A 144,179-nucleotide genomic window follows, 5' to 3' on the forward strand; every position below is an offset into this window, starting at 1 on the left:
TCAAAAGATCTAAGACCAATCCTAAACCGTCACAAGGCAAGACAACATTCTACCCCTACTAGCCTTATACCCCTACTATTCTTCTACCCTAATACACGACCTCCACTCCTTTCTATCTAAGGTCACGTCCTCGGTGATATGGAGTTGCGTCATATCCTGTCTAATCATCTCTCCTCAATACTTCTTCGGTCTGCCCCTATCTCTCCGCATAACCCCCAATCCAACCGCTCACACCTCCTAACTGGTGCGTCAACACCCCTCCTCTGCACGTGTCCAAACCATCTCAGTCTCACTTCTCTAATCTTATTTGCCACAGAGGCCACTCCCAACTTCTCCCAAATAACCTTGTTCCTAATCTTATCATTCCTAGCATGTCCACACATTCATCTCAGCATCCTCGTCTCCGCAACATGCATCTTCTAAACATGAGAGTTCTTGACTGGCCAGCACTCCACTTCATATAACAACGACGGTCTAACCACCATTCTATAGAACTCACCTTTAAGTTTAGATGGTACCTTCTTATCACAAAGGACTCCAGATGCAAGCCTCCATTTTATTCATGCTGCCCTAATGCAATGCGTGACATCATCGTCGATTTCTCCTCTGGATGACAGATCCAAGATATTTAAAGTTTTCTCCCTTGGGAATAGGTAGAGTGGCAAGCCTCACTTCCATGCCCTCTTCATCCATCGCACCACTGAATTTGCACTCCAAAAATTGATCACTTGATGTGCATAAATATTATTTATTGTTGTTCTTGATTTGAAGTTCGTCATGCCTCAAATCCTGGGTGAGGCGAGTCGGCACTCATGATTTTAGCATGTTTATACTAAGTAAATAGTTACTTTGGATACATCAAAACCTGATCTCAATATGTTTTCAGTTCATGTCATATAATAAAAGCTTCATAGACTAGTACAATATTCAAGTTACGTTCATGCATTTTGAGTCTAGTCTCAAGGATTGGTTAATATTTTATACTAATGATTTCAATATGTATAAATTAAGAATTTTCTCATTGAGATCTAAGTTTCATTGAGATTGCATATATGTTTTGTATGTGTATTCAGGTAAAATTAATTCACTCAATTAAATTTTAATATCAAAATTAAGTCATGTTTCTTTTCCTTGATAAATTTTTTCATGACGCCACCTATGTAAACATTTTAACATTATTACATGATATTTTATATTTTTCACTTACGCATTTTACTTATAAATTAAATAATATTATAATGTGTCATAAATTTAATTTAAGTTCATCAACCTTCTAAGTAGAACAATCTTTGTATAAATTTATTATAAAACCTACTGTTGTATTTATGATTCTTATGTTAATTTAACACTACGTGTATTATGCATGCATGTGGTGTATACACAGTGACAGAGCCAATAATTTATTAAGAAATGTCAAAATATACAAAAATGGTCACCCGTAAAAACAAAATAAAGTCAAAATATAATATTTACTAAAATTTTAATTTAGCTAAATAGTGCAATTGTTCGACAATGGGCGTGTTAATCGATAGTCATTAATGAAATGTTATCTACATTAATTTAAAATGTATTTAAGGTATAAATACATAATCTTTTAGAAATTTATTATATAATCTACCTCAATTTTTAATAATTAACTTTTTCTGTAATCCACATAAAGTATATGCTTATAATTATTTTACTCTCTTTCATTCTAAATTGAAAAAATAAATATTTTTGAATTTTGATTGTTATTTTTTGACACTAGTAAATTATAATTATTCTAAAAAGATTAGTTTAGCTCATTTAATTTGGCATTGAATGTCCGGAACTTGTATACATGTATATTATTATTTCTCATTTCAAAACAAAATTTATTCGTTCTTTAAGTAAATCCATAAAATAGATTTCAAAATAAAAAAATAACATGATATTAATTAAAAAGTTAAAGGAAAGGCAGAGATATATGGAAATTAATTATAAGCCAGTGATGAGATTAATTTTCAAAATAAAATGTAAATGTAAATAATTTTTATCTAATAAATAAATAGTTGTTATTATTGTTGCTCTTCCACATTTCTTTCAATTCATAATTAAATTATAGGAAATTTGAGAACCAACAGGTAAGGAAGAAAAGTTCTAATGGGAGACCCAATCCCATGAAGGCGGCTTTACTGATTTCAACGACAAGGTGAAAGTTTGATGGTAAATAAATTAAATTATTAATATTTTTCGTAAATTTAAGTTGTATACTTGATGATAAATATTTATTAATGGATTTTAATTTATGATAGTAGGTTAGTTTTTATTTTCATGTAAATACTTATTTTACTCAATATTTATATTAATTTATCAGGATTAAGTTATAAATTAAAATAAATTAATATATAATTATTAATTGTGATTTTAGTGATGAGAGTATACGTAAGAGCGTACGTCATGTATTAATGATTTGATATAAGCATCAAATGGAGAGTGATATCAATATTAATATTTATTGAAAGAGATTTACTTGTATTTACTTCTTAAATGACCTAATTATGTAAAGGCTTTATAATCTTATTTCCTTAATTAGTACAGACAAATTAAATAACTCTGTCAAATTATCTCAAAATGCCAAATTGAATAAGTAATATGCATATAGCTTTTGGTTTTTTGAGGAAAATTATCTCTAGTATTTATTTATTTTTGTTTCCTATCCGATGTATGATACTCACATTGAAGTTTGATTATTTCGGATTCATGTCGTGTAGAGCCATTTTCTCTAATAATTGATATTTTATAACATTTTATTCCTGAATGTTAGTTAATATTACTATAGAAAACTATTATATGCGATTATACTTGTTTTTTATTATATCATGAGGTGATTTGTATATTTTCTCATATTATAACGTTATTGTAGTCAATTAAGTCATGAAATATTATTTTTTTGATATTTTCCTATAATTTGGATTAATAAAATTAACCATTTCGCTACGCATTTTAATTACTAAACAACTTATATTTCGTACAGCCATGTTAGTTGCATTGAGAATATCTCATCTTGTCCTTCAATTTTATTGGTATTACTTTGTTGTTTTCATTCTTGAATTATCATACTATGTGTTGTCGTTACTGTTCCCTTCTTTATAATATTTCAGCATGTTTACTTCAGTACTATATCTTTTTTTTCACACTTGTCTAATTATTTCATTTATCTTAATTTATTTGTCTTGTTTTTTTTTTTAATTCATCCCAAAAGAAATCTCTTTTATCTTTTTTCTAAATCTACGTTGTATGTTTTATTAGACCACAAGATTTAAAATATATTTGGCTTAATTTATTTAAAGCAACTTATAAGCCGCTAAATTTAAATATGTTATTTACTTTCTTACACACTGTATCAAGTTAAAATTACATAAACAAATTAAAACAATGTAAATTTGTTATTCATTTAAAAATAATTTCTTTATATTTACAAAATAAAAATAATCTGAATAAAATTAAGTACACGCCATTTTCTCTCGACCGCAGTTAAAAAAATTATTCGCAATTAATGATTTTAAAACTCAAATTTGACAATTAGCCAGGGTGCTATATGGGCCTACCTACCCACCACGGACTTCCCACCCCAAAATCTCTTTGTAAAAGCCTCCAAAGACGCCTTCTAAATACGCACCAAACCCCTCCTCCAAACCCCAAAAAATATCCCTCTCTCTCTCTCTCTGTTTCTCTATATGCCTTCTAAATACATTACTGTTGCAACAATTTAGACTATTCAACAAAACAAATTTTCAGCTGCCCCACAAATATTGGAAACTTTCACTCACCTCATCAAATTCAACTCTCTCTTTCTCCGACTGCCTGTCTCAAGATGCCGCCGGCAGCCGGCGTTGTTGCAAATTCCGATCGATTTCCATTTACTGGTGCTCCGGTAGTCCAACCACCTCCAATGACGTCCGAAACATTCGCTAAGGATGCAATTATAGCGTGGTTTAGAGGTGAATTCGCAGCTGCAAATGCGATTATTGATGCGCTTTGTAATCATATCACTCAGCTGGAAGGAGGCCGATCGGAATATGAATCGGTTTTCTCCGCTATACATCGTCGGAGACTGAATTGGATCCCAATTCTTCAGATGCAGAAGTATTATTCAATTGCTGATGTAACGGTTGAGCTCCGAGAACTCGCTGCTCGGAAAGTGAGTGATAGAGTTGAGGTCGCCGACGTGAAACAGAATGAAGTAATGAAGGAATCGTTCAATGAGAAGATCAATTGTCATGATGAAGAGTCGGAAAATGGAGGCGGTGAGGTGGTCGATGAAGATTCAGTTAGAGATGATTCAAATGGATCGCCGGAAAGTGAGATCACGGATACAGGTAAGTAATTTTTTAATGAGTTTTTTTTATTATTATTATATTAATATTTGTTTTAAAATTTTGAGGTAGAGATTCAAGTGTATAAAACAAATAATTAAACGGCGTTTCAAGAATCGAGAATTAAAAAATTATAGAGAATATTCCTATATTTCCAAATCTTATATGTTATTTTTACTCTTTTTTTCTTATAATCTCTTGAAAGAGACTTTTGTGTGCTTGGTTTCGTATAAGTATTCATATGTCGTGGCCATTAATGTCTTTTTTATTGCTCGGTATTTGGTATTTACGTTGAGGTATTTGCATTGAGCCTCGTACAGTGTAAGGCTCATTTCTGAGGCCGACGATTTCAACAGTGTTTTTTTTTAAAAGATTAAATCATTCCATCATGACTCAGTCATATTGATCCTTAATGTCATTCTTTGGCATACACGCAACATAAAATATGCCGTCGTTGTAGAAACAGAGTACAGAGCTTCAAGAGTTCTTTGCAGTCACTGTTATTGGGGAAGTTTGACTTTTTCGGACGTGTTTTAAAAAAAATTAATAGAAAAAAGAATTTGATTTTAAAGAATACTTTATGTTGTTTCTTAAAAAAGTAAACTTTATTTCAAAAAAATAATGAAATCGGACTTAACAGAGAAAATTATTATATATGTTGATTGTTTCATGTTGATCTGACTATTGGCTTTGGATCTCAATCTGGTTCGACTGGAAAAAGAACAATCCTTATTCCCGAATGAAATTGTTCGGTAAACACCTTTCACTTTTAATTTTAAGACGGTGAGTAACGGTTAAAAAAATAAAAAAATTGTGGATATTTCTCCTTTTTCCTTAAATTTAACCCTTCAATATTTTGAATGTACAATTTAATTAATTCAGATTCGTGTTGATATAACTTTTTCTTTCTAAAATTATGTCTCGAACAAGAATTTGTCCATTCGCTGACTCGAACATTAAATCTCCTTTTAAAGATGAGGAGAATTGTTTCATCTCATCTCACTCCATAATATGAAAAATTCTCTTTAAATTCCTGTTTTGGAGTTTGTTACCATAAAGCATTGAAAATTCTTTCAAATTCTTATGTCTTTTCTAAGAAAAGAAATCAGTTTTTTTTTTTTTTTGAGAAATCAGTGAGTTTGTTACCTAATATGTTGTTTATGGCTTTTTGATTATCACGATTTTATTGCTGTTTTGGCAACTTTTGCACTATTTCTTGTTTCGATTTCTCTTCATTGTCTTCTTCTTTGTATCGAGATTTATTGCATTTGAGCCGAAAATTTTTCGAAAACAAGCGTATATTCTATCATGGGATCACTGGGTATGTTGTTTTCTTTGTTGAAAAAAAGATGACGTGAAATTTTTTTGTCAAAGTTTTCAAGCCAAAACACAATTTGGTGTGATAAAATTCAAGTAAAAGTTGTCATAAGTTTTCAAGCCAAACCCCAATTTGGTGTGATGAAATTCAAGTAAAAGCTGTCATCCTTCTCGGCCACTTTCTTTTCAAAAAGAAGACCAAAATATTCAGATTTTAGGGATGACTTTTCAGCTTTACAATTACAATGTCAATCCCTTTATCCTTAATTTGCTCTTTCGAATTGGAAATGAAATTTTTAGTTAAATGCTGTTGATTTCCCAATGTTTTGAATGGGAAAAAAAGTTTTGACAAAACCAATGTGGGGAAAGAAAAAGGAGGTGTTGTAATTTTAGGAGTTAGGTGCAGCACAGAATCAGAATTCAGAAACATATTGAGTTTCACTGTACGAAAAAAGAAGAAAAAAAAAACCTTATAATAAGAGAAGACGGCTCTGTTCGATAGATGCCTTGAGGTGGGTATCAGAGGCAGAATTGAGTCATTAAATTTTTCTCTCTTTATTTAGGTGGGTCTCAAATGTGTGATGTTTTGACGAACGTCATAGCTCTGTCTTGTTGGCTTCATGCCTAACATATCTGCTAACTTTTGGCTGGGTTTTCTAACCCAATTCATTAGGTTGGTTAGAATTTATTCTAGTTCGGTTGATGAAAATAGTTTGTTTTGTTTAAAAAAAAGTCAATAACCTATAAACTCTAGATACAAAAAAAAAAAAAAGATAATAGAGATAATTCAAAGACGTGACTTAATAATCAATGAATTAATTGAGAACAATAAAATAGCAGGTTCAAATTTCGCCAATTAGTAGGTGATTCTTCATGCACAAATAAATGCTGATCCACTATTATTCTTTGCAGGCTTACTGGTGAAAATATATTTTTTATATATAGATATAAGATGAATGACTTAAATAAATAAATAAAAAAAGATATGGAGGAATAAATCTTAATTGACCCAGTTGTCCTTGGGGGAGTGTTTAATTTGGGTTCACTTTTTGTGTGATCCAATACTTTGGGGGGTTTGGGCCAAGGCACTTGTTGTAGTATTCCTCCGTAGTCATTTGGTAGGTTTATAGAGTGGGTCACCTGCGTTGTCTCTCTTTCCTCTCCAAGTGTTAGTGCTTGCTGCTTTCATTTTTTTGTCGCAATGCTATAATGGAAAGCCCCGAAAATTCTGTTCCCTTTATATTTTTGGACTTAAATATAAATATATATTAACATTATAAAAAAGACTATGCTTAGTATATGCTTTTTTGAGAAAAGAATATACTTATTATATTAGCAACACATGATTTAGAGCTTGTTTTGATTGACTTATAAGTTGTTTATAAGCTATTTTTAATTTTTTTGAGTTTTTTACTGGCCAATTTAAATTCATTTTATGCTTAAATAGTCCAACTTATTTTTTAATTTATAAGTTATTTTCAACTTATAAGCTGTATAAAATAAGTTAAGTCAATTTCAGTTATCAATCTACTAGTTCACTTTTAAAACTACACCCTATCTTTTCGTGGGTTATTAATAGTGGTTACTTGTTAAGAGTGACTGAATTTGGCAGACGGACAAAATTACGGCAAAACTGAAAAAGACACTCTTTTACCTTTGCATATATAGTACAGAATGTTTCTAGTCGGCCACATTTTTTTTATGGAAATGACACCATAACATTAAGGCATTGTAAAGGAACGGGGCAAAATCAACTAGTCCCCACATAGTGGTTGGGTCACTTAGGCAGTTTGATGAACATTAATGGAATTGGACTCTTATCTGTAGCACTTGTTTGGTATCAATAACAACTATGTTAACATGATGTCTACAAAAAATATATTTGACTCATAACCAGAAATCAGAATAATATGTTTATAGATGATAATAGTTGAAAATATGTTTGAAATGTATTAGAACTTATATTGTTGGTCGTGTTCTATGAGTGGTTTAGTCTTTCGGAGGTTATACCTTTAACGCATTTAACAACTTTGTTAAAGATTGTGTCTGCTAAAAAACTATCAACTCATAATGAGTAACAATGGTCATGTCAAACTGTCAATGTACATAGTGAAATTGCTTTCAAATATGTATGCACCATCAATGTTTCTTGTTATTGCCAAAGACTATGATCAAGCATGTTTCACTGCTCCGTTACTGCAACTAACTAGTGGAATTTTAATTGCATCATTGTGGATAGAGAATGCTCATATTTAAATGCGTACTTTCATTTTATAGGATCTCAAGTACAGCATTTCCTGGATTCTGATGAATTTTGCACAAACCATGAAAACTGCGAGGCGAGGCATGACCAGATCAAGATGACAAAGGGTTTTGTATCAAAGGAACCAGTCAAAGGCCATATGGTAAGTCCTCTATTTCCTTGTTATTTTACATCCATTCTGGTAGGATGTGAATGTTGTGAAGATCTTAAACTTCCCTTACATTGTGGCTGACAGGTGAATGTTGTGAGAGGTCTCAAGTTATTCGAAGATGTTTTTAATCTGAATGAGCTCTCTAAATTAGATGACCTTGTGAATGAACTTCGAGTTGCTGGTCAAAATGGTGAACTCTCAGGTGGATCCTGTGATTCGTGACGCTTTTATAGTTATTGTTGTTTCCTTTTTGGGGCGAAGTTAATGAGATAGTAAAAGGACACCTTCTGTAGGTTTGCTGGAGCAGGTTTGGGCATTCGTTTTTTTCTTTATTACTAATTGCAGCTGCCTTAAATCATTGTTGTGACTTGGTGCTTGAGGTTGATGCTGATTTTGTTTTCACTTAAACTTCTCTTTTGCTTATAATCTGATGAACCATACAAGCACCAAAAGCATCAACTAAAGTTAAACTTCTTCTACTTATCCTTTTGTTTGGTGCCTTGTCAACTTTTGCGATGCCAGCAATGTCAAATCTGTTTTACTATTACTTCTCCAATGTGTGATCTTGGATAATTTCCTGATTGATCTGTGACTGTTTCAGGTGAAACTTTTATTCTGTACAACCAGCAGGTGAAGGGCAGCAAAAGAGAGCTAATTCAGCTTGGTGCACCAATTTTTGGGCATGTAAAAGAGGACGCCACATGTCAGAAGAGTAAGAAAAAACGCGTCTTAAAACATACCATCTGTTATTGCTATTTGTGGTTTACAAGATTTGACCATTGGTCGCTAATTCTCCTCAATTTTAATCTCCAGTTCTAATTCTATCATACCTATCATAATTTGGAAAAATGCCAATTTCAGGTCACAATGAGCCCATTCCAGCTCTTCTGCAAGGTGTCATAGACCACCTGATTCAGTGGCATCTAATATCAGAGAGTAGAAGACCTAACAGCTGCATCATCAACTTCTTTGATGAGGTATATGCATTTATTCTAGAGTTATGTTGGCCTGCAACATTTTTATCAGTATAAAAATGAAGCCTAAATGCTTGTATGCTGCTTATTTAGGGGGAGTATTCACAGCCTTTCCTGAAACCACCTCACTTGGAACAGCCAGTGTCCACCCTTGTTCTGGCTGACTCAATGATGGCATTTGGGCGAACGCTTGTATGCGACAGTGAAGGGAACTACAAAGGCTCACTCATGCTTTCTCTAAAAGAGGGGTACGTACTTCATTTCTTTTAGGTGCTGTACACTGATGAAGCTTTTGCTTTGTAGTTCAGATTAGCTCAGTAATTACAATCTTATTTTACAATGTTTGTTGAAGTTCCATTTGATGATCGCCTCTCTAAAACAAACCACCCCGGTCTACTAAAACTAAGAGCTCCTTTCATTTCTCCTGGTAAATTAATGAAACCATATGAGATGAGAGAGAAAAGTTTTAAAAGTTCCTTGAGGACAATGTTGATGGAGATTCCAATGTGTTAACCAGCTTCTTTTGATATGAACTTGACAAGCACTTGTTTTCCCCTTTTCTTTTCCCCAATGACTATTCTTATGGTTGGTTCTTTAATATTTGCAGTTCTCTTTTGATCATGAGGGGAAACAGTGCTGATATGGCCAGACATGCCATGTGCTCATCTCCTAACAAAAGAGTTACAATCACATTCTTCAAAGTCAGAACAGAGATGGGAAACAACTTCTCAGAAGTTGCTCCTCTGACTAGAGCCATGACCTTATGGCAACCTGGTGTTCCAACACAATATGCAACTGGAAATAGAGAACACAATGGTTATGAGCCAATGGATGTGATTCCCAAATGGGGTGTCGTTCGATCTCCGATGGTTATGCTAGCACCAGTTCGCCCAGTGGTTATGAATCCCCGTAGAGCTCCTCGTGGTGGTACTGGTGTATTTCTTCCATGGAATGGTGGATCCAGAAAACCTGCAAAGCATCTTCCACCGCGTGCTCAAAGAGGACGGTTCCTTGCACTACCTCCCCCAAGTGGCTCGCCTAAATAAGAGACCACTTCAGAACCAAGTTTGGATCTCGATGGCAAATCCACATAGATTCTCCAGTTTGAAGTCTTTAAGCACCCTTTGTAGCTGAAGGGGCTTTATCCTAGTGTGTACAATGAGTGAGCATGAATTTGCTTTCTTTTTCTTATGTTTTTTCAAAGGTTTTCCTTCTCTTTTTTTACATAGACTAGGCGTTGGCTGCTATACCTGTTCACCTATGTGATAGGCTTTAGAGATAACTGACCTTAGGTAAATGGAGTGTATATTAGCCAAACAACAGGTTGAATTTTGTATTTAAGTTTTCGTTTTTACATCAATCTCTTTAAGGTTAGTATGGGATCATTTTAGGTAATGATATATATTTTGGTTTTTGGGTTATCTGGAATTCATCATTGTTGATTGATTCAGCCTCAACATCCCGACTTTATTAAGACATGTTCACTTTATGAATGAAGAACTGGGCATAACAATCTTGATTCAAACTAAAAAGTTTACAAAGAATGAAAATTAGCACAATTGAACTAACTGCATCATACCATAATTTCCTGTTTTGCAATTGAAGCCCTACTTGGTTGATTCACTTAAATTACAGCACACTTCACTCACAGTGACGGCAGAAACTCAAGTGCCCGTTCATTCTCATCAGAAGCCACTTGGTTTACGAGAAAATCGTGGATCTTTAGAAACAGAGCCTTATTTCCCTTCTCATCACCTTTTGATTTGACATTGATCTCTTGTTCATCAACAACGTAAGACAATTCTTCATCATCATCTAGATAAGGCTCTCTTTACCGGGGCAACTTCCATGCTATTGAGCTCAAGTGTTGAGCATGAATTTTGATTTTACTTATTTTTGTACATTTCAAAAACTGCCTTCTTTTACTTGAGCGATTGGGTGTTGGCTGTTATACCTATTCATCTACAACCAAGGTAAGCTTTACAGATACCTGACAGTGGAGTAGCCGAATATTTGTCTTGAAGAAGAAACTAACTCAACTCAGAAGATGAAGCTTTAATGCTATACTTATGCTTTCCTTTTGGTGTAAAAGTAGATTTGCAAATGAGGCTGAAAGAATCTTCTTTTCCTACCCACTCGTTTAGACTAGTAATAGTAATAGCAGCAGTACAAAATACTCTAGGGTATTCAGCTTATCAACTTGGAAGAGTTTGACCCTCATGAAAAACGATTAGGATTGTCTATTTAGATGCAGTAGCCACTTAACCTATGATGCCAAGAGAGAAAAGGACCGTGTGTGTGAAGAAGGTCCCCAATACTCTCATGCTATGGCGAGCTATGCAGCAAACGGACTGCCTGAAGCTAAAGTATTTCCCAAGTGATTAAAACGACATCAGTGTATTAGGGAATACTATGTGTAGAAGTAAGAAGTGAGGACATGAAGGGCTGCGCTTCCCTTTTGTATCTAGTTTATACTCGACTATACACCTTCTTTTACCTTTTTGATAAGACTTTTTGTTATTACAAATAACACAACAACTGGGAGCACATTCACAAATCACAATCATGCAACTTCAGACACTGATTACTAAGGGCAAAGAAGCTACGCTACGTTGATAAAGGTGGAGCGTGTTTCATTTCTTCCTCCCAATTAGAAGCTTTATCCAAATGAACATTCTCTGCAGACTGCACAGTTGCCTTATCTTATTGTTACTGTGCTTATTATATAAGTGGTCAAAACTGCTAGACCAATGAAAAATTAAACTATGATATGATGCAAATATATGATCACTTGAGGGGAGGTACTACGAGAGCATTTAATTTAAGCAAGTATATAAACTAAGCACCACGACGGGGATAAAGTAATCAAAATCTAACAGTAATCTGTCTCCTCCCCCAGGACAAATACTACATTGTAAGCATTAATAACATGATTCCAAATAACTGAACACACTTCACAGAGTTCATAAATGCAACAGAATAATGGGATAGCATTTTGTCTATGAACATCATTGCTTTCATTCAAATTTCCCAAGTATACAAAGGGCACAAAAACATGTTCACATTATAAATGAACAGCTGGACATAGAAATTGCGACTATTAAACTAAATGTTCAATATAAAGAATGAAAATCATGCAGCACAATTAAACAAACTGCCTGAGACAATAAACATTATCTTACTTTACTAGGTTTCAAGCTTTAAAGTTTAATTCTGTGAGTTTTGACATCCAGCTTTCTGCATATCTTAAGCTTGATTGACAATCTAAGCTTTCACAGGCTCATCATCATCTTCAATCCCAACTCAAATCCTCATCATCCTCTTCAACACTAAGCCTCTTCCTCAAATCATCTCTACTGGAGCTTGCAACCTGAGAAGTTGCCTTTATGTCATCATTACCCTCAATGTCTTCAATCTCATCCCAATCCAAATCGTCCTCATCAGCCCCCGTCTTTTGACTTGAAGCAATAGGGACACCACCATCTTTGCCAGATCCATCCCTAGCAGTTTTCCCCTCTGAACCTGTTACTACCCCTTCCTCCTTTTTACTCAGAGTAGTAACTTCAGTGTCTTCTTTCTTACTATCTTTGTTGCTCTCCACTGATTCTACGACCTGGCTCTTGCCACCACCATCCACATTAGACTGATTCTCTTCTTTCCTATCAACAACAGCTGAACTTAAAGTTTTTGATTCATCACTATGGGTGGCCTGTTTTACAACATTGGTTGAATCCTGCTTGCTTGGCTCACTTTTATTGGTAGGAACTTCCTTTGCATAGTTGGTCGAATCTTGCTTGATTGGTTCACTTTTATTAGTTGGCACTTCCTTTGCAACGTTGGACGAATCTTGCTTGATTGATTCACTTTTATTAGTAGGCACTTCCTTTGCAATGTTGGTCGAATCCTGCTTGTTTGGTTCACTGTTATTAGTAGGCACTTCCTTTGAAACGTTGGTCGAATCTTGAGTAGCAGATTCTTTCTTTACCTCATTGACAGAGCTTTCAATAACAGAACCCTCTTTTCCCTGCACATCGAGTTTCGATTTGGCATTGCTCTCTTGTTCATTATCGTCATCATCATCAACATCCCAAGACAATTCTTCATCATCATCTATAGATATTGCTCTCTTCACAAGATTAGCTCTTACACGCTCTTGTTGCTTAAGCTTATAGACTTTATAAAAATATCGACACCAAAAAGTCTCATTATCAGCTTCATTAGGCACAACCCTTCTGTATATACCTTCCAAAGGTCCATTTTCTTCAATCAAAATCTCAATTTCCTTACTCTTCTCCTTCAAATCAAAATCAGATTCCCATTTCTTGTACTCCTCCAAATCCTCAGGATCCACGCAGAATGTATTTGGGTCACTTTGGATATTCATCAGTTGAGATTCAAACCGACTGTACCGACCCGAATTCAAGCTCCGACTCGCATCTGGGGTTTCGGGTTCAGCATCAGAAGAAGCGAGCAGGGTTTCTTTACCTTGTGATATAATGTCCGTTGTCGATTTGATGACGCCGTCAATGGCGTGGCTAACAGTAGTTCCGACCTCGATCGAGTTAGGAAGATCCTTAACGGCCCGACTAGCTACTTCACGGAACAATTCGGTTTCTTTCTTCAACCCGGATCCGAATTCTTGTAGATCCCGACGGTATGTCTCGAGCACTGATTCGGATCGGTTTGACAATGTCTTCAACAAACCTCCGAAGCTCCAAACACCACCATCATCATCACCATCACCATCACCATCACCACCGTCGTCGGGTGTTGAATCAGATCGTGAATTGGGTTTACCAAGATTCTGATCCGGGTCAACTTGTGATTGCTCCGGCGAAGAATCTAGGGGCTTTTTGGAAAGTGGAGGGTCCGGATCAGGATCATCCGATAAGATGGATTTGAAGAAATCCATAGCTCGCAGTGGAATGAAGAACTGATTTTGAGTGTTGTAATTATTCGGTTCTGTCAAAGTGTCAATCTTGAAGACGATGTTGTCGACAGTTGGCAGTTCCCACTCTTACACAAAGACTTTATTGGTGGGCCGCTGCTTTGCTTTGGACTCACTCTTTGTGATATACTGGACTGCTTTTACAATGTTGGGCCTGAATTGTGTATTTTTGGTAGGAAAAATTACGCGAATAACATAACTATAGTTTAGTTAATTTATAATTTATCACTAATATTTAGTATTAATTATATATAATTCGTATATTTGTATAATTCAAAATTTTTATAAATTTTGTATAATATAATTTATATAACTGTTTAAAATTCAAATATTTGTGTTTGTATAAATTCGTTATTTCGAGTTTACAGATAGAAAATCGGATTTTTTGAATCTCTCTCTTCCGCCATGGCCTATTAAGTAAATTAGTTAGAGATTGAAACTGGACCTGAGAGAGATTATACAAAAATACACGTGAATTATATGAACTCACACGCAAATTATACAAACCCGCGGGATTGTACAAATTTGTGAATTATACAAACAATGCAGCTTAAACTATAGCTACATCCCGTAAATATGCAAACTATAGATAAGGGGCCTAATTGAGTTTATTATAGTGGTTATTTGTGAAATTCTCCATTTTTGTTATACATGACGAGAGAGGCGAGCGAGAGAGGGGGAGAGGGAGAGAGGCGAGTTAGGTAGAAGGGAGGCGAGTAAGAGAGTCTGCATATCCTAGATACACGCAAATTATACTTGATACATTCTGAAATATAGCTACATATGGAGAAAACCAAATGAGAGAAGAGAGATGCAAGCGAGATATATAAGAGAAAGGCGAGAGAGAGAGAGGGAGTCAGATACATGCAAATCCACTTGGATATAGTATGTCTCAGGGGCGAATCTAGGTAGATAGGAGGGGGTGTCACGCCATCTCGTGATCTCGGTTGAATATTTGTATACATATTCATAGGAAAAGTATAAATATTAAATGTGGCACCCTTAGAAATAATGAGTCTTGCGGTGCTAGTGGTTAAAGCTCAGGTTTAACACCATAGTAGGTTGTATTTTCTTTAAAAAATTTTATCATGCAAGACATTATGAGCTAATTTATTGTAAAAAAAAATTATGAATAAGTAGATTAGAACCCTACACACCTTTTGTAAGTAAAAATTTTAACTAAACTAACAGAATAAGTCAAAATTTTGTATGCAAATTTTGCTAATAAATATTAAATATTATCTTGCTCTATGCTGAAGCTTTTGTCATAGGTTACTGTTCAAAGTAGAGTGACACCTAGAGATTCAAAATTCTAGATCCGCATATGATGTATTTGGAACAAACTATACCTAAATTTGACCCCATATATCTTAGGATTAAAATCTGGCACAAATAAAAAAATTGAAAACTCATGAGAGGACATGTAGTTAGCCCTAAACTAATGAGATTTGTCTTGTTTGCCTAATATATATTGTGTTTGTATGTCATATGTGTATGTTAAGTATTTGTTGACTTCTTTATTGAAAGAGTGTTCACTAGTCACTGCAAGGATTTTTGATATATTGATACGTGTATCTTGTATATCTGCTATGAAAATACATAATATTAAATATATTGTATTAGACACATGTAATATCTAATTCTAACTGAGATTCCACAAATATAGTATGTGATTTTAATTGTATGTGTTTTCAAAGAAAAAATAAGGGTTTGTTTGGAAAGTCACTTGGTAATTGAAATTGGTGTAATTATTAGGGTAGTAATTACTAACATAATAATTACACAGTATAGTAATTACGATGACCTGTTTGTTTGTCACAATGTAATTCCAGTGTAATTACAATTGTTCTGTTTGGTTGCACAAGTGTAACTACAAGGTTATATTAAATTTTAAAAATAAAAGTTAATTTTCTTAATTTAAAATTTATATTAAACAAATAAGGATCTTTATAAATGATACTAAATTAAATATTAATTAATAAACATATGTTCTTAACTAATATTATAAAAAAAATTATTTATATTTTTTAAATTAGTATATTTTAAATAATTTAATCAAATAAACTAAAAGTATAAGATTTTTATGAACATCATGAAATGTATGTTTGACAAAAATGTTAATATTATAAATATAATGTCAAAAATTATTAAAATATTTGACAAAAAAATAATCTATCAAGTTTAACTAAAAAGTAAATGTTTTGCAACATGAAATATCAAGTCAATAGTACTAAAACAAATGAAATTGAAAATATGACATAAATCCTAAATTCAAAATAAAAAATTTAATAGAATGCTCTTATATCAAATTTTAACACAATGTACATAAATATGATTTTAAAAAATTAGAATACTAACAAAAATATTTTTAAAAAGAAATAGAATAATAAATAAATAAATAATATGAAAAATTGAATGGAATGAAAAAAGTAAATAAAAAATATATATTTAGAAAATATTAGAATAATAAAAATATTTTTAAAAAATAGTGGAAATAAAAAATAAATTAAAATAAAAAAATATAAATAAAAGAAGAATTTTAAAAAGCTTCATGTAATTACGTGATGTAACTATATCAATTCCTTATCCTCCCTTAGGAATTGAAGAGTGTAATTTCTTCCCTTCAATTACACCAAATTCTTCTCTTACCAAGTAATTACTTGGTCTACCTAACATGCCAAAGAGTGTAATTACGCTCAATTACACCAAATTCTAATTATATTGTGGCTTTCCAAACATGCTCTAAATATATGTTTATGTATTTGAAGACCTCAATTGTATGTGTGGCCAACTAGATCCAATGTATATTTTTTCAAACTATATATGCAGGCCAATTAGAGAAAATACAACATTTCACCCCTGAACTTGACATGTAAACTCAGTTTAACAACTAAACTTAAGTTGTATTTATATACCCCCTTAGCAATTTATCTTTCAATTATTTTCCATCTCAAATGTTGGTGTGGCAAAAAGAAAAAAATTAAGCAAGTGAAGAACACAAAAAGGTGGACACATTAATATATATGTATTATTATACAATTAAAAAATAAAAAATAATAATATACAATTAAAAAATAAAATAAAATAATATACAATTAAAAAATAAAATAAAAATATTTCCTTTTTCTTTACAACCCACCCCTCTATCCCTTCACCCCATTCAACCCTTACCCCACTCCTCATAGATCCACCTTCTTCTTCACATCCACCTCTAACCAAATGGTCAAACCCCATAGCCCCTCGCCTCCCCCCCCCCCCTTCAAAGTTCTTCTTCACTCCATAGCCTCGCCCCATCATTTTCTTCTTCTTCACAACCCCCCCTCCACCATCACAAAACCCACCTCACCCTACAGCCCTGCACCCACCATCTTCATCATTTTTCTTTTCCACAAATCCCTCTTTCTTTCTATATTCTCATCATTCATTTCTTTTCATTTTCACCATTTTTTGATTTCTTAATTTTATTTTTATTTTTATTTTCTTTCAAAAATAAAGTTATAATAATTATTATAGAAATGGGGTTGTTAATAATAATAATAGTGGCTAACAATAAGAATCAAAACGACTAATGTAGACGAATTTGAGTGTAAGTCAGACTAATTTAAGAAGGAATTGGATGAAATTTGGTGGGGAGATGATGGTGATGGTGGTGGGAGTAGGTTAAAGGTGATGGTGATGATTTTATTTTTTTAAAAGACAATTCGTTCAAATTAATAATGGCCAACAATAACAAGCAAAGCAATCAATTTGGACGAATTTGGAGGGCAGTTCATCCAATTTGGATAAGGAGAAAGAAGAAAAAAGAGAAAAGGGAGAAGAAGAAGAAAGAGAGAGAAACCATAATAAAGAGGTTTGATTGTACGTTGCTATCCAAATTTGACATTATTTTCCATTTCTTGACTATGGGAACATTATTGGATGAACAAATAGGGAAAATAGAGGGCTTAAATTCAAGATTCTGTAGTACATGATTGGAAGGAACCTGCAAATAGAATATAAGAATTTAAAAAGTGACACTTAATAGAAACGTATTTAATTTTTCCAGGTTGGAATACAAATTATGCTCAGGAAAATGTGTATTCTCCTTTTAAGTTTCTAGTGACACTGAGGTGGATCTAGAATTTAGATAAATTTCCAAGTGTATGAATTTAAAGCTTTTAACACTTTTGAGTTATCGAGTAATGATTGATAAATACAAAGTTTACATCAAAAATATTGAGTTCAACCGAATTTGTAGTCAACTCTGCTTTCACCCTCGTAGTGATGGTATAAAAAATATCATATAATCAATTCATAACCAATAACTAATATAATCTAGTATCACACTTTAAACTACATTCATAGTGTAGAATATATATATATATATATATATATATATATATATATATATTAGGATGTGTTTAATATGAAAGAAAATTTCAATCTTTTCATATTTGATTTCTCAGAAAAATAAATTTCTTAAAGATTAAAATAATAAGTTTGTGGTGAACACAGACAAATTAAGTTCCATAAGTAACGCACAAAAGTAAAAGAACACTTCAAGAAAAAAACATTTTTCATCCAAGGAGGATGGATAGATAAAGAATGGGATAAAATGCTTTTGGGTAGATAGAGCAAAGAATCACACTACCAAAAGAAAAGAATCATTTACTTTTCAACCTTTTGGTTCATCATATATTAATAATACACGTACTACTACTTGCTAGTACCACAAAAATAAGTCCATCAACAAAATAAAATCAATGGACAAAGGAGGCCAAATTCAGAATTCTCAATCAACAAGCATATGTAATCGCCTCTTTAACCTCATCATCAATACAATTTGGGTCACTATGGGTATGGGCAATCAAATCCCCATTGAATCACCACAAGATATCAAAAATATGAATGGTGACATTGAAATTGAATTTAGGCACTTGGAGATTGTTGGAGCGCCAAAGAAGTTCGTGAACATCAAAGAAACAACTCAAAAAAGAAATGAAACCAAGCAAATTCCATCAGCACCAGCACCAGCACCAGCATCACCAGCAAGACGAAGACATTTTATAAATGTGACTTCAAACATTAATGAGAAGACAGAAGCCTTCATAAATAGTAAGAAGGAAGCTTTACGCAAGTCTTACAACAATGAACCGGACAAGAAAACTTAGCTACAACTCTAAGGGTTCGTTTGGTGAGATGGATAAGAGAAAATAGTCATGGGATAAAATTTTAGCGTCTCTTAATCCTTTGTTTGGTTACATAGGATGGGATAACTTATCCCAGAATTAATAAATAGTGCTGGGATAAGTTATCCCTCCCTCTGAGTGGAATAACAATACCAGAACAATTTATCATGGGATAATATAATTGAGATGACAAAAATACCCCTTAAATCCTTTTTATTATCACTTTTCACATCAGATTTTTGTCCAGTTTTTTCTTATTTAGTGCGGTTCTTGTTCAGTTTTCGTTGTTTTAGTGCATTTTTTGTCCAAATTTTGCTATTTAAGTGTAGTTTTTACTGTTTTGTTAAGTTAGGCTGTTTTGGTGCATTTTTTGTCAATTTTTTACTATTGTTTTGATGCACACTGGTGAGTTTTGATCCAATATTTTATGGTTGTTTTGATCTAATTTTCTCCTTCTGGCACATAGTCAACACACAATCTTGGGAACACAAAAATAATTAAACTAAATAAGATGGAGATTTTATTTTAAAGAGTGAAGAACAAAAGCTCTATAAAAAAATGTGTAGAAATTAAATAAGGTGAAGGCTATTTTTCTAAACAAGCAACTTTTCTTAAAAAGGATGCAACACTTATTATTTTTAATACAATAATCCAAACAATCAATAAGAAATAATCTCAGGATAATTAATCCAGGATAAATAATCTCAGCATAACTAATCCATTATAATTAATCTAATCATAACTTGTCTTCGAACCAAACAACCCCTAAAAGTTATCAACCAATGATTTTTATTTCTCGATTGTGGCTGTCCTCTACTTTTTCTCATCAGAAGTTATATTCAAGATATGAACTTGATGGATTTATACTACTAAATACATTACATCTTTTATAATTACGGGCTCATGATTTAGTATTTGTTGAAATTTTAGTAATTTTTCTCTATGTATTTCAACAACATTTTGGTTGGTTGATTAATAAGTACATTGAAATTGACTTCAAGCTCTTAAGGCTGCATGTCCCCCTAGGGATGCGAAAGATTATCTGTCTTGAGGTTTGCTTTAATATAGATCTACCCGATCGATGGACACTTAAACCAGAGAGAGTTGAAGGAGCCTAGGCAACCAAATCTGAAAGAGAGTATGACAACACTAGGAATCAAATTGAAAAACAGTAAAGCTAATCATAGATACTGTAATTATCATGTGTTAGAAGCTAACCAAAAAAAAAAAAACACTATACTGTTTTATATAAGAGGAATTAATCAGTGTGATTCTTTGCTTATAGCCATCTTTCTTTAATACATATTATCCAAATATAAAATGATCATGTGTTAAGCTAACAAAATTAAACTATGAAGTATCTATTTATGTTCTCACTTTGACAAATTTTATTTTTTTCATTTTTTTTCCTTATTTGATGCTTGCTTCTCTTCCTAATGCAAAACATGCTTCCCTCAAACCTTAAATATATGTTTCAGCATTTATGCCATGGATTGGCTCATCAGAGCGGATCTATAGGGTTATATGTGGGTTCACGTGAACTCAGTAGCTTTTGCTCAAATCTTATTTTTTTTTATATTAAAGAAATTTAGTAAATATCTATATCCTGAATCCGACCTTTGTGACACATTTACTCCTCAAATGAATGTCTAGAGGAACGATAAAGATCGTAGGGAGTCCATAGGTGATCAACACTACACGGTTTTCTTGAATCCAATCTCAACCATGGCTTGCCTTTGCCACTCCAATGGAGAAGGCTAATTGGTCCAGGATGCAATTCCCTGCATTTACCTTCAACATTATCACCACCTAATCCATGTTGATTCCATCTATGATCAATTGGCATTATATTTCCTGCCAAAACAAGCAAGAATGGAGGCAAAGAGCCTAATTGATATATCCTTTTTTGCTTTTGGAGAACCATCCAATCCTCAACTTTCTTTGTATAATTTCCATGTCTCCATTTATCCACATCCATTACCAACACCCCTGTGTTAAAGTAACATGGTTTTCGCCCCTCAAATGTTCTTGGCATATACGGATCAGACCAGAATGCTTCAGTGAAGTAAACCATGAAATTTGCTTGACAATATTCTGGTGCAGCCAAAACCTTGTCACCTAAATCAACCTTCCATAATTTCGCGATGTCATCAACCATGACAAGGTCAGAATCAAGATAAATTACGCGTTTCACCTCATTAGGAATCAAATTAGCCAAATAAATCCTCGCGTAATTCAATGGTTGGTCTAAAGCTTGACGTATAGACTTTGAAATTAGGCCACGGACCCTATGGACATCAAACCGGTACACCTTAAAGTTTAGGTAGGGAAATGTTGCCTTAATGCTCGAAAATACCTCGGGTTCATGTCTTACCCATAGGAAATGAAATGTGACATCTTCAGGACACGTTGAGTGTTGGAGTATCGATAACACAGCAGCCATAGTACCTCTTAAATAATTAGCATCAAGTGTCATGGCCACATGAATCCGGTCCGTGGCCAAATTACCACAAGTCTCCCCATTGCGAAATGCAGGGGCCTCACAGAATACAGAAGAGTTTGACCCAACCCGTCCATCTGACACCTCAGGTTGAATGTTAAGGTGAACATGAACATCGGTGTTGGTGGTTGTGGTCAAGGAGGTTTGATGGGAAAGCAAGAGAGACAGGAGGCCAAGGAGAGGAAGAGAAGAAAGGCTCCAAAAGGCCATCCAGCTCTTTGCATTTGATATAGTAATAATATTAATGTTAAGTTTAGGAGAAAGGAAAGAGAAGCAGCCATTAGAGGCTGGTTAAGAGAGGTTACAAATGATTGATTCATAAAAGAAAATGGAAGGATAAAAAAGTTAGGTACAATTGTGAGGGAGAGAATAACCTAAGGAGGATTCTTCTAAGGACCCTTACATATTGGTGTCATACAAATTACTATTCACCTTCATGGCCTTTTATTATTTATTAGAGAAGTATTAAATACAAATATATATCGAGTAATCAAAATAGTCTCTTTACTTTCACGTGATAAGATTGCATACACATACACGTTCTCTTATTCAGATCCCACCTTTGAAGTTATAGTGACTATGTTGTTATTGTGACAATATTTTTCATGTCACGATCTAAATTTTGGAGGGCTCATGACCAATAATTAACAACCTAACCCCATAAGTAAGAAGGGGTGAATATTTGGTATTCAGTTCGATATTTTCAACGTTTGATTCTGATAATAAAAATAGATATCAAATATTGATCTTTCAAACTTCGATTCAGTATGATCAATTCTAATTTAATTTTCGATGATTTATGTCCACTCTTATTCATAAGGGTGAATATCATATTACTTAATACCTATTAACCATATTTAAAACATTGTCTAAGGGTAATTTTGAGAATACAAAAATTAAGTAGATTTTTTCATAGCTAATTTACTTTGAAGTTGATACTCTTAGTACAAGGATACAAAAGTTAATTATCTCAAAGTAATTAATTTCTGTGTTGACTGGCAATCTGTCATCAAGTTGTATGACTGCTTCACTGTGTTCTCTGTCACATTTAATCTGGTGGCAAATAATGAGAAGAGTTGTATCTATTTTGGTGATGTGAAAATGGATGAACATCTAAGAGCTTAATGTTAAGGAGTGTATGCACAATTTATTCAACTAATAAAAATGTTTATTTTTATTTTTATATCGACGACAAGGATATTTTTTGATCAAATTATTGATAGCAAGCACATTTTTGAATCATCTATGAATGAAAGACATTTTTATTCATTTCGCATAGTTTAATGACATTTTGACACTTTTTTCTTGATTAAATAACTTGAGAAAATCTTTTACTAGTATTATGAAAACTTTGGCCGATTCTATGCAAGTGTTTTTGAATATCTACTTGGAAAAAAAAAGTCATGTTAAAATTCACTTCGACTTATTACTATTGATTCGATGATCCTTATAGGACGTGATCAATGATAATTAATTATTGGAGACAGACAAATCAGTAAAATAATAATACCCTCGCTTTATACCAACAACCACGATGATACAGAAAATGCAAGTATAATCCAAAATGATTGTGTAAAGCATTTGCATATGTGACATTTTAAAGGCGAACGATTTGAGAACCTCTGTACTTGACTTCCGTTTGTCAACTAACTCACCTTATCAATCTTTGCCATTAGTATTATTTAAATAGATAAATAATCTATAATTCTAAAAAAAAAAATCTAAAAAATAAAGATTCTTTTTGTTAATTTCATAGAAGCTTGGCAAAAAGGGTTTAAGAGAGGTTTTAGGGTTTCTTCTGCAACAGTAGTTCTTGGATTCTTCTTTTTCTTCTTTCTTCTCTTGGCAAAATCAGAGAAATGAGAGGCATACAACTATCTTTCAGCAACACCCAAAAGCTAAGATTAGAAAAAGCATTAACGCAGTTGGAATCCCTTTCTTCAAAGCTTAATTCCAATGCCACTGTCATTGTCGCAGACACCATTCCAGTCGACGAAGATGCCGCCCTCAAGTAAGTAGTCGAGTTCTTCTGTATCAATCATTTGTATCTACTTTACAACCCCTTTTTGTACAAATTAAGAAAATGGGTGTTAATTTCATGTTTCCAATTTTTGGTATTTGACCCATGTTTTGTATGTTGATGAAGGGGACATGGAACGTTGGAGATGGGCAATAATGTGGTAGCAACTGTATGTGGAGTGGTTGAGCGGGTGAACAAGCTTGTTTATGTTAGACCTTTAAGGGCCAGGTTTAGTGTTTTTGATAAGAATTTTGTTGATTAGTTAGTTTTTAAAGTGAATTTTTAAGCTGTAAAAGTTTTTTTTTTTTTTTTTTAATATAGGTACAAGCCGGAGATTGGTGATATTATAGTTGGCCGTGTTATTGAGGTGAGTCTGTGTTCCCTTGTCAATTTTGCTCCTTTCATGTTAAGGTGTTTTATTTTCTGCTACTTCTTATGTCAGTTATTGTAAATTTGGGTAATCTTTGCTCCTTTTATGTTTAGGTGCTTTAATTAGAAGTTTGCTGCTAGTCTTATGACAATTTGTTTCTAGTCGATTGAATCTGATTTGGGTAGTACTGTAGTAGTTAGAAACCTCAATTAAGACAAGACCTGTCGCAATGGTAATTGGTCTTTTTGGAGTTCAAGGCTTGGAATCAACTTCTTTTCAATATACCATTCTCTCCTACCTGCCAAACCCGGGAGCACTTTGTTCACAGTTCACTTAGCAAAATACAATTCTCTCCTAATGTAAACCCAGGTATTTGTAGGGGATAGAATAGACAGTTAAATTATTTCTGTTGGCTCTTCAGGTTTCCCTAGCATGATCATGGTGGTTTTTTTTAGTCTATCTATTGTTCGTAAAATATATAAGCTTCCACATTATATTATAGGAATCATTCTCTTTCAATCTAAGAGCTATTTCAATGATTCCCGTGTTTATAGTTCGAAAGGAAGAGGATCCCAGAAAATTAACTGAGGGTAAAATATGGACAATCTAAAAAGTGCGTACCTTTGGTGCTGAGTTTCACAGAAAGGGCACTAAGAGAACATAAAGGAAAAGAACACTTGTGTCCTCCTTTTTACTTGTCTCCATTTAGTTTGACAAGAAATATTAATGATTTCTTGTGCTTAGATATATATCTAATGATTATTAATGTTCTTTATGTTAAGGTTGCTCCAAAGAGATGGAGATTGGAAATTAATTTCAGCCAAGACGCTGTACTAATGCTCTCCTCAATGAATCTTCCAGATGGTATTCAGGTTATTGCTTACAATATCTGTAAGCCCATTTGAGCATGATCTCTGAATTGATTTTGGTCCCATTATGTGACGATTATATTTGCTTGATAGTTCACCAGTCAAGATTGTGTAATTTGGAGTCCTTATTGCATCTTTTCTGCATGTAAAGAAACATTTATAAGGAATCTGTTGAGCACTGAAATCAGGATCTCCTTTATTTCACCCTATGTACCCACTAAACCCTGTGTATTGAAATCATAGAGAAAAAAGAGCTAAAAAGATTTACCTATGGCTTTTATATCATTTTTCCAAATTCTTCAGTTTCAACCCCCCTTCCCCTCTGAGACTTGAAGACCCTAGTCTATTTCACTTTAGCAGCAGGGGACCAACTTTGGTCCACTTTGAAGAAGTTGTCTCTTTAACTTCCTCTGGTAACATGAATAGAATAGCCCAATGGATCTGTAATTCCAAGATAGCATGGATTCATATGACCAACCCCAACTTGTTTGGGATTGATGCACATTTGTTGTGGACCTGTGGTTGTTATGGATTCACTTCTGCCTGCCAGCATAAGTTAAACTTTGTCCAGCTTTTAACTCTATGCAAAATCTCATATTTAAAAGAACACTGCTGCATCTCAACATTCAAAGAGTTTGATCTTCATGGGCAACAAGTTTCTCCACAATTCCATTCTCTAAATTTGTCATAACAGCACAGTAAATTTATCGATTGTTCAATAAATAAACCCACTGCCTGACACTGGTGTTAAAGAGATCTGAAGTTCCCATGGTATTGAAACTAAAGAGTTAGAAGAGTGACATGTCTATAGAAGTTGGATCTTGACTTGTGGCTCGAGATGAAGAGCAGATACAACTTTTGAAGCTTGTCCCGTGAAGCAAATATACACTTCCTTGTCCTTTTCCTTTTTGCTTCCCTGGATTTCTGTCATCATGTTGCATTTTTTAGGTCTTTCTAAGAGTCATGGTCATAGTCATACTAAAATTAACTACTTCCTCTTATTTTATAATTCCAGAGGCGGCGAACAGCAATTGATGAACTCAATATGCGAAGCATATTTGTGGAGAATGATGTCATATGTGTAAGCTCCCCAGTTCTTTTGATTATTTATCAAATTCTTGAACGGACCATTTAGGTGTGGCATGCATCTGTGGATTATGATGAATGCAACTATGTCTCGTCTGTCCTTACTGTTTATATATGCATGTCATACCCCTTTTATTTTATTTTATTTTCTGCAAGTATAGTAATACAAGTGAAATTGCCCATCTTCAGGCTGAAGTTCGTGGTTTCCAACATGATGGGAGTCTACACCTCCAAGCTAGAAGCCAAAAGTACGGAAAGGTGTGTTCTCAGAATTGAAATTAGAACATAAAATTTTATTTCATAGTTATTGTATTGATTATCAAGTTGGAAATAGACACCTCAATTTTCTCTCAGCTTTCCTTCCCCCTCCCTATTTGACCATAAGAGCTTTCTGTGACAGTAGGACTTGGATACAATATTCAATCTCCACAAGGTGGGGATACATGTTTCTAGCATTTACAAGAGATTTTAGGTAGATGGATTTACGGTTGATAAAAACCATGGATTAAACGTTTTCCATTTAAAAAGGCGCAAAATAGTCTTCCATAATAGCTGGGATGGAGTTGCTTGCTTGTAGGAAGCAGGAACATGATATGTCTGATGAAGTTTTAGAAGTTAATGTTAATTTTCTATGGTCTAATGAGTTCTTTGTCACGACCCAAATTACCCCCTAGACTTGATTAGCACCCAGCACATACCACCAGCTAGGCGAAATCACATTCCTATATCTTAACCATTAATTCTCAACATTTAATAAATCAAATAAGTACCCAAACAATATGATAATTAATTACAAAATAATTAGTATCTTCAAATATTAATTTGAAACTCTTGCCCAAACCCCACACTAGACCATGGAGCATCTAAGAGAATCTCAAAAGGCTCGACGTTGGGTCTATAAACCCAATAAATAAATGATAAAGACTCTTTTGACAGCCTCCACGAACAATGCAGCGGCTCACCTCTATAACTAGATCAACTCTAGCAAACTCTTCAACTGTTAGCTTCGTCGTCTGCAATAGTGAGTTATACATAAATATAACCTAGTAAGATCCTCAATCCGTCACTTTAAATAACCCTAGAACAAATGTTAGAAAATAAAAACACACAGTGAGCACAAAAATAATATGCACATAATTGTATTCATAATGTAATACTCAATAAGGTCCAAATAAATGTTCGCCAGGGACACTACATATCTTCACACAATATTCACTAAGGACTTGTCATAAACGATTATGAACCGGGCTTGCCTAGTGCGAGTTACCGCTTCTGTGTGGTTTGCGAACTATTGCCTAAGAGCGGGAGTTTTACCCTGTGCGCACCCAAAGGGTAGCGGTTGCGGGTTTCCCTTGTCATCAAGAAAAAAAATGATTATGAACAAAATCAACCAATACCTTGGCGAACAGCATACACAATGCCCCAACCTCATGGCTCGTAGCCATATCGCACCATGAAACAATTTATAAAGAGAGTTTAGTGTACTTGAAAATAAATATATGCGCTCGTCCCAACTCATGGACCAAGCAATGCCCCAACCTCATGGCTCATAGCCATATCACACCATGAAACAATTTATAAAGAGAGTTTAGTGTACTTGAAAATAAAATATATGCGCTCGTCCCAACTCATGGACCAAGCAGAGAAAACACATTTTTAAAACGGATTTGAAAAGCAAGCACCCAAATCTTATAGTCTCACTTACTTCAAATTCATAACTCAAGCGCCCTTTTCAATAAAGCAGAACTATACTCTCAAATCACCTCAAAACAAAAAATCTTTGTAGTCTGAGGTGATCCCAGAGCATATTTTTGCTTTATTGGAAAGCGTGCTTGAGTTGTAATTTGAGGTAAGTGAGACTTTAAGGTTTGGGTGCTTGCTTTTCCAACCCGTTTTAAAAATATGTTTTGTTTGTCTGGTCCATGTGTTAGGACGAGTGTGTGTTTGGCAGAATCGATGGTCTTTGAGGTCAACCACATATATTTTGCTTCCTGTTAATTTGACCAAATCTGCTTACTGTTATTGAACTTGAGAGATGATAAATTCTAAACTGTATATATATTTTAAAGGATTAAAATGAATCTATCTCTGACATAAAGGACAATATTAGTTAAAACCTCAGGGTACAAACGGCAGAATTTTTACCAGAGCAGATGAATCTAACCATAAAGTTTGAATAGATAATACGGAGGACCTTGACATGATCTGCATTAGATTGCTATTTTGCTTTACGTGCTGGCAAGAAGGCCTTTTACATGCTGACATCACCATCACATAGAGATATACTTTTCAGTTGCTTCTCGTCATGTTACGTCTCTTTTTTGTGGGGGTGGAATGAGATGTTCATTTTACACCAAAGATTTGCAATTTTTTTTGAGACGGAAAGCTTTGCAATTTTTGTTTAGGCCCTTGAATATGTTTCAGATTTCAGACATTGTTTATCAATTTTTTGAGAAAATGTGATCGGATGATTTGGTATTTCTACTTGTTGAATTCTTCTGAACAATTCTATTTTTCTTTTTTAATAGCTTGAAAGAGGGAAACTACTCAAAATCCCTCCATATCTAGTGAAAAGGCGTAAACAGCATTTCCACCATCTAGATCAATATGGAGTTGACTTGATTTTTGGCTGCAATGGATTTATTTGGGTTGGGGAACATGTTGATGTAAAAGATGCCATGGTGGAGGATCAAGTAAATAAGTCTGATCCACAGAACACCCATTCAGCAAGCTTACCAGGTTCTAGTGAAGAACCAACTGATACACCACTGGAAATAAGACAATATATATGCAGGATAGCAAATGCCATCACGGTATTCTCTGCTTTAGGCTTCATGGTTAATTTGGACTCTGTAATGGAGACAGTTACCTTGAGCTTATCTTTGAACCTTGGTGTACATGAGATGCTTGAAGCAGAATTCCATGTGCGAATTGCTGAGCAAGAAGCTGAACGACGGAGCACATCAACAAGAAGGAAATAGTTTTCAACTCATCATTTGGATTTGCCTTTCTTGGACTGTCAATTATGCAAGTTAAAAGAGATTGGGAATCTATTCAGCTGAATTGGGTTGCACTATGTCACCCTTTAATTGAAAAAGATAGATTGCTTTTGTAAAAGAGTTTCCTACTTCTAATTCATGTGCATTAGTTAAGGAATGAGCTGAGGATAAAATATTTTTTCTTCCTAACCATGTTATTTATCTGTGTTTTCACTTGCCCCTCTACTGTACTACACTACTGACTGCAGGTACTCTTCATTGAGGACACTAGAGAAAAGTATTTTCTTTGTTAAAAATGTAAAATTAGTTTGAGCATATATCCTTTTGTACTTTTATAAATTTTCGAGGAGAAAATATAGAGATTTATGTTCTCAGTATCACTCTGTCCAAGTGTATAACCCCAATTATCTCATTTTTACAAATATTAATCAATTAGGCTGATTTTAACTATAATTTAAAATACTTAAGACAGTGTTTTCTTAAGCTATAATCATGATTTTTCTTTCTTTTTTTAATGCTTAAAAATTGATTGAGATTTGAGAGTGATAGTCATGTTTAGCACATTTAAACATTATTCGGTGTGTCAAAGTGAAAAATTAAAAATCTCATGTTGAGGTTTTTAAATGCCTGAAATCACACAAATGGGTTTGTGATTTGTTGAAATTTTTGACAAATGGATTACTGAAATTTGTTGGGAAGTCATTTTGAAGTTGTATTTAAAAATTTGAAGCTGTTCGACGAGAATTTGATCTATTTGGTGATCTTTTTGATCTATTTTAGTGGGTTAAAGTTTGTAGGATAACAGTGTAAAAATACGTACAAAACTACAAATACCTCTTATACACTAATATAATATGAATATGGTGTATATAGTAAGTAAATAATATTACAGTATATATCTGGTGTATAAACACTTTTACAAGAATAAATAAATAATAATTATGTGAATGTAAACTAAAAATATAACTATATGAATATACTATATTGTGTTGAGTCTGTAAGGAGTTGCAAGCCTCCTAAAGTTTACAAGGGCAAAGGTATATTGTACATTGATGAAGTGATAAAACAGATGCTGGGAAAGAAGTCAAAGTGAGATACCTTGGTTCATAGTTCTTTCCTAAGCTTTATTCTTTTTTGTAATCCTATTAAATGATCGTTGTAGCATCTTCTTGTATGTAACCGGTTAAATAAAATTAGCGGCCTAAAATCTTTTTTTTTTTATAAAAGGCCATCAAAGGTATATTTCTTGCTTATTCTTTTATGACGAGTGAAATGATATTTGAAAAAATAAAATTATGTTTGGACATGTATTTTTTAAAAAATTAATTAGATTAATGGTAATCTAAAAACTCATCTTGAACGTATAAATTGCTCCAAAGCGGGTAGCGAATACTGGATGGGAAAAAAATAAAAAAGAGAGAAATTGTTCTATGAATATCTTAGGTAATTTGTTTATTGGGGCAATTTCAAATATATACAATAAACTAATTAGTTTACAACAAATATAGCCATAGTTTATTTACATATAAAATAGCCAAAATCATAAAAAATATGCAGTGACTATACACTGACTATACAATATAAATTACTTATACATATCTATACACTGAATATACATTATGATACACTCAAAAACTGAATATAGCTTGATTATACATGAAATATACATTGATTATACAGGCCTATACAGCGAATTGACCATTTTTTTAGTAGTTACTTTGGCCGAATGGCACTGGGTGTAATTTGCCCTTTGTTTTGTTTATTTTCAATGGAGGACAAGCTACTTAGAGCCCTTTTGGATTAGCTTATAAGTTTCCGAAAATAGCTTTCAATTTTTTGAGTATTTGGCCAACTTAAAGTCATTTTATGCTTAAAATAAAGAAAAAATTATCAAATTACACACCTTATATTCCTATATTTTCAATTATTTCCTACCATTTGTAAAAAATTTAAAATGAGAAACTTACATAAATATACAATATTAAGAAAATATTTACCATTTATAGCAATAAAAAAATAATTTCACTGAACACTTATAATACATTTATAATACAGTTTTAATACATATTGCAGAGAACTATTTATAAAACATATATAATACAAGTTTTATAGATGGATAATACATTTATCACATATTTTAATAAACTTATAATACATTATGTTAGTTTCTTACTACACAAACATAATATATATTTTAAAACACTTATAATACATTTATATTGTATGCATAATTCACTTTTAATACAAGTGTAGATTTATCATAATATTGCTATATATTGCTATAAATAGTAATAAATAAAAAATATCGCTAAAATCAGTAATTAATTTTTAAAAAGCACTTAATCAAGTAATTTTTCCTTTTAAAAATCCCTCTTCTGATATATATGAATGACGCTGATACATCGCGATTTGATACACAAGTCATTTTCATGATATATCGCTAGTTGATACAAAACAAACACACAATGTATCAGTAAAACATAAGTTTTACTGCTATTTTTGTTGTGTTCATGATATATTAGGTGTTATAAGCTGATTCATAAATTTTATTGATATTACAATGTTTGGTTTGTATCAACTAGCGATGTATCATAAAAAGAACTTATATATCAAATCGCGATGTATCAGCATCATTCGTATGTATCAGAAATCTGGAAAAAAAAAGAAAATTCAGGTAATTACCAAAAAAGTCGGGATAAATTGTAATTGACTTTTTCACTATGAGATTTAAGTAATCATCCCTAAAATAAATCCAAAAAATAATTGAACCTGTTTGACTTAGCTTATTTAAAGCAGCTTATAAACTATTTTAAATAAGCTAAGCCAACAAGCACTAGTTCAAAAATGCATCATCACGCTCTCAATATGCTTCTAAGTTCTAATTATCCGTTGCCAATTCAAGTAAAGAGTCATTTGCTTGTCATAAAATTAAACATCATATATTTGAGATTAACAGTGATATGATATTTGCTATAATTGGACAAATACTTTTTTTCTCAAAGCCAAGAAAATTCAACTGATACACTGAGAGCAAGAAAGAACTGTTGTGGTTTTTTACATGACAGGAAGCAACTGGTCCATCCCATTGACACTAGTTCCTCTATAACTGAAGATCAACCAACCAACCAGTCCAGTATCAGGTGCATAATTCACTATCCCTCCTGATAACAACTACAAACCCATTGTAATCCTACGGGTGGGGTCTAGGGAGAGTATAGTGTACACGGACCTTAACCCTACCTTGAGAAGGTAGAGACTACTACTGATAAATTTCGAGAGTTCACAAGAATAGAGCCTAAAACACTTTGTCACCCTGCTGTTCTTCAAGCTATTGCAGCCTATTTAATGGATACCAAATCAGGCGAAATCTCGTTGTTGAGAAAGCTTTCATGTTGAAAATAGTTCTAGAATTATTTTGCCTGGTAGTCATGATCAGATTGTAGTAACACTAGGCTCTGGTTTTACCATTATCTTGACTGGTTTCCCGAGCTTTGATTTATCTTCCATTCGAGCAATTTCAAGAGCCCTCTCACAAATAGGATATCCCTGATCATCCCATGACTCTAGTATTATGCCAGAACCAATACAAGTCCTTCCATCATAAAAGGCCGCAAACTGTCCAGCTGCCAAACCCTGATCATCTCCAGATAACCTGACAACTGCAACTTCCTGGCCATGTTGATCAACTTCCATGACCAAGCTGCAGTTGTAAAAACCAGGACCATGACGAACCTACAGAACAATTGAAAATGAGCATTTGCTTGTACACCAACACCTCTGACTCTGAAATTCTAGTGTTACCAAGCTCACAATGCAAAACTTAAATATGACAAGAGTGCTCCCAAAATAAAATAATCAAGGCGACAGAACCAAAATCCAAGAAAGTCAACTGTATTTCACTTGTGTGCCATGTCACGCACATCTTAACATTTGCTCTTTACAACCTAAGCTCATGTTGGACATTCTTCCATAAGTAAAAGGTGCCATTAAACTTAAGAAAAAGAAAATAAAATGGGGAGAAAAGGAAAGATTTACCTTGCATTGAAGCTCATTGATTTGTCTAGTAAGTAAACCACTGAGCCATTTCAAGGATCCAACGCGAAATAACCGTCTTTTCTTGTCAACAGAGAAATAATTTCTTGATACATAGACAACATTATTTTTAATATCCTTCTCCACAACATACCTACAAAGCAAGCAAGATATCTAATTGGTTCATTTAAAGATACATGGAAAAGATTGACACATTCGGATTGATGTGACTAACTTCTCAAGAAGTCCTAAATGTCATGAAGGCCAGGACCATAAGATGACAATGCAAGCATTTTGTTATCTGTTTAGTGTGGATTATCGCAACTATCATCTTGTTGAAGATCAAGCAGCCATGAGCGGTAGGTGGTTAATAACACCACAAAAAACAGTTGAATATAAGAGATAATCAAATTGCTTAACCACATGAGACAACAGATACTACATATATTAAGAAAGAGCTCATAGCGCATACCAGGGCCCTCCAGGAAGACGTAAACCTTGGCGCTGGCCAATAGTATAGAACCAAAAGCCACGGTGGTTTCCAAGATAATCTCCATTCTCTGCTTCCAATATAATACCTTCTGATTCTCCAATGTGTCTAGCAACAAATTCACTGAATTTTATCTGAAATTCCAAATGGAACTGACACTAAGATCTTTGGGGGACAACTGAACTTTTTCCAAAAATTAGAACAAAACTTAATCTTTTTGGAGAAGTGTGCAAAATCTAACAAAATTAAGAAAGTATATAGCTACAAGATGACTCTATGACTAAAGCTTTTGTTGTGTAGACTTCTATGCAGAAGATGAAGCTTTGAATATAGAGCTGATCATGGTTATGAAATTACTTATATTACTTGTACTGGTGGATGGAAACTATGAACCTCCACATCCTTTATACCACGCTGGCACTGGCAGACTGATATAAAATTATCTTAAATATAGTAAAAATATTGTAAATCCCACCCACTTCTCATAGACAAGTTTACACAATTACTGTCTGCCGCAACTAATTCGGAAAGCTCATACATTGTTATTTAGCAAATGATACTCATGAATCATGGTTAAGAAAGCTAATTAACTGATTACAACTTACCAGCAGAATAGCTAAATGAGTTAGTAACTTATTTGATTTACTCCATGAGAATGACAAAGGTTGGCCAAACAACACCTTATACCAAAAAAAAAAAAAAATCATGTAGCTGACTATGTGCTGGTAAAACAGACCTTGCCGAGAAAACATATTCCTTGTGAATCCTTCCTGTCTTGGTTTGGTAGATTAAATGACTTAGCAAGCATGCGGACTTCATCCTGCATATATGTGATGAAAGATTAAGAGCGATTCAGCTCAATGAAGACTTGAAATTTTCAAACGATCACGCCCCAGAAGAAAGGAGGGTGAAGACAGATTCACTCTCTACGAGTTAATATTTGATTATTAAAAATTTATTGTAAAGAAGATAAGTGCAAAGATAACAGCCTCACCTCACCTTTTGTATACATCCAAGTGGGAAAATAAGTCGTTTAAGCTGAGCCTGTGAGAGATGAGAAAGGAAGTAGGTTTGGTCCTTGACCTGAAACAGCACCACTGCAGACATAAGAAATCATCTGGATTGACCCAAAAAAGTGAACGAAAAACTCGGGAGCAAGGACGCTTTAGAGTTTTAGGAATATCAAATGAAGCTAAAAGCAAGCACAAACATCATGAATTTAGAGTACAGAAGTTGCATTTATAGACAAAACTTCCAAAATACATAAAAATTGAATATATAAAATGGAATTTCAAAGAATGTCACTCATATGTTATTTAATGTTACTGTTAGTTATAATACGACATGAGAATTCTGAAAAGAACCAAGTATGCCACAAATAGGCAGGAGGTTTTGAAGAGTCTTCCAATCTAAGGTTCCAATGAAAAAAAGGAGAACATCACTTGCACAACATGCTACCCTCACAAACTTAGGGGTGTCAAATAGGAAGGTCGGGCTAAATTTAGGCCGGTCAAAAAAAGTTGAGTCAATAATTGGCTCATGATCCATCCAGTCGGAAATTCACTCGAATCAAAATGGATTTGGACATTTGGCCAATTTGGGCAAAACTGTGAATTATAGCCCAATCTGCCCAAGTCGAACCAGTTTTTCATTTGTATGTTTTTTCACCAAATCAAAAAAGATTTTCCTTTATTTACAAGAGAAATTCTGTGGAAGTGTACATATCAAACAAACAAAATATAATCCAATTACTCTTATAACCTTGCAATGCTTCTCTACGCATAGGAAAAGGTGTAAGATATACAACTGTCAGTAAATCAGGAATCAAGGTGTGGCAAATTAAACCACTTCTCCTGTGATCAAAAGATGATGAACTCCCAGATAATGTTCACACTTGGAGCAGTATTGATTCTACATATGAACCTTCAACAGAATGATATATTCGCTTTGGTTGTTTTTCTGTTTTAAAGCATAATTTGGAGATCTACGTCACAAATTTCATTATGAGATAAACCCGTTTCTCAATAAGACGCTTCATCACATTTACTATATTTTCAAGTTAAGAACCAAATGTAAAATATCTCAAGAAACATCCCAAACTTAACTGAAAGAAGTATACAGACGGTCGTGAAAAATGTCAATGAAAAGATCAAAGAAGAAATCTGATTAAAAGCATCAGAGGCTAGGTTAGTTGTGAAGGTGTTAAATCAAACATCCAATCCTCAACTGCTAAATGCCCGACTCTTAAGAAAAGAACTTTTTTTGACCATAATGTTTAATTTCCAATCATGGATAGCTGCCTAAGTCTATTCAATTTCCCATATGTTTATCCTTTTACCTACAATGAAGCAAGACTCTTTCCCACCACTCTCATCTTCAAGATCTCCCCTTCTCAAGTAAACATATCAAACTTTACAAAACAAAATATGGTAAGAGGCTCTAATAAACATATATGAATATTAAAAACACACCATATCTTTTGACAATTCCAAGATAGAAGGTTCGTCTAGCTGTGCAGTAGATGCATGGACAATCTTTGCATAATGTCCTGAAGCAACAAAGTCAAATTCCATTCCACTAATGGCATCCATAAAAGCACCTGAAAATAAATTTGCCACTTTCAGGCTGAGAAACTAAAGAATAGTGGATTGCTTTTCGTATAAGATGACTGACCAAATTTTATTCTAGTATTACAAAGGACATCTGGATTTGGAGTCCTGCCACATTTGTACTCCTCAATGATATATGACACCTAAACATGGAAAACTAACTAATCAAAAAACAAACTAATATTATGCCGGAGCTTTCATCAGTAGCCCCCCACTTATATTTATATTGCATCACATAAAGAAACCTTTGTATAGAAACCCAATCTAAGGTAAATAAAGTTCCATTCATAGGGTGACAAAATGTGCAATTAAAGCAGCTGAAAATTAACCAGAAACATACCACATTATTCCAATATTCATCGGTCAAATGGACAACTTCCAATGGTACATCAACCTGAGAAGTCCAAAAACAAATGTTGTCGAAACTTAATTGGAAATATCAAACTAACTAATACAAGAGAAACACCCTCGCCCTCCCTCCTTCCCTCCATAACAGGAATCATCAACGTGAAAAGAGCTTGTGGAAACATAACATCAACCTGAAAAGCACTTGCGGAAACATAGTGGGAAATATCAGATTACTAATGCAAGACCAGGAAAAAAACAATGACCCATAATCTGGATTATGTGCAAAAGGTAAAGTGTGTCATGTCCGAAAACAATTCCGATTGAATCTTATTTTAAACTATTTGGTATAGTTATCCTTTTCCCTTTTTCCACAGCCAGGCCAGGAAGTTGTATAAGCTTGTCCATTAACAATAGATTTTAATTCTCCACAGGCCTTTGACGTAATTAACAAGTGTTGCAAATTTGATGGATCTATCGCCCCGTCCCCGCCCCACCCAAAAAAAGTTAACAATAATAAAAAGAAACCAGCAAATAATGCAGTGAGTAACTAGCATTTAGCAGAAATTTAACCAAAATCAATCGGAACTATCACTACAGAGATGACACTACGTCTTATAATGTATCAAAATTCTCTTCCAGACCAATACATAAAAAGAGAAAATAACCAAGGAAAAGCGAGTGACCTGGTCACAAACAGCCTTCGCATATTTCAAGTCATCCTCCCATGGGCATTCAGACCAAAAGTTCTCAAAGTCCTCCTACAAAAGAAAAGGCAATACACTTGATAATTGTTTAAACTGCTTGAAACTAAAAAGATTAAGGGCTCATTTTGTTTAAGGTATAAGGAAAGCCATCCCTGGTATAAATTTCACATAGCTAATAGAGTGTAGGTCAGCATCATACAATTCTCATTACTAATTTAATCTTTCATAACTGCTACAACATTTGATTCTTAACTAATACGTACATCATTTTATCTTAGGTATTAAACTATACATTAGTAATTGGCATAATTTATCTGAGAATCAAGGTACAATTAGTTTACAAAAACTTGTCTTAAGAAAAATCTAACACTACCGCTAAAATAAGACACTGCTACACTTATTTTGATCTATCAAAAGGGATAGAGACGGAGGGATAGTAGTAAACAACCCATATTCTTCAACTTTGCATGGCAACTTAAACGAAGAGTAGTTAATTTGGGGCAGAAGTAGTAAAATTACATACTTGAAACCAAATCTTGAGATAGAAAGCAGTGCAGGAATGTCCAGCAGCATGAAGTAGCCGAAGAGCCACGCTACTATCAACGCCGCCACTAACCAAAACCGCCACTTTGAGAGGATTCTTGTGAGGCATCGAGCAAGATAAGTATCTGGGATCGATTTTTTCATCCCCACAATTCCTGATTGGGGATGAAACTGAAAGGGGTTTCAGCGAAAACAGTCGTCTTGCAGTAGTTGTAATCTTTCTTGGCTGAGAGAAAACCTGGATAAGGGGCTTTTGGAAAGGGTAAAGGGAGAACAAGTGCTTGAGAGAATGTGTATATTGAAAGGGTAGAGGAATTGCTGACATGATTGCCCGTTGCATTTCTGTTCATTTGGGGAGTAAGGTCTCTGAAATTCTGGCTATGGAATGTACTCCCTCCGTTTCGTATTAGTAGTTTCTGTATTGCACGCCCCTGAAGATATAATAAGAAATATTATTTACTAATTTACCCTTATCTCTCTTCATAAATATGGCTAAACTAATTTTATAGGTATTAAAACAATAATAACTAGTTATTATATATATTTGGGTGCTCACTCAACTTAGTAAGATGTTAGACATGTATTTGCAATACATTATCTTGGATTTTGTTGTAAGATACTTTATTTACTAATATAAGGATTTGAGTGGTTTAATTTAAGGTCTAAATATTTCCAACGTAATGAAAGAAGAAAATATTTTTTTAACTTCAACATTTTTCAAGTAAAAATAAGATCTTCATCCACTATTAAATTCTTTTGGAAATAGGGGTGGACGTCGTTGGTCAGGCTCGGTTTACGAAATTTCAGTTCGGTTTAATCGGTTTTCAATGTTTCATTTGGTGCACCAATAACCTAAACGAAATTACTTCGTTTTTTTTCTAATTTTGGTTTGGGCCTGCCATATTGGCTTTTTATTTTGACATATTTTTACTAAAAGTAGGTGTTTAAAGGATTAAATTCATGATGATTCGTAACCTGCTATGTTCTAAATCTCTCAAGGTTCTTTTTTTCTCTTTCTATATACACTTCAATTGAATGTTTCTTATCTTTTCCCTCCTACTTAGGATGAAGTTGTCATCTTTTAGTTTTCACTTTTTTTTTCTTCAGCTGCAGCAGCCAAGAAGAACACAGCAGCTGTGCAAGAATAAAGTTGTAGCAGGTGTGCAAAATTCAGTTGTAGCAACCAAGAACAACATAGCTGTTGTGCAAAATTCAGTTGTAGCAGCCAAGAAGAACATAGCAGTAGTGCGAAACTCAATTCTAGCAGCCAAGAAAAAACATAGCAGCTGTGCAGCAGCCAAGAACATAGAAGCTGTGCGAAACTATGCAATTACCATATGCAGAAAATAGTAAATACTACTTGACAATCAAGCTTGAAAGAACCAAAATACATACCACAAGTCCAAAAAGCTCTAGCAGAAGTAGCTAAACAAAAGAAAAGCTTCATACACGATTTACCTGCTAAACTTTCTAAGGACTCAAAAAACTATCATCTTATCACAAAAGGATCTAAAACTTCTAATAAATACAAGACATCCACAAGCATAAATCAATAATATGAAATACACAATAACACATAATAATAGTAATGGATAACTGAACAGAATCTCAACTCAACCATACGAAATTACGAATAAGAAAACTTAGGACATTGACAATCAGAAATCAAATTCATGGTTTCAAGCCTTCAACGAGCAGAAAACTTCAATAGCTTTAACATGGAGTTCAAAAACTTCAAATACAGATAAAAAAAAAAATCGAAATTGCTTCTTCAACAAGCACAAATCAAGCTTCGAACTAGTCTAAATTCATATGGTGTGTACATTTGAGTTCTTTTCAAGAAAATTTCAACATATTTAATATTTTTCTTAATCTTCAATTGATTCTTTTTTTAAAAAAAAAAAAAAAAGAAAAAAAAAAGAGGGCACTTACCTGAAACGAGGAAAAGCGGCGGCAGGCGGCAACCGACGGCAGTAGACGCGACGCGGGCAGGCGGAGGCACCGGCTCTGTCTCCTCGAGTTAGGACTCTGTAATGTCTGGTCGACTATCTGAGGCTTGCTCTTTTCGTGTCACCTCTTAATTGTTATTTGTATAAGATTTTCAGTTAAATAAATTTTGTTGGGAATTTTTCTTTCTCCATTTGGGGCTCATTATTTTTTATTGAGATTAAAGTTTCAATCTGAATATATATTTAATGATTAAGATATTGTCTCTAATATTTAAATAATAAATTGAGATTGTGTATTAATTAGTTCGATTTGATTTTGAACTTTATTAATTTGACTTATCGGTTATTGATTTGTAGACGTGCTTAACTGGTGTAGAATCATTAATGTATTGTATCAATTATCGATTTATCAATTATTGATCGTTATCGATTTGATTATCGATTTAATCATTAAGATTTGATTAAAAAATTATTGAAAAATACTTAGAAACAAGGTTACAAACCAAATGAACCATGCACATAGATTGATAAACTGCATATTGCTCAAAAACAAATACTGACACATTGTAGAATAACCCAGAGTTTGAGACAGTCAAAAATAAAAGTATGAAACTAAATCTTAAATTAAGGATTTTATTTACCGAATGGTATAAATATAATTTATTAATTTACTATCGAATTAGCGGTTGACTCGTTAATAAAAAATCTCAAACCGTTAAGAATCGATAATCCGATAATTAAAAAAATTAAAATCATTATCAAAACTGCTAAACCAATAATTCATTATCAATAGATCAATAACTTTTTTTTTGGTTAATATTTTGAACAGACCTACAATGAATGATTAATATGTTTGTTTTTCAACATTTGAACATGTATAATATATGTATTTATAAGCATAATTAATATACAATTTAAATAAAAATAACTATTATTATATATTAGAAAATTATAAATTTAATTTAAAAAATTATTATTAGATAAAAAAAATATTTATGTTCGTTAGTGATGATGAAAATGATTTGTTGTAGTGATGGTCAGGTTAGTAATGATGGTAGTTATAAAGGTGGAGGTGGCTGGTGTAGTTGCGACTAGTGTGATCAAGGAAGGTGGAGGCGGCTGGTGTAGTAGCGACTAGTGTAATTAAGGTGGTTGGTGGTGGTTGTGAGGGTTGTGATGTTGAAGTTGATTGATGTTAGCGGTTGGCGGTGTTGATAGTGATACTGAAGAATGTGTGGTGATTGATGTTGTGCGGGTGGTAGTTGGCAGCAGTGCTAGTTATGATGATGGAAGTGGTTAATAGTAGAAAATGATCGCAATGGTGGTAGTCAGTAATAGTGATGGTGGAGGTGGCAATGATCACGGTGACTACTATTGTGATAGCAATGTATATAACTATAATGATGAAGATGGTAAATTGTTAGCAACTGATTGTAATGGTGGTGTTGGTGGTGGTTGCCAGTGATGTCGGTGGTTGGTGATTTTAAAAGTGGTGATGGTTGTATTGGCAGAGACGATTACTGGTGGTGATTGGTGATTATGAATAGCACGAGGTGAAAATTATCTAAATAAAAATACTTCGTAATAATAGTAAGACTTTATTCAAGATCTTAATAATTAAAACTTATTCATTGCTTAAATATTAATTAAATTAAATGTATTTAATGACTTAAGGTCTAAACCACTCAAATGCCGAGTGCAGACCTCCACTAAGTATAAACGAATAAGATCTTAGACTTGGCAAATGAATGTGACTTTTAATTTGTGTCACGATCCAACCCACCAAGTCGTGCAGGCACCTACTCTAACACCTAAGTAGGAGAACTATCAATCCCCTAAACGAAAATATCATGCAGAAGTTTGACAAATACCAAGACAACAACTTAAGAGAGTTATGAAATTCCTATATATTAAACTAAAATTCTAAGGTTGATTACAAGAAACAATTTAACACCCGCAAGGATACTAGTTTAAATAGGTACACGAGCTTCTAAAGATACAATATATAAAATAAAATAGTGACACAGCTCCACCATAAGAAAGGAAGAGTAGAAACCACTGGAGAATCATCTTTGTCTTCACCTATGAAACATCACTGGCCCTGCAACCAGATTATGCCAAGTGGTATAGCAAGAGTAGTATCGGTACAAACAACACGTACTGGTAGGCATCATCGGTCAACCCGATTACCATCACATAATATAAAGAAATCAACAAGAAGAAAACATGCACTTAAGGAAATACACCCATCAAATCTTTATGCACCAACTCTTACCATTTTCATTAACCTCCCAATGTTTTTCAAGACTAACACTTATCCCTTCTAGTTGGTTTGCTTCTATCTATCACATAAAGGAGTTTTTGAAATATAGTCACCACTAACTCTGTCTAAACAATTTACTACCTTAAGCTTTCACACCAACACCCGGCTCTAAAATAATTAGCATCTTACTTGCAACAAGACAACATTTAGGTGGACTAAGGCTCATCTCTTAACCGTACTGGCCCATCATGGTGGGACCTAACCTGCTATGGCGGCCTCACCATAGCGGGATTCCTCTCGCTAGGACGGTCTGCTCGGAGGCAGAACCTCCTAATTTTCTCTCGATCCCCTTTTTTTCACATGCATCAACATGACACATCAATATTTGACTCTAAATCACTAATCTCGCTTAATAACACATCAACTTCTCTCAACTTGATTACCCATGACCTCATTCCTACGATACAGACGCATCTAGCAACCATAACATAATCCAAACATGCATATACAAGAATAAATTATCAATTTGCAAGTTCATAAGCATGATTCAGATCACAAACACTTGGACTTTCGGTCATTTCATAATAATTATTACACAGGATGGGCATGCTTAATCACAGTTACAACAGCCAATTGATTCTCTCGTGGAACCATAACATATACTTGGTCCTCTCATAGAACCCATATCCAAATTATTAGTATATGTGTCAGAAAGTAACCCCCGATTCAATATTTATATGTGTGTGTGTCAAAACGTGACACCCGATCCTTATATATATATATATACATACATATATGTGTGTGTGTGTCAGAACGTGACACCTGATCCCTATATGTATATGTGTCGGTATGTGATATCTGGTTCCTCTATATATGTGTGTGTGTCAGAATGTGACGTTCGATCCCTATATGTATATGTGTCGGCACGTGACACCCTATCCATATATATATATATATATCAATCACAATCACAATCATAATCTACAACGAATATTTCATATACTTGCACAATCAAGTAACAGGTTCATTGCATGTAATTAATCTCATAAATCATCCACGTTACCCTTTATTTCATGATACGTATTACTCAAGTAATTTACAGGAAATAATCAACATGAACACACATAATTATTATATGAGTCTATCCCTATATGCACCCCAATAACCATAACCCACAAGTCTCGAGATCTCATAATGACCCAATAATTATCTACATTTAATCTCGTAAGAGTCATTAGTCTTCTAAACAGTTTTCACCAAGGTTAACATTCAAAGATTAGACCTTTATCGCTAGTCACATAATAATCATGACCCGCATCATACATTCTCACTCTAACTAACAATTGACAATCATTTACCCATCCAGACTTCGTGCCCAAAAGGCTAAGCATGAAATCTTCCAACAATCTACATTATATTAAGCGATATGAACGAATTTATAACTATTCAATTGAGAAAACCTATCCTATTTGGGCGTCAAGCAGTTTAGAAGGATTATAGCATAATCCCTGACTTTAGGAAGGAGAAAAAATGGAGGCAGGCCTAAAATTTGGGGTTGTAGACTTTCTTGAGATAGAATTTCCTTCCTTCCTTCTCTCCAAGCCTAGAGCAGCCTTTGGGGGGGGAGGGTTTCTAGAGTAACCTTCATCTATTTTGGCGCCTAAGGAAAAAAGAAAATAATAAAATTTTGTCCTTTTTTAATTCTGGCCCATCAAATCACGCCATGGCGGATCCAATCCAGCATGGCGCCTTAGCACGAACAATATTTAGTAAAATGGGCATAACTTTTTACTTCAAACTCCAAATGAGGCAAACTCGGTGGCGTTAGAAAGAATACTCATAGACCTTTAATTTGATAGATCAATGGCCACCTAATTATAGGTTGAGAGATATGATCGTTTGAAATTGATCCTAGTTTAAACTTAAGTCCAAAACTAAATCAAAAAAATAATTTTGACTTAACTTTGTGATAAGCACATTGTATTATTCACAAAATAATGCATTTGCATACCAAGCAATTGATCTTAATCTTATGACAAATGAGATTCGTATACCTTTATCGCATATATTTTTAGTAACAACGAAATAGATCGTCACAATTTGAAACCCTAAAATATAAATACAATGTGTAATGTTCATGGTTAAGTACACCCTTTGGAAGGTTTATGGCAGAGTTCCATCCTAATAACACATGAGAACTATTAGATGTTTATGTTTTGCCACTAATCTCTACGAAGGAGACAAATTATTTTCTAGATCAATTGTAGTTGTTCTAGCGGAATATATATCAACACAGAAGACCTAGGGTACAAATTGTACAAATTATTCACTAGCAATTCTTTTGTGAGCATAGATGTTCATTTTAGGGAGCAAGTATTTCCTTTCCATTTGATCAAAGACTCTATCACCGGTAAAGCTTGATGATGTCGTAGTACTGCAGTTGACATACAATCAACTTCTAAGTAGAGTCTCATCACATATTTTTGATGCTGAACAATTTATCCATGATGTTAACTAGCCTATAGGGGACATGACACCCATTACTCTTTCATTATGTCCCTCTACTTGAGAGTCAAAATGAGATTTTATAGATAAAAAGTTACTCCTAATCGCCTGTAAGATTATGTTTGTGAACAACCTAAATATGTGCATCCTCATGTTTCTGAAGCATGTATCTATGTTATGTAATCTTACTTATCTCATGTTATCTTGAATCCTTCATATTATTCTTTTTTATCCAAACTCATTGCCTCATGGAGTCTCAGACATATTCAAAGATTGTTTGAGATCCTTATAAATAATTGTCATGAATTTGACACTGGTTATTTTATAAGATAATCATACATGATCCATTGTGGATCTATTTTGGACCTCCCATTTGATAAAACTCTCGTTGAATGTAAATGGATGTTCAAGTTGAAGGACATAGGAGATGGACAGACTGAAATGTACAAGAGTAGGTTGATAGCCAAAGGTTACAATCAAAATGAGGACTTAAATTACCAAGAAACTCTCATATATAGTAAAGATTGTCATTGTCAGATTAATTTTTTAGCTGCTTACAATCAGTGGTGTTTACATCAAATGGATATGTTCGATGCATTTCTCGAAGGTGACTTGAATAAAGAGGTATATATGACACCGTGCATCTCAGGACTTTATCAGTCAGGGAGGCATGATCAAAAAGTCTATGACTATACAAATCCCTCTATAGGGCTCAAATAGGCCTCAAGCTAATAGAACTTGAATCTTGTTGAGGTACTAACCAATTGAGGTTCTATGCAAAGTCATTTTGATTATTTTTTGTTTACAAGGAAAGTGGGGGACAAGATAGTGATCATCTTGATCGATATTGATAATTTACTCATTATTGAAAATAATCATATTTTTATTCATGAGCAAAGACAATTTGCAAAAAAAAGGTCAAAATAAAAGATTTGGATGAAATGAAATACTATTTTGTCATTAAAATAGCGAGATCACAAAAGAAAATATTGTTATATCAAAGAGAATTCACATTAGAGTTGATTACAAATCTGAGGCTAGCATGATCTAGATCAGTAAATATTTTCACGGAATGCAATAAGATCCTCATCACAACGAATATGATGAACGCGTAGAAGAATTGGGTGATGACAAACAAGATGATTCAAGACCTAATCAGAGGCTAGTTGAAAACTTATATCTTAACATGACCATGCCATATATAACATTTATTTTACATGTGTTGAGCAGTTTATGCTAGTTAAGAGTCTCACTTGGGTGCAACCCATAGAATGGTGTGATATGTAAATTTAAATCAGTATTGAAAATTTTGTTTAAGCTTAGAAAATGCATCACCTTTAAGTATATTTTGTAATGCAGATTGGACAGCTTGCCCATATCCAAAAAGATCAATTAATGATTATGTGATGAAACTAGATGACTCCTTGTTTTCTTGAAGAGCCAAGAAACAAAGCGTTGTCTCAAAGAGCTCTGTAGATGATACTTATATAAATTCATGTAACAACGAAGATAATTATTTTGTTAAGCACTATTAGGAGTAGTTAGTGGAGATTAAGTCAGTTATTTGACGGTTATAGTTGAGTTGTCCATTAGAGAGTATTGTATATAAGATATTTTGAGATACTCAATGTTGTATTTACATGTTCATTACATTTTACTTCTGAGAATGAAACATTTCTCACTAGAGCTTCACATTGTATTTTTCTCTTGACCATCAAATTGTATCGCTATCAATGTGTCTAGATTGAAGTATTTTATCATTCACCTTGATAACTTCGCTCTTAATCATATCTCTATTAACATGCCCACATATGTAATTTGAGCACCATTATCCTTGCTAAATTCATTTTTTTGAATGTGGACATTATAAAGCCCATTTGGATGAGCTTAAAAAAAGTAACTTTTATGTAAGAAGTACTTTTAGAATTTTGAAGTGCTGAAAGTCATTTTTATAAATAAGCAGTTAAGTGTTTGGATAAAAGTGCTTATGTTGAAAATACGTGTTTGAATTTTAGGGTTAAAAGAATAAAAATGGTAGTTTGAGAATTTAGTTAAAATATAAGGGATTTAAAAGTAATTCCATGGTCAAACAAAATTGCTTTAAGCACTTAGAAAAAAAAAGTTAGAGATCCTAACTTTTCATTTTTGACTGACTTTAAGAACTTTATGGCTTAAAGTTAGAATTAGGCAAACACACCCAAAAGCTAAAATGGGGCCAAAACCAACTTAAAGCCATCCAAACGGGTTCATTGTTAACTAGCCGACATTATTGTTAACTAGCTAACATTCCGCCTCATACAATAATTAACCATTACTCTGTAGAATTTACCTTTAGGCCTTGACGACATATTCTTATCACATATTATTCGGATGTGAGCCTTCATTTCAGCCACCATGTTTCAATATGATGTACTTCATCATTATCAAATCTTCTCGTTTCCTGAAATATGAACTCAAGATATTTAAAATCTTCTTTCATGAGTATAACTTGGACATCGATTTTAATTTTCATTCCTCTAAAAAAATGTAAAATTAAAAACAAATTTATAAAAAGCTATAAAGCCAAATCTCCATTTAAATTGTGCTTGAATTTACTTTATAAATTCAGATTATAAAATACAAATCATAAACCTTTTTATATTATTTCCAAATTCAATTACAAAATTATTTTTCAAGCATACCCTTAGGGGTCGTCTGGTGTAAGGAAAAAATATAAATAGTTCTAGAATAAAAAAATAGTCAGGAATAAAATTTTGATGTCTTATTTGATTGGCAAGTTTGGGATAACTTATCCACCATTTATACCACAATAATGACATAAGTTATACTATATATATGGTGTGATAAGTTATCCCATCTTATCCCAGAATGACTAATTCTAAGATAATTAATTCTAGAATAATTTGTTCCCAACCAAACAACCCCTAATGGTTAAGAAATCGCAGAAACAGACGTCAAACCAATTCTTTCACAACAAAATCAAAGTAATGTTTATTTTTTTTTAATAAAAGTTGTAAACTGAATTTTTTATGATTATTATTATCATAATAATAATAATTATTTTTTCTTCAGATTTTCATTTTTTCACGTGTAGGCTCACAGATATACCTGTGTCTTCAGCCCAGCCTCGAACTGTCTCGCGTCTCAAAGTGGAAGAAACCCATTGGTCAATTTCGTAGTTTGAAAGCGATTCAATGGGACTCTATACATACATCTACAATCTCATTTTCTCTCATATATAATTTATTGATAAGAGAACCCCAATATCTTGATGGGGTTCTGTTCTTAATCATTTTGTTAATCGTTGATCCGAGGCTTTAGTTCTTCAGCAAGATTGAGTTTTTCGAGATTGGGGTTCTGAAATTCTTCTCTAAAATTTCTAATGTGGATGAATTGAGAAAAAAGAACTGATAATGGCAACTTTTCTATGTGGTTTTGTGCTGCCATTTCTGCTCTTATCAGGTAAAGAATTAAATTTTTATCTCTTTACCAAGTATTTGTTCAAGATTCTTGTCAAAGTACCTTAGTGTTGTGTTATCTTAAAGAGACACATATTACGTTGACCCAACATTGATTCATTCTTCATAGTCTTGAGATAATCTCAATATAGTGAGGATTTTCAACATCTAATTTCTCTGTAGCCCCAATCATTAGTTGAAAGATGCTGACTTTGGAAGAGTGTGATCTACCACCAAGAAATCTTGAACAGTATCTGAAGTACTGTTACCCTTAGGCTTGTGAAATTTTAAGCTTACCACAGTCTGTCTGTTTGCAGTTTGGAAGTTTAAATTACTCGAGCAGCATTAGGGCATACTGTGTAGAACTTTCAAGACAGTGTGTAACTTTTGCAATAAGAAGTTACTAAGGGGTTCACTGGGGAAGGTGTAGGAGAAGAATGGGGATATGCTGTAAGTAGCCTTACCTGTGGTTTCTGCAAAGAGGCTATTCCCATGTCTCAAACCCATTGCCTATAAACCAAAGAAGCAAATCTTCTGTTACCCCACGGCAAAAGAAGCTACTGAATCTTGAACATGTTAACATGTATTGCTCAAAAAGCTATGAATAGGATTTACAGAAGCTATCCTAAGTAATAACAAGGTTAGGACCTTTTATAAGATCCTGCTCAATTTGTCACCCTAGAGCATTATAATTCTCCAAAACCCTGAATTTTAAGGCCTTGAATTCTGAATTTTTGGGCATATTGATCACACTAGATGTGTTTCTTTTTGAACGGCATTGATCACACTAGATGTATCACCAGCATAGCCCTTGTAGGGAGTAAGCAGTTCTTAGGTTGCCAAAAAAGAGCAAGCAGTTCTTCAGTTCTACTACTCTAAGAACTTAGCAAGAGCATTTCATAAGAAATTGAGGCTACTATAGCTAATTCATGAATTTTGATGTGTTAATAATATTTATGAGTGGCACTTTGTTTATCCACAAGCTAGTTTTATGAACCAGGAACCACATACCTAGCAAACTATCATAGTAAGTGCCACATCAGGAACATATATATACCCTCAAGTGCTTTAAATTATGTAGAAGTTAATCAACGTTAGGTACTTATATTCAATACTGGGGAAATTTTAGACAAAGAGCCTATAAGTAGGACTTTTATGCAGTGTATAAAGTATGAACACATTGGTAGCTTCTATTCATATGATATTCTATGGTTTCAACCAATATGGAATAAGTATCTCTTGGTATTTTGATCTTCGGAAGTTGTGGGCTTCCATTGTGATATGGTGCATGTACTGTGACTGCCTGATGCCTTTGTTAGTGTCCTTCAATCAAGTCTTGTCAGTGGTGGTGTCTTGTAAATATCTGAAATAGCTAAGATAATTGCAAATACAGGCCTTCACTTAATTTTATACGCGTATATGTATTCCTATGTATATGGATTTTTGGTGCAACTATCTTATCCTATCCGAGTTTGAGTTTACCATCAGTCTTGCACTTTTGGTTTATGATATCCCACATGAATAAAAAATATCCCCTTTCTCGTTTAGTAAACCATGGGGAGCCTCAAATAGTTTTTTCGAACTTGAGTAAGGAATAATAAACCTTTCTATTTTGGGAATTTCTAGAGTTTGTTTGATATAACTTGGACTTTGCCTAGCTACCAAACACAAGTTGGATGCAAACTTTATTCTATTATTTGCAATTTTAGTCTCTTCCAAAAGATTGAGATTTGGAGCAAAATCTCAATCTCTTGGAAGAGACTAAATTGCACAAAAGAAAAAAAAAGATGGATAAAGTGCACATCCAAGTTTTCAAAATGCCCTCTTACATTTGGAATGTTTTAGTGCATAATTTAGAAAAATGAATTGCATAATGAGAAAATCTGTTTCGTAAATGATGTACATTCCATGTTTGATAGATTTGGGGCTTTAAACATTTTGTAACATTTAACGCACTGTCTTTGTGCTGTTACCATTTATAAAATATCATTACTTATCAAAAAGAAAGAAAGAAGAGAAAACCTGTTTCTTAATTTTTTTTTTGTTTCTCTCTCTCTCTCGATGATACCTATCTTATGCAGAATGTTGTGCCTAAAATATTGTAAGAGAAGAATCATGTTTTCTATCTGTTGTTGTAGCCATAGGTTCATTTACATGCACTTCTCCATTAGAAATTTGCCAGAAATGATGCTGTCTCATGCGTGGAACTTTTCCAGGGTCTAGAGACTATTTCTTTCTTATCCACATAGCAGTGTCTTGTGATTCTCTTGAGGTGTTTGTTCCTTTTCTAGATTTATAATTTAGGGGATAGCTCTTGTAGCAGTATGGGTTTGTTTTACCTGTACCTAAAAAAATGGTTGTCGTTGTCTAAAAAAATTGTGGTTGGTAGCTTAAGAGATCTTGGGCTTCAATTGAGAATTCTTCTCAGGCTAACCTTAATTTGGGAAAAGAAGAAAAAGAATTTGGAATTTAAGGTTCTTTACTTATTTACTTTCTGTAGGTGGTGTTGGTTTCTATGGGCAAGTCATTTGGTTATTGTGGATAGATTGCATTTGTCTATTTTCTTGGTCTTTGCTTCATGTTGTTCTTTCTACATCTTGAAACCTAAAGATATCTCAAGTATTTCGTTCTATGCTTGTAATGCAAAATTGGACAAATTAGACAAGATAAAAGATGATCGCATGCGACAGATATGCAAGTAGCACATAGTGAATAGAATGAAAGAAGGGTGCTTGAGACCATTTGCTCAATGTCCTATATAGACATTAAACTGCACCAGTTTGTAGGTGAGTGGCGATGATTATTGAAGCTGTTGGACGAGGTCGACCTAAATTAGGATGTTGTCTCAAAAGATCTCAATCTCTTATAATATATGATGCTTAGCGAAAAATGAAATGGAATCGAAAAAAAATAGATCCATATAAGCAATACCAGCTAGTTGGGATTGTGATTTAGCCGTGATGGTAACATTGGATCCATGGTTACTACCTGCTAAGGAAACTTTTTGGACTTTTAAATATGTGTTGTCAAATATAAAATGTAGAGCTCCTCTAGTGGTAGAGAATCCCAAATTATTGAATATTGGAACAAAACTGGTCCAAATGGAGTGAAATGAATAGTGAGGATTCATGCTCTGACTCCAACTAGTTTGCAATTGGGGCATAATTGTTGCTGTTGTAGTATCTCATTCTATGCTTGACATTTTTCTATTCTATTTTTCCTTTGGCATAAAAGTCATGTCAAATTAGTGGCTGTGTATTCCGTGATTGAAGTTAGTAAAAATGTAAGGAAGTTTGGATAGGAACAAGGTCATAAGATATAATGGTATTAGAACTTGTGAACACAAGGAGAAGTTGCGCATCTGATTTTCGCCACCAAGGATCAAGATAAGAAGGAAGGGAGATTGGGCAAGCGAATTGTCAAGTATGGTTAATTATGATAAATGATATGAAAAGAGAGGTATCCTAAATTTAGTTGAAACACAGTCTTGGGTCTGTGGTTTTTTTTCTGTTTCTACTTTTCAATTAATAAGCAAAATAGTGTCTTTGACAAAAGTTGGGTGAGGCCCATTTTCTTTTGATCAAGTAAAAGATTTCATTGATAAAAACAAGGACAACTTGCCCGTATACAAGTATATACAAAATATGCTTCTCTCTAAAAGACACCCAATCCTCTATACAAACAGGAACTAAATGGGTGCACCAAGAGAAAATAAGGGATCAGAGAATACTCCTAAATTGAGCAAAGCTCATCTCCACCCCTTCAAAAGCTCTCCTACTTTTCTCTTTCTGAATGACCCACATTAATGCAAGAGGAGTAGCATTCCAAATGTTGTACCTTCTTATCCTAGTTCCACTCTTCCAGCTGAACATCAACTCCTTCACGGATCTTGGCATGACCCAAGAAATACCAAACCATCTAAATATGGGAGAGGTGCATCTAGTGGTGGTATTGTGGTGATGTGAGACAAACATCACTGGAAAGGTGAACTTGTGGAGGCAGCAAACCAAATGATAACAGTTAAATTCATAGGCTGTTATCAAAACCTAACATGGTATTTGAGTGCAGTTTATGCATCATGCAATTTGAATATTAGAAGGGATCTCTGGAGGGGGTTGACTGAAACAAGGAACTTTGTGATTGATTATGGGTGGTCTGTGGAGACTTTAATGTAATAAGATTTCCAAACGAGTGATCAGAAATCAAAGAATTACAGGGGCTATGACTGAGTTCACAGACTGGATAAATGATATGGAAATGTTGGATCCTCCTTTATTTGGAGGATCATTCACCTGGAGAAGGGGGAATAATCACATGTCAGCTTCAAGAATTGACAGGTTTTTATTTTCTTATCAGTGGGAAGAACTCTTCACTCATATCAGACAAAGTCTATTGCCCAGACTGGTTTCCGATCAAAATCCTATAATACTCACATGTGGAGACTTGAATTTGAAAAAATCTTACCTCAAGTTCGAGTTATGGTGGCTGGAAGTAGAAGGGGTTCAGAGATAAAGTCAAGAAATGATGTTGTTCTTTCAGTGTTTCTGGAACGAACTCTAAGTTCACCTTTCTATGGAAATTAAACTGTCTAGCAATGAGGAGATAGCTTGGAGGCAAAGATCTAGAATGGCTTAAGAAGGGGGATAAGAACACCAAGTTCTTTCACAGAATGGCCACAGCCCACAAGAGATTCAATTCCATTGACAAGCTAGTAGTGGAAGGGACTACAATTGTTGATCCTGAGGATATCAAAAGGGAATGCACCAATTTTTATTAGAAACTGTATAAAGAAACTGAACAGCAGAGGCCTTATGATGAGCTTCAAGGTGTAGAAGGTATTAGTAGTGAAGAAAATGATTGGTTACAGAGACAATTTGAGGAAGCTGAAGTCCTAGATTGCATCAAGAAATGTGCCAGTGATAAGGCCCTGGTCCTGATGGTTTCCCTATGAGCTTTTATCAAAATTTCTGGGAAGTGTTAAAGGAGGACATTATGAATACCATTATGCAATTTCACAGTCAACAGGTGCTTGAAAAAAGTCTCAATGCCACTTATGTGGCACTCATCCCAAAAATAACAGGGGCTTCTGAACTTAGGGACTTTAGACCGATAAGTCTTACAGGGGGGATATATAAAATCATAGCCAAGTTGCTAGCAGAAAGATTGAAGAGGGTGGTGAGTAAGCTAGTCAATAAACATCAAATGGCTTTCATCAAGGGGAGACAAATCATTGATGCAACTCTTATAGCCAGTGAATGCATGGATACTAGACTCAAGGGTGATGAGTCAGGCATTATGGGTAAGTTAGACATAGAGAAGGCATATGACCATGTTGATTGGGGTTTCCTTCTCAATAATCTCAAGTAAATGGGGTTTGGGGATAAATGGTTAAGGTGGATAGGCTTTTGCATTAAAACTGTTAGGTTCTCTGTTCTGGTTAACAGAGAACCTGCCGTTTTTTTCCCTTCAGAAAGAGGTCTTAGACAGGGAGATCCGCTCTCCCCCTTCTCTTCATACTAGCAATGGAGGGCTTCAACAGCATGATGAGGCTGGCTAATCAGAACAATTGGGTCAGAGGCAGGAGAGTAACTACAGATGGTCACCTGTTGTATCAGATGATACTGTCATATTCTGTGAGGCTTAGGCAGAACTTAGCTACATCAGAGTGGTATTGGTAGTTTTTGAAGGTGCATCTGGTCTAGCTGTCAACTGGAGAAGAGTAGAATTTTCCCAGTAAAGGAAGTACCACAAATACAAAGTTTGGCCAACTATCCGGGATGCAAAATTGAGAATTTCCCTACTACTTATCTAGGCATGCCACTGGGTAATAGTGATAAAGAGTTGGAAATTTGGGATGGGATTGTGGAAAAAACAGAAAGGAACTAGCCAATTGGAAAGCTCAGTATTTATCTCTTGGAGGCAGGATCACTCTAATCAACTCAGTTCTGGATTCTATACCAACTTACGTAATGTCTGTATTCCCCATTCTTGCTAAGGTGGAAGAAAGAGAAAGACTAGATAAGTTGAGGAGGGATTTTCTGTGGAAAGGGAAAAAGGAGGGAGCAGGCATTCATATGGCAAACAACTCGATTAAGCAAGCAGGTTGGTGGCCTTGGAATTAGAAATTTAAGGATACAAAATAAGTGTCTTTTAACTAACTGGCTGTGGAGGTTTGTGAGCGAGGAGCATGCTTTATGGAAGGAAGTCATTACCACCAAATATGGACAGATCTCACCTTGGTGCACTAACACAGTGACCAATCCTTATGGGGTGTCAGTATGGAGGACAATTAGAAACCTATGGCCCATGCTAGCAAGAAACATAAACTACAGTGTGGGAGATGGCACCATGATTCAGTTCTGGAAGATGCACTGGATTGGTCATGTGGCTCTGATGTCTACATTCCCTGATTTGTCTACTTTGTGCAGAAACCCAGAAGTGACAGCGGCTGATATGTGGTCTAATCAACGGTGGAGCCTCATTTTGAGAAGGACTGGAAAGTTGATAGAGTAACCTCACTTATGCAGGGGTTGAGTGCTTTTAGAGGTACAACTAGAGCTTCCGACAAAATGATCTGGAAACATGATAAGGATGGGAAGTTCCTTGTCAACAGACTATATAGGAGGGATATTATGGAGCAACCTGGCAGCATACTAGGTCCATGGAGGCAGATCTGGAAATTCAACATACCAACAAAGATTAAATGTTTCACATGGCTGGCGACTAGAAGAGCTTGCCTCACACATGAAAATTTTTAAAAAAGAGGATTTCAAATAGCCTCTAGATGCTTTCTGTGTGAGGAGACTGAGGAAACTAACAACCATCTATTCCTACATTGCAAATTCACTGCACAGATATGGGCCTTATATTTGAACATCACATAGACCAGGCGGATAATGCCAGAGCATACAGCAGTTTTGGTAAGCTGTTGGATAAGAAGAGGAGGAAGCAAAAGCCAAAAGAAATGGTGGAAGATAATACCATCATGTATATGGTGGTCAGTTTGGAAGGAAAGAAACAATAGATGTCATGAGAATATTACTAATCCTATTTAGGCAGTCAAAGAAAACTGTATCAATACATTGTATTGTTGGTGTAAAGAAGCAGGTATAGTAGCTGATCAGTTAGTAGAATTTATAGGTGCTTTATAAGGTTTTAGTTGTTTTTTTATTCTTCTGTTTTTACCCTCGTGAAATATTTGGGCACAATTTTTGGAGGTTGCCAGCATAGCCTTAATGCTGAGGAATACTACATTACTTTTGTCAAAAAAAGAAAATAAAAATTTGCAATGTAACAAATATGGTCCACTTCCTCACCCACTTCCTTACAAATGAAACACCAACTCATGTAGACAACCTTTCGTTTCCTAAGGCTCTCTGCCATCAAAATCACCCCTCTAGTAGCTAACCACGTGAAGAAGCACACCTTACTCGGCACCGTAGGTATCCAGATGGAGACATGTGGAAACCTATCCTCTTCCCTAACCTGAAGCTTCTCAAAAAAGGCTTATAAAACAACTATACAAGAATCAAGCTTCTTCACTGATTATTCTAGTAGCTGAGGACCTAAGTTGATGGACTCTTTATTTTCGGTGCCGCCCTGTGTCGAGACTACATGGGTGTGGATGAGATCCATACTGGATATGATCACAAAATTCGAGAAACATACGATGATATCTGAAATCAAAATAAAAGCTAGGGTGAAGTTAATACTTTAGGCATATGTTTTTTGTTTAATCATCAAAATATATTTGTATTAAAAAGTATGCAACCAGAATGTACTTTAAAGATATTTGTATTAAAAAATTTGCAACCAGAATGTACTGAAAGATATTCATAGGACTCATTGTTGAATGTGTGATAAACTCAAGATGTCTACCATGACCTTTATATCATTTGCAATAGGTGTGCTACTTGTTACACCAAAAAACAACAGTAAGTAGAAGTATATGTACTTAATAATAATTACAGATTCAAATTTGCTCTCAAAAGTTTTTGCATTCTTTTCTTCCAAATAGTCCACCATAATTTAGGTATATTTTTATAACTCTATTTTTACATATTTGAATTATTTTTAGCTGAATTCTCATACCCATATCCATACTTGGATCTGTACCCCCAAATCTTAAAATTAGATCATGAAGGATTTGACCTCTAGATCCACACCCGTATCGGACAGCCACACATAAACTTAGTTGAGGAGTACTAGTCCTCCCAATTGTAACTCTCTACTATTCCCCTATAATGAAATTTTCTCTTTTATAAAATTACCTCATTATTGTCTTCAATTCCATAATGATAAATCTGACACAATATAGAGAAAAGTCCAATGTATAGATTAGAAATCTGTCAATATTTATAATTGTGATTTAACATAGGTTCCTTTCGTGGGGGTTCTTCTATAGTTACCCGACAGAGGTTTTTCTATGAATGAACTTACCTTATTTTTTCCGTTTCCATGCAGCTGGTTTACTCAATTGGAGTTTGATTTCTCTTGTCAATTTGGTGTCTTCTCTTCTTTTGCGATTCACGGCACCAAAAAGAGGTAAAGATGCTTTTGGTAGATTCACTTTTCCTAATTTAGCTTTGATCAAGGATGTATTTCAAAGATGAATTTCCTCTCTTCATGCTATCTCTATTTCTTTGGGTTATTGTTCAGCGTATTTAGACAAAATCTAGATTAGTCTTTATGTTTCACTTTATGTACAAGCATCTGGTCCCCTTTGAAGGATGGACCAATTAGATCATGGTACAGAAGTGTCTAAAAAGCACACCAAGTATTTCCATGTGCATTTGTTATTTGAATACATCAAAGAAACACTAAGAATATGAAATGCCCTCTCTCTCTTGCTCTTCTTGTGCCCCCAATCTCTCCCCGTTTTTACGCATATCTTATATAACTCACATATGCTTTTAATTTCTGTAGGATTCCATTTCAAAGGGAGAGTTCTGTTGTGGTTTGTTTTTCTATTTTCAGTTCTCACTATTCTTCTGGAAGTGGTTTTTCTTATTGTATGGGCTATTTTGGGTGCGGAATGGGAGTTAGCTGATGCCTGGTGGATGAAACTTATTGGATTGATGAAGTGAGATTTCATCCTGTCTTCCACCTATCCTTCTATTTCTGCTCTAGTGTTATTAACTTGTTCTTCCTTTTTTGAAAATTTTGCAACATTCTGGGTAAGGGGCATATTAAGTACATTTTCATATATGCTTTTGCAGACTGAAGTCATGGAGGTCCCCCTTAGTAATTTATCTCTTGGTTCTGCAACTATTAGCTGCTGGTGTTGCTTTGTTTGAAATCAACGGCAACAGATTTCTCTTGGCTCAGCTGCAGAATTCTCGCTGGGAACATTTCTTATCGGTTCTGGAACATATTGGTTAGTTCAAGTCAACTATAAGTTCATCTGATTGAATGCTAATAATCTTTTCACAAGTTAAGCAAAAAAATTAGGAAACTTTTCTGCATGCATTAGTAACTTGAAAGGTGAATATGTATAATTCTTTTGATAAGGTAATTTTATTTTTTAATAATGGAAAATCTTCCTTAGATGACCTATATACCAAAGTAATAATCTACAACATAATATGATGCCTTACGAATGACACCAAATCTTGTGTATACACTAGAACCACATGAATGTACCAAAAGAAACTAGGAACAAGAGGCTATTCCTTTGCATACAATTATTATCTATCCCATTTCTTTCTATGCTATTTTGATTGCCAATGAGTGTATGGATGTGGGGAAGATTAGCAAGGTCCCTGGTATTTTATGCAAGCTGGATATTGAGAAAGCCTATGATCATCTAAACTGTGACCAAGTCATAGCCAACAAAAAAAAAGGAGGCCTGGGGATAAGGAATCTGAAGTTGCAAAATCATAGCCTGTTGATGAAATGACTATAGAGATTTGCTTCCCAAGAGCAATCACTTTGGAAAGATACAATAAAGACAAGATGTGGAATGAAAGATTTTTGGACTGGCAAGGCAGCACTACAACCTTATGTAAATGGGGTATTGAGTTTCATTAGGAATTTTTGGCCCAAACTCATTAACAATTGTAAAATCAAGGTAAGCAATGGAGGGAAGACTTTGTTTTGGGAGGACTGCTGGGTGGGGTAAGGCACTTTAATAGCCAGTCTCCCTGACCTATTCATTTTAAGCCTTCAGAGTATGGCTACAATCAAAGAGGTGAGAGACAACCTGGGATGGAATCTCAGATTCAGGAGACCATTAAATACTGGGAGGTGAGCAGATTGGTTGATTTTCTCGGCACTCTGGAACAATGCAAGAATCTCAACTCAAGTGAGGACAATTTACTATGGATCCCAGATAAACAAAGAAGATTCTCAATAGGAATCAACCGGCAGAGGCTATCAGAGATCAAGTACACAACAAGGTTGCTGGCCATGGAAGACGATATTGAAATTCAAGATTCCATTTAAGGTAGCATGCTTCACTTGGTTAGAGGCCAAACAGGCTGCCCTGACCCAAGATAATCTCATGAAAAAGGGTTTTCAATTATGCTCCCATTTTTTTTTGTGAAAGTGAGGTAGAGACAATAAATCATCTCTTTCTGCCGACGACAATTGCTACAAAGGCGAGACGCAACAAAGGCGTCGCCTTTTATATTTTTTTAAAAAAAGGCGAGCAATTTACGGTTTTAAAAGTTAGAAGGCAATTTTAGTGTTTTCTTTCCAAATTTGCACAGTTGTACTCTTAGACTTAGACTGCTACTCCAACCAATAGACTCAACTAGATTTCTTCGGCGACCGGCCTTTTCCGGCAACTTCACAGTCTAACCAGTACGTATTTCTTCTTTTCTTCGTCTAATTTCTTCTTTTCTTCTTCATATTTCTTCTTTCTGTGTTTCTGTCATGACCCGAGTTTACACCCTAGTCGAGACACCGTACTTGGAGCCACGATTGAGCCCAAGCTAACCCTTGACATAACACATCAAAACATATAATAAGAAAACTTAAGCGGAAGCTGAAACATATGCATAAAAGGTCTTTTTAGAAATATAACATATCCATGAAGAGTGAAAGCTAATGTCTGAAACAAGCCTCTAACAAATTTCTTGCATGCAAGTTGAGGAAAGTACAGAAACCAACAAAAACAATGACATGACCAGAAGAACTAAGGAGGAGAATAGGTCTATGTACCGGAATCCACCAGATTCAAGTGAGATGGATTTACAGATTCAACAGATACATGATGCAGAACCAGTGGCCATGCAGAATATGGCTGAACAGGAATCTATTGAAACTGAAGCACCAAGCTGGGTTAATTCACACATACTGGAACTAAGTAACACTTATGGGGTAGCCTTCGAGGGGTTTGAGAAGGAAACACTAGCACTACTCATGAGAATTAATGAGAGGAAATCGATGTTAGACAACAAAGGGCAAGAAATAGTCTCTACAACCCCAAAGAGCAGAGGGATAGGAAAGAATGAACTAAAGAACCTTCAATCTAGCCTAAACAAAGAGGTTGAAGGGGTCAGAAACAGGGGGAGGGCTCTCAGTTTGACATTTAAATGAATCTTAAACTTTTTTTGTGGAATGTGAGGGGTCTTAACATCTCCATCAAAAATATTGTTAAGACATGTTTGCAAAAATGGAAAGTGGATGTGGTTTGCCTTCAGGAAACAAAAGTAAATAAAGGAATAGAGGAGATTGCTAAACAATTATGGTCATTTAGATGGATGAGATGTGGCTATAGAGAAACAGATGGAAGCAAAGGGGGAATCCTAATGATGTGGGATAGTAAAATATAGGTTGGCACAAAGATGGAGGAGGGGAACTACTCTATTACTTTCAAGTTTCTCATGGTTCTTTACTGGAGTATATGGTCCACATAGCAGGAGTGAGAAGTTAGAGTGTTGGGAGGACATGACAGCAATGAACTGTGTGAAGGCCCTTGGGATCACTGGTGGGGACTTTAACACAGTCAGACACATGGAAGAAAGAAGAGGGTGCAATAGAGTTACCAATATCATGACTGATTTCTCCAGGTGGATTGAAGACTTGGAATTACATGACCTAGAAATGTTTGCGGGGAATTATACTTGGTTCAGAGGATCCAGTCACCAAAGTGCTGCAAGGCTAGATAGGTTCCTTTATTCCATGGAGTGGGAGGAGTGTTTCAAAAATATTAGACAAAGCACACTTCCCAGAACTGTTTCTGATCACAGTCCAGTACTCTTAGAATGTGGGAATTGGGAGCATAGGCAATCAATCCTATTTTAAATTTGAAAATTGGTGGCTCAAAGTTGATGGTTTCAATGAGATGGTGCAGGGTTGGTGGAGTGGCTTTGTGGTAGAAGGATGCCCAGACTACAGACTTAGCAACAAGTCAAAGATGCTGAAACATAAGTTGAAAGAGTGGAGCAAACAAACCTTTAACGAAACAACCAGAAGGAAAAATAGCCTACTAGAAGAACTGTCTGAGTTGTACAAAATCCAGGAAGAGAGGGAACTGTCTGAAGAGGAGATCTTGATAAGAGCAACAATACTTGTGGAATTGTAAGTATTAGCAAAGCAGGAAGAAGCTAGCTGGAGACAGAAATCCAGAGCTTTGTTGTTTCAATCAAGGAGACAATAATATTAAATTCTTCCAAAGACTGGCCACAACTCACAGGAGGTATAACACACTTGACAGGCTAGTGGTGAGAGGTGATGAGACCAGAAACCTAAAGAAATTAGATAGGCCAAGATTGAATTTTACTCCACACTTTACTCAGAACCTGAATCATGGAGACCTTCCTTTGAGTTTGGCGGGTGTCCAATAGTCTCTGTTGAAGAAAATGAATGGCTGCAGAGACCTTAAATAGAAGCAAAAGTACTACAGGTCATTAAGCAGTGTGATGGTGATAAAGCTCTAGGCCCTGATGGTTTCACCATGTCTTTCTGTAAGGAATGTTGGGACATTTTGAAGGAAGATCTAATGCAAACTATCCTCAACTTCCACCAGAGGAGCTTCTTTGAGATATCCTTTAATGCTACTCTCATAGCTTTGATCCCAAAAAACCTGGAGCAGTAGAATTAAAGGATTTCAAACCAATCAGCTTAATTGGAGAGGTTTACAAGATCATCTCCAAGCTGATCACTGAAAGATTGAAAACAGTTATAGGGAAGCTGGTAGATGGACATCAAATGGCTTTCCTAAGAGGAAGGCAAATCATGGATGCTGCTCTGTGGGCAAATGAATTGGTAGGCTCTAGGGTGAAACAGAAGAAACCAGGCATCCTATGCAAGCTAGACATTGAAAAAGCTTATGATCATGTCAATTGGAATTTCTTACTAAAAATTCTGAAAGACATGGGCTTTGGAGAGAAATGGATCTGCTGGATATAGTTTTAAATTTCAAGTGTAAGATTCTCACTCATCATAAATGGCAAACCTGAAGGATTTTTTCAATCTAATAGAGGTCTTGACAAGGAGACTCAAATGTCACCTATTTTGTTTCTTCTGACTATGGAGGGCCTGAATCACATGTTTAGAACAACAAAGGCAAATAGGTGGGTAAAAGGATTTAGTTCTTAGACAGGGAGGGGTGATGATCTGGAAATCACACACCTTTTTTATGCAGATGATGCACTGTTTTTTTGCGAGGCAGAAGTGGCACAAATCAAACACCTAAGAGCAATCCTTACTATATTTGAGGGCATCTCAGGACTTCATGTTAGCTGGTCAAAAAGTTTCCTCTTTCCAATTAATCAAGTAGATATTTTACAAAGTCTAGCTGAAAATCTGGGATATCAGATAGCTTCTTTGCCTACAAAGTACCTGGGGATGCTTTTGGGAGCAAAAACAAGGTATTTGAAGTATGGAATGAGGTAATGGAGAGGTGTGAAAAAAGGCTCTCAAGATGGAAAAGTCATTACCTATCAAGGGGGAGTAGGTTGACCCTCATCAAGTCAGTTTTAGATGGGCTGCCTTCCTACATGATGAGTTTATTTCCAATCCCCAAGATCATTGAGAAGAAAATCAATAGAATGAGAAGATCCTTCATCTGGCAAGGAAACAAAGAAAAGAGAGGCTACAATTTGGTGAAATGGGAGATACTTGGAACAGAAACCAAGGTGGCCTAGGGCTGTAAAAACTAAACAACCAGAATAATTGTTTACTACAAAAATGGTTATGGAGATTCTGTACTGAAGAGGGAGCTCTATGGAGAAGGTTTATAGCAGGGAAATATGGCTTGCTTAGCCAATGGACTGCTGAGGAGGTGATGGGGTCTTTTGGATGTAGTGTGTGGATGACCATTAGAAGGTTGTGGCCAGATTTCAACAACAATATCTATATTAGTGTTGGTAATGGCTTGAAAACAAATTTCTAGAATGAAATTTGGAGAGGGGATGTTAGCCCGAGGAGCTTATTCCCACACCTATATACTTTGAGCCTTCAAAGATCTGCTACTGTTGCCCAAGTATGGAGCCAACAAGGATGGAATTTAGTGTTCAGGAGGGCTCTGAATGACTGGGAAATTAAAGATGTGTCCAGGTTACTGGAGGTGCTAAATACCTCACTAGGTATATCTCAAAGAAAGGACAAACCAATTTGGAGGTTGCATAGCAAAGGAGTGTTCACAGTTAAATCTTGCTATTGGAGTATGAATGTCAATCAATCATTGTCAGATAATTGTCCTTGGAAGCTAGTGTGGAAGACAAGAAACCCATTAAAAGTATCATGTTTTGTTTGGCTAGTCATAAGAAAAACTTGCCTTACCCATGAGGCATTAAAAAAAGGGGTATGCAGTTTTGTTCAGGGTGCTTCATTTGTGAGCAGAAAACAGAGGTAAATAACTATCCGTTTCTTCACTGTAAAGCAGCCTCAAATTTGTGGAACATGTTTTTGTGTATAGTAGGGGTTAGCTGGGTGATGCCAAAGACAACCAGGGAGCTCCTTAGCAGCTGGACAGGAAATGGCAACAGAGGGAAAAAGGAAGGCTGGTGGAAGACTATACCAGCCTGTATATGGTGGGCTCTGTGGAAAGAAAGGAATGAGAGATGTTTTGATGGGAAAAAAAGAAAGTTTTCAGAAGATAAAAATGAAATGCTTAAGTCTTTAATTTTTTGGGTGTAAACAAGAATTGGTAGGGGAAATCATAGAGATAGTTGATTTTATAGGAAACTTGTAATTCTGTATAACTTTTTGAGGGTGTGCACATCACCCTATGGGATGTAAGTTTCCAATTTTTTTGTGAATACAAAGTTATCCTTATCTCAAAAAAAAGTTTGTCGAGACATGGTCCCCGAAACTTTTTTTGAAACTGGTAACATTTGTATTTAATTTAGCACTTAGGTAGTACTGGAAAAACCATATTTACAGATAAGTAGAATGGAAGTAAAATCTACCCCAAAGTTGAGCCAAAATCTATATGGACCCTAAAACTTCTATGATTGACTTAGTCTCATTGGAGTAGACATTTGTACACCAAAAACAAAACAACAAAATACACTTAAGCTTGACTTCCTGCAAGTTGTTGTTCCTATTCTCAAAACATCTATCATTTTTCTCTCTCCATATAGTCCGCCATATACAAGCAAGGATCATCCTCCATCTTTCTCTGTTTGTAGTCCTAACTCCAGCCACCTCCCAACTGAATAGAGTCTCATCAATCTTGCTAGGCATACTCCAAGAGATGCCTCTGAGATTAAGGAAAATCTCCATAGCTGTACAGTAAAGTTGCAATGTAGGAAGAGATGTTTCACTGTCTCTGTGTCCTTACCACATAAGGAACATTTGTTGCACAAAGAGATACCTCTCTTAGACACATTGTCCAATGTCAAAACTGCTTCATGGGCTACCAAAACTTAATAAAAGAACTATGTAAAACTACTCCATGAAGTCCCCGAATAAGGAAGACTCCCCAACTATTGACTGGAAACGGCTGCAATCCTCACTAGCCATCCTCACGGCTGCAATCTACATCATAAAAGGATGCAATTCAGAGAAAAGTATGCGTCAGTACGTGGAATCTCCTGAATATGCAAGGGACACCAACATAACATATGGAGGAACAGTGAAACAAGATTTCTAGAATCATAATCAAAATAAAGGGACTGAGAAGAAATAGTAGGAGTCCATGCATAAGTATCTGTTTAAAACCTTCTTTCAAAGCATATATATATAAAGATGAGTCTAAATCAGTAGCCTTGCACAATCATACACATAAAATAACATAATTAAAATGAACCATATAGAGTTACGAGCATATCATAAAAATACATAACTGTGAGTTTCTTATAATTGACACACAACATGTGAGCTCATGATGTCCAACAGCCAACCCAGTTGGGAGGGCTGCCCTATACCTTGTCAGAGTATAGAATCATATCATATCTATGTGGATCCACTAAATTGTGCGTCTCAGGGCCATATGTAGTTGTCCGAAAAAGCAGTATTCTCAAAGCTACGGTGGCACATAGGTATGGGCCTTAGGGATTGCTACTGAAGGTCCACGTATGCTAAATGGAAACCTTAATCCTAAAGTCCATTCGGTGCTAAATAGTCCTCCCAAAATACATAAAATATTAATGCTCACAATTATAAAAAGTGTCATTATATCAGAATCATATGTGAGACTAGGCTTATAAGTCATATCTTAAAATAACTTGAATTGAGGTTGTAGTTGCTGCCTTGCTGAATTGAGGTTGAATTGAAGGGGAGCCTTGGAGTAACTGGTAAAGTTGCTGCCATATGATCAGAAGGTCACGGGTTCAAGCCTTGGAAACAGCCTCTAGCAGAAATGCAAGGTAAGGCTGCATACAATAGACCCTTGTGGTCGGGCCCTTCCCCGGACCCTGCGCATAGCGGGAGCTTTAGTGCACCGGGCTGCCTTTTTTAATGTTGTAGTTAATATCATGCTAGTTTTCATGCTTAAAAGCCATAAATGTTTAAGGAACCATAGGAATCATGCTAAATCAATACAATAGGGTTTTAAAACCAAAGTGAAAAAATGAAAACATGAATTAATGAAGAAAGATCATAATTTCATAAAAGCCCTAGCTTTGCTTCTAACAATCTTGAGAATTCTTGAGAATTAAAATACTTTAGGCATGAGAGTGAAGGGATACTCTCATTGAACCCTTATTTATCTTAAACACTTCACAATTCTTGAAGAAAAACCTTAACTTGATGAATAACAATCAAGATACCCTTTCTTGAGATCCTTGGATTCATTTTCTTCGAAATCCTATGGTCAAGATTCAAGATTTCTATTAGCGATTCATGAAAAGACAAAGAAGTTTGGGTTGGAAAGCTTGAAATTTATGGGGAAAAACTTACCTTGATGAATGAGGGTGAGAGGAGGAGAGAAAACCACTTCTAGGGCTTGAAGGAAAGGCCCAAAGTGGGAAAAATCGGACTAAAACCGACTTAAATAATTTTTCGACGTCCAACTAGAATTTCGACCAGTAAAATACTTATCCAACATTGTTCAACGCCAGTGAAATGCATGTTCAAAATAGAAAACCTCTTAATTTTGCCTCAACCGGCGCTAGATTGGCGTTTTGCCGGTTTAGAATTGTTCAATACCGGCGAAATGCATGTCCAAGACAGAATGTCAGACAAAACTAAAATGATCATAACTTTTGACTCAGAACCCGACTTGATGCAATCTTGATAACGTTGGAAAGAAGATTCATAGACCTTTAATTTGATAGGTTACGAGCCACCTAACTCTTTATATGCTGAGAGATATGATAGTTTGAATTTGACCCTTGTATGAACTCATACGAAAAACATAGCCGATAAAAATGCTTTGAACTTGGGCTAGGTGTTAGAGGTACCTTTCGACCCTAAACCACATTCGATATACTTACTACACCTAGTAAAGGACCTTAACATGCATGCACAACTTAGAAATCATCGAGTTTGGGTTTATATGCATATGAAGAAAGGTTCGGATCTTTGCTTAGAAGTTGTTGGGATTACAATTTCTTTTTCCTTCTTCTTCTTCAAACTTCAGAGTTACTTCTACCTCTGTTTTTTCTCTCTCACTATTTTGACTTTTATTCTGTTTTTTTCTCATTCAAGTTCTAGACTTTTAGTATCTACTATCTATTTTCAGTTTTTGAATTGAAATATTTGCTAGTATGTTATTAATATTGAGATTTTAATTATTTATATATGCAATTAAATAATTTAATTTTTTGGTATTAATTGGCGCCACACTTCAAAAAGGTGAGTGCCTCGCCGCTCGCCTCGCCTTGTGGTGAGGCTGACTTGTCGCCTTTTGTCGCCCAAAACACTGCTTTCTAGTTTCTACACTATAGAGAGACTGAAACTGTGGCAGATTTTCATCAACCTAAGGAGCATTAGTTGGTCTATGCCAAGAAACATAAAGGAGACTTTAGCTTGCTGGAATAGGGATGTGAATCAGTCAGGTTACAAGGTTACAGGGAGAGATGGAAGATTGTTCCAGCTTGTATATGGTGGACCAGCTGGATGGAGAGGAACCAGAGGTGTTTTGAAAACAAGAGCTGCTCCTTACAGAAAATGAAGATGAACCGTCTGGTTCTTTTCTACTTTTGGTGTAAACATGAGTATCCTCAAGAAAAAGAGGATATTCCTAGCATTTTAGATTACTTAGGAGATCATAGGAGGGTGATTATACTACTGTGATTTCTGTTTGTAATTAATACTGGATTATCTTTAGAGTATTCCTCTGTTTGTAAAATATGTTACCTTTCTCAAAAATAAAGTGGCTACACATTTTTGATTAGTGGTTCTTAGTTTGTTTCGTACGCAATGGGCAATGCTGTACACAGTGAAGGAGGCGTTGCATAGTTGGGCATGTAGGAGGGGGGAGAGAAGTCAAAGGGTTTGGGGATGTTGCTCCACTAACCATCATGTGGTCATATGACAAGAGAGAAAATAGGAGGGGATTCAAAGGGATAAACCAATTTTGTTAAATTGCAACAAATTAGACCGTCCTAGTTTCCTTGTAGTGTACCCAAGAGGTACCCCTTTTTTTTGACAATGGTAACTGGTGTACCCAAGAGGTCTTCATTTGTATAGAAGACTGGATTTCTTTTGTGGAGAAGCAAATTTTGGTTTAGGCTCTCTATGTTTTGGTATACGACTTTTATATGGGGCTTCCCATCATTAATAAAATTATTCACTTTATAGAAGAAAAATTATGCACATTTAGGATTATGATTTCTCGGTGCAAGCATCTTGAAGACAATTATGCAACAAATAAAAAGCTGATGGAGCCGATCTTTTCCTGGCTTAAGTTTTATTAGCTACTCATTTCGTGAACAAATGAACAAATATATTTCAAGGTGGTCCTTATTGTATGTAAAATAGCGCGTGTGTAGTATTTCGTTAGTAATATAATCCTTTTTATTTTTGTTACTTATACAGAATTTCTTCATCATAATGTTGCTGATTTTGTGGTCAGCCTATTGTATACTTTGTTTTTTCTGGGTTCAGACAGGATTTCGTATCTGGATTTTTTTTATAAGTTAATATTTTCCCCTTTTTTTGTATTAAACTACTGCTCTTGGGTTTGCTTTGATTAATAGTTCTTTCAGTGTGTTGGGTTTCAATTATTTTGCAATTACTGAAATATAAAAATATGCTTTCCTTCAAAAGTTGACTTTATTTATCTTATGTTTGGATGGAAGGTTCCCGTCTTAGAGTGAGTTCTTGCTTATTTCTGCCTGCTGTTCAGTTGATTGTGGGAATTAGCTATCCTTCTTGGCTTTCTCTACCCTTTTTCATTTGTAGCTGTGTGGGCCTGGTTGATTTGTCTTTAACAAGCAACTTTTTAGGTCTATTCAGGTAATTGTATTGATGATCCTTTTATATTCATATGTATTAACATCTTTGTCCTTTTGCTTCTAAATCCTAAAAGGTTTTATTTTCTTCTTTTGATGATTTTGTAGGGGGTGGAAGCTACTCTGGCTATATTCTGGTTTCAACATATGCCTGCTTTATTTTTATCAACTCCATATTCCTTTTCCACAGATGTTCTACGTAGTAGCTGATTATATTGGTCTCTACAAAATATCAGCGCATTCTGATTGGCAAAAAAATTGTTCTGGCCTTTCTCTTTTGGCATACTACTACTTGGTACTCACATCTTCAACACGAAAAGTCAGTTATATAATTGGTTAATGCTACTTTCATGATTGTATATTCTCTTTGTACTTCCTTTGACTTCGGATCTACTTATGATATTGAAGCATTGAGTTCCTTATTGTGCACATTCCAATTGCTTTATACATGAGGAGGAGCTTGACTGACCTTAGCCACATCTGTTGTAATCTTTAGCGCTTGTCATCTCTTAAATGTGTTTTATTCCTTGTATGGCAGAATAGTAAGGGTGCATTTCAATTCTTTTTTAGAGAAACGAGGCTTTTGCAGAGTTGTAATAGTTAACAAGGAACCGAAGATTCTATGAGTTTACTGTCTTGAACGTGTGTGTTATTTATAGTGAAAGGAAGAGTTCAAAGGTCCATACTGTAGTATTTGTCATAGAGTACTACAAATTACATAGCTGTTGCGGGACACTAGATGAATTAGAATATAAATCTGACCAGCCTAAGCAAAGATGGTCCCTTCTCAAGTGCAGAAGAGGTTCCATCCAGCTGTTATCACAATAGTTGGAGATAAGTAGTTTTACTGGAAGGTTATCTATAACAAGCTAAACAGAATAAAATTGTATATTTCCATATAAACCTTCACTATCTATGTTTTAGCTCTCCCTCTACCTTCTCCAATCTCATGAAGACCTTCTTGACAAAGGCCTTCCACAAATTAGAAGCAACTAGTTTCCTGCAGGTCTGTATTTTCCTGCAGCATAACCCTTCTTTGAGGACTACAGCACAGCTACTTAGAGAGGTTGCATTTTCTCACTTTTTCTAAAGGAAGATATGGTGTAGTTATCGAAGCCTTACCTCAAGTTCAATAGCTTATGTATATTTTGTTTAGCCTTTCACATTGTGCCATGGTTATTAGGAGTAATTACTGTTTCAGTTCTCGTGGTTTGAGGTATTGTTCCCAAGCTCATTAAAGTTGACAAACAGTTTATAGAGAGCTATTCTTATGGCATTTATTGAAATATGTGGCCAACATCATCTAAAAGCTAAAGCATTAGAGAAAAAGCCACCTTCAATACCTTAATACAAATATCGTCATATGCAGATCAGATCCTTTTCCTTACTCCAAGCACTTAAATTTTTTTCGATGGGCTAAGGCAGTGACACTCAGGCTGAGAAATCTTGCCTATATTAGTTCCATATTTGGTTGTGTGTACCATCTTATTGAAAATTTTAAAATATTGGGGAGGACATACTTATAAAGGGAAAAAAAACTATTTGGGATGGGTCACTTTATGAATTTCATGAGGTCTCAGCATAACTTAAGATTTGATCTGCAAACATTTACAAAGACCTGAAGCTGAATCAGTAGCTTGTACTATTTGTAAAGAGTCCCACATCGGTAGTTTACGGGGATGGGTGGCCTCTTTAATATGACTTGGACAATCATCACCTCATGAGCTAGCTTTTGAGGTTGAGTTAGGCCCAAGATCCATTTCTTATTGGTATTCTCATTAAGTCTCTACTTTAATTCCTCATATTGTTCTCGGCAAGTTGGTCGTTGTAAGATCTATTCGCAAGCTTAAATGCAGATTTTAACATGTTCGTTTAGCTTTGTGTTTCCCAGGGACATTCTTGTTCTTGTGCTGGCGGTCATATAAATATAATTTTGTTGGAGCTAGAGAACCTATGTTTGAAGAAGTTCTTCTGGTCCGTAAAAAAGAATGTAGAGTGGAAGGAAGGAAAGTGACTTCGTGAAGGTGCATAGCAAGGTAGTCCAATAGAGCTGGTAAACTAAGCTAATAGCAGGCATTCAAACCCTTAGAACAAACTCATTTGATGTAGGGATTGGGGAATGAGCTTCGCAACAAAGAGTAGAGGCGAATGATTTGAAAGTAGATGCTAGTGGTTCAAATCATGTATTTAGCCTACCAATTCTTTCTATCTATTCTTTTTATCATTAAAGAGGTGCCTAGGGCTCTTGGTTCAGTACATTAGGGCTTTATACAACTCTACCTTGGTGATTAAGTTCCGCTTTAGTTGGTGTGAAATGAGCGGATTTTGGGATAGGAGGTCTTGTCGGTATGGAGCACTTTGGAAGCTTACCTTATTATTATATGAAGAGGGGAAAGGGTTCCAAACCTATCTGACTAGTAAGATGAAAGGGGCATTCAGCCACTTGACTGTAAGGAGAGGGGGGCAAGCCAAAACCTACTCCGAAGAAGTTGTTGGATAGAAGTAGTACATTATATATCTGCCCGCCCTGTTGAAATATAGGGAGAGATGGAGGCTACTGAATCAGTTGGCTCAGCTCTGAACATGCTCTGTGATAACTTAAGCTTTGTAACTCTCCCTGCTTCCTCTCCTCTCTAGTCTAAACATTCTCCTATTTTACTTAGAATTTTTCTGCTGAAGGTCCCAGGGGAATATGGACTTTTTTCATGGTTTTGCTAAACATCTGGAGCTTTTTAAAATCCCTTAAGTTCTTTTAAATTAATTTCTGCAACGGTACTCGACGGCAAGGCCAAAGTGGAATACATCTGCAGAGAGTAAGAGCTTATTTTCTGGCACCACGCTATATCATTCGCCCCCTTCATCTTCCTGTATCCATATCCAATTTATTGTTTTTTTTCCCTTTTTTATTCAAGCCTTTCCCCTATTTCCTTTGGTGGATCATCTGGACATTCTTAAGGGACTACTATTCCAGGTGCTCTTCACATGGAACTGTCTTAGGACTTCGGCACTGCTCTAGTTTCTTTTGGAAGATTGAGAGGGAAGACTTTTTGATTTGGCCTAATCTCTGGAATGATCCAGCTGTGATAAGTTTGTGTTAGAATAGTTTTTTGATTTCCATTCTCATGTGATGCTATTTATTTAGACTAATTGTAATCTCTCTTGCTGTTTTTAAAACAAATGCGTTTTCTAGTTCATTCTCAACAGTCCAGGTAGTTGGATTGGATAACAACGTGATTTTATTGACCATATGCAGATCTCTTCCATTGAAGGTGATTTGGAGGAAATGTATCTCATCATGACCATGAGAGAAGGAAACTTGACTGAGCGGCTTCTTCCCTCGAGGCATTCCTTTTTTGTTCGCGAATATAGGTGACTGCTGCAGTGTTTATATCTTTCGATCTATCTCATGGCACTTGTTTATCTTATTTTCAGTAGCTTTTCTATGCCAATTGGTGTACACAGTTACCTAAAAAGTTCCATATGCATTTTTTTCTGTGTTTGGAAACAGTATTTTTGTAGTTTGTACAATATGATCCTATGATATACATGGCACATAAAAGAGTTCTTGAGTTGCAACAAGGTCAGTGTCAAAATTGCTAGAGTATGAGCAGTAGTCTTACCAAAGTTTTTAAATTCCTTATACATGTAGCATTCTTGCTATGGCTAGTGGGCAGCCCGGTGCACAAAGCATCCCGCGTTAGCAGGGTCCTGGGAAGGGTTGCATCCCAAGGGGTGTATGGCTAGTGATGGAACGGAAATCTTTTTATTCCTTCCTAGAAACTTTTGAAAGATCATATTTTGACAACATTGACTACATTTCCTCCTTTTGGTTGTGAATCCATGCTTTTCTTTGCTGATGATTAAGGGAGAGTTTCTTTTACCTTTATAGGTTTCTATTGTTTGAGTTTGTTGATGGATACATTTTATGAAGTCTTGCTCAAAATTATATATTCTAATGTGATTGCAGATCTGGTGTGAGGCATACTAACGTTTTGTTGAAGAGGACTGTTTTCCGAATTTTCACTATCAACTTTTTCACGTACGGCTTCCCGGTACATGTTCCTAAACGACTATGAATTGTGGTCTGTCTTTACTTTTTCCTCTTTGATTTCCCAAAAAAAGCTTCCAAGTAGTTGCAACTTATATGCTCCAAATAGATGACAACATCAAAGCCTAGCAGGTGTGACACCGCACCTGCTGAAAACCCTTATACTGGCTGCATCAACAATCTTTCTAAAGTCCAAAACATGGAATCGACCCTCGGAACCTAGCCAAACCCTTTAGGATTCAAATCAAATATACAAAACACTTTTAAAACGCATTCCGACTCTATTAAAATACTTAAAACACCAATTCGAGGTTATCTTGACCAAATGTTGACCATAGACAACTCTAATTCTTTAAGGAATTAGTGATCCATTCAGTCACTAAATCGCACCCGAGCTCTTCGGAATCTGCGCAAACAAACGTGCCAAGTTAGAAATCACCTTCCGGACCTTATGAAATTGTTGAAACTCAATTTCGAATTCATTTACCCATTTTGTTGACTTCGGTCAAACTTCCAAATTATCAATTTTCTTCTCCGATACACATTCGATTGCCTCAAGAACCATGTCACCCATTCCCGCAAGTCATAAATCACAAATTAAGGCTACGGGAAGGATCCCTAATTCTTAAAACAATTGTACGAGTCATGAAAGTAGTCTCCTTTTGGCTTGAGACTTTTTCAATGTTTGGAAATATGAGTTTCGACGACTTTTCTCCATCACCACCCGACTCCTAAGTTGATTTAGCGTCCTTATCTATCTTGAGGTTTATGTTGCAGGTAAGGTTATCCTATACTTACATGAAATTCCTCAAACATCTGCACTTTACACCAAAATGGAAGTATGATATTTATAGTTCTCTACCTGTTTGCAGAAATTTTTACCTTCTAATGCCTCCCTCCATAGAGTGTGTTCCTTAACTGCGAGTCTCGTAACCATTTCCATATAGGGCCTTGTTGAAAACTCTAGGATCTTTCATCCCAAGATTTTCTATTTCATTGGAGATATAATGTTCTTCCAACTGACGAAATATAATTTCCTAACCCCATTTGCTGAATTCCATCGGAAGTTTCTTTAGTGTCTTTGCAATTACCTATGACACTGGCCGATGCGTGAAGCAATAACAAAAAGTTCGTATGAATGTTCAACAGAATGCTCTTGACATATACTTCCTTCTCTCCTTTTGATAGGTATCTTTGTTTCCTCCCTATTAGTCTTTCTCAACTCTGTTTAAATATCAAGCTCTAGGCTTTTTAAATAACTATTAGTCTTCCTCGGACCCTGCGCATAGCGGGAGCTTAAGTGCACCGGGCTGCCCTTTTTTAGGCTTTTTAAATAACTAGCTGGGAGAGCTTTACTGTAATCGAGCGCCTGCGTTAAATTCCCAGTATTGTGCACTTCACTCAGTGGCATGATCTCAAGCTTCCTAAAGTTTATCTTAAGGCTAGGCATTGCCTGGAACCAGAACATGTCTAGGATGCTGGTAAATATTTGCATCACCAAAAACTCCACATGTCCGATCGGTGACCTGACCCAACTCCATCATTGTAATTAACGTCTCCATTATTTGGATGAATAGCATGAAGATTACAGGTCTTGTCTCAAGCTCCTCGAGCTACCAAAGAAATTACATGGTCTACCATTCACTAGGATTGACTCTCTGACCATTGGCATGCAGAACTTTATCCACTTTCGCCACTCATCCCCGAATCCCATCTTCAGCATTACAAAGTCCAACTCATTTTAGTTCAAATGATCATAGGCCTTTCCAATTGCACAAGATCCTTAGCTACTCTTTGTTTCCCTCTGAAGTTACCAATGCTGCATAATGATTTCTCTTTCTTCCATAAACACATTCATAGAGGAAAGTTCCCTGTGGAAGTCTTAAATTGAGTTTTTGGAAGATTTGTGTGTGTTTTGTGAGTGAATGACGAATTCCTTTGACAAAAGAACACCAAATTACCTCATCATGCTAGAATTGAGTTTGGTCCTAGTGCAACTCTAAAAGTTAGCTCATGAGGTGAGGATTGTCCAAGATCAATAAGGAGATAACATGCATTTAGCATCCTTCAATTTTCGCGTGTTTATCTTTGTATATTTTGAACCCCCTTGGTGAAAATCCTACCTCCGCCATTACCCACCAGTGGTACGAGAAGTATTTGTGATACAAGATGTATTGTCCATATTGACAACCTTAGTTGTTTTCTTTGGGGTTCCAGTGAGGACGGAAATGGTCATTTTCCAACCCTTTCTTTGGTATGACATACTTTTCACTTTTCAATTTTTGATATGTATCATGTAATATTTTCATTATGTATCAAATATAGCCATTGTATTGAATCCCTATAACAAGTATTATTTACCATACTTGTTTATATGTTAAACTTTTGATGCGATTGTTTTATATGTTAAACTTTTGATGCGATTGTGACAGGTCTCCTTGTTTGCCCTTTCTTTTTGGAGCTTCCATTTTGCAAGTGTATGTGCATTTGGGCTGCTAGCATATGTGGGCTACATTTTGTATGCTTTTCCGTCCTTGTTTCGTCTTCATCGACTGAATGGGTTGCTTCTAGTCTTCATTCTTTTGTGGGCAGTCAGCACATATATATTCAATGTAGCCTTTGTTTTCCTCAACTGGAAGCTTGGGAAGGTATCCTTCTACTTTGCTGTTAGATTCTGGTCATGTCATGTCAGTTAATTCTTGCAAGTTAACAAAGTCATTGGATTGTGAACTTTTAGGATATGGAGATCTGGGAGATGGTTGGATTGTGGCGTTATCCTATTCCTGGCTTCTTCTTGCTTGCACAGTTTTTCCTCGGAATCCTTGTTGCAGTTGGCAATCTCGTAAATAACTCTGTTTTTCTATGCTTGTCAGATGAAGAGAACCAATCATCAAATGACAGCTTCAATGAGGAAGGTACCAATCACTACTTTAATCTCAATCAGATAAGACAAAAATGTCCTTATATTTACTCAGTCATTCATCAATACTCTGCTCTAAACTGGTTGAGTTAGCTAAAGCTACCTTAGTATTTTTACAGTAACTTGTCATTGTTGTGTATACGAGTTGCAGAATGGCTGGGGCTTCATTAATACAAAAAATTGAAATGTTGACTGTCCAGATAAGATATATCCTTGATATTTCATATACGTGTTGTATTGATTGAAAAGAGAGAACGTGAAAGTTCCAAATTATGGATAACGATTCAGCCTCATAGTCTGGGTAAGAGGTCTATCAAGGTACGCCCCCCGGGGCTCCTGTATGGTCTGCCCGCAGGCCTATATAAGTCAGGTGAATCCACGCGGAAAATTCCAACTGACTCTATCTGAATTCTGTGCACAGAATAGCGTCGCACGTAGTAGCCCCCAAAAATACCCACCCTACGGTGCATAGTAGGCTATAATCTCAACTTGCATGCAAATGCTTGTTATAGTTAACTCATAAACCATATAACTCGTGAAACACTTGTTGATTATTTTTTTTAGCTTAAGAGTTCTATATCTATGTGATCTATACACATATGGATAATCTGTGGCCAATTGCTTCTTTTAACTTTATGATACACATGTACCCTGTAACTTCTAGGAGTTTCAATTGAAGATACATATGGGGACATATGAAACATATGACTTTTCTGACTAGAGAAAGAGTATTATAACTCTATCGATTTAGACATCCAACATGGGAAGATTTGCAAAATAGGAATACTTCATCATGTAATCTCGTATGACATTTATATTAGGAACATGCGACTCTGGGTTGTGCCTTAATGGCGAAAGAGGTTTTAACTTTACATACCTTACTTCGGGACTTATTATCTTAAGTCGTGTCGTCAAACTCCTTCGTTGAGTTCTATAAGATAACATCATATAGGGCAGTATAAGAAGCTAATCAAGAAGCACAACAAGGCCAAAAACACAATAATGGTTACAAGCGACAAGCTTAACAATTACGATAGATAAATGGCATATTGCCACATCCTTCTCTTTATCTACTTTCCAAGTGGGCTCATGACTTACTTATGAGGTTAATATTACTCCCCAATCCATACTTCACGAAGAACCAACCCCTTAATCATTCAAATTATACATATAAACTCAAACTCATAGTTTCCGAACACCATTCCGTGAGTTCTTTGTCAAATGACGTCAAATTCCCTTATAAGCTCATAGTTTAAGTTGGTCGGGAACTACTACCATCAATGACAATAATAGGAGCTCATATAAACACCTACAATATATTCTTTAGCAATTTAGGCATTTCATCAAACACTTTGCGAGTGACAAACTTGCAAGAATTATAAAAGTCACGTTTTCTATACCTTGCCTTCATTTTTATCATAACAAAGTTGTTGCCCCAATACAATACAATCAAACCCTCCTTTAATCAATACAACAACCAATACATCCTTCTACATACTCCCTCCTCACCAATTACATCAATTACAATGGGTAAAACATGTCACGACTTAAGCTTGATTGGTGGATTCCCTGGTACTACTCTAGAGCCAGACAGATTAGCATGGGGACATCACAAAGATGGAGTATATTCTGTGAACAGACTATACAATTGGGGGCTCAGAAGAAGTGTTGGAAGATCCACTGGACCTTGGAACACAATATGGAAAAGTGTGGCTCCTGCCAAGGTGAAGTGCTTCACTTGGTTGGTTGCTAGGAAAAGTTGTCTGACCCATGAGGCAATGCAGAAGAGGGGCATCAACATAGCATCCAGATGCCTCCTCTGTAAAGAGGCTCTGGAGACTAATAAACATCTATTCATGCATTGTAAGGTAACTGCTCAGGTGTGGCCTCTGTTTTCAAGCATAGCCAATGAGTATTGGACTATGCCAAAACACACTTCTGACCTCCTAAGTTGTTGGATCAATAGGGGAGGCAGCAAGACTCAGAAAAGATGGTGGAGAACAGTTCCAGCATGTATCTGATGGGTTATATGGAAAGAAAGGAATCAGAGAATTTTTGAAGGAACAGAGTGTACACTACAGAAGATCAAATGGAGAGTAATTACTACTCTAGGCTTTTGGTGTAAAGAACACGATCTAGAAGAGGAGTTCCAATTAGTGGACTTCATAGGCTCTTTGTAAGTATGTTTTTTTTTCCAGTTTTTTCCTTGTAACAGTTTTTGGAGTTGGCCAGCATAGCCCTTAATGCTGAGGAATACAAAAATTTACCAATTTCAAAAAAAATAAACATGTCATGACTTCCTATCACCGTCCCGTGAGTCCTACTCGTAAATTGAACTTAAAACATATTTTAGAATCATATTTATGGAGATAGAACAAGATTCATACCTCTATGACCAAGAGAAGAGATCCCTGCCCTTTTTATTCCTCAAGAACACACCTTTTTCCTTCAAGAAAACACTCGGCTAAGTATATCATACGGTCTATAGAGAGGAGGACACTTTATTCTTGAAGAAATCAACTTACCTTAAGCTTGAGAAGATTTGAAATGAAGAACCCTTGATGTATTATGAAGAAAGGATGAAGAAAACTCTTAGGAACAGAACCTTAGATGTTTTAGGAATATATGAAATGAAACCTCTAAATTTCAATATAAAAACATAACTTTTGACCGACTTCCTTAAAGTGCCACATGTCCCGCAATGATTGGGCAGTGCGCGTGTCTGTCATAGAATGCCCATAATTTTTTACTCCAAAGTCGTATTGACGAGCGGTTTGTTTTGCTGGAAACTAGACTCAAATACCTTTCATTTGATAGTCGTAGACCCTGTATCTCCTTATATATTAGGAGATACGCTCGTTCAAAATTAGATGATAAATTAGATCATTTAAAATATTCCTCCACAATGAACCTTTAAACTTGAACCTTTTCTTTAGTAATCTCTTTGGCCTATAACTTTGGTGTAACACTTCAAATGAATTAACATAAGGATTACTTGGTATTCATAACCATTTGCAACAATATTCTCCCGATATCACACCGATGCATCGGCATTTATGAGTCGCTGACGTACTTTAAGTTATGGGTTATTACAGCTAGACGCAAACTTTTCCATTGTTACAACTAAGTATACTACTATCATTGCTGGACTAAGAATTTTGTCGATCCACTGTTTGAATAGGTGAATCACGGTGGCTTGTTTGCTTCTATTACTTCAGTGAACATTGAATGAAAAAGCGCTTCATTGTTTTCTGTACATTAATCAGCTGGAAGAGTCACATCGATTGAGTATTTGAGTGTGCCATTTATCTGGCTATTTCGAATACTGATTGGTCAGCTACACCTTTAATTTGACGGTTGAAACCTTCTGTAATATCATTCAGTTGGGTTACAACTACTATAGTAGAGCAGAACCTAATTGTTTTTTTCCTATCCATCCTTTCGGTCAATGTTCCAATTCCTGGAATACTGATCTCTTCATTTAAAAGATGCAGAAGTTGTTTGGAGCCTATCATTGCTTCAACTTATGCTGCCGTTAATACTGTCGATAGCATGTAAAGTCTTCATAATTTGCTTGCCTTCGCTTAATTTATTTGTGATTCAGAATTCTTTTGATTCATGAAGTGGGTGCAAGAATAATTTATAAGATAATTTCTGTTCTATACTATATCTTTTAATATTTGTGGCTTCCACTTAGATTTTTCAGTATTTCCCTAGCACTTCAATTGCATCACTGCGTTTTATCTTCTGCAATTGCAGTGAAAGAAGAGACTGAAGTATTGATTGTGGCAACAGTTGCCTGGGGATTACGAAAATGTTCTCGGGCTATTATGCTAGTTCTCATATTCATTATTGCAACAAAACCCGGATTCATCCATGCTGTATATAGTGAGTAGTATTAATTGTTGGTGTAATGGACCCAAAAAAATGTAGTTTGAAGAAGATGCTTTTGTAGAGCATGATCTGGTGCATGGTGTTAACTGATTGTTTTTATTGTTTCAGTGATATTCTTTTTTGTTTATCTTCTGAGCCATGACATCAATGAAAAGATGCGCCAGTCTCTAATCCTTCTATGCGAGGCTCATTTTGCTGTCCTGTATATTCTTCAGCTTAATCTAATCTCTAAAACACTGGAGCAGAAAAGCTCATTGAGTATGGTGATCCTTTCTCAGTTAGGTATGTTTTCTTTTTGATTTGTCGTCTTGATTTCATCTACAGGATGAGTAATTAGCTCATTTCTCTCTGCTCTTGCACATTTTCTTTGTCTACCACATTTGATTTTCTTCATTGTTTGATGCATCCTTCCAAACTCCTGCAGGTCTACTCCAAAGCGATAGCTATTATGATTTCCTTGAGATAGCAGTGCTTGCGTGCTTCTGTGCAGTTCATAACCATGGCTTTGATATGTTATTCTCGTTTTCAGCCATTGTGCAGCATACTCCTTGTCCTCCTGTGGGATTTAGCATTTTGAAAGCTGGGTTAAACAAATCAGTCCTCTTGTCAGTTTATGCCTCTTCCACCAATAGAGACCACGATTCTGATCATTCACATGGTATGAATTTTCTCTCGGCTAATTTGTGATTGTTGTATGTTTCTAATGGGCAAAGAAGAAAGTAAAGTCATCAGTCACTGTATATTCACTATAGATTGTAATTTAGTAGTATCTAAAACATATTTTAGAAAGAGTGATTGTCGCCTAACAACATTTAAGAGGGGAAACTATCACGACCCAAGCTAGGCCCTAGGTGTGACATGTCGATTAGAATCCCGAGGGACTCCAACCAAGCCTCTAAGCATATATAGCATGACATAAACAATATGAAATCAAGCGTAAACATAAATGCGGAAGATAGTCTCAACATAGAAATCTCGAAACAAAGAGAATTCACACATAGTAGTCAAATGAATGAAACATACTTCTATAATCTAACAATGCCTCTACTAAACTTAGATGGGGCATAGGACAAGCCCTAGCTCACCAAAACATAAAGAAGTACATAAGTCCAAACATAAAAGAAAGACATAGTGGGTTTGCCCTCGAATCATGAGGACTCACCAAAATAGCTAACTCTGAGTAGGATCCCGATCTTGCCATGGGGATAAGTAGGAGCGTCGTGACCTATATTATGAAACAATATAGGAAAAAGTCTGCGTTAGTACATAGAATATACTAAGTATGTGAGAAATATGCATAACGTGACATAAAGGACATAATAAGCATGAACATGAGATGCATGACCAAAATATCTTGAAAAGCGTGAAGTAAATCAAAATCATGTTTTAAGGTCAATGCATCATAAAAACGCCATTTAAGAGCTTGTAAGAAAACATAATCATTTTGTGGGATATGGACCGTAACTGACAATAAAACCATGTGAGCTATAACATCGAGTCCGGTGTAACTCCTACACCGGAAAAAAAGAGTATACTTGCCAAGGTAGACTTCATATCATTAACAACATGAGCTATATGTGGATCCACTAGCTAAGTCATTTAAGACAACCTACGGGGGCACGTAGCTTGGGACTAGAGGTTGCTACTAGAAGCTCCCTTACCAAGCTTCTACCTCAAGCCCTCTCGGTCCTAAGTCAAATCCCAACGAAATAGATAAAAATCAATATCATCATATCATTAGGAAAGACAATAATCATATACCAATCCACATTATGAAAATCATATAAGAGTAGCTCTTTAAATCATGATTTCATAACATCGTTCATATAGACACTTACCTTTCTAAGCATCTAAGATCATGATTTCATTCATATTGTGAGAAAACCTTTCACAATTCAATGATTCATACTTGAAAACATCCTTGAAATATCATTCTTAACTTTCATAAAACATTCGTAAATCCTTCATAGAATTCATGATCATAATTCATAGTTCATAGTTGAAAATCATAGACATAATGCATGGGTCCATGCGAAATCACTTGAAAATCATGTATCATAATAAATTCATGCATAATATAGTAGAATAACATTAATTTAAATCAATTAGGAAAGACCCATGAAGAATTGACATGAAACCCTCATTGTATTGGGTGAAAATAACTTTGGAGATTAGAGATCCTTTGGGACACAATGGATGAATGGAACCCGTTGGTGAATTCCCATATATCTGGAGTAAAAGCTTGGAGTAGTAACTCCAATGGAAGCTTGAATACTTGAGCCCTAGTTATTACCTTGAAGAGGAAGTTTGAGGGAAACTTGAAAGAGAATAAATTCTAACTTGGGAGAATGAGAGTTTTGGAGGGTTAGGAATCAGTTATAGTCCCTTAGTAAAGCTCAAACGACCAAGTGTAGGAATTAAATAAATGGGAAAAGACCCAAATACCCCGACCTTAAAGCTGACGGGACACCTTCACGGACCACTATATGGTCCGTGCAACCTACCACGGACCGTATAGGCGTCCATAGAAGCAAAGGAGAACAAGGTCGTGGGGAGGGTGACCTAAACGGAAGAGTCTACGGGTTGTGAGAGTTCTAACGGCCGTACAATGGGTCGTGAACAATAACCCCAGGGTTTCTGAAGCTTTCCCCCATGCAGACCCTCCTACGATCCGTGAACCCTCCCAAGAGTGGTTCGTATCTCTGAAGGAGGTTTATGGTAGGGTCTACGGTCCGTGAAACTTTATACGGTACCTTGCCTGGATTCCCTTTTTCCCCAGTTCCCTTGCATGGACCGTGGAGCCTTATACGGTTCGTGAAGGACCTCGTAAGAAGCAGCAGTGACTGCAAATTTTGCACTGGGTGAGTTTTCCTTCGTTTTTCCTTTCCGTTTCGGCTTTCCAACTTCCGGGATCTTATAGTAACCATAGTCAAACAGACTTCATCGTTATTAGAAGATGGGTAGAACCTTACGTAAGGATAGAAAGGTATTACCAGGAGAAGCCTTTACTATGCAACATAAGTTGTTGATGTAAAGCGTAAGGGTAGAGCGAAGGAGGAGGAAACTTTTGGGAATTAAAGGATGCTAACCAACTAGTATTTCAAGAAAAACTACAGGGGGAAGGAGTCTGAGACCTAGAGGGGGATGCAAATATTTTGTGGAAGGAATGTTAGGTTGGATTAAAAGAGTAGCAAGCAAAATATGAGGTATGTCTAAAGGTGTAGAACCTCGACCACAATAATCCTGATGGGTAGAATGAGAACGCGCAAAGAGTTATTAGAGCTAAAAGGAAGTGTTATATGTAGTTACCAAAAGTAGAAGATGAAGAAGCCTTTGAAGAGTACTATAGTACTAAGTGGGAAGCTAAGAAAGCTATCAATAAAGCTCGAGGAGAAGTCGTGGATGTCTTGTAGCGAAAACTAGGGGCAAAAGAAGGGGATAAAGAAATATTTAAATAGCACAACAGAGAGAGAAGAGAAGTAAGGACTTTTTTTTTTAAACTAAAACTTTTAGTTAACGAAATAGACAAATATGTACAAACTAGCTCATTGGACTATGGAGCTAGATCTTACAAGAAATAAACACTGAAAACCTTAGGGATGTTAAACTCTAGAGAAGTAAGGACTTTAAACCAGGTAAAGTGTCTTACAGACAATTCCCAATAAGTATTGACATGCAATAATGAGATCAAGGCGAGATGTAGAGGTTATTTTGATCAATTGTTCAACTCATAATGGCATTCTAGATCTCCAAACATATGTGCATGATAGAGGCTTTTAGCTACACTCATAGGTTAGGCTGGCAGAGGTATATGATGCCATGAAAATTTTGAGGGTTAGAAAACATGCAGTCTTGATGGTATACAGTAGAGGCTTGGAAGTGTCTTGGAGAGATTGGAGTAGGATGACTTACCGAAAAATTTTAATGTTATACTGAGAGGTGGTAGGATACCTGACAAGTGGAGAAAGAGCACCCTGGTTCCAATTTATAAAAACAAAGGAGTAACCTGTCTCCTTTGTTTTTTTTTTTCAGTTCCAAAAACAAAACAAAGGAGACATCCAACGTTGTGCTAGCTATTATGGAAAACTTATTGGTTCTACGATGAAGCTCTAAGAAAGAGTGTTAAAGCATAGACTTAGGGATACTACAAGTGCGACAGAGAAACCGTTTTTATTTATGCTGGTAGTTCTTCAATATAGGCTATATTTTTAGCAAAGGAGTTTAATGGAAGTTCATGCGAAAGGAAAAAAGATCTACACATGGTGTTTATTGACCTAGGGAAAGCATATGATAGACTGATGAAATAGAAATATTCATATTAAATATATGAATGCCATAAAGGAAATGTATGAAAGAGTCATCAATAGCGTGAGAATAATAATAGGAGATACAAAGGAGTCCTCCATAAATGTGGGTTTACACCAAAGATTGACATTGAGCTCGTAATCTTTTACATTGTTATGGATGAGCAAACCAACGTAATGCAAGATGAGGTCTCATGATGTATGCTATTTATTGATGCTATTGTGCTAATTGACGGAAACCAGTGAAAGTGTGAACCACAAGCTTGAACTATGGAGAAACACTCTAGGAAGTAAGAGTTATAGGATAAGAAGTAAAACTGGATCTACGCACTGCAAGTTTAGTCAAAGTGAGATTAGATGGCTTATGGTGCCTAAATGCAAACAATTTAGATATCTAGGCTCGTTGTTCTAAGAGAGTGGAATGAGATGAAAATGCTACACATAAAATCATAATCGGATGGTTTGAAGGATGCGTATCAAAGTGAAAGGTAAGTTTTATAGAACATGTATAAGACCAAACAGTGTCATATGAGAGCGAATGTGGGCTGCTAATAAGTCCTAACATATCCACAAGATAAGTGTCGCAGATATGTGCATGCTAAGATGGATGTGGGATCTTATATCACTAGACAAGATTAGAAATGACCATATTCGTGCAAAGGTTCAAGTAGCATATATCAAAGATAAAATGAAAGGAGGTCGCTTGAGATGGTTTGGTCATGTCTACTAAATGCACTGGTCCCTAGATTTAAACCATGGTAAGTGAAGGTTCGACTAGGTTGACCTAAAATCACTTTGGAAGAAAGTTGTCTCGAGGACCTACAATCTCTTGGATCTTGCAACTTAGCAAAAGATGGGGCACAAAATAAGAAAAAGATCTATACAGACGATACTTATTAGTTCAGATTATGTTTTAGTCATGTTAGTTCCTTTTATTTTCGTCCTCTATTTTTATTATTCTTATTTTCAATAATATTGGACCAAGATGAGTTTAAAAGGTTGACTGTTACCAGTCTATAAAAATGAGTGAAAAAGGAGTAACATGGTCTGTGAGGTAACATATAGCCAATCCTGACTTGTTTGGGACTTGGGCATAGTAGTAGTAGTAGTTGTCAGTGTAGTTACTAATATTCGATCTAGATGTGCTTTCTCAGGTCTAACCTTCTGACAAGACCGACATTCAGCATGTGGATGTCCTTAGAAGACGAATTGACTGATTATATTTTGTAACTAAATGGTTACTTTTCAAGTTTTCTTTGTTAAGATTGGGATATTGTCCTCATATGTATTCTGATGTATTAAAACTGTCGTTTTAATTAGTTTGGTTTTGCCATCTTACCCTAATGGTGTTGATTTCCTTGCAGAAAAAAGGATAGCATCATATCTCAGTGCCATAGGGCAGAGATTTTTGTCTGTATATAGATCATTTGGAACCTATATAGCTTTTGTGACCATTCTTATCACGGTGTATCTGGTGACACCCAACTACGTGTCTTTTGGGTACATCTTCCTTCTTCTGCTCTGGATCATTGGAAGACAACTAGTTGAGAAGACGAAGAGGCGCCTATGGTATCCACTAAAGCTCTATGCAATTTCAGTGTTTGTTCTCATCTATAGTTTGAGCATTTTCCCCACTTTCGAGGCCTGGATGTCGAAAAACCTTGATATTGAGGTATACCTTGGCTATCACCATGGAGCATCACTATTGGAAAATGTATGGCAGTCTCTTGCAATCGTAATTGTGATGCAAATGTATAGCTATGAAAGGCGACAAAGCAAATACATCCATTCAGAAGATCCTGGTCCATCACATTTTGGGATATTCGGTTTCATCAGACGGTTTCTCATTTGGCACAGTCAAAAATTTTTGTCCATAGCACTGTTTTATGCCTCATTATCTCCAATAAGTGCATTTGGGCTTTTCTATCTTCTGGGTCTTGTCCTCTGTTCAACCCTGCCAAAAGCTTCCCGAATACCATCCAAGTTGTTCTTGATTTACACTGGACTTATAGTGGCCACAGAATATCTATTTCAGATGTGGGGTAAACAGGCTGGGATGTTTCCTGGACAAAAGCATTATGCTTTATCTGTTATCTTGGGCCTCGAGGTGTATAGGCCAAGCTTTTGGGGTCTTGAAGCAGGTTTGAGGGCTAAAGTGCTTGTCGTTGCTGCATGTACACTTCAGTATAATGTTTTCCATTGGTTGGAAAAGATGCCTACTTCTCTTTTGAATGACAATAGATCTGAGGAACCTTGTCCACTGTTTGTCTCAGTAGAAGATGTACTGCCTTTAGTTCCTGATGGGGAAAACAAGCCAGTAGCAGACTCCAGTGAATTATCTACACAAGGGATGCGGACATCAAGCAAGTCATACCCGGACTTCAACCAGAATCTCTGTCAATCATCTGATGGTGTGTCCTCTAGCAGAGGAGTCTCCGAGTATAGAAGTAGAAGTAAATATTCTTTTGGTTCTATCTGGGGAATCAGAAAGGAGAGTCATAAGTGGAATAAGAAGCTTGTTGTTTCACTGAGAAAAGAAAGACTTGAAATGCAGAAGACTACCTTGAAAATTTATTTGAAATTCTGGATGGAGAATATGTTCAACCTCTTTGGGCTTGAGATCAATATGCTCGCATTGCTTCTCACCAGCTTTGCTTTACTTAACGCCGTCTCCTTGCTCTACATTGCTTTGCTAGCTTCTTGTGTTCTTCTGGAACGGCGAATTATTCGTAAAGTTTGGCCGATCTTTGTACTTTTGTTTACTTTGATTCTTTTGCTTGAATACTTTGCGATGTGGAAGAGCTTGATGCCTTTAAATGAGCACCGACCAAATCAGACGGTACATTGTCATGATTGCTATAGCAGCTCGGATGCATACTTTAATCATTGTAAAAAGTGTTGGTTCGGTACGTCTCTTCAGTAATATTAGCATTGTGGTTTGTTACACCATCTGATTTTTCTCACCTCCATGGATTTTACCTATTTTCGATGTTCCTGTTTCTTTTTAATAAGGTAATGTTGGGAACAAAGCCTGCATACAAGAGGTATACCAAAAAGTAGAGAGCCTACCAAAATAGTATGATTCTCTACAAAAGACATCTAATAATCTTCTATACAAATAGGAGCTCATGCGTGCAACAAAAACAAAAAACTAGGAAAATTAACATTCCTTTTCTTTTCCATCTGCCTTCAAAGTAGTGCAATTCTATTTTGTCCCTTTTTTATCCTGTTATGGTATCCATTTATATATGCAGAAGCATTAGCTTATTCGTTTCCAGAACCCATACCTTTTTGGATTTGAATTTCACTAACTAGGACAACGTCAGAAAACCCAAGTCCTCTTCCCTCCTCTCGGTACAAGTTAGCTCGAATAAGTTATTATTTAAAGTCGACATTTTTACCGAAACAAAATATTGAGATGATCAAATTTTAGAGGGTCTATCGGAAACAACCTCTCCATCTCTACGAGTTAGGGGTAAGGTCTGTGCACACTCTACCCTTCCCATGCCCCACTTGTGGGATTACACTAGGTTTGTTTTTGTTATTGTTGAACAAATAGTTGCTAAAAGAACAATGGATTGATGTCTTTTCTTTTTTCTCTTAAGTTTAGGAGCAGCTTCTTTTGCGAATTGTTTTAATTATCTGATTCAAGAGTTAACATCTGTAACTTGTATTATGGATGTTTTGAAGGAACTTTTTTGTTATATACTATCTGAGCTGTTTTTGGCTTTTCCTTCTGACAGGGTTTACTGTTGATGACCCTCGAATGCTAATCAGTTATTATGTGGTCTTCATGCTTGCATGTTTCAAGCTCCGTGCTGATCGCACCTCCAGTTTATCAGGGTCATTTACATATCGTCAGATGCTCTCACAGCGGAAGAATTCTTTCGTGTGGCGAGATCTTTCATTTGAAACCAAAAGCATGTGGACCTTTCTTGACTACTTGAGGCTTTACTGCTATTGTCATCTTCTAGACCTCGTGCTTGCTTTGATACTGATAACGGGTACCCTTGAGTATGATGTTCTACATCTTGGATATCTTGGCTTTGCTCTGATCTTCTTCCGGATGAGGCTTACGATTTTGAAAAAGAAAAATGAGATATTCAAGTATCTTCGCATATACAATTTTACTGTCATAGTTCTCTCTCTGGCCTATCAGTCTCCATTTATTGGTGATTTTAATGTGGGAAAATGTGAAACTGTAGATTACATTTATGAAGTGATTGGATTTTATAAATATGATTATGGCTTTCGCATTACCTCGAGATCAGCTTTGGTCGAGATCATAATTTTTGTGCTTGTCTCACTGCAATCGTACATGTTCTCTTCCCCAGAATTTGAATATGTGTTTCGTTATCTTGAGGCGGAACAAATTGGTGCTGTTGTACATGAGCAAGAGAAGAAAGCTGCCTGGAAGACTGCACAGTTACAGTACATTCGTGAGTCTGAGGAGAAGAAACGCCAGCGAAATTTGCAAGTGGAGAAGATGAAGTCGGAGATGCTCAACTTACAAATACAGCTTCACAGTACAGATACAAATTCTGCTGCCACTCGTGGTGACACTTCTCCTCCTAGTGAGGGTATAAGGAGGAGGAATTTTTCAGCTCCGAATTTAGAGGAAAGAAAACCAGATAAACTGGAGATGAATGTTAATTCAGATTCTTTTTTTATTCATGATTTCCCTGAATCTCCAAATAGTACCAGGGAAGAAAGCCCATTGGCAACAGAACTTATGAAGCACCCAATTGAAACTTCTTTGTGTGAAATAAGTGAGGTTGAAGAAGATGCAGGTGATAATGCTTTAAACCTGGACAAAAAAAACAAAAGAAAAGGCCAATCTAAGGATAATCCGTTAATTTCTGCGGTGCAGTTGTTTGGTGATGGTGTTTCTCAAGTACAGTCCATTGGGAATCAGGCTGTAAACAATATTGTGAGCTTTCTTAACATTCCACCAGATGACTCTGATTCTAATGAGACCTCAACTGCTGGGGATGGAATATCTTATGAGAGAGAGGATGAGAATACTCCGTACACTCATCTGGACCGTTCTTCTTCTTTGCAATCTGATAAGAGTAGAACGTCTGAAGCAGCAAGTTTGCAAATTGGGAGAATCTTCTATCACATATGGTCCCAGATGCGTTCAAATAATGATGTTGTGTGCTATTGTGGCTTTCTTCTTGTCTTCCTTTGGAATTTTAGTTTGCTTTCTATGGTGTACCTGGCAGCTCTCTTTCTGTATGCACTTTGTGTGAACACTGGGCCAAGTTACATTTTCTGGGTCATCATGCTAATCTACACAGAAATATACATTTTGATCCAGTATATTTATCAAATAATTATTCAGCACTGTGGTTTTAGCATTCAGTCCACTACTCTTCAAGAGTTGGGTTTTCCTACCGAAAGGATAACGTCATCTTTTGTCATAAGTTCACTGCCACTATTTCTGGTGTACTTGTTTACCCTCATACAGAGCACTATAACGGCAAAAGATGGTAAATGGTTTTCTCTAGGGTACAGTACTTGGAAAAGTAGACTTTTGGACCCAAAGGAGGACCTAGTGGCATCTGGGTGGAGTGAGAAGGTGAAGAAGCTCTTGCTTCCATTCAAAAATATGGTGAAAATGGTGATCAGAGGCTGTTGTAGGTATTGGAAATCACTAACGCAGGAGGCAGAATCTCCACCATACTTTGTCCAGTTGTCCATGGATGTTCACATGTGGCCAGAGGATGGAATCCAGCCAGAGAGGATTGAATCTGGAATAAATGAAATTCTAAGGCTTATGCATGATGATAGATGCAAAAACCAAAACCCCAGCAGTTGTTCTTGTTCTAGTAGGGTCCAAATTCAAAGCATCGAAAAGAGTAGTGAAAATCCAAAAATCGCATTGGCTGTTTTTGAGGTGGTTTATGCATGCCCATTGACAGAATGTACAGCTGAACAGTTCAAATCACTCACTCCAGCTGCTGACATAGCAAACGAGATCCGTGGAGCACAAAGCATAGGTGCTGTTGAAGAAGTTGGATTTCCATACTCTATACTCTCCATCATAGGCGGGGGTAGAAGGGAAGTTGATCTTTATGCTTACATCTTTGGTGCTGATTTGAGTGTGTTCTTCTTGGTTGCTATTTTCTACCAATCTGTTAAAAAAAACAAAAGCGAGTTCTTGGATGTTTCCCAACTTGAGGATCAGTTTCCCAAGGACTATGTATTTATATTGATGGTAAGCATGTTTTACATTTGTCTATTTCATGCTTTGCAGAATTTTTTTAATCAAAGATATTGATCACTGTTGTGGGGGAAACTAGACATGAACAGCCTTGTTTTGACTCTACTGGTCAAATCTCCAGTACTGACCAACTAAGAGTGTAGATCACCTGTCCTCTATCTTTCTTGCATATTGGCATGTTTACATTTTATTCATACATCCGCAGAATTGCAATTTTGAAGTTAATATGCCAGTGATTCTTCTCTTTATTTCAATTAGCAGGATACTGTATAGAAAGCTCCTATAATCTGTCTGAAATAGTAATACCTGCAGCATGATAATGTGTCGCCTTTGATTCTCTTTTATGATCTTCTGCAGGCAATATTCTTCTTGATTGTGCTTGACCGCATCATATACCTCTGTTCATTTGCCACAGGAAAAGTGATCTTTTACATTTCAAATCTCGTTCTTTTTACATATGTAGTCACGGAGTATGCTTGGAATGTAGATGCACAGCAAAGTGCTGCTGGATTAGCCCTCCGTGCAATATATCTGACAAAAGCAATATCTCTGGCATTGCAAGCCATACAAATCCGCTATGGTGTTCCTCACAAGAGCACATTGTATCGTCAATTCCTCACCAGCAAAGTTGCTCAAATCAATTATCTAGGTTACCGGCTATATCGAGCTCTTCCTTTCCTGTATGAATTACGGTGTGTACTGGACTGGTCTTGCACTAAAACTTCATTGACAATGTATGACTGGCTGAAGGTGAGATTCTAAATGACCAAATCCCCCCACCCCCACCGACACACACACACACAAAAAAAAAAGATATTAAAAAAAGCTGGAGAGAATTTGCAAGTCTGATTTACAACAAGGCCTAATTGCATAACTATGTATCCTGACTTGGTGTGAAAATGTCCAATAGCATCGAGGAGGAATTATTTTTAAAAGAAGTCCCTTTTCCCTAGTTTGGTTCTCAAGTTAGAAGGGTGAGCATATTTGTCTTCTTTTTTCAAAACTGAGAAGGTGAGGATTTTCTTCATGGGACTGATGTTTTGATACTTTTCTAGTTGGAAGACATAAATGCAAGCTTGTACCTTGTCAAATGTGATGCTGTTCTGAACAGAGCTACACACAAACCAGGGGAGAAGCAGACTAAGATGACTAAATTCTGTAATGGAATATGTTTGTTCTTTATATTGATCTGTGTAATCTGGGCTCCCATGCTGGTAAGTGGTTTGTGAACCGGTCCTCAGATCTATGTGCTATACAATTTGCAACTCAAGATTTTCATTCAGATAAAAAGGATCAAGTAAACAGTAGTAATTTTCGTTCAGATTAATGAATAATATATTTTGAAGCACATTATGATGTCTTTATCTAATCATTTTATTGAACCACTGAAATTGAATAAAGAGAATATGGAAATAATCGATTCCGCATCAGTGCTTGCATGCCCGGCCAGTCCTAGAGTATTATCTATATCTACAAATCCCATCAATATCACCGAACAACTAGTAGAATTGTCTTACTCAAAGGGATGGAATTTTCATCATATTTTATTCTTTATTTTCTCCTTCAAGCTGACATTGGAGAAGTTCCTGCATATGTTTCACGTCCATCCGATGCAACTAATAGATTTTGCATTGCATTGGGAAGTTCCTTACTACTTTACTTTTGAATCTCTTTTATGCCTTGAAAATCAGGAGATTTTACTAATATTGCATGGAATAGTCTAACTTATTTTATCATAATAACTAGGAATCTTAATTATCAGGAAACTTCTCCTTTTGTATATTAACATTTCAATAGGAGTTTCCTCTCTTCTTTTCTCACTCTTTTTTCACATGGTAGCAGTACCTCTAAATTTTGGTAAAGAACTTATGCAGCTTCTGCATATTGTGGCAGTCACTGGTGCTTGTATCAGGGTAGGTTGCCTATACAACACCCTTGGGGTGCGGACCTTCCACTGACCCTGTGTGAACGCGGAATGCTTCGTGCACCAGGCTGCTCTTTTACCATCTGCACTTCTTTTTGAGTGAATGTTCTTGCTATACTATGACTATCCTCTTCAGTGACTATTTCGGCGGCATTATGTCTCTACTCTACCATTCTTGTGGCATTACATCTCTTTCGAATGTCCATCTCAGGATTGCTTCTTCTGGCTGTTCTTCTGAAGACTTCTCCAGCAACTTTTTTTGTCACCGTTGAGACATTTTTCTGTTTACTCCTCTTTCTTCCTTTTCCAGGTTTTCTGTTTCACCGTCAGTGCCACACAAGCTAAGCTGATGATACCCTGGAGGCAAACTCTTCTCTTTCTAGTGTTGGCTAGATATATAAGTTTGACTTCAACTGATGGTGGATCACCTTTTGTTTTAAAAGGTCCACACACCCCATATATATGATAAAGGAATCAAGCTGTTTTTAACTTATTTTTTTCTGGAAGTCTAACTTGAGATGTATGACATGCCCATGCTCATCCATTAGGGGAGGAGCCATCTTGTGTGTTGGTTTTAGTCTTACAGTTCCTTTCTGCTGTGCCAATTTGTCAGTTACATGACTAAATATTCGTAAGAGACTGAAATCTAAATGTAAATGATAAAGTATTGTTTTGTGTTACTGTATATACCTACATTAACATATATGTAAAGAAAGGAAGACAAATGGGTAAGAACGATATTCAAAAGATGATATTTATAAGCAGTGTGGCCATATAGACATGAGATCTGAAAATTATTGTCAGGCATCCCAGCTTATTCAAATTTTCTTTCTATAACTTCTAATCATTTCTTGGAAGTAAGTGTTGTGATCTTGTAAATTTAGAATATTGAAGCTGTTCTTTGGTGCAGATGTACAGCAGTGGTAATCCTACTAACATTGCAAATCCTGTAAATGATGTGAGGGTTCAGCTTGATATCAAAGAAAAAAGTGGAGGAAGGTTAACTCTCTATCAGACTACTCTTTGTGAAATGATTCCATTTAATCAGCTCCATGATGATTTGAATCTTGACCCCAAGGGCTATCTTTATGCATACAATATAAACGATATCCAACTTATCTGTTGTCAACCTGATGCAAATACCCTGTGGCTGGTTCCGGATGTGGTTCAGAGAAGATTCATTCTGTCTCTGAAAGATATGGAAATAAAATTTTCTTGGGTTCTTACAAGGGACAGGCCTAAGGACAAGGAGGTTGTGAAATACGAAAGAACTCTTGATCCTGTGGATTGTCCAAAGCCATGGGAAGTTACGAAAGTTTTGAATGGTTCCACCAACAGCTTCCGTGCATATAATATATATCCTAGATATATTCGTGTAACTGGTTCTGGGGAAGTTAGGACTATTGCAGAGGAGGTAAGATGGCCTTACTAAATTGAATGTGTATATTATATTTGAAAGTTTCATGTCACGAGAAGGTAGATAATTTTTAACAATTTTTTAAACATATTAACTTTGATTGATATTGTAGTAAGCAAAGCAGTTGGCTAAAGCTACTATCAGATTAATTTTTGCATTTCATCTTCTAGTTTGTAGCCAGCTAAAGATATTTGTACCAATAACTGATTTCTATAGGCAAATGGTGCTAGCGCGGATATCATTTTAAATCGGGGAGTCTCTGAGTGGTGGTCCTTCCATGATATCAATTCACTGGATGTAAAACGCTGTGGAGGGTTGAGAGGGCCTATGGCCATAATTGTATCAGAGGAAACACCACGTAAGTACTGGATTATTTTTCTTATAGAATGAGAAAGTAAGTGAAGTATGTTGATCACTAACAGTTTGTATGCGTTTTAGAGGGCTTGCTAGGTGACACTCTCAGCAAATTCAGTATATGGGGTCTCTACATCACATTTGTTTTAGCAGTTGGTCGCTTCATTAGACTGCAGTGCTCCGACTTGCGAATGAGAATCCCATATGAAAATCTTCCTTCATGTGACAGGTAATATTAAGTCATCGTCTGATTATTAATATTGCTGTAAATAAAATTGTACAGTTCTACTTAAAGCAAAAATGTGTGATTTTGGTTCCATGCAGATTGATTGCCATCTGTGAGGATATATATGCTGCAAGAGCAGAGGGTGAGCTTGGAGTGGAGGAAATCCTATACTGGACGCTAGTGAAGATATACAGGTCTCCGCACATGTTGCTCGAGTATACTAAGCCTGATTAGTCTAATGAGAGTTTACTCTCAACTGCAGAGTTTGACAACTGATATTTGTCCTAATGCATATGTAGAAGAGCTACTAACCAATACCCCCATAGAATTCATCTGTTATCCTCGCAGTGAAACATGCCAAAACTTCCCAGTAATCTTTTTATTTTTAGCTTAAAGTTGGGAAGGATCATATTGTATTGGTTCCTCATGCTGAAACCTCCAAAACAGATGACAGAAACATTTGTAAATATAGGGGCAGAGTGCAAAATATAGCAGCAGTTTTGTGTATAAAACATACTTTTCTGGCAATGAAAAGGTTCTCATCCATCTAATTTGTGTTCATTTCCTTTATGAGTGATGGTTACTCATCTTACATCTTCTGGTATAACATACTTGTACTTTTTTGTTTGGATTATTTTTATGTTTGCCAATATACACTTTGCACAGGTTGTCTTTCCCTTTCACCAAATGTTGCTGCAGTCTAGATTTTCTTTGAGGAAGGTGCTCAATGATTCACAATATCTAAGCTGAAGTTGACCAAAAAAGGTATTTGAAGTTAAAATTGATTATTGAAAAAAAAAAAAACATAATGTGAAAGTAAAAGTTGTGCTTGGACGTGAATTCTACTGGAAAACAAAGTACATGAAACTTTAATATTTGTGAGTGGATACCAATATTTCAATTTAATATACACCTTCAATCAAGTATTTCAATACCTTTTACTCCCTCAATTTCAATTTATTTGTCTTTTTTTAAATTAACACAGAGTAAGAAAGTAAAAAACATTAAAGATATGTCAAATATATCAAAATATTTTTTAATTTTATGATCTTTAAATATGCCATATGAAAAGTTAGAATTAAAAAATTACTAAAAAATAATATTCTTTTTAAAACGAAGAAATTACTCAATAAAAATTTGCAATTAGTTATCAAAATTCAAATATCCAAGAAAGTATGGTGAAAGATAAAATATGTGCTGCCCTTGACAAAAATCATGTTGTACGAAGTATTTGTACCTTTTGGAGTTCATGAGACTGTCCACTATTTTCGAGGCAGGTGAAACATCGTAACAGTCAAGTACAATGGAAGGAAAAAGAAAGAAAGAATTATGCCAGTCAACAAATATATCTTTGTATTTATTTGAAATAGGTTTTTAAAAAATGGGTAAATTTCATAAAATGTATAATGAGTAGTTTTATTTGCACTAAATATAGTCAAATTTTTATTTACACAATAAAATAGCCCAAATATAGCGATATATGTACAGCCAACAAAAAATATTTAATCACAAAATGATAATATATATATATATATATATATATATACTAATTTTAATGCACGTGCGTTGCATGTGTATGATGAGCCCCTATAGTACAAGTTATATTAATAATATTAAAAAAAAGTTTTCAGTAAATAATTATATTTGAAAGAACAATAATATAACATCCTGTGAAACAACCTAGTGATTTACTCTAAATAAGCCTACGAGTGAAACAAGTTGTCTAACGTGTTCCAATAAAGTAGTAAGAACAATAAGTAAAGAACACAATAATTTATGTGGAAAACACCCGGCTAAAAAATTACGATTTGTACCCCTGCAGGATTTAACTCTAACTTCACTAAATCACTGAGCCTCAACAGTTTTAGATTACAAACTATGCAACCTAAGGAATTAATCCTAATTCCTAAACTTCAAGTTATGAGTTTAGATTACGATTCTTGTAATCCTAGAAACTAACTCTAATTCCTAAACTTCACCACAAACCTTCCAAGATATGTGTTGCCAAGTGTTCGAGTTATCCTAACTTGAAGAAAACACTCCTAGTTCGGTTTATAGCTCACTGAACTAAGATTACATCAAAATTCAAACACAAAAAAAAACTCCTAGAACATAAACTATATAGTAACTGGTTCTTCAATGTGTTCCTTTAGTTTGCTGGTAGCACTTTGCGAAGTCAATTTTCCAATTGCCTTTTTTTCTTTGTAAGTGCACAAGTATTCTTGACGACTTCACCTCTATTTAAGCAAAACTCTTCATAGATTTATTCTTCACTTCATACTCCACATTGACTCAAACTCTCTTGACTTAGAGTTCTACTTCAAGTGAGACTCCTTTTTCAATTCAAACTCCTTGCCTTTTTAGACTTCTTCAAGTCAAACTCCTTGATTCTTTAAACTCCTTCTTCAATTCAACATTTGTTTGTTTCCTTGAGTTTCATCACGAATTAACATTATCCATTCCTTGATTTCTGCAATCTTATCTTTATTCATTCTAAAAGGTTGTCTCCAATTGAACTGCTCGTGACAGTGTATTTTTGAACCATTATGACTGACGTGTTTCTTCTTTTCTGTGAATCATCAAAACTGCATAAATCCCAACATGGTCTATGTGGATCGTCTTAAGGTGATTTATGTATTCGAATGTAAAAAGATGATGAATAAAAAATTAAGTTATAGGGTTTTTGGGGCAACTGCTCCCGTATTAGAAATTGCAATTAAAAAATCCACTTGATTAGCTTCTTTGGAGCAACGTGTAATTTTAAATTCAATATTCTAAATCCTGTGTAAAATAGAGATAGTACATTGGTTTAGCTTTATGGTTTTTAGTGTCATTTTGAATAATCATGTTTGTAGCTGCTGAAAATCGAGTTCTAGCCATATGTTGTGCATTCCTACTGGATGAACCATTCTGTACCATACTTGACTGCATAAGCTTTTGATTCAAGAATGCTATCTCAATGGGATGGGATAGAGAATGCCATCTTAAGATCATCATTGTTATCTCTACTCGCACCACCTATTCCTATCTTACATGTGTGCATCATATAACTACCCATCCATATTTATCTTAACAGTGTCTAAAGGTGAGTTACTCCAAAAGATTTGCCATTACTTTTTTACTGGTTTCAGTGTTTTCGATTCTTCACAAAAGTTCAGGGCTAAGTAATTTTGCATTTTAGGAAAGAAACCGTATGAGAAGCTTGTATATTCCAACTTATTCGATGATGTTGGGGGAGGAAGCACCACAACTAAAGTTTGATATGACAATTAATATGAATATAAATTAGACACGAGAATTTTACGTGGAAACCCCTCTAACTGATAGAGGGGAAAAACCACGGGTAGAACGATCTCACTATTTTAATATGGAGTACACAACTCTCAAATACAAGGAGAAAACAACAATTAACACTTCTCTCTTGTAAAAAGAACAACTATTAAAGAGCACACTCAAACTACAATATTTATCTTGGTGTATAACTCTCTTTGTATTCTTACTCTCTCCTTTTTTTTTGGCATGATATAAATGAGGGCAAGAGGCCCTCTATTTATATGATACAAAAACGCGTTTCTGTCAAAAAGAGAAAACGCGTTTTCTACGCGTTAATTTGTCAATAGGCAGAAAAAAATGTGTTTTCTGCCAAAAAGTCAAAAGGTGGCATCCTCATTTTAACGTTTTTCTGCCAACCCAACACATTTTTCTGCCAACCCTTTTTACTTTTGGTAAGCCACCATTTTTGACATTTTGACATCTTTGTTTCAGATGATCCATATGAATTTTACTTAATGTGTCTGTAATGCTATTACCAAATATACAATCCCTCCAACTTTTCTACAATTTCGAGAGAATTATAATTGGGACAATGAGAGGGAGAAAGCTATGGATAGAGTTTTACTGATAACATTCTACCACTGATTTAAGGTTTAACTAAGTGAACATTTTGATGTTTAAAACCCAGGGACCTACCAATAGAGATCTATACAAAATGTATTTTAGGCCCTTTTCCGTTTTGAGAATGAATAATGCCAATACCCTGTTACAAAAAAGGAACATTAGATTTGGTGTGCAATTTTGAAGACAAACGTAAATTAATGAGGAAAATACTATATGATAAAAAATCATTGGAAAAAATTATTAGAAATGACATCTAATGATTAAAATGGAGTAGATTTAAATTAGAAGCCATATAGTTTAATTAAATAGCTTCCAACATATTGTGTGCATTACAAATATCCAGGTACATGGAGTAACATTCATTATTTGTATTTTGCATAAATGCAACCACGAGTCCACAACAATAAAAAATTAAGACATTAACGACAGCAACACATTCATGAACGGATGATTGATATGTTGCATACCTTTTAGTGGTCTAAAGTTTTTGGAACCAGTAATGTGTTATTTGTATATTTTGACGGTCCTTTTTTTAGCCCTTAATAGCAAATAACAGTAATGACCAACATGTTAACAAATATAAGGATTTCTTTAGGAACTCATAATATAGATTACATCAATGGAAAATAATGTCGATGATAAATAATCTAAACTACGAGTCTAGAGGATAGGTAATTTCTATGTCACAACAAATACCAGCGCCGCATCTCTAAAATACACATGCATACTGTATTGTCAACACACATGAGTATGCACCAAACTGTAAAACAACTCTTATCTGAACTTGCCAATCTCATCCTTAATCATCTGTAGGAGAAAATTAGTCTTATTTTTTTTTTATCTTTTAGCATAGTGCTGCAAAAGACATAGGGCAAGTAACTAAGATGCAAATTAAGTCTGGAAATAGGTGATGGAAATCAGTGTTAGCTATGATGTATTTGTGTAGATCCATCTGGTAGTTTCTCAGCATGGTCCAATGATGCAAACCATCAGAGAATTTGTGCAGTGAAAACGTCATGGTCAGACTCCTTTATGATCGTGTTGTCTTTAAATGCCAGTTCAACTTCTTTATGGATGGAAGAGTAGTTAGGGTTGACACGATCTAAACGGCCATTAGTAATGTAGTGACTCTTATTTGACTTCAAGAAGTCCTTCCATGTTTCAGTATGCTTATTAAATAGAGTTGCTTGAATCTTTGTGCCCTAGTATTAAGCAACGGCTGGTCGCATAAGTATAATAAACATGACAGATAGTATAAGCTAAGTGAAAATGTCCATGATATTACCTCTTCATCAACTAAGTTTTTGAATAGTTTGTTCTTTACACTATAGAGTATAAGATGCGCGTGGGGTGAAACAGGGGAGTGAGTAGTGTAACAATGGGAGCGAGTTCTAGCATTAAGCAAGTAGGTGGTAACTTACATCGCCTTAACGGGCGGCGAAGCATACACCAATCTGTAAATGTGTGTAACGGGTTGACGAAATTTGCTTGTGCAAGTTAACTGCACACATAGTGAAAACAATTAAATGTTCGATTAGCAAAGGTAGAACGTTTGAATAAGTGGGGGTGACGGAGTATACCCTAAGTTGCGCGGACTCTTCATTTTTGCTGTCGCAACCATGTCTACATGAGATGGATGTGGATGCAAGATACGTGTGGGATTTGGTCAACCTACATCAAATACTTTGATCAATAGTCCATGCATAACCCACATCAAATACATCAGACGGGTGCGGGTGCGGGTGCGGATGAAGGATACTTGTGGGAGAATCCCGATTGACCCACATCAGATACTTTGACCAAGATACTTTTCCTCTTGGTCAATATTCGTTGCTTCATGTTTCAAACCAAACAGAGAGATGCTAAATATTCAAGCGATTGTGTTTCGACTTATGGGAGACAATAACAATGATATGTAGGGAGAGTTGGTGGAAGGTCTTGAATGACTTTCTTTTTCTTTTCTGAGGGGAAAAATATAATAGCTTTATAACTATATTTTTTATAATATTGAATATTTTTATCCGAATCCCCTCACCCGTATCCATACTCGAGTTCGTATCCTCAGATCTTAAAATTTAGATATTGCAGAATCTAACTCTCGTATTCGCATTCATCTCGAACACCCGCACCCGAGTCCTAGCAACTTAGAGTATACATGTTCGTTAAATCTGAAGGTTGGATGTTGATGTGTAAGACCCCAGAAGTCGGAAAGTTAGAACGAAGGAGAAATCTCAAGAAAGGAAATAACTTTTAGGTCTACGACACACTCTACGATTCGTAGAGGGTCCTAAAACTTGTAGAAATGAGTCGTAGAGGTTGTCCTTGGACTTGTCCAGGAAAGATCTCTCAAGGAGGTTCTATGACTCAATAGGACGAGTCGTCGTCCTGTTGACAGGTCATAAGAACGACTCGCTTTCAAAGATTAGAGACCATCAAGTCTGCAGGTTTCAAGACCTGCAGGACGAATGCGCATTACGACTCGTAGACCTAAAGACGAGTCATAGAAACGATTCAATTTGCAAACTTCAGAGACCTACAGGACGAGTCAGTTTGACGACTCATAGAGAAGAGAGATAACGAGCCGTAAACTCGACTTGTAAGGAAACTCCTGAGGCCTGATTTCCAGGTGGTCTCTACGACCTGCACTACGACTCAAGTCTACAAATAGTAGACTTGAGGACAAGTCGTACAGTTGCCTCGTAGGGTCAGATTCAAAGTTTTAATGAGGGGTATTTGTATCATTTTCCAAGTTTAGCTCAATGAACCTAGACACAATTATAGCTAAGTTCAACCCTATATCTAACTAATCCTTTAAATTTTCCTCATTCTAAATCACTCTCCCAAATTCTCTAAGGCAAGAACTAAATTCTCCCAAGGGTTCCTCTTCAAGCTTCAAGCTAGGGTTTAAGATTTCACCAGGTTTATTCTTCAATTTTGAGAATTTGAATCAAGGTATGTGGGGATTGATCCATGGGTTCCTTTCATCTATGGAGTCCCAAAGTTTTCTCAAAGTCTCCAAATTTTCAATGGTTTATGAACCCTAATTTTGATGAATTGCATTGTACTATTTTAATTTTATTTTAGATGATTATCAATGATCTTTATAAGCATGTTTCTACATGAATTGCATGATTTTAAGTTGAATTATGAATGCCCATGCATAAAGCTATTTCTAAGTTACGATTGCGAAATTAATTATGATATTCATGAGTTGATTATGAGTTCAATGATTTTCAAGGAAAGTTTTCATGATTTAAAGTTAAGGTTTATGATTTTATTGATAGAGTTGTGATGATGATCAAATTATGATCAAAGAAAGTTATTATGGTGTGATAAGTACAATTCTCAGACAATTATGTTTAAAGACGGTGATAAAGACAATCCTCACAGAAGTTATGGATTCTTATGAATCACTAAAGTTAATGAGTTACTCCTAATATGTTTTATAAAGATGGATTCATAGGTAGTTACTATCTTTTCCATTATGTTATGATCATGTTTTTATGAGTTTTCTTTGGGATATTGACTAAGAACCGAGAGGATTTCTAGATGGAGTTCGGTCAGGTAAAGCAGTTAGTTACCCAAGTGTAGCAACCTAAAGTCCCAAACTACGTTGCCACGTAGGTTGCCTTTATGTCCTAGCTAGTGGATCCACATATTGCACTATTTAGTTTAGTTGAGTACCATGACGGAGTATACCCTAGCAAGGTGTCCTCCCCCTTCTCGATGAGAGTTTCATCGGATTTCATGTTATAGTTCGCATGGTCTTAAATGTCGATTAAAAGTCTTATCCCACATAAGTTGAAAGTTAAACTATGATTTTTATGAAGTTTTTATAATATGTATTGACCATGAGTTTTCTTATGTTTTCAAATGCTTTAAGCCTTACTCATGTTCATTATGATTGGTCTTGCAGAAAGTTAAGTTTTTTTGATTCATTTGAGTGTTTTTTGGGGCAGAAAATTAAGATTTTTATTCATTTGGGTGATTTTTTTTGCAGAAAGTTACGGTTTTTTGATTCAATTGTGTGTTTTTTTTTTGGAGAAAATTAAGTTTGTTGATTCATTTGAGTTATTTTCTTGCAGAAAGTTAAGTTTTTTGATTAATTTGAGTGATTTTTTTTTTGCTGAAAATTAAGTTTTTTTATTCATTAGAGTGATTTTTATTTTGCAGAAAGTTAAGTTTTTTAATTCATTTGAGTGATTTTTTTTGCAGAAAGTTAAGTTTTTTGATTCATTTGAGTGATTTTTTTTGCAGAAAGTTAAGTTTTTTGATTCATTTGAGTGATTTTTTTTGCAGAAAATTAAGTTTTTTTAATTCATTAGAGTGATTTTTTTTTTGCAGAAAGTTTTTTTTATTCATTTGACTGAATTTTTTGTAGAAACTTAAGTTTTTTGATTCGTTCGAGGTTTTCTTTTTTTTTTTGCAGAAAATTAAGTTTTTTTGGGAGCTCATTTACTATGAGTCAGAGGTAACCTTTCCTTCTTCTTTTATATCCATTTCCTTTGGTAATGTTGATGGTTTTATTATGCTTACTAGAGCTTGTTTCTTGTCGTTGGCATCTCTGTTTGAATAATGAATATATGTTTTCCCTTTTGTTTTGGCAATTTTTAATTCTCTGCTGCTATGTTTTCTTTTCAATTTTAATCCCCGGATTACTGAATGATTTTTCATTGAAGGATAGAGGTTTGAGTAAATTAACTATAGTAGAATTTGTAATCCTCACCTGTATGATAATGTTTCTGGTTTATTGAGCTAATTAGAGTTGTTCTTATTGCTGTCAGCTTGTCTTTGGCAGTTCCACATATACGATAAATGTTTCTGGTTAATCGTGCTCACTGGAGTTGTTCTTGTTGCTATCAGCCTGTCGTTTTTTGTTTTTTGTTATTTAGCCTATCAAAGAAACATTTATATGTGTTTTTTTCTTTTGTTTAGCAACTCTAATTCTCCGTTGTTATGTGTTATCTTAACTTTAATCCCCACACGTCCATATTATCACTTGAATGACATTTTGTTGCAGAACCGGAAACTGTAGCTAGACACTTGATGGATCAAATTACAGCAGTATTATAACGCTCTAGAAAAAGTAATCAACATGGTTGATGATAACATCAGTGATGATGCCAATGAAAAGTCGTTGGTGGTTTTGGATGAGGAAAAAGGTAGCAGGAACAAGAGGAAGTTCGTATCTGAGCTTCCTCTAGAAACTCCTACTGATTCACCTGTGCCGTCTCTTACTGAGTTTCCAAGATACGAACAATTATAGGAAGTACTGAAAGGAGGAACTCTTATTCAGATCGAGCCATCGAAGGGTGGGTGTTCTCAGTCTAATGAGAAAGGAGGAGTGGAAATGCCACCGGATTCAGATTGGGAGGATCCAATAACATAACTTCTGGAGCTTTTGACCCAAAATTTGTCCACAATTTTTCAGAGCGCAGTCAAGAGAATTGCTAAGTGTGGAAATAGTGAGGAAATTTCTGAAAGGGTTATCTTGAGGAGTGACCTTTATCATGGCAGCAAAGATGCTGTCTCAAATGTTGTCGATGGTGCCTTGGCTTTATTGAGTAACGAAAAGGTTTTCGATAATGGCAGACATCTTGTATTTGAAGATTTACCTAGCTTGGTTGATTACACATTGCTGGAGATGGTATGTGTGCTGAGGGAGGTCAAGCCAGCTTTGACAGTTGCAGAAGCAATGTGGTGCCTGTTAATATTTGACTTGAACCTGGTACATGTATGTACAATGGAAGGCGATCATCAGTTATGCAGTCAAGAAAGTCCAGGCGATAGCTCGTCTGGTTTGAAACTTTCCCAATCAAAGACTGAGGCCTCTGAGAATACTCAGTCAAACCCAGATAAACAACAGTTGTCAAAACCTTCTACCCCAATTGCTCAAACCTTGCAGTCCAAAGTTCCTGTTGCTAGTGCAGCTCCTCAAGAACCTAAGTCTAAAAATGTACATGTTGGTCAAGCGGCAAAAAGAAAAGGAAGTTCCACACCTCTTCCAGATGCAGAGGCTAAATTGAAATCAGCAGTTTTAGAAGACAAAACCGGGCTGGTCGAAAGGCCCTAAATTCCAAGAAGGATTTGCATAGGCGAAAGACATATCAGTTTGAGAAGAACTGCAGAAGCCGTACGGGTAAGAACATTAAGGCAAACATCACTGCCTGGGGCACTTTGGTTTTGGACAAGAAACTGAACTCATCAGATTCTTCTGATGCAACAAAGAAGAGTTCTCACTCTAAAGAAAATATTTCGGTTAAAAGCAATAAACCTTTAGCAAAAGCAAGTTCTGATAGTCCATGCCCTTCCTCATACATTGCACCTGCAACTGACACCTCTAGTGTGGCACATATGCAAGATAATGTAATTGGAAGGAATCCGGATTCGTTACCCATGGAGCCTAAGTCTAGCATACAGGCCCCAGACAACGCAAGTATTTCTTCTGCGGTGCCAGATTATTATGCTGGTATCCCATATGATGAGTCTCTGGGGAAATATGTCCCTCAAAATGAGAGAGATGAAGCTATATTGTTGCTAACTTCCCATTTGAAGACACTGCAGAAAGATATCCAAGGGTGGTCTGATTGGGCAAATGAGAAGGTAATGCAGGCTACTCGGAGGCTTGGCAAGGATCTGGCCGAGCTTAAAATGTTGAGGCAAGAAAAAGAAGATGCTGAAAATGTTCACCAGCAAATGCAAATGCTGGAGGAAAACACCATGGAGAGAATTATGGAGATGGAGCAAGAGTTGGTAAATACTAATTACACGACTGAGACAACTAATGCTCGTCTTAACACTTTGGAGATGGAAAATGTTGGACTAAAGATGGGGATGGAGGCCTTCATGCTCTCTACTGGTGTGTATGCTATGAACGTGGATACTTCTTTAGCAAAGGATCAGGATGCAGTGAAGAAGTGGACGTGGAGAAGCGCTCATCTGAGGAGGATTTATCTACTATCAAGAAGACAGCAGCTGCTTTACAGAAGCAGCAAGAGAAAGCCAACAAGGTCGTGGACCAGTTTGAGGTATATTTATTCTAGTAATGAAGCTTCTTTGCCTAGTTGATCAAGGTAAAATGTTTTTTACCAATATAGTTTGTGTTTTAGAGTCTTCAGGTTGTTAAGGACTTGTTACAGTATCGATTATAATATCAGTTCTTTTTTACTTATTGCCTCCGGTAATAGTGGTTCAAGCATTCACTTCTAAAATATTAATTTGTAAATATTTATGAATTCCAGGTGTTGGGGTGAGGAAGCACCACAACTAAAGTTTGATATGATGAAAATATTGAAAATAAATTGGACACGAGAATTTTACGTGGAAACCCCTCTAAATGATAGAAGGGAAAAACCACGGGGTAGAAGGATCTCACTATTTAATATGGAGTACACAGCTCTCAAATACAAGGAGAAAACAACAATTAACACTTCTCTCTTGTAAAAGGAACAACTACTAAAGAGGACACTCAAACACCCATATGAAAATCTTCCTTCATGTGACAGGTAATATTAAGTCATCGTCTGATTATTAATATTGCTGTAAATAAAATTGTACAGTTCTACTTAAAGCAAAAATGTGTGATTTTGGTTCCATGCAGATTGATTGCCATCTGTGAGGATATATATGCTGCAAGAGCAGAGGGTGAGCTTGGAGTGGAGGAAATCCTATACTGGACGCTAGTGAAGATATACAGGTCTCCGCACATGTTGCTCGAGTATACTAAGCCTGATTAGTCTAATGAGAGTTTACTCTCAACTGCAGAGTTTGACAACTGATATTTGTCCTAATGCATATGTAGAAGAGCTACTAACCAATACCCCCATAGAATTCATCTGTTATCCTCGCAGTGAAACATGCCAAAACTTCCCAGTAATCTTTTTATTTTTAGCTTAAAGTTGGGAAGGATCATATTGTATTGGTTCCTCATGCTGAAACCTCCAAAACAGATGACAGAAACATTTGTAAATATAGGGGCAGAGTGCAAAATATAGCAGCAGTTTTGTGTATAAAACATACTTTTCTGGCAATGAAAAGGTTCTCATCCATCTAATTTGTGTTCATTTCCTTTATGAGTGATGGTTACTCATCTTACATCTTCTGGTATAACATACTTGTACTTTTTTGTTTGGATTATTTTTATGTTTGCCAATATACACTTTGCACAGGTTGTCTTTCCCTTTCACCAAATGTTGCTGCAGTCTAGATTTTCTTTGAGGAAGGTGCTCAATGATTCACAATATCTAAGCTGAAGTTGACCAAAAAAGGTATTTGAAGTTAAAATTGATTATTGAAAAAAAAAAAAACATAATGTGAAAGTAAAAGTTGTGCTTGGACGTGAATTCTACTGGAAAACAAAGTACATGAAACTTTAATATTTGTGAGTGGATACCAATATTTCAATTTAATATACACCTTCAATCAAGTATTTCAATACCTTTTACTCCCTCAATTTCAATTTATTTGTCTTTTTTTAAATTAACACAGAGTAAGAAAGTAAAAAAACATTAAAGATATGTCAAATATATCAAAATATTTTTTAATTTTATGATCTTTAAATATGCCATATGAAAAGTTAGAATTAAAAAATTACTAAAAAATAATATTCTTTTTAAAACGAAGAAATTACTCAATAAAAATTTGCAATTAGTTATCAAAATTCAAATATCCAAGAAAGTATGGTGAAAGATAAAATATGTGCTGCCCTAGACAAAAAATCATGTTGTACGAAGTATTTGTACCTTTTGGAGTTCATGAGACTGTCCACTATTTTCGAGGCAGGTGAAACATCGTAACAGTCAAGTACAATGGAAGGAAAAAGAAAGAAAGAATTATGCCAGTCAACAAATATATCTTTGTATTTATTTGAAATAGGTTTTTAAAAAATGGGTAAATTTCATAAAATGTATAATGAGTAGTTTTATTTGCACTAAATATAGTCAAATTTTTATTTACACAATAAAATAGCCCAAATATAGCGATATATGTACAGCCAACAAAAAATATTTAATCACAAAATGATAATATATATATATATATATATATATACTAATTTTAATGCACGTGCGTTGCATGTGTATGATGAGCCCCTATAGTACAAGTTATATTAATAATATTAAAAAAAAGTTTTCAGTAAATAATTATATTTGAAAGAACAATAATATAACATCCTGTGAAACAACCTAGTGATTTACTCTAAATAAGCCTACGAGTGAAACAAGTTGTCTAACGTGTTCCAATAAAGTAGTAAGAACAATAAGTAAAGAACACAATAATTTATGTGGAAAACACCCGGCTAAAAAATTACGATTTGTACCCATGCAGGATTTAACTCTAACTTCACTAAATCACTGAGCCTCAACAGTTTTAGATTACAAACTATGCAACCTAAGGAATTAATCCTAATTCCTAAACTTCAAGTTATGAGTTTAGATTACGATTCTTGTAATCCTAGAAACTAACTCTAATTCCTAAACTTCACCACAAACCTCCCAGGATATGTGTTGCCAAGTGTTCGAGTTATCCTAACTTGAAGAAAACACTCCTAGTTCGGTTTATAGCTCACTGAACTAAGATTACATCAAAATTCAAAAACAAAAAAAAACTCCTAGAACATAAACTATATAGTAACTGGTTCTTCAATGTGTTCCTTTAGTTTGCTGGTAGCACTTTGCGAAGTCAATTTTCCAATTGCCTTTTTTTCTTTGTAAGTGCACAAGTATTCTTGACGACTTCACCTCTATTTAAGCAAAACTCTTCATAGATTTATTCTTCACTTCATACTCCACATTGACTCAAACTCTCTTGACTTATAGTTCTACTTCAAGTGAGACTCCTTTTTCAATTCAAACTCCTTGCCTTTTTAGACTTCTTCAAGTCAAACTCCTTGATTCTTTAAACTCCTTCTTCAATTCAACATTTGTTTGTTTCCTTGAGTTTCATCACGAATTAACATTATCCATTCCTTGATTTCTGCAATCTTATCTTTATTCATTCTAAAAGGTTGTCTCCAATTCAACTGCTCGTGACAGTGTATTTTTGAACCATTATGACTGACGTGTTTCTTCTTTTTCTGTGAATCATCAACACTGCATAAATCCCAACATGGTCTATGTGGATCGTCTTAAGGTGATTTATGTATTCGAATGTAAAAAGATGATGAATAAAAAATTAAGTTATAGGGTTTTTGGGGCAACTGCTCCCGTATTAGAAATTGCAATTAAAAAATCCACTTGATTAGCTTCTTTGGAGCAACGTGTAATTTTAAATTCAATATTCTAAATCCTGTGTAAAATAGAGATAGTACATTGGTTTAGCTTTATGGTTTTTAGTGTCTTTTGAATAATCATGTTTGTAGCTGCTGAAAATCGAGTTCTAGCCATATGTTGTGCATTCCTACTGGATGAACCATTCTGTACCATACTTGACTGCATAAGCTTTTGATTCAAGAATGCTATCTCAATGGGATGGGATAGAGAATGCCATCTTAAGATCATCATTGTTATCTCTACTCGCACCACCTATTCCTATCTTACATGTGTGCATCATATAACTACCCATCCATATTTATCTTAACAGTGTCTAAAGGTGAGTTACTCCAAAAGATTTGCCATTACTTTTTTACTGGTTTCAGTGTTTTCGATTCTTCACAAAAGTTCAGGGCTAAGTAATTTTGCATTTTAGGAAAGAAACCGTATGAGAAGCTTGTATATTCCAACTTATTCGATGATGTTGGGGGAGGAAGCACCACAACTAAAGTTTGATATGACAATTAATATGAATATAAATTAGACACGAGAATTTTACGTGGAAACCCCTCTAACTGATAGAGGGGAAAAACCACGGGTAGAACGATCTCACTATTTTAATATGGAGTACACAACTCTCAAATACAAGGAGAAAACAACAATTAACACTTCTCTCTTGTAAAAAGAACAACTATTAAAGAGCACACTCAAACTACAATATTTATCTTGGTGTATAACTCTCTTTGTATTCTTACTCTCTCCTTTTTTTTTTGGCATGATATAAATGAGGGCAAGAGGCCCTCTATTTATATGATACAAAAACGCGTTTCTGTCAAAAAGAGAAAACGCGTTTTCTACGCGTTAATTTGTCAATAGGCAGAAAAAAATGTGTTTTCTGCCAAAAAGTCAAAAGGTGGCATCCTCATTTTAACGTTTTTCTGCCAACCCAACACATTTTTCTGCCAACCCTTTTTACTTTTGGTAAGCCACCATTTTTGACATTTTGACATCTTTGTTTCAGATGATCCATATGAATTTTACTTAATGTGTCTGTAATGCTATTACCAAATATACAATCCCTCCAACTTTTCTACAATTTCGAGAGAATTATAATTGGGACAATGAGAGGGAGAAAGCTATGGATAGAGTTTTACTGATAACATTCTACCACTGATTTAAGGTTTAACTAAGTGAACATTTTGATGTTTAAAACCCAGGGACCTACCAATAGAGATCTATACAAAATGTATTTTAGGCCCTTTTCCGTTTTGAGAATGAATAATGCCAATACCCTGTTACAAAAAAGGAACATTAGATTTGGTGTGCAATTTTGAAGACAAACGTAAATTAATGAGGAAAATACTATATGATAAAAAATCATTGGAAAAAATTATTAGAAATGACATCTAATGATTAAAATGGAGTAGATTTAAATTAGAAGCCATATAGTTTAATTAAATAGCTTCCAACATATTGTGTGCATTACAAATATCCAGGTACATGGAGTAACATTCATTATTTGTATTTTGCATAAATGCAACCACGAGTCCACAACAATAAAAAATTAAGACATTAACGACAGCAACACATTCATGAACGGATGATTGATATGTTGCATACCTTTTAGTGGTCTAAAGTTTTTGGAACCAGTAATGTGTTATTTGTATATTTTGACGGTCCTTTTTTTAGCCCTTAATAGCAAATAACAGTAATGACCAACATGTTAACAAATATAAGGATTTCTTTAGGAACTCATAATATAGATTACATCAATGGAAAATAATGTCGATGATAAATAATCTAAACTACGAGTCTAGAGGATAGGTAATTTCTATGTCACAACAAATACCAGCGCCGCATCTCTAAAATACACATGCATACTGTATTGTCAACACACATGAGTATGCACCAAACTGTAAAACAACTCTTATCTGAACTTGCCAATCTCATCCTTAATCATCTGTAGGAGAAAATTAGTCTTATTTTTTTTTTATCTTTTAGCATAGTGCTGCAAAAGACATAGGGCAAGTAACTAAGATGCAAATTAAGTCTGGAAATAGGTGATGGAAATCAGTGTTAGCTATGATGTATTTGTGTAGATCCATCTGGTAGTTTCTCAGCATGGTCCAATGATGCAAACCATCAGAGAATTTGTGCAGTGAAAACGTCATGGTCAGACTCCTTTATGATCGTGTTGTCTTTAAATGCCAGTTCAACTTCTTTATGGATGGAAGAGTAGTTAGGGTTGACACGATCTAAACGGCCATTAGTAATGTAGTGACTCTTATTTGACTTCAAGAAGTCCTTCCATGTTTCAGTATGCTTATTAAATAGAGTTGCTTGAATCTTTGTGCCCTAGTATTAAGCAACGGCTGGTCGCATAAGTATAATAAACATGACAGATAGTATAAGCTAAGTGAAAATGTCCATGATATTACCTCTTCATCAACTAAGTTTTTGAATAGTTTGTTCTTTACACTATAGAGTATAAGATGCGCGTGGGGTGAAACAGGGGAGTGAGTAGTGTAACAATGGGAGCGAGTTCTAGCATTAAGCAAGTAGGTGGTAACTTACATCGCCTTAACGGGCGGCGAAGCATACACCAATCTGTAAATGTGTGTAACGGGTTGACGAAATTTGCTTGTGCAAGTTAACTGCACACATAGTGAAAACAATTAAATGTTCGATTAGCAAAGGTAGAACGTTTGAATAAGTGGGGGTGACGGAGTATACCCTAAGTTGCGCGGACTCTTCATTTTTGCTGTCGCAACCATGTCTACATGAGATGGATGTGGATGCAAGATACGTGTGGGATTTGGTCAACCTACATCAAATACTTTGATCAATAGTCCATGCATAACCCACATCAAATACATCAGACGGGTGCGGGTGCGGGTGCGGATGAAGGATACTTGTGGGAGAATCCCGATTGACCCACATCAGATACTTTGACCAAGATACTTTTCCTCTTGGTCAATATTCGTTGCTTCATGTTTCAAACCAAACAGAGAGATGCTAAATATTCAAGCGATTGTGTTTCGACTTATGGGAGACAATAACAATGATATGTAGGGAGAGTTGGTGGAAGGTCTTGAATGACTTTCTTTTTCTTTTCTGAGGGGAAAAATATAATAGCTTTATAACTATATTTTTTATAATATTGAATATTTTTATCCGAATCCCCTCACCCGTATCCATACTCGAGTTCGTATCCTCAGATCTTAAAATTTAGATATTGCAGAATCTAACTCTCGTATTCGCATTCATCTCGAACACCCGCACCCGAGTCCTAGCAACTTAGAGTATACATGTTCGTTAAATCTGAAGGTTGGATGTTGATGTGTAAGACCCCAGAAGTCGGAAAGTTAGAACGAAGGAGAAATCTCAAGAAAGGAAATAACTTTTAGGTCTACGACACACTCTACGATTCGTAGAGGGTCCTAAAACTTGTAGAAATGAGTCGTAGAGGTTGTCCTTGGACTTGTCCAGGAAAGATCTCTCAAGGAGGTTCTATGACTCAATAGGACGAGTCGTCGTCCTGTTGACAGGTCATAAGAACGACTCGCTTTCAAAGATTAGAGACCATCAAGTCTGCAGGTTTCAAGACCTGCAGGACGAATGCGCATTACGACTCGTAGACCTAAAGACGAGTCATAGAAACGATTCAATTTGCAAACTTCAGAGACCTACAGGACGAGTCAGTTTGACGACTCATAGAGAAGAGAGATAACGAGCCGTAAACTCGACTTGTAAGGAAACTCCTGAGGCCTGATTTCCAGGTGGTCTCTACGACCTGCACTACGACTCAAGTCTACAAATAGTAGACTTGAGGACAAGTCGTACAGTTGCCTCGTAGGGTCAGATTCAAAGTTTTAATGAGGGGTATTTGTATCATTTTCCAAGTTTAGCTCAATGAACCTAGACACAATTATAGCTAAGTTCAACCCTATATCTAACTAATCCTTTAAATTTTCCTCATTCTAAATCACTCTCCCAAATTCTCTAAGGCAAGAACTAAATTCTCCCAAGGGTTCCTCTTCAAGCTTCAAGCTAGGGTTTAAGATTTCACCAGGTTTATTCTTCAATTTTGAGAATTTGAATCAAGGTATGTGGGGATTGATCCATGGGTTCCTTTCATCTATGGAGTCCCAAAGTTTTCTCAAAGTCTCCAAATTTTCAATGGTTTATGAACCCTAATTTTGATGAATTGCATTGTACTGTTTTAATTTTATTTTAGATGATTATCAATGATCTTTATAAGCATGTTTCTACATGAATTGCATGATTTTAAGTTGAATTATGAATGCCCATGCATAAAGCTATTTCTAAGTTACGATTGCGAAATTAATTATGATATTCATGAGTTGATTATGAGTTCAATGATTTTCAAGGAAAGTTTTCATGATTTAAAGTTAAGGTTTATGATTTTATTGATAGAGTTGTGATGATGATCAAATTATGATCAAAGAAAGTTATTATGGTGTGATAAGTACAATTCTCAGACAATTATGTTTAAAGACGGTGATAAAGACAATCCTCACAGAAGTTATGGATTCTTATGAATCACTAAAGTTAATGAGTTACTCCTAATATGTTTTATAAAGATGGATTCATAGGTAGTTACTATCTTTTCCATTATGTTATGATCATGTTTTTATGAGTTTTCTTTGGGATATTGACTAAGAACCGAGAGGATTTCTAGATGGAGTTCGGTCAGGTAAAGCAGTTAGTTACCCAAGTGTAGCAACCTAAAGTCCCAAACTACGTTGCCACGTAGGTTGCCTTTATGTCCTAGCTAGTGGATCCACATATTGCACTATTTAGTTTAGTTGAGTACCATGACGGAGTATACCCTAGCAAGGTGTCCTCCCCCTTCTCGATGAGAGTTTCATCGGATTTCATGTTATAGTTCGCATGGTCTTAAATGTCGATTAAAAGTCTTATCCCACATAAGTTGAAAGTTAAACTATGATTTTTATGAAGTTTTTATAATATGTATTGACCATGAGTTTTCTTATGTTTTCAAATGCTTTAAGCCTTACTCATGTTCATTATGATTGGTCTTGCAGAAAGTTAAGTTTTTTTGATTCATTTGAGTGTTTTTTGGGGCAGAAAATTAAGATTTTTATTCATTTGGGTGATTTTTTTTGCAGAAAGTTACGGTTTTTTGATTCAATTGTGTGTTTTTTTTTTGGAGAAAATTAAGTTTGTTGATTCATTTGAGTGATTTTCTTGCAGAAAGTTAAGTTTTTTGATTAATTTGAGTGATTTTTTTTTTGCTGAAAATTAAGTTTTTTTATTCATTAGAGTGATTTTTATTTTGCAGAAAGTTAAGTTTTTTAATTCATTTGAGTGATTTTTTTTGCAGAAAGTTAAGTTTTTTGATTCATTTGAGTGATTTTTTTTGCAGAAAGTTAAGTTTTTTGATTCATTTGAGTGATTTTTTTTGCAGAAAATTAAGTTTTTTTAATTCATTAGAGTGATTTTTTTTTTGCAGAAAGTTTTTTTTATTCATTTGACTGAATTTTTTGTAGAAACTTAAGTTTTTTGATTCGTTCGAGGTTTTCTTTTTTTTTTGCAGAAAATTAAGTTTTTTTGGGAGCTCATTTACTATGAGTCAGAGGTAACCTTTCCTTCTTCTTTTATATCCATTTCCTTTGGTAATGTTGATGGTTTTATTATGCTTACTAGAGCTTGTTTCTTGTCGTTGGCATCTCTGTTTGAATAATGAATATATGTTTTCCCTTTTGTTTTGGCAATTTTTAATTCTCTGCTGCTATGTTTTCTTTTCAATTTTAATCCCCGGATTACTGAATGATTTTTCATTGAAGGATAGAGGTTTGAGTAAATTAACTATAGTAGAATTTGTAATCCTCACCTGTATGATAATGTTTCTGGTTTATTGAGCTAATTAGAGTTGTTCTTATTGCTGTCAGCTTGTCTTTGGCAGTTCCACATATACGATAAATGTTTCTGGTTAATCGTGCTCACTGGAGTTGTTCTTGTTGCTATCAGCCTGTCGTTTTTTGTTTTTTGTTATTTAGCCTATCAAAGAAACATTTATATGTGTTTTTTTCTTTTGTTTAGCAACTCTAATTCTCCGTTGTTATGTGTTATCTTAACTTTAATCCCCACACGTCCATATTATCACTTGAATGACATTTTGTTGCAGAACCGGAAACTGTAGCTAGACACTTGATGGATCAAATTACAGCAGTATTATAACGCTCTAGAAAAAGTAATCAACATGGTTGATGATAACATCAGTGATGATGCCAATGAAAAGTCGTTGGTGGTTTTGGATGAGGAAAAAGGTAGCAGGAACAAGAGGAAGTTCGTATCTGAACTTCCTCTAGAAACTCCTACTGATTCACCTGTGCCGTCTCTTACTGAGTTTCCAAGATACGAACAATTATAGGAAGTACTGAAAGGAGGAACTCTTATTCAGATCGAGCCATCGAAGGGTGGGTGTTCTCAGTCTAATGAGAAAGGAGGAGTGGAAATGCCACCGGATTCAGATTGGGAGGATCCAATAACATAACTTCTGGAGCTTTTGACCCAAAATTTGTCCACAATTTTTCAGAGCGCAGTCAAGAGAATTGCTAAGTGTGGAAATAGTGAGGAAATTTCTGAAAGGGTTATCTTGAGGAGTGACCTTTATCATGGCAGCAAAGATGCTGTCTCAAATGTTGTCGATGGTGCCTTGGCTTTATTGAGTAACGAAAAGGTTTTCGATAATGGCAGACATCTTGTATTTGAAGATTTACCTAGCTTGGTTGATTACACATTGCTGGAGATGGTATGTGTGCTGAGGGAGGTCAAGCCAGCTTTGACAGTTGCAGAAGCAATGTGGTGCCTGTTAATATTTGACTTGAACCTGGTACATGTATGTACAATGGAAGGCGATCATCAGTTATGCAGTCAAGAAAGTCCAGGCGATAGCTCGTCTGGTTTGAAACTTTCCCAATCAAAGACTGAGGCCTCTGAGAATACTCAGTCAAACCCAGATAAACAACAGTTGTCAAAACCTTCTACCCCAATTGCTCAAACCTTGCAGTCCAAAGTTCCTGTTGCTAGTGCAGCTCCTCAAGAACCTAAGTCTAAAAATGTACATGTTGGTCAAGCGGCAAAAAGAAAAGGAAGTTCCACACCTCTTCCAGATGCAGAGGCTAAATTGAAATCAGCAGTTTTAGAAGACAAAACCGGGCTGGTCGAAAGGCCCTAAATTCCAAGAAGGATTTGCATAGGCGAAAGACATATCAGTTTGAGAAGAACTGCAGAAGCCGTACGGGTAAGAACATTAAGGCAAACATCACTGCCTGGGGCACTTTGGTTTTGGACAAGAAACTGAACTCATCAGATTCTTCTGATGCAACAAAGAAGAGTTCTCACTCTAAAGAAAATATTTCGGTTAAAAGCAATAAACCTTTAGCAAAAGCAAGTTCTGATAGTCCATGCCCTTCCTCATACATTGCACCTGCAACTGACACCTCTAGTGTGGCACATATGCAAGATAATGTAATTGGAAGGAATCCGGATTCGTTACCCATGGAGCCTAAGTCTAGCATACAGGCCCCAGACAACGCAAGTATTTCTTCTGCGGTGCCAGATTATTATGCTGGTATCCCATATGATGAGTCTCTGGGGAAATATGTCCCTCAAAATGAGAGAGATGAAGCTATATTGTTGCTAACTTCCCATTTGAAGACACTGCAGAAAGATATCCAAGGGTGGTCTGATTGGGCAAATGAGAAGGTAATGCAGGCTACTCGGAGGCTTGGCAAGGATCTGGCCGAGCTTAAAATGTTGAGGCAAGAAAAAGAAGATGCTGAAAATGTTCACCAGCAAATGCAAATGCTGGAGGAAAACACCATGGAGAGAATTATGGAGATGGAGCAAGAGTTGGTAAATACTAATTACACGACTGAGACAACTAATGCTCGTCTTAACACTTTGGAGATGGAAAATGTTGGACTAAAGATGGGGATGGAGGCCTTCATGCTCTCTACTGGTGTGTATGCTATGAACGTGGATACTTCTTTAGCAAAGGATCAGGATGCAGTGAAGAAGTGGACGTGGAGAAGCGCTCATCTGAGGAGGATTTATCTACTATCAAGAAGACAGCAGCTGCTTTACAGAAGCAGCAAGAGAAAGCCAACAAGGTCGTGGACCAGTTTGAGGTATATTTATTCTAGTAATGAAGCTTCTTTGCCTAGTTGATCAAGGTAAAATGTTTTTTACCAATATAGTTTGTGTTTTAGAGTCTTCAGGTTGTTAAGGACTTGTTACAGTATCGATTATAATATCAGTTCTTTTTTACTTATTGCCTCCGGTAATAGTGGTTCAAGCATTCACTTCTAAAATATTAATTTGTAAATATTTATGAATTCCAGGTGTTGGGGTGAGGAAGCACCACAACTAAAGTTTGATATGATGAAAATATTGAAAATAAATTGGACACGAGAATTTTACGTGGAAACCCCTCTAAATGATAGAAGGGAAAAACCACGGGGTAGAAGGATCTCACTATTTAATATGGAGTACACAGCTCTCAAATACAAGGAGAAAACAACAATTAACACTTCTCTCTTGTAAAAGGAACAACTACTAAAGAGGCCATCAAGACTAAAATATTTATCTTGGTGTATAACTCTCTTTGTATTCTTACTCTCTCTTCTGGATGATTTAAATAAGGGCAAGAGGACCTCTATTTATAGGAGAATGAAAACGCATAAAATTATTTTACGTGTTTCCAAAACGTGTATGAAATGTTCAATTCAACAAAAGGAAGGTTGTAAGAAAGTCATTAGGGAGGCAGCCTTTTTGACTTTGTTGGCCTCCCTTTTTGACTCTCTTTCATTCTCCCACTTGAAGATTTAATTGAGAATCAATTAAGTCTTCACACCATCCTTTCTACCCAATTACTGCAATGTTACATTTCTGCTAGGTCAATAGAAGATCGACACCATATGAACTTGATACTGTTGATCAGCTTCGTAAACATATCTCCCATGTTGTCATTAGTGTGAATTTTTTGAATATCCACACTGCCTTCTTCCACCTTCTCACGAACGAAGTGATACTGAACTCGTATGTGTTTTGTCCTTGAATGAAATGCTGGATTCTTTGCAAGATGCAAAGCTCTCTGACTGTCACAAAACAGAGCAACCTTCTCGTGTTTGTGCCCGAGTTCCTCCAGTAACATCTGCATCCATATTGTCTCTTTGCTAGTTTGTGTAGCTGCTACATATTCTGCTTCCGTCATAGATGTAGCCACGATAGATTGCAGTTTTGAAACCCAGCTTACAGCTCCTCCAGCAAGAGTAAACACATAACCTGTGGTGGACTTGCTTTTATCAAGATCACCTGCATAATCTGAATCAACATAACCTTTAACAGTAAAGTATGATCCTCCATAACACATTGTAACATCTGAGGTACCCTTGATGTATCTCAGGATTCTCTTAACAGTATTCCAATGCTCTCTACCAGGATTAGCCATGTATCGACTAACTACTCCCACTGCTTGTGCAATATCAGGTCTTGTACATACCATGGCGAACATTAAACTTCCCACTGCTGATGCATACGGTACTCGAGACATCTCCATCCTCTCTACTTCATTGCTAGGACTCATACTTGAGGATAACTTGAAATTAATAGGAAGTGGGGTAGAAATTGACTTACAGTCTTGCATCTTGAAGCGTCTCAAGATTTTCTTCAAGTTGTTCTTTTGAGAAAGCCAAATCTTCCTATTATTTTTGTCTCGGTGAATTTGCATCCCTAGAATCTTGTTTGCTGGTCCTAAATCCTTCATTTCAAACTCTCTAGCCAACTGTGCCTTTAAATTTGTGAGACGATCTTTGTTGGGGCCTGCTACCAACATGTCGTCAATATACAACAGCAAAATAACAAAATCGTCATCACCAAATCTCTTGTAATAAACACAAGGATCTGAACTATGTCTGTTGTATCCAAGGCTTATAATGAAGGAATCAAATCTCTTATACCAACATCTCGGTGCCTGTTTGAGACCGTATAGAGATTTGTTCAACCTGCAAACCAAGTTCTCTTTTCCCTGTTCTTCAAAACCTTCTGGTTGGAGCATATAAATTTCTTCTTCAAGCTCTTCATGAAGAAATGCAGTTTTGACATCTAACTGCTCCAAGTACAAGTCAAATGTAGCACACATCACCAGGACCACTCGAATTGTTGTGAGTCGAACCACTGGAGAAAATATCTCATTGAAGTCGATACCTTCTTTCTGAGCGAATCCTTTCACCACCAATCTTACACGATATTTCTCCACTTAATCATTACTATTGCGTTTGATCTTGTAGACCCATTTGTTTCCAATGGCCTTCCTTCCTTGTGGTAATTGAACAAGATCCCATGTTTTATTTTTATGGAGAGCTTCAATTTCTTCTTGCATTGCTGCCACCCACAGAGATGATTCTTGGCCTTTCATAGCCTCGTAAAAAGTTGAAGGCTCTCCATCTTCTGTTAGTAGACAGTATGCAATATTACTCTCCATAGAATAATCTGAGTGCCAAGCTGGTTCTCTTCTCTCCCTAGTTGACCGTCGAACTTCTGGAGTTTAGATCTCAGCTTGCTCTTGTTCTTCGTGCTCTGGTGCTTCTTCAGAAGAAACTGAAACTTCTTCTATTTCTTCAACTTCAACTGTAGTAGTCTCTGATTTTTCTTTTGAAGTGCTACCTTCTTTTGCTTGTATCTTGTTTTCAACAAATACAACATCCCTGCTGATTACCACCTTGCGGGCTATGGGATCCCACAAGCGATACCCCTTGACTCCATCAGCATACCCTAAGAAAATGTATTCCCTAGATTTTGGATCCAACTTTGATTTTTCTTGGGTGTTGTACATAACATAAGCAGGACTTCCGAATATATGTAAGCGAGAATAATCAACTGGTTTTCCTGTCCACATCTCCATTGGCGTTTTCAGATCAATTGCGGTTGATGGTGACCGATTGATCACATAACAGGCGGTTTTGACTGCTTCTGCCCAGAATGGTTTTTCCAACCCTACAGTTGCCAATATAGATCTTGTCCGTTCCAACAAGGTTCTGTTCATCCGCTCTGCTATTCCATTTTATTGTGGAGTATATGCCACCGTGAACTGCCGTTTAATACCTTCTTGTTTACAGAAGTTATTAAATTCATCACCAGTGTATTCTCCTCCATTATCTGTCCTCAAACACTTGATCTTTTTCTCAGATTCAAGTTCCACCCGCGCTTTGAATTCTTTGAAAACTGAAAAAACATCTACCTTCCTCTTGATTGGATATACTCAACTTCTCTTAGAGTAATTATCGATAAATGACACAAAATATTTCGCTCCTCCTAAAGACTCCACTGGTGCTTGCCAGACATCAGAGCGAACCAGATCTAGTATTTCCTTGCTTTTAGCAGAGGAACTGCTAAACTTCAGTCTATTTTATTTACTGGTAACACAATGCTCACAAAAGGATAGTGAAACCTTTTTGAGCCCTGGAAGAAGTTTTTGCTCAGCAAGAATCTTCAAACCTCGTTCCGACATATGGCCAAGTTTACGATGCCACATCATCGTTGATTCTTCAAATGAACTTGCTGACGCAGTTGATGCTTCTCCTTCTCGGTGTGTTTCACCTTTAAGCACATATAGATTTGCAGCAAGTTTTTCTGCTTTCATCACTACAAGCGCTCCTTTGGATATTCTCATGACTCCACCATGAGTCTATACGAACATTCATTATCATCTAGTTGTCCTAAAGACAATAGATTCTTCTTCAAGTCTTTTACATATCGTACCTCCTAGATGGTGCGAACCGTGCCATCATACATCTTTATTTTGATGGACCCAATACCAATAACATCCAAAGCATGATCGTTTCCCATGAACACAGACCCTCTTGAGATAGGATTATATTGATGGAACCATTCTCTCCTGGAAGTCATGTGCCATGTTGCTCCTGTGTCCATGATCCAGACATCCGCGAAACGTTTTCTGCCTTCATTATTTGATATTGCCTCACTACATAAAATATCGCCATCATCCGAGGTACATGCAACATTCCCTTGAGCATTTGATGGCTCAGGGTGTTCACTCTTCTTCTTGAACCGACAATCTTTCTTGAAGTGCCCTTTCTTGCCACAGTTGTAGCACTTGATATTCTTCTTACTTCTTGATTGAGATCTGCCATGATTGTGACTCCCACTGGGGCCACGTTCCGTTGGTCTTCCTCTCACCATCATCAAAGTTTCAGCTTGTTGCGAACTTGCTTGTCTGTCTTCCTTATTTTTGCGCCGATTTTCTTCTTCCAAGACAGCGGCTGCAATTTCATCGAAAACTAGACTGTCTGTATTGTTCGTCAGGTTGATGATGAGTTGATCATACGAGTTAGGCAGACTTTGAAGTAGAAGCTCCGCACGTTCAGTCCCCTCTATTTTGTAACCCATTGTTGTAAGTTGCGAAAAGAGAGTATTCAAAGTATTGATGTGTTCAGTTACTGACATGGACTCTATCATTCGAAGAGTATACAATCTTCTTTTTAAGAAGATTTTATTATGTAAAGACTTGGCCTCATACAACTCCGTAAGAGTATCCCATATTTCCTTCGCCGTCCGCTTTTCCGCTACACTAGACAACACTTGATCAGCTAGTGCCAAGTGTAGATCAGCAACTGCGCTGCTGTCTATGTCATTCCACTTGCTGTCATCAACAAAGTCTGTGGGCCTGCCTTCAATTGCAGCTAAGCAATTGTCTTTTCTCAGTATTGCTTTTATTTTCATTTTCCACAATGAGAAATTAGTCCCATTGAATTTCTCAATTGCAAACTTTGTTGTACTCGACATTGTTATTTGCTTCACACCCTTGTAGATCATTTCTAAATATTTTTGCGAACAATCGTGACAAACTGTACCGTCACCGAAATTTACTATTCACGTGAATAGTATTATTCACCGAATTTTACTATTCACGAAAAGTTACTATTCTCATATAGTACCTTCGCATAAAATAGACAGAATAACTGAGGGCTCTAATACCACTGTTGGGGGAGGAAGAACCACAACTAAATTTTGATATGATGAAAATATTGAAAATAAATTGGACACGAGAATTTTACGTGGAAACCCCTCTAATTGATAGAAGGGAAAAACCACGGGGCAGAAGGATCTCACTATAAAATATGGAGTACACTGTTCTCAAATACAAGGAGAAAACAACAATTAACACTTCTCTCTTGTAAAAGGAACAACTACTAAAGAGGACACTCAAGACTACAATATTTATCTTGGTGTATAACTCTCTTTGTATTCTTACTCTCTCTTTCTGGGATGATTTAAATGAGGGCAGGAAGCCCTCTATTTATAGGAGGATGAAAAAGCATAGAAAATTTACGCGTTAATTTTCTACGCGTCTGTCAAAGAAGCCAACAGCCTTTGAAGACTTAATTGTTGAAAACTAAACTTTCATTTTGCAGCCTGCAGCCTTTTTTGACTCCCTTTTGCAGCAGCCTTTTTTGACTCCTCTTCTTTTGTTGAAGACTTTCAATTGACACTAGTTTTTATAGGTTGAATAAGCCTCTTGATGGTTACAGCATATTTAGGATAGTTAGTTGTTAGCTTCAGTTAGTTGTAGATAATTTGCAGATAGTGGCCTGCACTTTAGGTGCAGTTAGTTGTATATTTTGTATTTAAAAGCTTGCTGCCAGATTTAATGAAATCATCCCTTTGACCTTCTCATCTGAATCTTTATATGGTATCAGAGCATTATAAGCTCCACCGAGCTTTTAAAGCTTTCTCATCTATGGCTCCAATTATTGAGCTACTGCTGCCAGTAGTTCTGCAATTTCTGCTAACACTCATGTGGTGCAATTTAATCCAGCTGTTCAATTACCTCTTAAACTACAAGGTAACCTCAATTTTTCAACGTGGAAAGCACAACTTTTAATGCTACTAAATGGGCATCAACTCATGGGAAATCTTGATGGAACCACAGCAGCTCCATCACCTACTATCATTCAAAACAATTTTACTGTACCAAATCCCAATTATCAGATTTGGTTCTTTCAAGATCAATTGACCCAACAAGCAATGATGGCATTGGTCGATCCTACTATTGCTCCAACTGTTGCCGCAGCACCATGTGCAAAAAAAAGCGTGGGATCTTCTTCACACAGCTTATGCCAACAAAAGACATACTCACATCTTTAACTTGTGAGATTAATTGCAAAATACCAAGAAGGCTTCTAAAACCATTTGAGAATACTTACAAGAGGTTCGTTCTCTCTCTGATGCTCTCAAAGTTGCTGGTTCACTTATCAATGACGATGAACTTATTGTCAAACTCTTTCTTGAGCTTTGAAGAATTATTTCACAAGTTCACAGATCATGAGCTTTTCCTCAAACATCAAGATCTGGAAAAAACATCTTCTATGATCACAGCTGTTGTTGTCCAGAAGTCCAACATGCCTCTGCAATTCAATAGGAACAATCCTCGCCTTAACAATCAGCCAGGGAAACCATCTTAGTCTCGACAATGGAATTCCAACAATCTGCAATTTGAATTCCAACAATCAACAAAATAGGAGACAATTTAAGCAATCTGTCAAATGTCAATTGTGCCAAAAGTTTGAACACACAGCAGATGTGTGTTGCTCCAAGTCACACAATCATTTTGAAGCTAAGGCTAACTTTGCATCTGGCCTGCAATCGTCTGGAAACTCTTGGGTTCTAGACTCTGGTGCAACTCACCATATCACTACCGAACCCCACAACCTTGAAGAGTATTCAGGAACGGAAGAAATCTCTATGGGTGACGTTAAAACTATTCCCATTACTCATACTGGTTCAACTCTAATTCAGGCATCTAAAACTGCTTGTAAGCTTTTTGACACACTTTGTGCTCCATCCATTAAAAAGAATCTCATTGATGTTGCTAAGTTTTGTCAAGATAAACTCACATCTGTTGAATTTTTTCCTTTTACTTTTGTTGTGAAGGACTTGCATACTCTGAAGCCGCTGGTACAAGGCCGGAATAAAAATGGAATGCATGAGTGGACGCATCCGCAATCCAGGAAACCATTCATTAACCTTGGCTCCACAAAACCCCCACTTCAACTCTGGCACAGTCGATTGGGTCATCCCCACTCTACCATTTAAAATTTTATTTTGAAGAAATTTTCTTTACCTGTTATTGCTAGCAAAGAAAAGTTTGAACTTCGTAATACTTGTTCTTCTAATAAAGCTCATCGTTTACCATTCCAACGACTCGCTTTTTTCAATAATTTTCCTCTCTAGATCATCTTTAGTGATTTATGGGGACTATCACCCATTTTATCACTCGACAAAAAGTTATATTATTGAATTTTTGTTAATCAGTACACCAAATATACTTGGTTGTATACTCTTAATAATAAAAGTGAGGTTGCGACCATATTCCCAAAGTTTCATCCTTTGGTTGAAAATTTCTTCAAAACAAAAATTTCTTCCATTTATACAGATGGAGGGGGTAAGTTCATTGGTCTTCAACCTTATCTTCAGAAGCATGGCATTGAACACTTAATTTCACCTCTCTACGCACCACAGCGTGTTGCCATCGCTGAACATCGGCATCATCATATTCTTGAAACTGCTAAAATTCTTCTTCGTGAGGCATCCTTACCCCCTGAATTCTGGTCTTTTGCCTGTCACTATGCTGTCTACCTTATTAATCGACTTCCCACTCCCATCTTCAATAGTGAGTCACCCTACCAAAAACTATTTGGTCGATCTCCTGACTATAGGACCCTAAGAGTTTTTGTTGTCTCTGTTATTCATGGCTTAAACCTTATACCAAAAATAAACTTGAACCTCAGTCCACCCCGTGTGTGTATTTAGGTATCTCTTAGACTCACCATGCTCACATCTGCTTAGATCCCGTCCAGAAAAAAGTTTTCATAAGTCGTGATGTTCAATTTCTTGAAAAAGAATTTCCTGTTAAAAAATGTTCATCCATTTCCGAAAATCTATTTCCCAATTAAATTGGGAAGTTGTTGACAACAAAGAGGACAGTCCCACAACGATTCTAACTCCTCTTCTCTTATTCCAGTACATGTAGAGTCCAACTCTAACAATAACACCTATTCCCCTGGCGATGCTCACTCCAACAGAACCAGCGAAGTACCAGCAGCTCCAGAGACATCAGTGACGCAAAATTGCAGCTAGCAACCTGCAATCACCACTACCAATCCCCACTACCAGAGAAGCCACTCCTCCACCCCTGCCACCCCAACAAAGTTCACATCCCACACTCCAAGCAATTGATTCTTCTCCATCAACACTTGTTGCCTCTATTCCACCACCATCTTCAAATCGAATTATATCGAGATCCCAGCATGGTATTTTCAAGCCTAAAAAAAACTTTCTTTTCTGACCCATTTGACTCCTACGCCTGTAACTTTCAAACAGACTGATAAACATGAAGAGCGGAGACGAGCAATGAAATTAGAATATGATGCCTTAATAAGAAATCAGACTTGGGAACTCGAACCGCGATACATGTCCCAAAATATTTTGGACTGCAAGTGGTTGTATAGGATCAAGAAAAAAGCAGATGGTTCTATAGATCGTTTCAAAGCCCGTCTAGTTGCAAAAGGGTTTACGCAGCGCCCTGGCTTAGATTTTCATGATACACTCAGTCCTGTTGTCAAACTGACAACCATAATATTGGTGCTATCTATAGCTGTGCAACACAATTGGCCAATCCATCAACTTGATGTCAATAATGCTTTCCTACATGGAAAATTGGATGAAGAAGTTTTTATGTCTCAACCCCGAGGCTTTATTAATCCCCAATTTCCAACTCATGACTGCAAACTGAAGAAGGATATCTATGGCCTCAAACAAGCCCCCCTGGCTTAGTATAATGCTTTGCGTGAACATCTGCTGAAAATGCACTTTGTCAGAACAAATCTGACACTTCTTTCTTTGTATGGAAGCATCTGGCTATAGTCATTTATGTACTTGTCTATGTTGACAACATCATAATCACTGGAAACCATCCAAAAGTGATCAAATTTGTTGTCAATTTCTTGGCAGAAAGATTTTCATTGAAGGATCTTGGCTATCTAAACTACTTCTTGGGTGTTGATGTTAAGCAAGTACCAGATGGACTCATTCTTTCTCAATCAAAATACATTCTGGAAATTCTTTCAGAACTGGACATGGACAATTGTAAAGGTGTTTCCATTCCCATGTGTTCCAGTGTACCAGTTCGAGTGGCTGATGGCTCGCCACCTACTGATGCCATGCGCTACCGGTGCACCCTTGGCAAATTGCAGTATTTGTCCCTCTGACATATCTTATGCAATCAATAAATTGTCGCAATTTATGCATACTCCAACTGATGAACATTGGAAAGCAGTTAAAAGAGTAATACGGTATCTCAAAGAAACTGCAAATTCAGGACTTCACGTCACTCGTAGTTCTGACTCCAATTTGTATATGTATGCTGATGCTGGCTGGGCTGGCGATCCGAATGACAGAATCTCTACATCAGGTTACATACTTTTCTTTGGACCAAATCCAGTCAGTTGGTCATCAAGAAAACAACTAGCAGTGGCTGCTCGTCTACTGAGGCGGAGTACAAATCAGTCGCCAATGCACTTGCAGAGATCACGTGGGTGCGAAACATACTTCATGAGTTACATGTCAGCATATCGAAGACGCCAACAATCTACTGTGACAATGTTGGAGTTACTTATTTATCTCACACTCGAGTGTTTCATACCCGTATGAAGCATGTTGTTGTAGATTTTGCATATGTCTGTGACCAGGTTCAAGCTCATCGAGTTCATGTTACTCATACTCATGCTTGTGATCAACTTGTTGATACCTTCACCAAACCACTGCCTAAATCAGCCTTTACTAGGTGTCGTTCCAAGTTAGGCATTGTTGCATCTTGCCTAACTCGAGGGGGTGTATAAACTATCTTTATTTATTTATTGTTATTAGTTGTTATAGGTTGAATAAGTCTCCTGATGTTTGGAGCATATTTAGGATAGTTAGTTGTTAGCTTCAGTTAGTTGTAGATAATGCGCAGATAGTGGCCTGCACTTTAGCAATTAGTTGTTTATTTTGTATTTAAAAGCTTGCTGCCAGATTTAATGAAATCATCCTTTTGACCTTCTCATCTGAATCTTTATAATGAGTTGGGGAACCCAGCAAAATAAGCGTTCATTAGTAGCATTACCTACGTGTATAATCCTCCCTAACTAATCACTAACAGGATACCTCTGATGGATACAACCTGTCCTAAACAGCGACAGCAAATCCTGTAGAATAAATGTTCAGGTAGATATTTCTTGAATGTTTAACAATTTAACGTCTTCATGATTTATCACCCTTAATTTTGGATACATGTCTTTGAACAGCCATTAAAGTACCAAAGGTGCTCACAGATTGGACTCACAAAGAGATCTATCGATTGACGATTCAATATTTGGCAAGAAGACATGAACAACTGAGATTCAGAATGTATACGGGAACTGTTCTAGATCCATAGTACAAAGAATGATTGCACTTACCGCCTTAAAACAGGGTATCTTTCGCAAAACATTTAACAATCCTATTAAAATTGAGTTATGAATCAAGCAGCACTGCGGTTTCCATCCATAATTACATGCTTCGGCCACAACAAAGATGCACCAAGAGTTATAAGCACTTCCATTATTTCCATACGCAGTCAACATAGGATTTGTCAACGAAAATAATAAAATCTTTAAAGTCCTCTGGAACAGCACAAAGTGCCATCAACTAAATTGAGGCCAAAGGCCCCCTAGTTTATACTACAACTTCTTAATAATGATAACCACTAACAATGGAGTAATTTGTGAACTCTTAAAGGGCGTAACTACTAAACACATTTCGGTATTAAAAAAAACATTGTGTACAAATAATGAGAAAACGAAGAAACTTTAGGTTGTATTAAATATTTTCATGTTTTTAAACTCTCCTCACACATGGAATCCAATTCCTATTATGCCGAAAAGACACATAATTAAGAAACTGTAATAATTATTGGGTTCAGATTGTTGCGCTGATTTAAAGTCTAAAGCAATTAACTATAAAGATCGTGAGGTGAAACACTTCATTGAAAAATGTCCTAGCTACTTCCTATACTTAAATTATTGGCCGCTTTTTTCCTACTCAACCAAAGTATTGTCGAGTTAATAAGAAATTTTAAAATAGATGTTCGTCAGTTATGCCGTAAAACTAATTAAAAAAATGTAAAGCAGCCAACTATTCAACTATCATATATCATCATATCATATTCATATATTATTAAAAGTAAAAAGCTCTCAAGTACAAAGTTGGATTACCACTTTACCCTAGACTAAATTAAAATGTTTTAAAGCCTCTAATTAATTAAATAAGTATTAAATAGTAATCATATAATATCTGATATCATACTAAAAGTGGAAAGGTGTTAAGTCAAAAATTAATTATATAATAATAATAATAATAATAATAATAATAATAATAATAATAATAATAATAATAATTTTGAAAGACTATAAGTAAAAAAGTTGAATTACAAAAAAGTTCATCAAAAATTAATTGACCATTTTAAACTATGCCAAAAAGAAGTAAAATATTTTATAATATGAAATAAAATAAAAGAAAATTTATAATATATTGTGTATAGATGATATACTTAATTACTTCTTTTAATTTAATGACTAAATTTCCCAATGTAATTCTTCAATTGAAAGTTACAATATAGGTGTTGAAATTCATGTATTCTTCATTTATTTTATTATTATTTTTCCTCTCCCTCATAATTGTTTCTGTAATAGATATATTAATAGAAATATCAATTCATGTGCTCTTTCAAGACAGGAAAAATTGAAAAGACAAACTTTTCTTTTGCCAAGTTACTCCTATATATAATTTTCATTCTTTCGTATAATAATATAATGCAAGAATTTATATATTATGCGTGCTATTATTTATAGGTTCCATTGGATGAGATCATTTATAATATTGTGTAATCGGTATTTATCTTAATATATCATTTGCATTTTTTTAATATGCAGTTTACTCAATGTGATACTAGAAGGAATAGTGAAGAATCCTCAATCCCATTTTTATAATATTTTTGTTTTAAAAAATAAAAACATCTCATAACAAATTGGATCTTTTCAACTATTTTTATCATCTCATAATAAATTGAATATTTTCTACCACACATAATATCTCAAAATAGATTGAGGCTTTTCTACTACTCATAACATCTCACAATAAATTGAGTCTATTCTACTACGACTAACATTTCATTATAAATATTCACAATTTCTTGAGTCTTTTTCTCCACCATCTTCTTCAAGTACTTAGCATCTCCTTTCTTCTTCTTTTTTTCCTTTTTTTTTTTACATTTTTAATATTCATGTGTTTGAGTCGAAGCAAGGTTTTGTGATTTCTAATCATAGTTGGATTAATCATGATGCGATTCAATATATGTATCAGTTTAGTTTTATTTTATTTTTCATGCATGATAGGCAATTTTAGGAGATAAACACTTTTATTATAGTATTTATTTATCTTTGAAGTAAAGTATGTCACTAAAGTAGCATCAAATTTGTAGGATTTTCTAACTTCAACTTAAGAATTGTTATTTTTTTGCGTCATTTGATTTTATTTTCTAGCACGGAGAAAGTTCATAATAAATGTATCGTTTATAATAGAAATTTGTACTGTATTAAATATTTTAAGATAAACGTACATTGCACATTTCCAGAGACTAGTAAATCTATAATGAGTGAGCTAGAATTATCCGTTAGAACTATTCATTTACGCTTGCATGGATATCCCGTACTACTAAAGGATATGTCTTCAAGAGAGTACTATTGTAACAAACGAACGAATCACGAACGGCCAGAATCGATGGTATTACTAACATAGCTTTGCCATTTACCGTCTACCTCCATTTGGTATAGTAAGAAGGAATTGAAATTCCATTATAAGAATAGTAAATCACATTCAACTTTTTCCTGGAAAGGCCTATAACCTGAAAGTTGACTTACATTTTACCCTCATCATAACACTTACAAACCTAAAATAAACTTAAATTAACTAATCCGGTACAACATTGCACAATATCTCTAAGTAATGCAACGCCAACATTCACGCGTCCCCTAAACCATCGCTTCTGCTTGTTTACCTGCACCCTCTTAAAAAAGATGCATGTTCAAGTGTTGCCACCAGTTCGTCTCATCCACCTTAAATATAAATATCGTGATGGCAATGTGACATCTAACTAAAACTACACTGAAAACTAGAAGGGCGTAATGGAGTATTATTTACAAACTTATACTTGGTGAGCTTGAACTATTCATTAAATTACACATTTAGATTTTCAGGAAGCAGTGCTTAAATTATAACATTGTTGCATTTTCAATATATTGATAAACTATTGAATGGATATTATTTTCTGCTTATATGAATCATAAAGACTAGACATACATGTGCAATGCACATGGAGTAAATCTAGTATACAGGAAAGCATTCCATAGAATTTGATCATCACTATTTTATGAACAAATACTATTATTTAGTAGGAAACAAATAAAGGAATCACAGGAAATGAAGAAAACATCAAGAAATAGACAGATTTTAACTTAATGTAACAGGTTGTGTGAAGAAAATTTCCAAATTTCCTACTAGATTGGACAGAAGTACGATATCAAACAAATTCCTTCGAGGCAAAGCCTAGGTAATCGTCATTGGAGAATCTGTGTACACTCTGCTCAGAACCCACTTGTGGAATTTCACTATTGTTGTTGTTAAGATATATGTTGTCTATACTGATATAATAGCTAAGCGCGGAAATTTATTTCGGAAATAAGAACGACAGAAGTTAAAGGCAAGAAAAAGATTTTACTTTCCAGAGTGCAGTCAAGAGGATTCTTAAGTGTGCATACAGTGAGGAGATTGCTGAACGAGTTATCATAGCAACAAAGATGTTATCACAAATATTGTCAATGGTGCTTTGGCTTTACTGAGTAGGGAAAAGGTTTTCGATGCCGCTAGACATCTTGTATTTACAGATTTACCTAGCTTGGTTGATTATACCATTGTTGGATACGGTATGTGTGTTGGAAAAACACGGACTAATACAAAAATATATATGGTCAAAATAGTGGAAATAAAAACAGGAAAAAAATGACACCAAGAATTTTACGTAGAAATTCTTTTAAATAAGGAAAAATCACAGGCCAAGAGGAGCAACTGATATCACTATAGCAAGAAATTTTACACTGTATAATCATGAGTACAATACTCAAAGTGACTACGACACACTCAAAAGAAATAATCCTCTTTTGATTTTTAAACTTATTAAAATATCGCTTACATTTTATTTTTCTTCACATACTATTTTCTTGTTTAGTCTATGCTATACCTCCCTTTGCTCTCTAATATTTTTTCTCTCTATCTTGTTGTGTTTACAAATGAACAAAAACTCCCAATTTATAGGAAGAGAAAAAACCTGCCTATGTCACTGATGATATGGGCAAATGTAGAAATTTCAACATTTTAATGTGAATAGATCTTTTTGCTTGGTTCAACTTGGACTGTTGTCAATTTCAACAAAGGTGTGTGAACATATTTTTTGGACGGTTGCCAATTTCAATAAAGGTGTGAACAAATCTTTTGTTCAGTTGGCCATATCTCCAAGGCTTGATAATTTTTACCAAAGGAAGACAACACATCTTCCATAAACTCATGAACTGGACCTTAAAAATCTCTCCCTCTAGTCTCATGCACCTGAAGGAGGTATCTTTGTCTTATCAAAGAGAGCTCATGCAAATAAGTTCTTTGCACAATTTGAACTTGTCCCTCGTTACCATTTTGGTCACCATATTTGCATGATTCTCGTTTGTAGAGATTTTTTCAACCTGCATAGATTCATTTTCTATCTTTTCTTGAATCCAGTGATATCTCATGTCTGTGTTTCATCCTTGCATGGTAAATGTAATTCCTGCTTAAGTCTATTGTACTCTGACTGTCACAATAGATGACATACTCATTCTGATGCAAGCTATGTTCTTTGAAGAAGTTGTTTAAGTCATATCATCTCTTTGCCAGCTTCAGTAGTCGCAATATACTCAACTTTAGTTGTAGACAGTGCAACACACTTCTGCAACTTCGACTGTCATGATATAGTTCTCCCTGAAAAAGTAAACAAATATCCAGTAGTGGATTTTTTGTTTCATCTGTATAGCCCTTCAAGTTTGAATTTGATGCTCCAAAATACAAGCGTTTATTTGAGCTTCTTTTAAGGTACTTGAGTATCCACTTCATAGCTTCTCAATGTTGTATCCACTTCACATCTTCTCAATGCTTTTTTTGTTATGACGGAAGGACTCAAACCCGAAAACAGAGAAAATAAAGAACATCAAATTTAATGTGGGAAATCATTTAAATCGAAGGTAACAACCACGGGATCGCCAAGATTCAAATTGTTTCACTATAATAATAAGAGGTTAAAAATATTCTTCTAAATGGTTACACAATAGTTTTCAAGCAAGGAGAAGCAATAGCTACACCAACAAAAGTAATAGAAAGAAAATCACCCAAAATAGAAATATTATTTGGGACCTAAAATGGATGAGCTCCAAATACGATCTCCACCGTTCTAATTAAACAATAGGATGTTAGAAACACTCAGTAAAAATTTTAGCCCAATCAAACGGTTAATGAATCGGCAAACACAATTCGAAGATTGCTGGTCGGAGAGGCAAAACTGTTGCGAAAAACACCCTTTTCTTCTCTCTTCTCTCTTATTCAAAGCTCTCTCAAAAACCTCTCTTATGTGCCTAATGTCTCTCAAAGACACTACCAATGAGAAATTGCATAATTCTCTCAAATCATCCTATTTATAGAGTGGTATTTTTTTCTAAAGCCAAAACCAACTACAAATAGGATTATAATTTCAATCCTTTTCCAAAGAGGATTGGGAACCAAATTAGGAGAATTATTCCAATCCTTTTACAAATAGGATTAGGCCTTGGGACTTTGGCTAAAACATGGGTCCTGGCCCAACAAACTCCCCCTCCAGCCAAGGGTTCAAATTGACTTCAAGTGGAGGAACTCTTAACAGGCTTCATGCCTGCCGCAGTTCTATAAAACTCTTGTTTTTCTGCGATCACCACTTTTGTAAGCATATCTGAAGAATTTTCATCAATGTGTATCTTCTCAACCTCAAATAATTTCTCTTCCACAGTCATTCTAATTCAATGATACTTTCTACTAATATGCTTAGACTTAGAATGAAAGGTAGAGTGCTTGGTGAGATAAATAGTACTCTGATTATTATAGAATAAGACGAACCTTAATTGCTCAATGTCAAGATCTTTGATAAATTCCGTCATCCAAAGTAATTCTTTGGCACCTTCAATGATAGCAATATAGTCGACTTCTGTGGTGAATAGAGCTATGCAATTTTATAGTCTAGATTGTCAGGAAATAACTCCCCTTGAAAAAGTGATCAAATAACCGGAAGTGGATTTTGAATTGTCAAGATTGCCTTCAAAATCAAAGTATGTGTAGCATACAAGTTCAAGATTGACACTATCAAAGCACAACTCCATATCTAAATGTCTTTCAAATATCTTAGTATCCATTTCACTGCATCCAGTGTTCCTTTCCAGGATTAGAAAGAAATCTGCTAATAGTACCAACAACATGTGCAATATCTAGTCTAGTGCAAATCATAGCATACATCAAACTACCAACTGCAGAACAGTATGGAATACATGACATCTCCTTCTTTTCTTCATTAGTAGATGGACTCTAGATCGTACTCAACTTATATTGTTTAGGAAGAGGAAAACTAACCACTTTTGCTTTTGTCATATTGAATCTCTTGAGTACCTTCTCAATGTACTGCTTTTGGGATAATGATAACTCATTCTTATTTTTGTCTCGATGATGTATGCCTAAAATTTTATTTGTTGGCCCCAAGTTCTTTATTGCAAATGATTTGCTCAACTCCTTCTTATGGACTACAATTCTAGATTTATTTTTGCCAATAATTAGCATATCATCCACACAAAGTAGTAAGATAATAAAATAATCATTAGAGAACTTCTGAAAGAATACATAATGATCTGAAGAAGTTTTCTTGTATTCCTATTTTTTGGTGACAAATTCAAACTTTAAGTATCACTGCCTTGGAGACATAGTTTTCTTTTCCTTTCACTACGAAACCTTCAGGCTACTCCATGTAAATCTCTTATTCTAAATCACCATGAAGAAAAGCAGTCTTGACATGCATCTGCTCAACTTCTAAATCTAGACTTGCGGCTAAGCCTAGAATTATGCGAATATAAGATATTTTCACAACAGGAGAAAAAATTTCATCAAAGTCAACACCCTTTCTCTGGCCAAAACCTTTGACAACTAACCTAGCTTTATATCTAGGTGCAGATGTATGTTGCTCTTGCTTTACTCTGAAGATCCATTTATTTGTCAAATCTTTCTTACTTTTCGGTAACTTCACTAACTCATATGTGTCATTCTCATGAAGTGACTTCATCTCATCTTCCATGACTTCATCATAATCTTCAGGTTCTCCTATGTCAATCAAAAGTATATACTTATTAGGAGAACAATATGTTGATTTTAGCTTCTCCCTAGTAGATCTTCTATAGGAGATTTCTGGAGCATCTGAAGTAGTCATTTGAACATGAGTTGGTGGATGATCAACCACAACATCATTATCAGGAGCATCTTTAAGTTCTATACTCTGATGATCATTCTGATCTTAATCCCCATCGACATTAGTATCTTGGATTTCTTCATATGCAAAAGATGTATCAGCAACATCAACCAAGCTCTCATCAATTTGAGAATCTGTTTTGTCAATCTTGTTAATATATTTAATTATTTGGTCTTCAAAAAACACAACATCCCGACTTCTGATAACCTTCTTATCAATTGGATTATAAACACAATATCCAAACTCATCTTGACCATAACCAATGAAGATGCACTTCTTAGTTTTAACATCCAGTTTTGATCTCTCATATTTTGGAACATGCACACAAGCTTTACACCCAAATACTTTCAAATGATCATAGGAATCATTCTTTGCAAATCAAACTCTGTTTGGAACATCACCATCCAAAGCAACAGTAGGAGACAAATTGATAACATAAGCAACAGTGTTAAGTGCTTTCGCCCAAAAGGAATTTGAAAGTTTAGCCTCTGAAAGCACGCATTTAACTCTCTCAACAAGAGTTCTATTCATCCTTTCTGTCAAGCCATTCAATTAAGGCATCTTGGGAGGTGTCTTCTGATGAAGAATTCCTTGCGTTTTGCAGAAGTTATCAAAGGGACCAATATACGCATCACCATTGTTAGTGTGAATATATTTTAATTTTTTTCCAATTTATCTCTCGGATAAGGCTTGAAACTCCTTAAACACATCAAGTACTTGATCTTTGAATTTTAAAGGATATGCCCACAACTTGCGAGAATGGTCATTAATGAAAGTTGCAAAGTAAAGTGCACCACCTTTTGACTTCACTTTAAAAGGACCACACAAGTCAGAGTGTACTAGCTCCAGTAATTCAGACTTTCTTGAAGGAGGATGACTATGAAAAGAAACTTTTTTCTGTTTTCCAGCTAAGCAATGAACACATCTTTTCACCTTTGCTTGTTTCACACCAGCAAGCAAATTCTTCTTAGCCAAACATGTGATCCCCCTTTTACTCATATGACTGAGTTTCTTGTGCCACAATTCTAATAAAGTCTCACTTTTCACCAAATTTATAGTCAACAAGAATTGATTCTTGTGTCACGTATAAATTTGAATGCTTTATTCCTTGAGCTACAATCAATGAGCCTTCGGTAAGCTTCTATTGGCTATTGAAAAAGTTATTATGGTAGCCATCAGTATCTAGTTGTCCTACAGAGATCAAATTCAAAGGAATGTCTGGAGCGTGCTTGACATTTTGAAGGACTAAGTTGTACCAAGATTGATCTTCAAAAAAATCATGCCAACACCAAGCGCCTCAACCTCACCAGCATTACCCATCTTTAATAAGCTGGAATTAATAGGATTATAAGATAAAAAGAAGTATTTCCTCGGTGTGACATACGATGTAGCTCTAGAATCTACTATCCAATTTGTATCTTGAGATACAAAATTGATGACGTTTTTATCACAAGCAAAGAGAAGGTCATCTCGGACAACAACAATATTGTCTCCATTATTTTTTTCTTTCTTTCCTTCTCTAAGGTCTTGCTTCAACTTGTTGCAAAACCTTTTAATATGTCCTTTCTTTCCACAATGATGACATGAAATATTTTGATACTTGGATCTTGACTTACTTTTACTTTTACCTCTACATCTTAAACTTCTTGTTTTATCTCTCTCTCGATCTTCTGTAAAGAGAACGTCTGAATGTGAGGATGTGCCTTGAGATCTTCTTCTGACTTCTTTGTTCAACACACCACTTTTTGTATATTCTATAGTAACCTTACCACCGAGAGCAGAATTTGTTAAAGAAACTCGAAGAGTTTCTCAAGAATTTGGTAGAGTATTAAGAAGCCAAAGTCTTTATATTTCATCATCAAAATTGACACTCATTCCTGATAGCTGATCAAGAACACCTTGAAAATCATTTATGTGATCAAGAATATAACTACCCTCCTTGTATTTAAAGGTCATCAATTGCTTTAGCAAAAGCAACTTGTTATTGCCATTTTTTGAAGCATAAAGCGTCTCCAACTTTTTCCACAATGTCCTAGCATGTGTCTCATTCATCATATGGTTGCGAACATTATCTTCAACCCATTGTCTTATATATCCACATACTTTTTGGTGCTCAAAATTTCAATTTTCATCTGTCGCATTCTCGGGTTTATGAGCAGCAAAAATGGAAAGATGCATCTTTTTCACGAACAGTAAATCTTTCATCTTGCTCTTTCATATGTTGTAGTTACTCCCATTTAAACACACCATCTTTCTCATATTCCCTTCAATCAAAAAAATCCTTGATAGACAACTAAATCTCTGATACCACTTGTTATGATGGAAGGATGCAAATTCAAAAACAGAGAAAATAAAGAACACCAAATTTAACGTGGAAAACCCTTCAAATCGAAGGTAACAACCACAGAATCATCGAGATCTAAATTTCTCCACTATAACAATAAGAGAATTACAAATATTCTTCTAAATGGTTACACAACAATTGTCAAGCAAGGAGAAACAATAGTTATACCAACAAAAGTAATAGGAAGAAAATCACCCAAAATAGAGTTACTGTTCGGGACCTAAAATAGAATATTTCTGACCTCAAAATCTGATCTACACCATTCAAATCAAATAAAAGATGTTAGTAACACTCAACAAAAATTTTAGTCTGATCCAACAATTAATGAATCAGAAAATATAATTTGAAGGTTACTGGTCGGAGAGGTAAAACTGCAGCAGAAAACACCATTTTCTTCTCTCTTCTCTCTTGTTGAAAGATCTCGCAGAAACCTCTCGTATGTACCTAATTGTAACACCCCTCAAAACTTTTTCCTAAGATTCGAACCCTTCTTGTACACGTGTAGGGTCAATCGTATTTATTTCGAAGTATGTTCTTGAGTTAAGATGAGCCCTTGAGAAATTGAAGAGTGTTGGGGGATGATGTGGGGTCATGAAGGACCCCTAGGACCAAGCTAGGTCCAAAGGATCTGTCATGGCTAAGTTTCAGGATGAGTTTGTATATGGGGTCAACTTCTAACGATCCTATCTTTTGAAAGACGTCAACCTGGGTGGCCCACGACCTATCAAATTAAAGGTCATCGAGTCTTCTTTCCAACGCCACCAAGAACGTAAATTTTGGAGTTCGGAGTCAAAAGATATGGCGATCCTAAGATGAACTAGCACAGCAGAGATTTTCAGGCCTGGGTTGCATTTGTTGGAAAACTGGGCTTAGCGCCGCAGTGGCGCGACGCGCCACTATCGCGCCAGAACATGCCTCAGTAGTTTGGGCTCTGGCGCGGCGCGCCACTACGTGGTATGCATGGTTTTCAAGCCAATTTCCAGAACCCAGAAATTATTAGCCTTGGCGCTGTAAGGGCGCGATGCGCCACTATCGCGCCAAGAATGTGCCTCAGTAGTTTGGTCCTTGGTGCGATGCGCCACTAGCCGATGTGCAGGTTTTTTAGGCGAAATTAGCCTAGCGCTGTAATGGCGCGACGCGCCACTATCACGCCAGGTGTATTTTTGCCTATTTTTCAGAACTTTTCGGAAGGGGTAATTTGGGAATTCCTCAAAATTATATATGTATCAGCCTTAGCATATTTTGGGATCATTTTCAATCCCTCACTCTCTCTCTAAAAAAAAGCCCTAGGAGTTCCTCTCTCCCTCTCTTCTTTTTTTTCTTCTCTATTTCCAACAAGAAGAGTTCCAAGAACTTCAAGGTTTGAGTCCTCCATTGAAGATCCAACAACAAGATTTCTTCAAGAGTCTATTCTAAGGTATGTAAGGCTATCTAAAACATGGGTTGAGTCCACCCATGTGCCCTACTCTTGCTTGAGGTTAGATGTTCATAAAAATGGAGTTTCTTGGTATGGTTTATGTTTGTATGAACTTTGTCCCCTATTTATTTGACTCTATATGTGTTGATGTTGTTGAGCTAAGAAGTCCCTAACATGAGTGGTTAAATATGTTTTATTGATCTTCTTAATTATGTGGATTATGATGAAGGATGCTATTTTCTTTAAAATGTTGCTTATTTTAAATTGTTGACTTAAAGCCTTGGAGTTATGATGAGTTTCAAAGATTGAGTAAATGGATAGAGGAAATGATTAGCTATGTTTACATGTTGCTATAAATGCGCATTTAAATTTCTTTTGAAAGATAGGATTGAGATTGACCGGATAGTACGATCGGAAGAGATTTGATCATGATAGAGTTGATGAGTTGACAAGGTTGTACTGAGACTTGTCGATATGATTTGATTGAGTTGATTTGATGGAGCTTTATGAGCATTGAGTCTCGGGAGGAGTATCGAGCACCGAATTGGGCAAGAGTAAAGTCCATACTCGAACCCAATAACTACGTCGCCAAACGTAGGAGGGGATTGAACCGTTAAAGTCGGATGTTTCCCCAAAATATTTGTCCTGACATTATAGGACTTGGTTGGATTGGATCCATGATTGGTTGTGCACCACACTTATAATCAGGAGGCTATAAGACATTAGGAATTGTCTCACTTCTTTCATACTCTGAATTCGTGCGATAGAGTTAAACTCTATAAAACTCCTTTCTAATTTGTGCATTTGTACGTTACAGATGATGCCTCCTAAACGTACTACTAGCCAGAGGAATGCCGCTAATGTGGAGATGCCCCAGTCTGAGGTGCGCCCGGCAAGGGCTAGAGACCGACCTACGAGGTATGCGGAGGCGCCCCAAATACCTGCTACTCCGCCTGCACCCACGTCAGAGGCAGAATTTAGAGGGGCAATTGCAATGCTCACTCAATTAATAGCTGCCCGGAATGGTAAACAGAGTTCGCCGACTCTCAGCTCTAGTTCTCAAGAGCCATCTGCTGCCACTAAAATTAGAGACTTTTTGAGGATGAATTCGCCTGCATTCACGGGTTCTAAGGTTGATGAAGACTCCCAAAACTTTATTGATGAGATGTGGAAAATCTTGAAAGCTATGCATGCTACGGAGGTTGAGGGGGTTGAGTTGGTGTCTTATCAACTCAAGGATGTGGCAAACATTTGGTATAACCAATGGGAATAAGGTAGGGGTGAGAATGCTGAACCTGCTAGGTGGGATGAAATTGAGAGAGCCTTTCTTGACCACTTCTTTCCCCGAGAATTGAGGGAAGTGAAAGTGGAGGAATTTGTAAATCTAAAACAAGAAGGCATGACCGTTAAGGAGTACAGCCTGAAATTCATCCAGTTATCCAGGTACGCTCCAGAAATGATCCCAGATGTGAGGTCAAAGATGAGAAAGTTTGTCTCCGGATTAGGGAGGCATGTGAAGAAGGAGTGCAAAGCAGCATTGTTGATCTCGGATATGGATATTTCCAGATTAATGGTGTATGCTCAACAGGTGGAGAAGGAGAAAAGAAAAGATAGAGAAGAGCACCTGAGCAAGAAGGTAAAATCAGCGGGCCATGAGAGTGAACTGAGGCAAAGCAAGGGCAACAGGTCTTTTTTCCAGAGGAGGCCTTCCAACTATGCCTCATCTACCGCCAGTGCACTTATGCCGCAGAACATGTATGACCGGCAGGGTCAGAGTCGCCCGAATTTCAGACCCTAGGGTTCTCAATCCCAAGCTAGTGTGGGTCAAGGTTCGCAAGGGAAGCCACCATGCGTCAAGTGTGGTAAGATCCACTTGGGAGAGTGCAGAGCGGGGAGGGCCGATTGTTATAAATGCGGCCAAATAAACCATTTTCAGAGAGAGTGTCCAGCATAGGGAGACAAGGCCCAGTTCTCTACTACCACACCACCGGCTAGGGGTGATCAGAGGGGAACTACTTCAGGCACGAGGAGAGGTACAAACCGTTTATATGCCATGGGTAGTCACCAAGATCAAGAGAACTCTCCAAACGTCGTGACGGGTATGATTCGAGTCTCTTCTCTTGATTGTTATATATTGATGAATCCAGGTGCCACCCTATCCTTTGTGACTCCTTATGTGGCTAGTAAATTCAATAAAGTTCCTGAATATCTTAGTGAGCCCTTTTGCGTAGCTACTCCTATCGGTGATTCTATCTTAGCTGAGAGAGTCTATAGAGATTGCACTGTGTCAATTCATCACAGGTATACCTTGGCCGACTTAGTTGAGTTAGACATGGTTGATTTTGATGTGATCCTTGGCATGGACTGGCTTTATGTCTGTTATGCCTCTATTGATTGTAGAACTCAGATTGTCAAGTTCCAATTCCCGAATGAAGCTGTCATAGAGTGGAGGGGTAGTCCCGTTATGCCCAAGGGTAAGTTTATTTCTTACCTTAGGGCCAGGAAGCTAATCTCAAAAGGGTGTATCTTTCATATTGTCTGAGTGAAAGATAGCAATGTTGAGTCTCCATCTCTCGAGTCGGTCCTGATTGTCAATGAGTTTCCGGACGTCTTTCCCGAGGATCTGCCTGGAGTCCCTCCTGATAGGGAGATCGACTTCGGGATTGATATTCTTCCTGATACCCAGCCTATCTCAATTCCTCCGTATAGAATGGCGCCAGCCGAGTTGAAAGAGTTGAAGGAGCAGTTAAAGGACTTGTTGGATAAGGGGTTTATTAGGCCGAGTGTCTCACCATGGGGAGCTCCGGTCCTATTTGTGCGAAAGAAGGATGGGTCCCTTAGAATGTGTATTGACTACAGGCAGCTGAACAAGGTCACCATAACGAATAAGTACCCTCTCCCCAGAATAGATGACTTGTTCGACCAACTTCAGGGTGCCACTTATTTCTCAAAGATAGACTTGAGATCTGGCTACCACTAGTTGAAGGTGAGGGAATGTGATATTCCAAAGACCGCTTTTCGGACTCGTTATGGCCACTTTGAATTTTTGGTCATGTCATTTGGGTTAACAAATGCCCCCGCAGCTTTCATGGATCTCATGAACCGGGTGTTTAAACTATATCTTGATATGTTTGTGATTATATTCATAAATGATATTCTGGTTTACTCCAAGAATGAAAAGGAGCACGCCTATCATCTTAGAGTCGTTCTACAAACTTTGAGGGACTAGGTATTGTATGCAAAGTTCTCTAAATGTGAATTTTGGCTTTCATCAGTGGCCTTCTTAGGCCACATTATATCTGGAAATGGTATTCAAGTTGACGTTCAGAAGATTAAAGCTGTAAAGAATTGGCCCAGACCCACATCCCCGACAGAGATAAGAAGCTTCTTGGGTTTGGCCGGCTATTATTGAAGGTTTGTAGAGGGATTCTCATCCATATCATCACCATTGACGAAGCTGACTCAAAAGAAAGCTAAGTTCCAATGGTCTGATGCTTGTGAGGAGAGTTTCCAGAAACTGAAGGCCAAGCTAACCACTGCTCTTGTCCTGATCTTGCCCGATGGAACAGAGGGATTTGTGGTCTACTGTGATGCATCCAGAGTGGGGTTGGGTTGTGTGTTGATGCAAATGGGGAAGGTAATAGCCTATGCTTCGAGACAACTTAAGGTTCATGAGAGGAATTACCCAACTCTTGACCTTGAGCTGGCAGCTGTGGTGTTCGCACTTAAAATCTAGCGCCACTACTTGTATGGAGTGTATGTTGACGTATTCACCGATCACAAGAGCTTACAATATGTCTTCAGCCAGAAGGAACTCAACCTGGGGCAAAGGAGATGGCTAGAGCTACTCAAGGACTACGACATGAGCATCCTCCACCATCCAGGTAAAGCTAATGTTGTTGCTAATGCTCTTAGAAGGTTGTCTATGGGTAGCACTGCCCATGTAGAGGAGGGGAAGAGGAAATTGGCAAAGAAGGTACATAGATTAGCCCGATTGGGAGTTCGTCTAGAAGAGAACAATGAAGGCGGAGTTACTGTTCAGGATGGGTCTACATCCTCACTTGTGGCAGAGGTAAAGGAGAAACAAGACCGAGACCCCGTTCTTCTCAAATTGAAGGGAGTTGTTCACAAACAAGGGGTAATGGTCTTTACCAAAGGGGGAGATGGTGTGTTGAGGTACCAAAATAGATTGTGTGTACCTGTTGTTGATGATGTTCGAGAGAGGATTATGGTCGAAGCGCATAGTTCCGGATACTCCATTCATCCAGGCTCCACAAAAATGTATCATGACTTGAGGGAAATATATTGGTAGAGTGGGATGAAGAGAGATATTGCGGAATTCGTTTCCAAGTGCCCGAATTGCCAACAGGTGAAGGTTGAGCATCAAAGGCCATGTGGTTTAGCCCAAAACATAGAAATTCCGGAATGGAAGTAGGAGATGATCAACATGGACTTTATCACTGATTTGGCAAAATCCCGAAAGCAACACGATTCGATTTGGGTGATTGTAGATAGAATGACAAAATTAGCTCACTTCTTGGCGGTTAAGACTACTGACACCGCAGAAGATTATGCAAAGTTGTACATCCAAGAGATCGTCAGATTGCATGGGGTTCCCTTGTCTATTATCTCATACAGAGGAACTCAATTCACTTCCCAATTTTGGAGATCTTTTCAAAAGGGGTTAGGTTCGAAGGTGAACTTGAGTACGGCCTTCCACCCCCGATAGATGGCCAAGCAGAGCGCACCATTCAGACATTGGAAGACATGTTAAGGGCATGTGTGCTTGACTTCAAGGGAAATTAGGATGAGCACTTACCTCTCATAGAGTTTGCATATAACAATAGCTATCATGTAAGCATTCAAATGGCTCCTTATGAAGCCTTGTATGGGAGGAGGTGTAGATCGCCCATTGGGTGGTTTGAAGTGGGTAAAGCCGAGTTGATTGGGCCCGATTTTGTTCATCAAGCCATGGAGAAGGTGAGAGTCATTCAAGAGAGGGTAAAGACAACCCAAAGCTGCCAAAATTCTTACACCGACATGAGGAGGAGAGACTTAGAGTTTGAGGTGGGTGATTGGGTGTATTTGAAAGTGTCACCCATGAAGGGTGTCATGAGGTTTGGAAGAAAAGGGAAACTCAATCCTCGGTACATCGGTCCTTACCAGATTTTGAGGCGGATTGGGAGTGTTGCCTATTAGTTGGAGTTGCCCTCGGAGCTAGTCTCTATTCATCCGGTGTTCCACATGTCGATGTTGAAAAAGTGCTTGGGCGACCTCTCGTTGGTAGTCCCCATTGATAGTATGGGAGTCAAGGATAGTTTATCCTACGAGGAGGTTCCGGTTCAAATTCTTGATCGCCAAATCCGCAAATTGAGGAACAAAGAGATCGCCTCAGTTAAGGTCTTGTGGAGAAATCAATTTGTTGAGGAAGCCACATGGGAAGCGGAGGAATCCATGAAATATAAATATCCACATCTATTCATGCCTACCGATGATAATGTTAAAGGTAGTGCCCATTTCCTAAACCTGAATTCATTTGCGCATTGTGAGTCTTGATTTATAATTATTTGAGACTTTGATTGATTGAATGACTGAATTTTGATTGTGATCTGTACCCTGAGTCCATTCTTAGTTGCTCGTCATTCGAGGACGAATGATCCCAAGGGGGAGATAATGTAACACCCCTCAAAATTTTTCCCTAAGATTCGGACCCTTCTTGTACACGTGTAGGGTCAATCGTATTTATTTCGAAGTATGTTCTTGAGTTAAGATGAGCCCCTGAGAAATTGAAGAGTGTTGGGGGATGATGTGGGGTCATGAAGGACCCCTAGGACCAAGCTAGGTCCAAAGGATCCGTCATGGCTAAGTTTCAGGATGAGTTTGTATATGGGGTCGACTTCTAACGATCCTATCTTTTGAAAGATGTCAACCTGGGTGGCCCACGACCTATCAAATTAAAGGTCATCGAGTCTTTTTTCCAACGCCACCAAGAACGTAAATTTTGGAGTTCGGAGTCAAAAGATATGGCGATCCTAAGATGAACTAGCACAGCAGAGATTTTCAGGCCTGGGTTGCATTTGCTGGAAAACTGGGCTTAGCGCCGCACTGGCGCAATGCGCCACTATCGAGCCAAAAACATGCCTCAGTAGTTTGGGCTCTGGCGCGGCGCGCCACTACGAGGTATGCAGGGTTTTCTAGCCAATTTCCAGAACCCAGAAATTATTGGCCTTGGCGCTGTAAGGGCGCGACGCGCCACTATCGCGCCAAGAATGTGCCTCAGTAGTTTGGTCCTTGGCGCGGCGCGCCACTAGCCGATGTGCAGGTTTTTTAGGCGAAATTAGCCTGGTGCTGTAATGGCGCGATGCGCCACTATCGCGCCAGGTGCATTTTTGCCTATTTTTCAGAACTTTTCGGAAGGGGTAATTTGGGAATTCCCCCAAATTATATATGTATCAGCCTTAGCACATTTTGGGATCATTTTCAATCCCTCACTCTCTCTCTAAAAAAAGCCCTAGGAGTTCCTCTCTCCCTCTCTTCTTTTTTTTCTTCTCTATTTCCAACAAGAAGAGTTCCAAGAACTTCAAGGTTTGAGTCCTCCATTGAAGACCCAACAACAAGATTTCTTCAAGAGTCTATTCTAAGGTATGTAAGGCTATCTAAAACATGGGTTGAGTCCACCCATGTGCCCTACTCTTGCTTGAGGTTAGATGTTCATAAAAATGGAGTTTCTTGGTATGGTTTATGTTTGTATGAACTTTGTCCCCTATTTATTTGACTCTATATGTGTTGATGTTGTTGAGCTAAGAAGTCCCTAACATGAGTGGTTAAATATGTTTTATTGATCTTCTTAATTATGTGGATTATGATGAAGGATGCTATTTTCTTAAAAATGTTGCTTATTTTAAATTGTTGACTTAAAGCCTTGGAGTTGTGATGAGTTTCATAGATTGAGTAAATGGATAGAGGAAATGATTGGCTATGTTTACATGTTGCTATAAATGCGCATTTAAATTTCTTTTGAAAGATAGGATTGAGATTGACCGGATAGTACGATCGGAAGAGATTTGATCATGATAGAGTTGATGAGTTGACAAGGTTGTAATGAGACTTGTCGATATGATTTGATTGAGTTAATTGGATGGAGCTTTATGAGCATTGAGTCTCGGGAGGAGTATCAAGCACCGAAATTGGCAAGAGTAAAGTCCATACTCGAACCCAATAACTACGTCGCCAAACATAGGAAGGGATTGAATCGTTAAAGTCGGATGTTTCCCCAAAATATTTGTCTTGATATTATAGGACTTGGTTGGATTGTATCCATGATTGGTTGATTCGTTCATACCCTGGCAAAGTATGAACGGACGCGACAACAACGTCGGTTTGTTGTACTTTCACTGGCTCATAAGTGATGGTTGTCGGATAAGAGAAACTTCCAAATAGGTCTTGATAGTACTCTGAGTCAGATTGAGCTGAATTGTATGTGATTGGTCCCGTCTAAATCAT

The 144,179-nt window shown here is 36.1% G+C and overlaps 6 protein-coding genes, 1 long non-coding RNA gene and 2 pseudogenes across 9 annotated transcripts; 6 read left to right on the top strand and 3 right to left on the bottom strand.

Annotated features, from left to right (window-relative positions):
- The first annotated feature begins 3,633 nt into the window (after nt 1-3,633).
- Nucleotides 3,634-10,415, top strand: LOC129882863 (RNA demethylase ALKBH10B-like). The gene is made up of 7 exons (XM_055957350.1): nt 3,634-4,340; nt 7,932-8,059; nt 8,153-8,270; nt 8,670-8,780; nt 8,930-9,045; nt 9,136-9,290; nt 9,650-10,415. The coding sequence occupies exons 1-7, from the start codon at nt 3,836-3,838 to the stop codon at nt 10,086-10,088; spliced, it is 1,572 nt and encodes a 523-aa protein (XP_055813325.1). The 5' UTR covers nt 3,634-3,835; the 3' UTR covers nt 10,089-10,415.
- Nucleotides 10,416-12,035: 1,620 nt separating this feature from the next.
- Nucleotides 12,036-14,053, bottom strand: LOC129882864 (uncharacterized). Its single transcript, XM_055957351.1, has one exon. The coding sequence runs from the start codon at nt 13,952-13,954 to the stop codon at nt 12,335-12,337; it is 1,620 nt and encodes a 539-aa protein (XP_055813326.1). The 5' UTR covers nt 13,955-14,053; the 3' UTR covers nt 12,036-12,334.
- A 6,482-nt stretch (nt 14,054-20,535) lies between these two features.
- On the bottom strand, nt 20,536-21,970 carry LOC129882866 (probable galacturonosyltransferase-like 4). Its single transcript, XM_055957352.1, has one exon. The coding sequence runs from the start codon at nt 21,866-21,868 to the stop codon at nt 20,789-20,791; it is 1,080 nt and encodes a 359-aa protein (XP_055813327.1). The 5' UTR covers nt 21,869-21,970; the 3' UTR covers nt 20,536-20,788.
- Nucleotides 21,971-23,387: 1,417 nt separating this feature from the next.
- On the top strand, nt 23,388-29,215 carry LOC129882867 (exosome complex component RRP4 homolog). Its single transcript, XM_055957353.1, has 7 exons — nt 23,388-23,669; nt 23,805-23,906; nt 24,000-24,045; nt 24,831-24,920; nt 25,933-25,998; nt 26,193-26,261; nt 28,532-29,215. The coding sequence occupies exons 1-7, from the start codon at nt 23,518-23,520 to the stop codon at nt 28,982-28,984; spliced, it is 978 nt and encodes a 325-aa protein (XP_055813328.1). The 5' UTR covers nt 23,388-23,517; the 3' UTR covers nt 28,985-29,215.
- A 2,729-nt stretch (nt 29,216-31,944) lies between these two features.
- On the bottom strand, nt 31,945-39,818 carry LOC129882868 (uncharacterized). 2 transcript variants are annotated; one of them, XM_055957355.1, is made up of 12 exons: nt 39,661-39,818; nt 39,124-39,186; nt 37,709-38,159; nt 37,165-37,239; nt 36,474-36,527; nt 36,198-36,276; nt 35,996-36,123; nt 34,524-34,607; nt 34,261-34,344; nt 33,507-33,658; nt 33,038-33,188; nt 31,945-32,734 (listed from the first exon to the last, which is right to left on the bottom strand). In XM_055957355.1, the coding sequence occupies exons 3-12, from the start codon at nt 38,066-38,068 to the stop codon at nt 32,435-32,437; spliced, it is 1,467 nt and encodes a 488-aa protein (XP_055813330.1). In that variant the 5' UTR covers nt 38,069-38,159; nt 39,124-39,186; nt 39,661-39,818; the 3' UTR covers nt 31,945-32,434. The 2 variants fall into 2 exon arrangements, with proteins under 2 accessions (XP_055813330.1, XP_055813329.1); XM_055957354.1 differs by lacking the exon at nt 39,124-39,186.
- Nucleotides 39,819-47,564: 7,746 nt separating this feature from the next.
- On the top strand, nt 47,565-93,552 carry LOC129882869 (piezo-type mechanosensitive ion channel homolog). 2 transcript variants are annotated; one of them, XM_055957357.1, is made up of 21 exons: nt 47,570-47,907; nt 56,367-56,447; nt 56,829-56,985; nt 57,122-57,279; nt 67,541-67,697; nt 67,802-67,988; nt 70,947-71,062; nt 71,661-71,745; nt 74,174-74,389; nt 74,479-74,656; nt 78,421-78,549; nt 78,664-78,837; nt 78,980-79,213; nt 84,224-85,765; nt 86,603-89,079; nt 89,443-89,835; nt 90,141-90,299; nt 91,920-92,423; nt 92,643-92,784; nt 92,865-93,009; nt 93,105-93,552. In XM_055957357.1, the coding sequence occupies exons 1-21, from the start codon at nt 47,859-47,861 to the stop codon at nt 93,238-93,240; spliced, it is 7,419 nt and encodes a 2,472-aa protein (XP_055813332.1). In that variant the 5' UTR covers nt 47,570-47,858; the 3' UTR covers nt 93,241-93,552. The 2 variants fall into 2 exon arrangements, with proteins under 2 accessions (XP_055813333.1, XP_055813332.1); XM_055957358.1 differs by lacking the exons at nt 90,141-90,299; nt 91,920-92,423; nt 92,643-92,784; nt 92,865-93,009; nt 93,105-93,552 and having other exon boundaries at nt 47,565-47,907; nt 89,549-89,719.
- An 8,407-nt stretch (nt 93,553-101,959) lies between these two features.
- LOC129881762 (putative E3 ubiquitin-protein ligase RF298) lies at nt 101,960-104,156 on the top strand (annotated as a pseudogene).
- A 201-nt stretch (nt 104,157-104,357) lies between these two features.
- LOC129881763 (uncharacterized) lies at nt 104,358-104,951 on the top strand. The gene is made up of 2 exons (XR_008765693.1): nt 104,358-104,408; nt 104,504-104,951. It is a non-coding gene; the product is annotated as an uncharacterized LOC129881763 (long non-coding RNA).
- An 8,407-nt stretch (nt 104,952-113,358) lies between these two features.
- LOC129881764 (putative E3 ubiquitin-protein ligase RF298) lies at nt 113,359-115,555 on the top strand (annotated as a pseudogene).
- The last annotated feature ends 28,624 nt before the right edge of the window (nt 115,556-144,179 follow it).

The sequence above is a fragment of the Solanum dulcamara genome, chromosome 3 (genome assembly GCF_947179165.1).
Source record: "Solanum dulcamara chromosome 3, daSolDulc1.2, whole genome shotgun sequence".
In the NCBI taxonomy this organism is placed as follows: domain Eukaryota; kingdom Viridiplantae; phylum Streptophyta; class Magnoliopsida; order Solanales; family Solanaceae; genus Solanum; species Solanum dulcamara.

Excerpts from the sequence above, each read along its gene's own strand:
- LOC129882863 (XM_055957350.1), top strand. The coding sequence starts at position 3,836 with ATGCCGCCGGCAGCCGGCGTTGTTGCAAATTCCGATCGATTTCCATTT. Across the intron at positions 8,060-8,152 it reads AACCAGTCAAAGGCCATATG|GTGAATGTTGTGAGAGGTCT; the intron begins GTAAGTCCTCTA and ends TGTGGCTGACAG. Across the intron at positions 8,271-8,669 it reads TCAAAATGGTGAACTCTCAG|GTGAAACTTTTATTCTGTAC; the intron begins GTGGATCCTGTG and ends TGACTGTTTCAG.
- LOC129882864 (XM_055957351.1), bottom strand. The coding sequence starts at position 13,954 with ATGGATTTCTTCAAATCCATCTTATCGGATGATCCTGATCCGGACCCT.
- LOC129882866 (XM_055957352.1), bottom strand. The coding sequence starts at position 21,868 with ATGGCCTTTTGGAGCCTTTCTTCTCTTCCTCTCCTTGGCCTCCTGTCT.
- LOC129882867 (XM_055957353.1), top strand. The coding sequence starts at position 23,518 with ATGAGAGGCATACAACTATCTTTCAGCAACACCCAAAAGCTAAGATTA. Across the intron at positions 23,670-23,804 it reads GACGAAGATGCCGCCCTCAA|GGGACATGGAACGTTGGAGA; the intron begins GTAAGTAGTCGA and ends ATGTTGATGAAG. Across the intron at positions 23,907-23,999 it reads GTTAGACCTTTAAGGGCCAG|GTACAAGCCGGAGATTGGTG; the intron begins GTTTAGTGTTTT and ends TTTTTAATATAG.
- LOC129882868 (XM_055957354.1), bottom strand. The coding sequence starts at position 38,068 with ATGCAACGGGCAATCATGTCAGCAATTCCTCTACCCTTTCAATATACA. Across the intron at positions 36,528-37,164 it reads CGAAGGCTGTTTGTGACCAG|GTTGATGTACCATTGGAAGT; the intron begins GTCACTCGCTTT and ends TGGACTTCTCAG. Across the intron at positions 36,277-36,473 it reads ATGAATATTGGAATAATGTG|GTGTCATATATCATTGAGGA; the intron begins GTATGTTTCTGG and ends TTCCATGTTTAG.
- LOC129882869 (XM_055957357.1), top strand. The coding sequence starts at position 47,859 with ATGGCAACTTTTCTATGTGGTTTTGTGCTGCCATTTCTGCTCTTATCA. Across the intron at positions 78,838-78,979 it reads GGTGATCCTTTCTCAGTTAG|GTCTACTCCAAAGCGATAGC; the intron begins GTATGTTTTCTT and ends AAACTCCTGCAG. Across the intron at positions 90,300-91,919 it reads TAATCTGGGCTCCCATGCTG|ATGTACAGCAGTGGTAATCC; the intron begins GTAAGTGGTTTG and ends TCTTTGGTGCAG.